The sequence below is a fragment of the Ascaphus truei genome, chromosome 6 (genome assembly GCF_040206685.1).
Source record: "Ascaphus truei isolate aAscTru1 chromosome 6, aAscTru1.hap1, whole genome shotgun sequence".
NCBI classification, from domain to species: Eukaryota; Metazoa; Chordata; class Amphibia; order Anura; family Ascaphidae; genus Ascaphus; species Ascaphus truei.
In genome coordinates, this window is record NC_134488.1 from 119,449,903 (window position 1) to 119,560,355 (window position 110,453).

At 44.9% G+C, this 110,453-nt stretch overlaps 3 protein-coding genes and 1 long non-coding RNA gene across 7 annotated transcripts; 1 reads left to right on the forward strand and 3 right to left on the reverse strand.

The window, feature by feature from the left end:
• Positions 1-14,955: 14,955 nt before the first annotated feature.
• Positions 14,956-45,366, reverse strand: LOC142497764 (uncharacterized). Its single transcript, XR_012802317.1, has 4 exons — positions 45,286-45,366; positions 20,604-20,685; positions 15,335-15,495; positions 14,956-15,158 (listed from the first exon to the last, which is right to left on the reverse strand). It is a non-coding gene; the product is annotated as an uncharacterized LOC142497764 (long non-coding RNA).
• On the reverse strand, positions 34,736-36,040 carry RNF186 (ring finger protein 186). Its single transcript, XM_075603223.1, has one exon. It carries the CDS (start codon positions 35,912-35,914, stop codon positions 35,069-35,071), a length of 846 nt encoding a protein of 281 aa, XP_075459338.1. The 5' UTR covers positions 35,915-36,040; the 3' UTR covers positions 34,736-35,068.
• A 14,863-nt stretch (positions 45,367-60,229) lies between the features above and the next one.
• Positions 60,230-72,052, forward strand: OTUD3 (OTU deubiquitinase 3). The gene is made up of 8 exons (XM_075606040.1): positions 60,230-60,554; positions 62,091-62,239; positions 62,327-62,439; positions 65,620-65,742; positions 67,530-67,646; positions 68,483-68,579; positions 69,854-70,107; positions 71,186-72,052. The coding sequence occupies exons 1-8, from the start codon at positions 60,352-60,354 to the stop codon at positions 71,354-71,356; spliced, it is 1,227 nt and encodes a 408-aa protein (XP_075462155.1). The 5' UTR covers positions 60,230-60,351; the 3' UTR covers positions 71,357-72,052.
• Positions 72,053-90,271: 18,219 nt separating this feature from the next.
• Positions 90,272-104,512, reverse strand: LOC142497761 (acidic phospholipase A2 Cc1-PLA2-like). Of its 4 annotated transcripts, XM_075606042.1 has the most exons (6): positions 104,455-104,512; positions 104,399-104,423; positions 103,613-103,662; positions 101,305-101,449; positions 92,953-93,059; positions 90,272-90,549 (listed from the first exon to the last, which is right to left on the reverse strand). In XM_075606042.1, the coding sequence occupies exons 3-6, from the start codon at positions 103,653-103,655 to the stop codon at positions 90,389-90,391; spliced, it is 456 nt and encodes a 151-aa protein (XP_075462157.1). In that variant the 5' UTR covers positions 103,656-103,662; positions 104,399-104,423; positions 104,455-104,512; the 3' UTR covers positions 90,272-90,388. The 4 variants fall into 4 exon arrangements, with proteins under 4 accessions (XP_075462157.1, XP_075462156.1, XP_075462158.1 ...); XM_075606041.1 differs by having other exon boundaries at positions 104,399-104,499; XM_075606043.1 differs by lacking the exon at positions 103,613-103,662 and having other exon boundaries at positions 104,399-104,473.
• Positions 104,513-110,453: the final 5,941 nt, after the last annotated feature.

The window sequence follows — 110,453 nt, forward strand, 5'->3', positions numbered from 1 at the left end:
CTGCAAGGACGTCATAGTCCTACCAGTCAGACTCTCCACAGTGTGATGTTTACAGCGATTTTGCCGATGTAGTTAATACAATATGTGTTTTTAATGTTTTGCTACTTTTGTCTTTAAATTACTTTTTGACTTACCCGATCCCTGGTTGCACTCCTTTCTTGTTTTCTTCTACTTCTTTAACCCTGTCTGTGCAGACAAAGCGGTGTAATGTGGCAGGCATAATCTTATTGGGGGAGACTGTACATAATACCGCGCTCCTCCCTATAGAGGTTTGCTGCAGGTAAAAAGATAGGTCTTACACATAGAAAAACAAAAAGAATGATTCCTGCGCTCCTACCAATTAGACTAAAATAAAATAGTGATCTCATGAATAAGGGTCATTTAGTTAAACCCTATGGCCAACGCATTTTAAGCCTGCAGCCAACGTCAAAGCATAACCGAATGCAGGTACCTACACTGAATATATGTAATTATTGTCCCATGTACTGGTGAAAAATGTGAGTAAGCCCTGAAGGGGTTAAATAAAGCGTATGCTTTAGTGAGCAGTGCAATTAAAAGCTGGCTAAAGCCAGTATCATAGTTACCTTAGGGAGGAACGCGGTAATATGTACAGTCTTTCACAGATATTAGGCCAATCCTTTTCCTAGCTGCACACTCCATAAGGGCATTTTAATATAGTGTCACTGAAACGTCATAGGGGTAGGTTTATTGGCTCATCTGCTTTACTTAGCATTTCCTTGGAGGTGCAAGTCTCCTCCCTTCAGGAAAGAGCCCCTACTAATTTTCCAATTAGTACAGGTATATTACACAGTCACTCCAGTGTCCGTCTGCACATCACCCTCCTAGAGTAAGTGAATGTATAAGACTGACTGAAAGAGCAATATATGTAAGTTTTATTGTATTCACACCAAGGAATTTGTGCACCCACATAGTAAGGTAACTATAATACTGGCTTTAGCCAGCTTTTAATTGCACTGCTCACAAAAGCATATGCTTTATTTAACCCCTTCAGGGCTTTCTCCAGTCCATGGGACAATAATTACATGTATTCAGTGTAGGTACCTGCATTCGGTTATGCCTTGACGTTGGCTGCAGGCTAATAGCGCTTTGGCCAAAGGGTTTAACTAAATTACCCTTATTCATGAGATGACTATTTTATTTTAGCCTAAATGGTAGGAGCGCAGGAATCATTCTATGTTTTTCTATAATCTTATTGGGGCCAGTGTAAAATGGATAAGAAGCAAAAGGTGACACACTGCGAGTGCACATTTGCATGTCATCACCCAGAATCCCTTGCAGTGGAAACACTGTATGCTGGGTGATTATGGGGAAAGACAGGGTTGCAGACCTGTCTGAGACATGTGAAATTGCTCCCAAATGATATTTTTATTTGCAGGATACTTTAAAAATCCAAAATATAATTGAAGAACTATTGCCAGCATTAAATAAATTTATCATGGAATTAGAGGCTAAGACGGTAATCAAGGAGTTGAAATACAACAAAGCACCTGGACCGGTTGGATAAACTAGCGAATTTGATAAAATCCTAGAGGAAGAAAATAATATTTAACAAGCCTGTTTAATGATATGCTACGGCTGGGCAAAACGCCACGGAGATTTCAACTTGGCATATATCAAAGTACTTCCTAAATCAGGAAGATATATAACAAACCCAGCATCCTACAGAGTTTACAGACTATTAATGATTAACAAACATTTTGGCTGAAAGGTTGAAATTAATATTACCAAGTGTAATTACTAAGGACCAAACGGGTTTTATAATGGGAAGAAACTCAGTCAATAATATTAGAAAAGTGCTTACTGCAATGCAATATTTCAAGCAGAAACAGGATGTAACACATATCCTTACATTGAGTTTAGACATTTAATGTGTTGGGAACATATTGCATAATGGGAAATTTCCACAAGTACATTGAGATATTATACCAATCTCCAAAACCCAGAGTAATATCAAATGGCTATATGTCAGAAATGATAGAAATAGGGTGTTATAGTTGTCAGGGATGCCCTTTGTCCCTCATAATGTTTGCAATCAAAAAATATAGTGAGATAAATATAGGTATTTGTGAAATAGTTATCAGTTTGCTAATGACAAGCTCTTATTGATCATGGAACCAAAGAAATCCATACCAGAAACATGTCATATTATAAGTAAGTTTAGCCCACTCTCTGGTTACAAAGTTAACTTTGACAAGTCAGAGATATTACAACCAAGTCACATTGATAATTATGTTCTAATTAGGGAACAAAATGTACCTTTTAGAATAGCTACAGTATGAGAAAAAAAAAGTATTTAGGCATAAATATTTCCCCTGCAGGACATCTATGCATTGAATTACAGCCCAATTATGGGAAAAGAACAAGCAGAGAATAAACTCCAAAGACTGATGCTCCAAATAGTGCAAACAGATTCTACAATGTCCACAATAAAGATGATAATAAAATAATATAAGCGCTGCTGATCAATATCCTGAATCTTGAAAACATGAACCAGGGAGTAAGACTGTGCACACGAGACTCAACATCAGGACGGGGCCACAATATGGTAAGGAGACAAGCTAACAGTGGAGCCGTGTTCCCTGCATGGAACCATGTAACCGGCCCACCACAGCTAATCTCCGCCACTACCCTCACACATCCCGGCGTCTCATGCACAGCCACGCAACCCCGCAAAGAGTAAGTACTCACGATCTTGACTCGTCGAGTTCAATCCTCAAACACTGCCAATTGGAAGTTCATCAGGTGCGCTATAGAGCGTGCTCCAGCCGGATAATCAGGTAAGAAAGAAAGTGTTGGTTTGGGCGGTTCACAGCTCACCGTGGGGGTACAATCAAATGTGTCCAAACGCAATAAGAAAAAAATGTTTTTTATTCAGTGCATGTAGAAGTGAATCTGCCACAGAATAACTCTGACGCGTTTCATCCACCAATATTCCACAAAGTCCTATTGGTGGACGAAACGCGTCAGAGTTACTCTGTGGCAGATTCACTTCTACATGCACTGAATAAACAACCTTTTTTTCTTATTGCGTTTGGATACATTTGATTGTACCCCCACGGTGAGCTGTGAACCGCCCAAACCAACACTTTCTCAATTATGGGGAAAAAATCATAAATTACTGAACATATGGGATAGCTTTAATATTTCTTTCTTTAGGAGATCAAGAGCATAATTATCCCTAAATGTATATATCCTATTCAAATGTTACCGTAATTACTATCAAAAAGTGACACATATGAAAATGTTTACAAATGTTATTTGGCATAATAAAAAGCCTAGAATACCGTACATGCAGACAGATTATGTTTACCTAAGGGGACAGATGGATAGTCCACCCAAATAAAAGATTTTTTAATATGGTTTCCTTATGTCGATATGCAACAAACTGGATACATGGGAAAAGCTTGCACACAAACTGCAGAGATGATGGGAACTCCTAGATCTGATAGATCTGGTAGAACTGGTCGTCGCATTGCATTAGAAAAGGAGGAGTGACACTGGGAAACATGAAAGATGATATAATGTTTAGAGAAACTTACAGAGCTTGGTAATATATATGGGAAAATACGTGATGGAGACCCAAAAATAACAAAATACTTACCCTACAGGAGAAATATTAACTTTAGTCCAGTAAGTAAAATGACCACTTGTGAGCACATTTGCATGTCCCAAAGAGGTCTGCAACCTTGCTTTTAGCATACAGTGCTTCCACTGCAGCCAGGAATTCTGGGTAATGACATGTAAATGAGCACTCACAGTGTGCCACTTTTAGGTGATTGTCCATTTTAACACGGATCCCTATAAGCTTATGCCTGCTGTGTTACACGGCTTTTCAGCACAGCCTGGGTTACAGAAGTGTATGCTCCGCCAACCTACTCACAGACAGCTATTTCGACCTTCTGGGTCTCATCAGTGTGAGGATGGTTATACTGGCTTTGCAACTTCAGACCAGGAATTGAGAACAAGCATTTTTACCTGTGGGAATTGAAAGGAAAGGATTAAACACAATGAATCAAATGATCGATAGCAACATGGAAACAGTTACATAATTTCAATGCATCCAGGAAGTTGGACTTGCCAAACTCACATTTGCACTAGAGCTAGCAAGTGAGACATTGTGTACAACGCTTAATCCAGTGCTTTGTAACCAGGGTTCATAGGAACACTTCAGTAGGCATCCCTAAAGGGTTCCCTGCAATTTTTTTGGTCATTTGAAAATTGTATCAATTACAGAATAATTTACAAAGCATCTGATCTCAGACGCGCTATTAGAGAGGGTTGGGGTTCCTTACAATGTATCTGATCTCAGACACGCTAATAGAGAGGGTTGGGCTTCCTTACAATGCATCTGATCTCAGAAGTGCTATTAGATAGGGTTGGGGTTCCTTACAATGCATCTGATCTCAGACACGCTATTAGAGAGGGTTGGGGTTCCTTACAATGCATCTGATCGCAGACACACTATTAGAGAGGGTTGGGGTTCCTTACAATACATCTGATCGCAGACGCGCTATTAGAGAGGGTTGGGGTTCCTTACAATACATCTGATCGCAGACGCGCTATTAGAGAGGGTTGGGGTTCCTTACAATGCATCTGATCTCAGTTGGAAACAACTGGCTTAATCCTACAAAATCCCAAATGATGTGAATCACATGAGATTGATGTTGTAATTAGCTTTATATTTAGTGTTAAAGTATTATATGATACAATCATGTTGCAAAAAATAGACATAAAATGGGAAAACGCATTTAAGGCATAGAAAAAGAGACTTCCTTGAATTAAAACATACTGTATACAGCAAGAGTTCTGCGCTAGTGCTGTCACAAGTCTTCTTAGAGTTAAAGTCCCCTTGCAGCTGTGTGTACAGGAGTCAACAAAACAAAGCAAAGCGCAAAATGCTCATCGTGAAATTTGTAAAAACAGTGTTTATAAAATAAGTGGTTCAAGGTGTGTTAAGTGTACATCAAATCAGACTTAGGGCTCTATGCAGTAAGCGCCGAAAAAGTGCTCTCGGCAAGTGTTCACTATCGGCATGATGTTGCCGATTTTCCCTCGCCGTATGCAATAAGTGCCGAATCCCTTCCGAATCAAGCTGAAAACATTTGTTCCCACTCTGGCGATGATTTGCCGTTCACACACAGGTGTATCGGCGTGCATGGCGGGGTGGTGTTAGGTTCGCCAATGAAACTTCTTGCTGAATCTGCCGAAGCAAGCATGTTTTTTATTGAGCGGCCTATTTAAAGGTAGCGTGTATTTTTATTCATTCTCTGTGTTGTTGGGAGAGAGAGAGAGAGAGAGAGAGAGAGAGACACACAGAGCTGGGCGATTTGCATATTTCAGATTGACAGAGAGAGTTGCTGTGTATTGTGATCGGTTTGTCCTGTGTTGTTTTGTTAACATCTTTGTGTTGTGTTCAGTTTGTAAGTGTTCAGTGCGATTGTGTTTAAATTTCTTTTCTGTTCTTTGTGAGTGCTATAGGTATGGCCGAAAGGCGTGGGAAGAGTGATGCTGGTGTGAGTGGTACTGGTAGTCGTGTGAGTACGCGTCTGAGTGAACATAGGATTCAGGGGAGTGCTGTTGCTGCGAGTGCGAGTGGTGTTGCTGGGAGTGTGAGTGGTGTTGCTGTGAGTGCGAGTGCTGGTGGTGGCTCTGTTGCTGGTGCTGCTGGGGTGTCTGTTGCTGGTGCTGCTGGGGTGTCTGTTGCTGGTGCTGCTGGGGTGTCTGTTGCTGGTGCTGCTGGGGTGTCTGTTGCTGGTGCTGCTGGGGTGTCTGTTGCTGGTGCTGCTGGGGTGTCTGTTGCTGGTGCTGCTGGGGTGTCTGGTGGTGGGGTGGTTGTTGGTGGGCCGCTTTTGGAGTCTCTTCCATTGGAAGAAAGAGGGACCACTCAGCAGCAGCCAAGCTCTGTGGCTGCACGTGGTCAGAAGAAACGTGTGGAGCAGCCACGTAATCCTTGTTTCAATGATGAGGAAAACAGAGTTCTTGTCACAGGGATTTTGGAGCACTATGACTCTCTGTATGGGCATGTATTAGGTAAGTCAATCTTTGCATTGATTGTTCAAAGACATTTTATCCTATCTCATGTGACATGTGTTAATATCAAACTATTAATCTCTAATATCTATCAATTAAAGTTAATTGTTACACACATAATCCTTCATGCTTTATAACGACCATAACAATCAGTCAAAAAAGTTTGCCAAAGTTCATACAATAATCATGCAAGCTTCCTTAGATTTGTATGTTTCCACGTAAATGCTCATGTGCTACACATATTCAACCTAAACCAGCATGTTTGGTATCTCTTGGAACAGGTATCATTTTTGTAAAATGTTCGTCTTTCTATTAATTTGTAAGGTCATATATTTTTTATGTATTTCAAGGGCGGACAAGTTCAGCCTCAAAAAAAGAAATGTGGGACCAAATAACATTGGCTGTGTCTGCGTGTGGGAATCATGTCAGGGACCGCACGAATTGTCGGAAGAGATTTGATGATATCAAGGCCAATTTAAAGAAAAAAATCCAAGCACAACGGATGCATGCTTCTGCCACTGGGGGTGGGCCACCAGCACAAGCTCTAATCTTAACTCCATTGGAGGAGCAGATGCGTGAAAAATTTCTTCCTGTCGTCGTGGAGGGTTTCCCAGGGAACAGAGATATCGGAATTTATTCAGCTCAATTTCCACCAGGTGACAAATGTTACTGTACTACACGTGTCCTATGTTACAGTTCTTATCTATATTTCCGCTGCAACTTATAATTTCTTCCAAATATAAGCATACCTACATATATATCTGTATATATGTCTCTCTCTCTCTCTCTCTCTCTCTATATATATATATATATATATATATATATATATATCTATGTATAAAAAGAAGAAAGAAAAAGCGCCCGATCCTTGTGTAGATTCAGATTTAAAAGGTTTTAATTTTCATAAACAGACGATTGCCAACTCACACTTTGTCAGGTTAAAATAAGCAATTTATGGGACAAGCCCATGCACCACGCTGACGTCCAAGTTTCAGAAGTCTTCCATCTGCATGCGAACGTAGCTGCTATGAATCAGCTCTGCTGTGGGATATGCTGCCGGTACAACCTTTCTCCTTCACCTCTGCAGGGATAGTAGGTATTTCTGGCTGTATTCAATCTTCCACCGATCGAGTAGCAGGATGCAGGAACTGACGTCTGTGCTCTGGAGCTTGAACTGCTTGGCCTCCGTAGTTTCCTGTACCACGTGACCCTACGCATTTCATCCGTCTCAGCGGATTTCATCAGGGGATAAACACGGGTAGAGGTGACTGAATATTTATACTAATGCGATCCAATAAAATATGTAAATGTCAGTCAACCAAAATCAATTACATTTAAATAGAGAACATCTGTGCTAGGTATTCTGGCCTAATAGCAGAGTATATACAAGGACATTATATATATAATTAGATGATAACATAAATTTGTATAAATGACAAATAAACATAAAATATACAAAGCCATAATATAAAATAAACAAATATTATAAACGACATATATTATCAAAAGCATACATTTTACCTATAAATTGGTTTGTTGTGCTATAGCTTTACTATAAATGTATACAATGAATTAGATAAAATAATTAATAAAATCATACCATATTATATATAGAAAAAAGGCTTAGTTAGTATTAAATACATTATAAAAGCATTAATTATCTATTAAAAGATGGCAATGGAAAGGATGAATCTTGATGGTTAGTAATCTAAATTTTTTACCTAGATGAAATAATGGATAGAGATTTCATTAATAGAAATTGTATATGTAAATTCATTAGATAGAATAATTGATTTTATTATTTATAACCACTCGTCAATTGCAAATATCATAATAGTAGAGAAAGAATAAGATTGGCTCAAATTGAGCATATTGGATCAAAACCAAATGGTTAGGGATATAGAGAGAGAACTAGATAGGAATCTATCCCAGAGAGATGGATAAGTTACTATAACCGGTTAGATTCTGAACCCCCAAACAACGAGAGAGAAGGAGAGAAGAAGGAGGAGGGGGGAGAGAGAGGACGAGCAAATCAGCATGAGATCTAAACTGGAGATGTAATATCAAGAGGCCAGCAATCAAATGGAAGTGTTCAGTTACTTATTAATTTGTGTTAATGCCATAATAAAAAAATTATATATATATATCATTTGTGTTTGTGTGATAATATAGTATATTTGTGATAAATGTCTATTGAATATAAATTCTAAAATTGAGTGTAAATGAAAATCTGTGTACAATTTTATAAGTGATTGTGAATGAATAAATGTATAAATTTACCAATGTGTATAGAGATGTGAACCTGACTAAGGGTGCTATTCAAGATACACCATCTGGGAGAAACAGAGGGAACATGTATAACATGTTCAACCCAGACCTCTGAATACACCCAAAACTGGTGTAATCTGAAAATGATGTTATACAATAGTGCTTGTGTCGATGCAATCATTAAGACCACCTACATATATATCTGTATATATGTCTCTCTCTCTCTCTCTCTCTCTCTCTATATATATATATATATATATATATCTATGTATATCTATATATATATCTATATTTATATATAGTTGTCCAAAAAAAATAAAATAATAATATTTATATATATATATTGTGACAAACGCCCCTCTTTTGTAGTGCTGACGTCTGTCTGGGTTCTTCCCGACACAGTCTTCTAGGGTTAATTATACGACAAACAGGATCATGCAAAGTATTATGCTGCTTAACTCAGGCTTCTGCCTGCTTTATTTTCATCCAAGTAAGGTACTGCAGCTTTAACATGTGAAGGTTAGAGGTACTCAGATACTTTCATTCAGCAGTTCACACATTTCAGGGTTACAATATTTCCCACACTGTTATTTCAAGAAATAAAACCAAAATCATATAAGCAAAATCCTATCCCTTTCAGGGATCTAACTACACATCAGAATCAGTCTCTCTAACAGCTGCTGGCCAACTAAACTGGTTCCCCAGCTTAAAACAATGCTCTCTCATTTAGGGACACAAGATACAGCACAGTCTTTTAGCAACAGCAGTAATCATTTGTTTTGTCTTATCTGTTCGTGGAGTCCAGGCAAATCCTCTGGTACTGTCATACGTGGAGAGGCCGTCAACCTCGATACTGGATGCAGAAGAGTAGCGACACCCCCAGCCCCCAGGCTCCAAGGAGAGAGAGAGAAATGCAAAACCTCTCTGCTCTAAATACCTGTGCATGTGATTAGAAGAGCAGGTGAGGGAGAACTAGAGCCATGGTAATCTGTGGTCTGGATTTTCCATCCAGCTGCCTGAGTTAATGGGAAGCTGTGGAACGGATCATTTGTAACTATTCCTGCACTTTCTGCTCTAAAATGGGGCAGAAAGCTGCCTAACATCTTTGGACTATGTCACATATCCCCCTCCCCAGCTCACACCTACTGGGGTGAGCGGCCATGGACCTCACTGGGGTGAGCGTCCTACCTGAAATACTTGAGCTAACTCCTCAGTACAACATTAAGTATTCACATGACACGAATATGAACTTTTTCCACGGCAATTATGGACAATAGGTTTCGTTATAAGAGACTATACTTGGCAAACATATTTTTTTTTTTTTTTCTCTATTAGGGAACTATTTTGAAAAATAAATGTCTAGCACACATTCTTACAACCCAGGATCTGCTAAATATATTCACAAAACCAGACAATTTCTATTACCTCCCTGGGTTTTTCTACTCTAGAATATGAACCTCATTATAAATTTACCAACCGCAAAAACCAAAAATTTTTTTATTTTTTTCCATATTGTAAGCTACCAATATTTTTTTTCCTTATACTACAGCCTTGTAATCTTAAGGGCCATCAACCCTGTATATTAATTTGTAGTTTAGCTACATTTTCAACACAGAGAACCAATATAACATTGTAATATTGACAAAATGCTTATTTGCATAGTTAAGTGTCCGTGACATAGTCCACACGTGTAATAAAAAAATAAATCGGTCAGTTCCCCAAACATATTTTTTTTTTTTTTTTTTTTTTTTTACTTCCAGTCTATTGCATCCTTTGACTTTATTTCATAGCCCGCTGCAACCTGCAAATGACTGGACTGTTTCTTTAGCTTCTGATGAGACCCTTGGACCGGATTCTCCTTGGCTCCACAGTGTGGTCCAGATTGGTGAGATATGGAACTATTCAGGCGCCGTGTTAACCTTCGTTGTTTTTTCTTTTCAATCTTTGATTTCCCTTTTGTGGCCATTACCAGGCCTTTGGGTTTTGGAGACCTAGTTGCCTCTGTACAAACGTAGTCCATATTAACCACGTCATCAGGATCTGTCAACAAGTTTGTGTTTTCAGGAACTGCCACCCACTTGGCTAAAACATCTTCTGTGGTGTCCTGGGTGTGTCCACTAGTTTGATAATCTTCTGGACAACGTAAATGAAATTGAGGATCTGGATTTTTGAATCCCAGATCAGGGAGAATATTCTCAGGAGGATGCCTATCTGTTTCTGGAATAACAGCAGCACAATCAAAGTCAATTCTTTCTCCTTCCTCTTTGTCATCAGTGAGGGCATTGAGTTTACGTTCCCTGGTCTCCTTTTGTGACCGTGTCTCTTTTAGCCTTGGAATCTCTTTCTCCAACTTCATCTTTATAGCAAATCGTAATATTGCAACAGCATTGAAGATACACGTATAGGAACGTACAGCTTGCTTGGTTAGGAGGTAGGATTGATAGCCCGACTGAACCACTTTAGCCGCTTCTCCCATGTCCGTCATCTGTTTCAGAGCGAGGTTTAACTCTGTTTCATTTTCTTTATTCTTGACCTGCAGCTGCAGGTGCTCCTTCTGGGTCTTGTCCAGCTCCAGCTGCAGCCGGGCCCCCTCATTTGCCGTGTGGTCCAGCTGCTTGTAGATATCGGCCATCTCGCTTTCATAGCGCAATGTCAGGCAGACCACCTGACGGACGGAGATCTCCTCTCTCTTGGCGCACTGTATCTCGCGCTCAGCCATCTGCTTCTGCAGCTCTTCAACCTGATCGTGCCAGACCTCCCTCAGGGTCTTCACCTCTTCCAGCTCACTCCGTAAGAGAGACTCTGTTTTCTTCAAAGCCTCGTGCTCTTGTAAAGCTGGAAGTATACACCTCTGTAACTCGGCGTTCGCTTCTCGCACCTTATTGTTAGATTCTTGCTCCTTCTTCCAACATTCTCGCTCCTTCACCAAATCCTGCCACAGGACTTCATAATTATGGCGGGCAGCTTGGAGTGCAGAAACCAAAGCCTCTTTATCCTGGTTCAAGGATTCAGCTTCCCTCTGCTCCTCCTTTTCCTTTGCCACTGTTCCCGTGACAATTCTGCCGATCACTCCGGTCTGCAGCACATCTCGGCGCCTTTCTGACGCATGTCCTGACAGCGCAGGTTCAAGTGGCTCGGTCACTTCCCCTGTGACTTGAGGGACAGTTTTCTTTTTCTTCTTCTTTCTTTTTGCTTTATTAGCTCCAGAGATATCAGTGGTACTGGGCACACGCTCACTGGTATCAGCTTCCACATCTTGCTTGCACACATAGGGCGTTGCTTGCTTTTGCAGCTGTTTGTCTTTGAAAATTTTGGGGCACACATCTTCCATGTGACCTACTTTATGACAGGCCCAGCATACTAAATTCATCTGTGGGTACGGCTCTCCTCCAGGGGCCACATACGAGTCGTCATCATCATCATCATCATCATCGTATGGCCTGAAGGGACACTGTTTTTCATGATTATGTACATTACAAAATAAACATTTCACGTCGGCCATTTTAGAAACCCGGCAGGAACAATTTGCTAGCTGCAATTTCACTCCCTTCAGCAACTTGCATACAGCACTTGCTAGCTGCAAATTCACTCACTTCAGCAAAATGCATTAGCTTTACAAACAGCACTTGCTAGATGCAATTTTTTTTTTTTTTTTTTTTCTTCTTCAGCAAAACATTTTGGTTTTCTGTTTGGGTTCAGGGTGCTATTGCATCCACACTTCGCACATTCTCTGTGTATGCTAGAAGCACAACTGATATACACATTGGGACAGACTTCACTCATAGCATCTGTACTTTAGTTCAGCTCGGCGGCCATTTTAAACCCCCGCATTTATTTGCAAACCCACAGACTTTTTAGTGTCGACCCGCATTCTCCACCATATGTGACAAACGCCCCTCTTTTGTAGTGCTGACGTCTGTCTGGGTTCTTCCCGACACAGTCTTCTAGGGTTAATTATACGACAAACAGGATCATGCAAAGTATTATGCTGCTTAACTCAGGCTTCTGCCTGCTTTATTTTCATCCAAGTAAGGTACTGCAGCTTTAACATGTGAAGGTTAGAGGTACTCAGATACTTTCATTCAGCAGTTCACACATTTCAGGGTTACAATATTTCCCACACTGTTATTTCAAGAAATAAAACCAAAATCATATAAGCAAAATCCTATCCCTTTCAGGGATCTAACTACACATCAGAATCAGTCTCTCTAACAGCTGCTGGCCAACTAAACTGGTTCCCCAGCTTAAAACAATGCTCTCTCATTTAGGGACACAAGATACAGCACAGTCTTTTAGCAACAGCAGTAATCATTTGTTTTGTCTTATCTGTTCGTGGAGTCCAGGCAAATCCTCTGGTACTGTCATACGTGGAGAGGCCGTCAACCTCGATACTGGATGCAGAAGAGTAGCGACACCCCCAGCCCCCAGGCTCCAAGGAGAGAGAGAGAAATGCAAAACCTCTCTGCTCTAAATACCTGTGCATGTGATTAGAAGAGCAGGTGAGGGAGAACTAGAGCCATGGTAATCTGTGGTCTGGATTTTCCATCCAGCTGCCTGAGTTAATGGGAAGCTGTGGAACGGATCATTTGTAACTATTCCTGCACTTTCTGCTCTAAAATGGGGCAGAAAGCTGCCTAACATCTTTGGACTATGTCACAATATATATATATATATATATATATATATATATATATATATATATATATATATATATATATATATATATATATATATATATAATATCTCTGTGTTTGGAAATATGTATTGGCTCAACTATCGTGGCTTACATCATTATGAGTCAACATACACCACTTGACCTGCATGAAGGGATTCTGTGTAATGATCTTCCAAATAACACACACTGCAACCTTCTAGTTTACAAAGCATTCAACATCTTTCCCCTATAGTTGAAAGCTGAATGTATGTTCAAATCTTTTTACAAACAATGGGTTAACATGCATAACCACAAAGCACACCCGCAGTCATTCTTTGTCACAGTAATGTTTAACATCACTGTGTTGTTCGTTATACTGTGTCTGTGCACACAAATGCATAATTCACTTTTTCATGTATGTGTCGATCCATATATACATATAATATATATATATATATATATATGTGATAATCTATGTTACACCTATAAACAGGCCGTTACTGCGTAATAAAGTCTTGCATGGAATATTGTCAATTGAAAGGCGAACATGAATAATTTTCACTAACAAATTCCATTATGTATTATGAAAGCTCTTTTTTCTCTTCATGTAGTATAATGTGAGCATAAATAGGAACATGTACCATATGGTATTTAATTGTGTTCATATGTAGCTCACTTCTTATTTGTATTTCGCTCATGTAACGGTGTGTGAAACCAGCTTCAATTAATATGTAATCACAGCAGAGAGGTGAACAGAGGGGGTGGTGTCAGGCAGAGAGCCAGATCACAGGGTCATGGTAGGGTCAAGTCTTGTGGGAGGGCTTACAGGTGGGAGAAGCAGCTAAGAGGTCATGGTGGTGTCAAGTGCTGGGGGAGGGACTACAGTTGTTAGAAGCTGACATGGTGAACACAAGTTCATCACATTCATTAGAAATGGTAATTATCTTACTACTTTCAAGCACCAGTCCACGATATATTACAACGTACGTTAGTCATTCGTTCAGTTATATATTATTGTAACGTTATAGATACGCCACCTTCTCACACCAGTACCATCTGTGCGTGACACACTGCATGTGTTGCTGAGTGTCAGCCACATTGAGCGCTACACTTGCTTCTCTTAAATGTTCAGACAGATCACTAAAAACATTCATACACATTTTCACAATTAGGTACTGAATTATAAGCAGAGTCAACTTTGCTTTCATGGTAGTGATGTACATAATTGTAGCTATATTAATACCCAACATATGCAGTGTATGTACAACAGACCAGTTCATTTTATAACGCATTCCTGCATGAACATTGTATGTATGTTGTATGGTGTTCAAAAGAAATGTGATGATTAGTTTCACATGTACATTTAGGTTAAGATGGATAATATACAGATTGCCCTAACCATAGAATTGTGATTTACTTACGGGATGCTGATATTTAGCCATAAGTACTCCCACTACAGATACTTAATGTTAATAATGTACACATGAAAATGAAATTCTGATGTTATTCTTCTATATAGTTGGTCCGCCAGCTCCTGTGTCACCTGTGGCACGTGACTCTGAACACGTCTCGTCACCTGTCTCGTCACCTGTCTCATCAAGGTCATCATCAAGAATGGAAGGGGAGTGTATGAGGTGCAGGCCATATAATGTTTACATTGGAAGCATTTCATTTGCCATGCAAAATAAATGCCTTTCACATGTAATGAACTTCTCATCAGTTATTGACACAGAAGATGTAGTGTTTCATGACACAACATGTATTGTCTGTTTTCAAGTATCAGCTTGGAGTTGTGATGTTACAACAAACTTTAATTCATTCTTCTTTCACACTGAGTCGAAACTTCATTGTTGCTTCAAGCATCATCTTTTAATTGGACACAAATAATTAATTATGGAAACATGTTATGTGTTCCACTATGAGAACTATCATTATAGTCTAAAAAAAATGAAAGTTCCATGTCAGTTCATAATGTCTTTATTTATTTGTAGAACCAGATGTTGTCGCTCAAGGACAAATTCTCTAAAGTGACCATGAAGATGTTGACACTCCTGGATTAACACAGCATTCAAGTCCTCCTGCTCGTGACACCTACTCAGCTATTGCAGCTTCTGAAGAACGAATCTTTGGTGAAGAAAATCGTCGCCATTCAGAAATGATGTCAATGCTTGAAAGGATGATGTCACTGCATGAAAGGATGCATGAAAGGTCAATATCAGAAATGTCACAAATTAAAAATGTCATCATCCAAGTTCCTAAAGAAATCCAAAATGTAAACAGGACATTACAAGCACTACTTCTGAATGTAAGCCAAGCAAATCAGTTTTGGAGTACAGCAAGAGAACAACAATTCCACTTTACCCCATCAGAGGATGGATCTTTACATGCTGCTACTTTTTCTCCAGAGTCATCACATCTTCATTCCCCACTTCTGGATGATACCGGTACAGTAGGTGCAAATTCTGTGCAGGTCCCTGTCAACATCCAACCGCTTACATCTGTTCAAAATATGGAACCGACACCTACAAATGAGACACGCAAAAGAAAGTTAGGGCAACAATTACTAATAACCAGCTTTTGGAAGAAGATTAAAACACAAAAACAAGAAAGTGCTCCACCACCACTCTTTCAATGTTTATCAAGTGTTTCTCAACTGCCACAGCCCACACCCAGTGCCCCTGAAGTGCCACAGCCCACACTCAGTGCCCCTGAAGTGCCACAGGCCACACTTAGTGCCCCTGAAGTGCCACAGCCCACACTCAGTGCCCCTGAAGTGCCACAGGCCACACTTAGTGCCCCTGAAGTGCCACAGCCCACACTTAGTGCCCCTGAACTGCTCCAGTCCACATTTAGTGCCCCTGAAGTGCCACAGGCCACACTTAGTGCCCCTGAAGTGCCACAGCCCACACGTAGCACCCCTGAACTGCCCCAGCCCACACTTAGTGCTCCTGAAGTGCCAAAGCCCACAAACAGTGTCCCAGAACTGCCACAGGCCAGTACAAGTGCTACAGTTAAGGCGAGAGTACTTGGCACAGGGAAAAGGCGAACACAACAGCCAACAAGCAGGCCTGTGACTCACTCTCAAAAGGATAAACAAAAATAAATATGCATATTCACTAAATATTTTTATGTACTGGTGTCCTTTACTGCAGACTCTTTCATGCATAGTGTATGCATGATCATGTACAGATGCTTGCAAACATTCAAGTATGTCCTTGTACACATGAATGTTTATAAATGCTCATTCACTGAATGAGTGAAGGCATATTTTATAACATATGAATATCTATTAATCATCAGTTGATTAATGTTAATACATTATGACACACTTTGCATGTATATGGAAGATGATATTCACTTAGCTCTTGTTTAGTATTAGATGTTACAGGTGTATTATTGAAATTTAGATTGTCATTTCACGCTAATATTATGTACATACAAATTAATGTAATTACCAATATAACAGCCTACTTTTAATGTAATGTTTTCTTGTATCTTCACTCTGTAAGACATTACTTACCTTAATCTTCATTCATAGTTCATCATGTTTGTTGCAGGGTACATGCAACTACACACGCGGGTTTCTTGACAAGGCTTATTTATTTAGCCTCAAAAGATATACAGCACACAACACAAAAATAGCTTTTCATCAGCAAACAAAAGGAAAAAATGGCTTTTCATCAGCAAACAAAAGAAAAATGGCTTTTTCTTCAGCAGACCAAACCAAAACAGTTCTCGTTAGCAGACAGTCTAAAAATAAGGCAGCTACCCTTTTCTATGCAGGGGACAGACAGTTCATAATTCATCTACTTAGCTCACAGACCTTGTATCAGTAATCTCTTCAGTAGCTTACTCCTCTCTCCTCAACAGCCAGCACCATGTCTCTACAGCCTGGGGTTTTTAACACACCTTGATTAGGCAGCTGGGATCCAACTAATTGTCCTGAGGTTCCCAGCTGAAGTTAACCTAGTCACTGCTGCATTGCAAGCTAAACATATGTCTGCCAGGCATATAGCTGGTGGCTTTTATTTACCCTGTCACAATGTTGACATGTGATCATGTATGATTTGTGGTTACAATAACAGATCTGTAAGTGTGTATGAATATATCTGTAGTCTATCTCTGTATCGCTATCTATATATGTATACACACACACACCTTGTCTATCTTTGTGTGTTTGTGTGTGTGTGTATATATTTACTGATATATATATATCTCTGCCAGTGTTGTTTGCAAACAGCCCTTATGTTAATGATATACAAATGTTAGGACACTTACTACAATTATTGTGTCAGTATGAGTGAGGCCCTAATTCAGTCAGCTGTATTGAACTTTGATTATGATTAAAACAAGGCCTGCTTACAGCCATCGATGTCTTTAGTTTTGCACTTTATATATAATATATAGAATCAGGAACAACATTACAGGCCTTAATGGCTGCAAAGAGGCCTTGTTTGCTGATAAATACAACTTCTACACAGCTGACTCAATTAGGCCCTCAAGCATACTGAACCAGTAATGTTATACACTTTAATGAACTTTGAATATAATTACAACAAGGCCTTTTTCCACACATCAAGGCCTTGAATTTAGCAGTAATAATATTATATATATATATATATATATATATATATATATATATATATATATATATCTTATACTATATAATTGAAAGCACTGTATGCCTGCCTGCCTGCCTGCCTGCCTGCCTGCCTGGATGTCCGGTGTCCCTAGGGGAAATCTCATTGGTCCCTTGGGCCGCCCCCGCACACCTCTCATTGGCCTGAGGCGGAGTGACGGGCCAAAGGACACACAGGGACACAAACACACACACAGGGACACAAACACACAGGGACACACACAGGGACACACACACACACACACACAGTAGGGGGGGGTGTACATTAGCTCACATACCCACCGGTCCCGGAGCCTCCGCCTCTTCCTCCCCGAACATCAGCCTCCACACCCGCGCGCACCTCCTCCTCTCCCCGTGTCTCCCTGTTTCCCGCGCTTTCAGCCCCCCCCCCCGGCGCCGCTACAGTCAGCGGGGGAGCGAGTGCCCGGGACACAGCGGGGGAGCGGCCACAACAAGCTGCCTCCCGCCTCAGATCCACGTGGGAGCTGCCGGGCGGGTGAGTGAGCGGCCTTCACCTCCCCTCACCCCCCTTCACCCAACCCTCACCCCCCTTCACCCACCCCTCACCCCCCTTCACCCACCCCTCACCCCCCTTCACCTCCCCTCCACCCCCTCCCCCCCCCGGCGCCGCTACAGTCAGCGGGGGAGCGAGCGCCCGGGACACAGCGGGGGAGCAGCCACAACAAGCTGCCCCCCCTCCCCCCCTCCCCTTCCCCCCTCTCCCCCCCTCCTCCCCCCTTTCCCCCCTCCTCCCCCCTCCTCCCCCCTTCCCCCCTCCTCCCCCCCTCCTCCCCACCACCTCCCCCCTCCTCCCCCCCTTCCCACCACCTCCCCCCTCCTCCCCCCCTTCCCACCACCTCCCCCCTCCACCCCCCCTTCCCACCACCTCCCCCCACCACCCCCTCTTCCCACCACCTCCCCTCACCACCTCCACCCCCCCTTCCCACCACCTCCCCCCTCCACCCCCGCTTCCCACCACCTCCCCCCTCCACCCCCCCTTCCCACCACCTCCCCCTTCCCACCACCTCCCCCCTCCCCCCCTTCCCCTCCCCCCCTTCCCCCCTCCTCACCACCTCCCCCCCCTTCCCACCACCTCCCCCCCCCTTTCCACCTCCTCCCCCCCTTCCCACCTCCTCCCCCCCCTTCCCACCTCCTCCCCCCCTTCCCACCTCCCCCCCCCTTCCCACCTCCTCCCCCCCCTTCCCACCTCCCCCCCCCTTCCCATCTCCTTCCCCCCCCTTCCCACCTCCTCCCCCCCTCCATTTTCCTGATATGGAATGGTACAGAAACACTTCTACACAACTTTATCGACAGTTTGAATACCAATAATCATAATTTAAAACTGACGACACAAGTTGATAAAAACAAGATTGAATTTCTGGATATCACCATATCTAGGACTGAGGATGGCTCTTTTGAGACAAGTTTATTTCGGAAGCCCACATCGACCAACAGTTTATTAAGGGCCAATAGTCACCATCCCAAACATGTCACCAATAATATCCCTATAGGACAGTTTCTGAGACTTCGTCGGAATTGCTCCTCTACTGAAGAATATATCAGACAAGCAGCAGACATGTCCAGAAGGTTTCAAACCAGAGGATATAGTAATAAATTAATAAAGAAAGCCTACTATAGGGCTTTGACATCCTCAAGGACTGAACTATTAGTACCTAAAAAGATAACACCTCAGGAGGATGTCATTAGATTTATTTCGACATACAATAACCAATGGCAAGAGACTAAAAACATCCTTCAAAAACATTGGCATGTTCTACTTGAGGATTCTGATTTACGTAAAGTTCTTAAAGATACACCCACAACGGGATACAGGCGCAATAAGAACATAAAAGATAGACTGGTTCATAGCCATTTTGACAAACAAAAGACAAAAACCTGGCTAGGTATAAAACCATGTGGTTCTTTTCCCTGTGCAAGATGCAAGGCCTGTACCTTCATGCCAGTCACCAAACAATTTATGGACTTGAACAATAATATTACCTTTAAGATTAAGGATTTTATTAATTGTTTAACCTGTGGAACGATTTATTTGATGACTTGTGATTGCGGTATCTTGTATGTGGGCAAGACCCACAGACCACTGAAGACGAGGGTACTTGAACATATTGGCAATGTTTGCAATGCTACCGACACCCTCATTGCTAGACATGTCATAGAACATCACAAAGGGGACCCTACAGTTATGCACTTCTGCGGGATTGAACATATACCTAGAGATCATAGAGGAGGCAACTGGGACCAACGGCTTCTACAACAAGAATGCAGTTGGATCTTCCAATTACATACTCTGGCCCAAAAATGTCTAAATGAAGGGTTTATTTTTTCCCCTTTTATTTAGTGTTTTGATCCTAATTTAATTTAATAACTAATACTGTATATATGTATGTATATTTCATAGTATTGGTTTATTCTCATCCAAGTTGGTAGCTAATTATTGTTCCTACACACCCAATTCTATAACTGTATATTACACATATCACTTTTCTGAATATAGCTAAGGGGTAATATAGACCTACTTCTAGATGCAGGCCGTTATATATATTAGAGTCACATCCCCACACTATGTTTTCACTATATTTATGTGTCACTATACCTAGACTATTATAGTTTATATTATATTTTTCGAGATTCTTTGACACTCCACACCCACTCCTACACCCACTCCTACACCTGTAAATTACACATAAAACACAATAGATATGGTTTTATTAAGACATGATCTGCATTGACCATTAGGGGCAGGTCATTATATTTGAGTAACAATCCTACATCACATAAATAGTCTTTAATCACAATATTATAGTTATAATTACAGACGATGAGACAATAATCACACACATTTTTTCCATAGATTTTTATTTTATTTATAATTATCATATAATTTATCCAATCCTTTTTTATTATTTTTTATTTCAATTATTTCAGATTATCATTATTTGAAATATGCATACTTTAATGTTCCATACTTACCAGATCCTAGACCCCCATAATTTACATAACCCATTTTTGTGGTTTCTTTGGATTTTTTGACACCATACATTCACTCCTACACCTGTAAATTACACATAAAACATATTAGAAAAGATTCCGTTTTAACCTGATCTGCATTGACCACTAGGGGCAGGTTATTATATTTGAGTAACAATCCTACACTATATATATAGTCACTAAACCTCATTATACTCACAGGATCAACTACACAAGATGAGACAATAAACACACACAGCTATTTTTTCTTTATTCTTTTTCTTTTCCTTTTTCAGTATTAATAATTATTTACTTATCCATTATACTTGTTCTATGTACATACATGTTCCAAACTTACCTGGATCAACACTAGACCTTGGACTAATACCTTCGTTTTAAATAATTATATACCGCACACACATTCTTAAGAGCCTATACTTCCATTGGTTAAACACTAGATACAGGCACAACCGAGTTCGCTTCACCTCCAGGTTAAGCTTGAACAATTGGTTCAGCCTACTCTTACGCTGTGGGCTGAACCCTATACTCCGGTAGAGAGTATAAATAATCACTGAGGCGATCACATTCCTATCCCTCCTCCCCCTGAAGAAGCCTATACTCCGGTAGAGAGTATAAATAATCACCGAGGCGATCACATTCCTATCCCTCCTCCCCCTGAAGAAGCGTGGTGGACACGTGAAACGTGCGTCGGGAACGTAGGGCGTCACAGTCTGTGACGTCACTCGAAGTGGCGACATCCTTACTATCTGGCAATCTGACCCACGAGCAGGCTTGTATTTGTAGCGTTTTCGTTCATATATTACAGAAGACACATGGTTGCAGCAGGCATTTATTGTATAAGCAAGATAAAACCAATATGAGTGTGTGGTTTAACCTATGGTGTTTGTTATAGGTGGTATATACAGGGACGATTTTAGACACTAATTCTATTGTACCCCTCAAGGTATACGGAGACAACTGTCTCATACTTTACCCTGGCCACTTATCCTGTATACTACATCTATATAGGATTTGGGGTTTGAATTATTAGACCCTATCCCCTGTATGCTCCTTCCAAGATACTATGCACTAATAGTAATCGTATATACATGACACTGATTACTGCTACACAAGTTTCTTCCATTTAACAATATTTGGAAGCTATATTTATTAGGATATTCAGTGAACGGTTGCCAGATATTATTTGCGATATATAGGATGATTAATAGGAGTATATACAGACAATAACTACGAAGATATATATATATATATATATATATATATATACATATATATATATATATATATATATATATATATATATATTCTCACTCCTTCAAGCCACATTAGTATGGGGATTTTTAATACTGCATCTGTGTTTTTAATTGTCTATATAGAAGTAATAACATTTTATTGTTTTTGATTTTCCTTGGTGATTCAAGGTCATAGACCTGGTTTGCAGCAATTTGTTGCAGGGCTGTTGTGTCCACTAACATATCTAATTATGGCATTGAGTGCTGACTAAAAGGGGAAACCTTTCAGATCAATCTCTTTGATCTACACTGATACCACTAACATAAATCATGCCCAGAATATAGATGGACAGACAGCAACATAGTGAAGGTGCAAGTGTCGCGCCCCCGCGATATACTTTGCTGTGACGCCCAACAATAGATGGTCTGAAAAAACAGAGGATATACAAAATAACAATAAGTTAATATCCCAATGTGTCCATATCGCCTGTCTGGTCAGCTGAGATGCAAATTAACATCCAAATGAGCCAAAACGGTAAGATCCCATGTGTCTAAGAATAAAAAACAATGTTAAAAAGCCGGATAGAGACCCAGATCGGAAATATTCCAAATACCCAAAATTTGGATGTGTATGAAGGTATAGAGGTATAAAGGTATAGAGGACCCATGATGGAACAAAAAGAGTCAGAGGTCTGTGATGTCATAAAATAATATACAGGTACAGGTACAAAGTGCACCATCAGTCAACCATAACCAGGCTGGATCCAATGTTAAAGAGGGAGTAAAAAGTGTGCCAAAAATGCTGATTGACAGCACTATAAATGTTCACATTGTATGTCAGATTATGTGGGGGAGCTTGAGAAAGGACCGTAAGGTCCGAAACGTTGCTTCTTTTTTCTGTGATTACCCCCTGATGCCTGTGTTACTTCATTAAATTGTATTTTTTGAATTTGTGAGTGCTCCAGATTCTTTGATATTGGGCATTTATCTATTTTTTGTTGCTGGATGGTGATCCTGGCCGCACTGTGAGCACCACGACTGATCAGATAAGTTTTTTCCTTTTACTTTTTCCCTTTGAGTGCCCTGCTATTGTTATATATATATATATATATATAGCACACAATCTCTCACATTTCCACACCTACCCACACCATTTATATTAACTCCCACTCCACACACACCTTTTGTAAAGCACTGTATACACTGTGGGCTCTCCATTCATTTATATTCACACAGATACACACACACACTCTTACATCCCTAACTTTCAGTATCCATTTAACACCTCTAGCCATAAATCACATCCACACAGGGGGGGGGGGGGGGGGGAGAGACAAGCACAGATAACATTCCAAGAGACACTGTTTTTAAGTATACCCTTTGCTTGCTTCATTCATTGCAACATCGCCGGAATAAGAGATCAGTGTATCTCGAAAGTTCGCACAAATAAAAGCATTTCGTTAGCCACAGAACGGTATCGTCTATTTATTTTTTGATTATTGAAGCTCGGCTAACACGGTACTGATGTATTAAAAATAGTAAAAAACTGGAGAGGTGGGGTAGTACATAGGGGAATTATATATAAACCCTATTGTCGGTCTGTTGACCCTTTGATGGTTTGTAAGTGTTAGAGAAGTATCACACAGGTAAGTATGGTAAGGATACTGTTATATCACTGATCCCTTGTGGGAGTAGCCATAAAGGGATCAGTGATATAACAGTATCCTTACCATACTTACCTGTGTGATACTTCTCTAACACAAACCATCAAAGGGTCAACAGACCGACAATAGGGTTTATATATAATTCCCCTATGTACTACCCCACCTCTCCGTTTTTTTACTATTTTTAATAATAATTTGTCCTGCATTTATGGTTACTCCAAACAACTTCATTTTAAGATTAATTAATAAATATTAAGTTTTAATTTGGGTGCACTCTCCAAGTGCCACAATATAGGGATTCTATCTTTCCTCTCACTTAGTTTATCATTTATTCCCTGTGAGCACCACCCTTCCCTTATACTGTTTGGGGTATTATTCCCTCTTCATTCGCTTGAGCAGGGTATATCTGCCAATACTATAACCGCAGATGGTACTTGGTTTACACAATGCAGGAGAATAGTAAAGGTTTGGGACAAAGTACAGAAATACAATTTATAAATAACTCCTTGGCTGTACACCTAAGTCATTTAACTCTGTCTTATTAAGTGAATTTCCTTAATGGGAAAGTAAGATGGAAGGACCTTTCCCACAGATAATATATAATATTACTATATTAGTAATAATTCCTACAATAACGACCATTACTAAGAAACCGATAATGCAACACTGGATGTCATCAGATCTCAACCATAGCAGCTAAGATCCGAAATACTGTCAGTGATCAGTGTTTCCCAAACTGTGCGCTGCGGCGCCCTGGTGCGCCGTGGCTTGGCTAGAGGGGCGCCGCGATCAGGGCCGCCAGCAGCGGGACACAAGGGCCAGCAAATTTAAAAAAAAACAAAAACGCTGAACCCGGCGCCGGCTCTCCCTGCGCGCGCTGGAGGAGCAGCACCGGGAGACATGTCTCCCAGCAGCACTAACACCCCACCCCCCCCGGCCAAAGCCGCCACCCCCCGGCAGCATCGGTGCATCATCACCCTCCCCCGCACAGGCCCCCGCAGCACTGACCCCCCCCTCCCCTCCCCCCGTGCAGGGACCGGGCCGTTTAGTCACCCCACGCTGCCGTCGTTCCATGCAGCACTGGGCCATCTGCCCCCCCCCCGCAGAATTGCCCCCGCATCACCGGCATGCCGCCGTCCCCCAACGTAACCCTCCCCGCCCCCCCGCAAGCCACCGGCCTGACCATCATCCCCAAGGAGGGTAATTTTTAAATGTAGTAGGGGTAATTTTTAAATGTATTGGGGGTGTGGGGGTAATTTTTAAATGTATTGGGGGTGTGGGGGTAATTGTTAAATGTATTGGGGGTGTGGGGGTAATTGTTAAATGTATTGGGGGTATGGGGGTAATTCTTAAATGTATTGGAGGGTGTGGGGTAATTTTTAAATGTATTGGGGGTGTGGGGGTAATTTTTAAATGTATTGGGGGTGAGGGGGTAATTCTTAAATGTATTGGGGGTGTGGGGGTAATTTTTAAATGTATTGGGGGTGTGGGGGTAATTTTTAAATGTATTGGGGGTGTGAGGGTAATTTTTAAATGTATTGGGGGTAATTTTTAAATATATTGGGGGTGTGGGGGTAATTTTTAAATATATTGGGGGTGTGGGGGTAATTCTTAAATGTATTGGGGGTGTGGGCGTAATTTTTAAATGTATTGGGGGTGTGGGGGTAATTTTTAAATGTATTGGGGGTGTGGGGGTAATTCTTAAATGTATTGGGGGGGTGGGGGTAATTGTTAAATGTATTGGGGGTATGGGGGTAATTCTTAAATGTATTGGAGGGTGTGAGGTAATTTTTAAATGTATTGGGGGTGTGGGGGTAATTTTTAAATGTATTGGGGGTGAGGGGGTAATTCTTAAATGTATTGGGGGTGTTGGGGTAATTTTTAAATGTATTGGGGGTGTGGGGGTAATTTTTAAATGTATTGGGGGTGTGGGGGTAATTTTTAAATGTATTGGGGGTCATTTTTAAATATATTGGGGGTGTGGGGGTAATTTTTAAATGTATTGGGGATGTGGGGGTAATTCTTAAATGTATTGGGGGTGTGGGGGTAATTTTTAAATGTATTGGGGGTGTGGGGGTAATTTTTAAATGTATTGGGGGGGTGGGGGTAATTTTTAAATGTATTGGGGGTAATTTTTAAATATATTGGGGGTGTGGGGATAATTCTTAAATGTATTGGGGGTGTGGGAGTAATGTTGTGTGTGTGTGTGTGTGTGTGTGTGTGTGTGTGTGTGTGTGTGTGTGTGTGTGTGTGTGTGTGTGTGTGTGTGTGTGTGTGTGTCTGAGAGGGTGAGAGTGTCTGAGAGGGTGAGAGTGTCTGAGAGGGTGAGAGGGTGAGAGTGTCTGAGAGGGTGAGAGTGTCTGAGAGGGTGAGAGTGAGAGGGTGAGAGTGTCTGAGAGGGTGAGAGTGAGAGGGTGAGAGTGAGAGGGTGAGAGTGAGAGGGTGAGAGTGAGAGGGTGAGAGTGAGAGGGTGAGAGGGTGAGAGGGTGAGAGTGAGAGGGTGAGGGTGAGAGGGTGAGAGTGAGAGGGTGAGAGGGGGTGAGGGTGAGAGGGTGAGGGTGAGAGAGAGAGTGAGAGAGAGAGGGTGAGAGGATGAGAGGGTGATTGAGAGGGTGAGAGAGAGAAAGAGAGGGTGAGTGAGAGGGTGAGAGAGAGAAAGAGAGGGTGAGTGAGAGGGTGAGAGAGAGAAAGAGAGGGTGAGAGGGTGAGAGAGAGAAAGAGAGGGTGAGTGAGAGGGTGTGACGGGAGCTTTGTGACAGGCTATAATAATACACCAAATATAACTGGGTTGAACTGAACGAGACTTAGATATGATAAAATATCATTTATTCCTTGAAAAAGGTGAACACACAAGATTATACAAATAACAGACAAAATATGGACACTCACTTAAGATGGAATGATGAAACAGTCATATCTGGACTGGCAGTTCATACAGCAATCTTCATAATCATCAAGACACGAAAGACATTTGAGTAAGGGGTGACTCTGACTTATATACCATTTCAACCCTTCTCTTGCACTCAAGGCGCCGAGCTGTCTAGCAAAAATCTCTTTGAAGGAGATTTTGGCTTTCCTGTAAGTGTGAAGACCGACACTTAAAAACACTCAGCCCCTTTGTTCTTGCCCTTAGCATAAACAATCAGGACAGTTAGCTTTTGATCACCAGGCTATGTTAATTCTTCAGGATGCGCTTCCTGCCTTATTTAACATAGCAGATGGAGTCTGCATTTTTCAGAGCAGATCCAAAACCCCATATACATTTTAATACCTACACATATTAAAATACCCGGTTCTGGTAGGTCCAGCGGGTCCAAACTTTCCAGACCTTAATGCCGGAAGTGGTACACTATAGGGTCCAAATTTCAGCCCGCTACGACCTTTGGAACCGGAGTTATACAAATATCACATAAACCGTTTCATATTTTATTATAAAAATCTCCGCTAAAAAGAAATCTCAGCGTTTCACTAAATCCCCATTGAAAACAACGGGCTCCGCCGCCATGGGTTTCAATGGAGCAACTCCGCCGTTGTCGTCAAATGAGTTTCCCGCCATAGACTTTCAATGGAGGAACCGCCGCCATTGAAGTCTATGAGAAAATCCACAAATCTTTACCTTTGTCCATACTCCGTCTGGTTGGTCTGAGGGGGCTGGGAAGGGGCATACATTAAACCCGTAAACTTGGCTATATGCCACTCAAATCCCATCCCTCTGGTCATTTCAGAACCGGAGATATGGACTTACACATTTCAACATTTTACACTTAGTCGTTTTTTCGCCATGCGGCTTTTCCCCATTGGAATCAATGGCCGGCGCCGCCATTGACAATGCATGGCACCCGCCGCCATTAGATTCAATGGTGCGACACCCTCCTTCTCTGCTCGACCCCTTACGGGGGTCCCTCATTCCCGGACCCGGTGTGGATCGTGTGTGGGGGTTCCTAGGGGTTAGGGACAAAAAGAACTTTATTCCCAGGGGCCCTAGAACCCAAGATTCCCATGCCAATTGTCGTTGAACTTGACCGTAGTGATTAAACTCTTTTAAAAGACATTGTATCCGCTTTTGCGGTCTGCGGTTTGGGTGGCTGCCAACCTGTTCCTCGAGGCCGGCGTTGAGGAATCTCCATTGAAGTCAATGAGCCCATTGACTTACAATGGGAAACCGCCGCTCCTCCTCTCGGACGCCACCTGCTGGTCGTCGCTGGAAAACAGGTCCAAAACCGCTACTTCTGCCATTAGAAAGCATGGAGGCTCAATGGCGACCTATGGACGGCTGCAAAATGGAGCCTGAAAAGGCGGGAAAATTACACAAAGGGCTATAATCAGTGAGTGAGGGTGAGTGAGAGGGTGAGAGCGAGAAAGAGAGGGTGAGTGAGAGGGTGTGAGAGAGAAAGAGAGGGTGAGTGAGAGGGTGCGAGAAAGAGGGTGAGAGAGAGTGGGTGAGAGAGGGTGAGAGAGAGGGTGAGAGAGAGGGTGAGAGAGAGGGTGAGAGAGAGAGTGAGAGAGAGAGGGTGAGAGGATGAGAGAGAGAGGGTGAAAGAGAGAGGGTGAAAGAGAGAGGGTGCGAAAGAGAGGGTGAGAGAGAGAGGGTGAGAGAGAGGGTGAGAGAGAGGGTGAGAGAGAGGGTGAGAGAGAGGGTGAGAGAGAGTGTGTGAGAGAGTGAGAGAGAGTGTGTGAGAAAGTGAGAGAGTGTGTGAGAGTGTGTGAGAGAGTGTGTGAGAGAGAGAGTGTGTGAGAGAGAGAGTGTGTGTGAGAGAGAGAGTGTGTGACAGAGAGAGAGAGTGTGTGTGAGAGAGAGAGAGACTGTGTGTGAGTATGTCTGTGAGAGAGAGAGAGTGTCTGAGAGAGACACCAACTGCGCACTGCAACTGTTAGGTATGTATATACAACTTTGTTTTTACTTTGGGTGCCGCGGAAAAATCCTGATCGCCTTGGGGAGCCTTGAGCGGAAAAAGTTTGGGAACCACTGAGTTAGATATTACGACAGAAGAGATTATTTTGCAGCTATAGAGAAAGGATCAAAGAGATTTTTCAAAAGATGGGGAAAATAAGTAGAAACACTTCCTAGCCAACAAAGAGATCTAATTAGGAGTTGAAGGGACATCATGGGTATTACTTAGAAATCTAAAAGAAGGCATTAAGGAACCTCAGTATGATATAAAGGCAGGGATAATGGTACTAAGAATACAAGGTGTCAAGATACAGGAAGATTAGCCTGTCAGCAAATAAATGGCTGATACAGAGGTGGGAAAGGAAGTGGCATAGAAAAAAAGCCTGTACGTTTATCCTTTACAATTCTTATTTGTATTTATTTTTATATATATTTATATATATATATATATATGTATATGTATATATTTATTTTTTATTATTTTTTTATATTCAAACCTGGTATTCTTTCTTAATAATTATATATCCAAAGAATTTCATTTTTTTGGTAGAAAATGTGTGTTCTGCAAATAAAAATACCACTTGTGAGCACATTCACGTCTCAGACAGGGGTTGCCCCTGCCTTTCCCCATTATCTCTTATCATAGTGCTTCCACTGCAGCAAGGGATTCTGGGGAATGACATACTGTACAGATGAGCACAGTGTCACCTTTTGCTTCAAATTGATGTTAACGTGGAACATGTTATGTTCTGTAATTTCTCATTGTTGGGGCACTGTTCTGAATTACTGGGATGTAATTACTGTTTTTGTGCTGTTTTGAATGCAGTTAATCGCTCCCAAAGAAATGGATCGGCAAAAGAAAGAAAGTATAAGCTATATGCAAATAACTGTAATATATGTTGGATTTTGAACAGTATCAAAAACTGTTGTGAATGGAAAATTGTAAAATCACAATAAAAAGAGATATATAAAATATATATCACTTTTACTTTACTTTTCTTCATTACAAAAGCCTTTTTTCGGTCAGTATCACAGATGCTCCCTATTTGTCAATTTTTTTTTTAACATTTATTTACTTTCTCCCTGATCAAAGTTCCCTCTCCTAAGTGCGTTAAAGATGACCACCTCCATTCAACTTCCCTTTTGGAGCTTTTACAACTTGGGACATACACTTTGATAAAGCCTGCAAGGGCGAAACATGTCACTGTGATTGCCATCAGTGAATACATCGCTTCAATCCACCCTCTTTGGCTGATTATTTCTGCGGTGCAGCGTTTTTTCTGGCTGTGTGCCAAGTTTTGTTCTTGGGCTATATACTTGCCTTAAATATGATTATTTTTAATTAAAAACAAGCCTTCTATAAATATATATTTGTACCGGTTTCTTTTTTTTTTTAATAATTGCTGTAATTTCTACCCCTGGCACTGCAAATAAATGGTTTGCTGTTAATCTTTTAATGACTATAATCATATATTGTAAGGCGTAATTGCAACTATTTAACAGTATGTTAGGTAACCTATGGGAAATAGTTGCAGTTCTCCTTAGAATATCTGATTATTATTTTTGCGCGTATCGATTCTGAATGTGATATCAGCATATTGAGGAACGCATCACAGTATGGGAATACTTAATGTATTCTTACAGTGGCCACCAAGGGGTTAACTATCCCATACTCAGTGTAAAGATCCTCCCTAGTGTTAAAGCGGCAGTCCAAGCTGACGTTTATTTATTTCCCCATTAATTTGTGCATCAATACAATCTACAGAATGATAAGTAATTAGCTAACTTGCCGATCGATCCATTCTCCTGTGATCGATCGGCGAAGATTCGGCTCGGGGGTTCACTAAATGGCTGTCAGTGCAGCAAAAGAGGACCAAAGATGCAAAGTTCTGTGGGGAAGATCATGTGACCAGGCAGTCACTAGATACAATACAATTGGTGCACTGCTAGAGAGAGGACAGGGCTCAAAAAGGGGTGTGCCAGAGCCTGTTTCAGAAGAGGAAGGGAATGTGACTTTGTAACTGGTTGCTATAGAAACAAAAAATGCTTGTTACATTATAACACATTCAAAATGTAATTTAGAGCTGTTTAAAAAAAATGCAATAAGTATTTTCTCGTAGTACAGAATTGATGTTAAAAAAAACACATGTAGGATATTGCTTGGTCTACAGATTTAAATCTAATCTTGTACACCAGCGGTTCCCGACCTTTTTTACATTGTGCACCTCCTGCTAGAACCCCTAATTAGTAAATCCAAAGTCGCGTCTCAGGCCTTGCCGCTGTTGGTACAACGCATTGTGGGGAGTGACCTTGGAAGCTCCTAATGGAATTGACATTACCACCCACGCTAAGGTGCAGTTTGGGGCCTTACTAAGTGCACAGTCCCCACATGGGCTCAGGAATCCACTATACTGGCTGGGAACCACAATGTCTTTTGGCCGAATCCCTTGGAGACACCTTACAAGCACTTTGGTGTTCCTGAACCTGCTGTTGGGAGTCACTTTTCTCAGTGGTGGATTAAGACTCTCTGGGGCCCCTAGGCACCAATACTTTGGGGGCCTTTCCTAGAGGAGGTCCTCCTCCTGCAGTGTCACGGCATCATGTGACATCGTGTTGTCATGGCAATGCGTCGCCATGTGTCGTCGCGGCTTAATTTGACTTTTGGCCGCCATGAAAACGCAACGCTTCACACCTTACCTCGGGTGAGGTCTGGGGACACAGCACTTCCCTCCTCCAGCTCCCTCCTTCGGTCGGACGTTGGTTTTGGGCACCGACTGGAGGAGGGAGAGTATGGTAGACAGTGACCGCTGCGCTGCTGCATTGGGAGCAGAGGAGCCACAGCACCGGCTCACCACAGCCTATGGGGGCCGCCTAAACTTGGGGGCCCCTCGGCACATGCCTAGTGTATAATCCAGCACTGACTGTCCTATATATATATACCCAGTGCAAGGGCCCTCCCTATAGGAGTCTAGCAGTCCTACCCTGAGGTTATAACGTATATTAAGTCTGCTGGTCACTTGCCTTTTCTGACTAATAATGCACAGGGTGTCACCTCTGCAGCTCTACTCCTGGTCACTTTGCTGGATCTAAATCTCTAGACCAGTTCTTCTCTCTTTCTTATTTTTATTTATTTATAAAATATTTTACCAGGAAGTAATACATTGAGAGTCACCTCTCGTTTTCAAGTATGTCCTGGGCATAGTTAATAGGACAAAAAATACATGATTACAAATACAGTTACATAAATGAACAGGGTATACATTATATACAATACATTGCATGCACAGTTAGAGAAGATGTATATTATAGGCTTATGTAACAGTTACAGACCAGATTAAAGTGTGAGACAGCCTTAGTTTTGAAAGAACTTAAACTGGTGGTGGATGTGAGAGTCTCCAGTAGGTTGTTCCAGTTTTGGGGTGCACGGTAAGAAAAGGAGGAACGTCCGGATACTTTCTTGAGCCTTTGGACCATGAACAGTCTTTTGGAGTCAGATCTCAGATGATAAGTGCTCATGTGGTAGGGGTGAGGATTATTTATTCTTACAGACTACAAAACATAAACTACATTTTTTTCTAACTATATACAGTATATATTATTTCTATGGCCAATCACATTTACCCAGAATGCTAAGAAATACTTAACGGTGTCTACATTAACCACTGTATGAGCAAAAGGAATAAAGAAACCATATTTACTATTATCCAAAAGTCACAGGCACTAACAGACCTGTCAATGCTCTAGGATTTTCTGGGGGTCTTCCGGATGTACAGCCTATCCCCCAGCCTCACGGAACACGTATCTCACGGAACCTGGAAGAGTTGACGGCCCTCTAAAGCAACGTGGCAGGACACTACACCGCCGCCGATGCCACGCCACTTTAAATGCTGGGGTGCGATCTTTCAGTGTTTGATGATTGTTGCTCACTTGCAAACAGCGAGACTTTGCGCTTCAGGATTCCTAGCGCGGGTGGCGCAGGAGGCAGCAGGCCCATTGGGGAGAGGTATGCTCTGAAAGGTCAGGTAAGTCCTCCACTCCAATGTCACCCTCCAGTCCTTGCACCTTCCACTTCCCCCCCCTCCCCACTTTCACCATCCATTGCCACCCTATCCATACTCTGCTACCCTCCCCATTCACCCTCTGCTGCCCACACCTCTCATTTACCCTCTTCTCCCTGCCCCCCCCCCCCCATCCAAGCTCTATGCCTATGTATGTGGGATAATAGGGGCACTGGGAGAGGTTTCGGTGCAATGCTATGTGTATGCTGTGGAGCTCCTACCTGGCAGCCCTCATCACCCCACACTACGGTGTCACCCTTATTTAAGTCCTTCTAGGCTGACATCCCTGCACACATAGACCAAAAGGAACTATATTAGCCCTTTTAAACAGCACGGGTGGACTAAAGGAAACCACTCGAACCCCTTTATCTACACAAATAAAGATACCTCGCATTTCTCCATGTACAAAATGTTTTAAACACTACCATGGGTAAGAAAATAACTTTAAACTCTATCCATAAAGGGACACAAATTGCTAAGCACCTAGAATGATTTATGCCTCTCGGCAGGTGGACCCCAGAATGCCGATAGCTATTATTATAATTTCTCAAACAATCCAGGGGGAGCATGTAGGGAAAAAGAAACAGAAAACACACAAATAAGTGCAGATGTATGGGAAATTGATTAATAAAGTATATGGTGGTATCTTGGCTCGTATGTCTTGTCTACTCACAGGATATTCAGTGAATCAAAAGCAGTTTGCAAATAGGGCTGCTACCCATATGGAATAGTATGGTCAGGATCCCCCCTCAAAGGCTCAGTCAGCGTTGAAGTGTAGTATATGTAGGATGAGAGAGAGAACTACATAGTGCGATCAGACTGATATAAATTTCTTTATGTAAAAAAGGTATAAAAATGCGCACTTACAATGTGCTAATATAAAATAAGCATATATCACTCAATTTAGTGAAATTGAAGGTTCGCCGTGCTGCTCACCATTATTATAACATTCCATATGGAACGAATAAACTAACCTACAAAAGCGATGCCAATGTGCCAGACAGAAAATTACATATATCCTCCCAGTAAAGGTCTTTAATCCTTCCATAAGTAAATATATAATGTAGGGCACCTATACTCAGATTACAGAATACCCGTTTAGAGTACCATAGGTCCTTACAGCTGTTAAAACATAAGGCACATTTTAACTAATGAGGGCGTATACGGGTCCCTATAGGGTTCTCTCTACTGCAGGCTACACTTCAAAGAAGAGGGTGTCTTAGATTATCTATTTAGGCTTTAACAGTGCAATACTGAAACATATACTGTATAAACAATAATATACAGCCTATTTCTCACAAAGCATATACCGGACTGGAAGGGGGAAACGGAGCCCCCCACCCCACTTCAGTGTAGTTCACAAACAGCCCCTTAAAAAATAGCAAAAGGCCTCTAGGTTGCCATTGTTTATTAGGTGCGTCAATAGGGCACTGAAGGAGTTAATAATTGTAATTGTATCCTCTGTGTCTTTATCCCAGACCCTGCTATCTTGTAATGTCATGAAATGAATGGAGTGGATATCAAGGTAATTTGGAAGTTAAATTGAAACAAATAGTGTCAGTTTCATCTTGCGGTCACCGTTCCGCTATCTAACCCAGGGGCGGCCACCTCCTGGCCCTCAAGGGCCACCAACAGGTCAGGTCTTAAGGATATCCCTGCTTCAGCACAGGTGGCTCAATCAGTCACTGCTTCAGCACAGGTGGCTCAATCAGTGGCTCGGTCTTCTACTGAGCCACTGATTGAGCCTCCTGTGCTGAAGCATGGATATCCTGAAAACCTGACCTGTTGGTGGCCCTTGAGGACTGGAGTTGGCCACCCCTGATCTAAACAACTTGCACCTATTTTGCCCTGTGTCAGCTTACAATGTGAGCGAGTCTCAGGGGAAGGAGATCGGGGGGTTACATGACGCACAGATTATTATGGGAGGTGCAGTATCCAGCGTCATATATTCACCTTTTACCAAAAAAGCCCATCCTGAAGTGGTGCAAACTTCCTTTGCTTACAAGACAAATATAGTAAACATTATGCTTTCATGCTCCCTTTTCCTCCTCCTGCGTCTCTTTTTTTGCTGAATGACTGCATCCTCTCTCTCCATCTGACACTTTACCTCACTGTACGCCTTTTTCATTCCCACCCCCTCTTTATTGCAATAACACTTGTTATTTTTTTGCCCGGACCAGATTTCATATAAAAAAGACAAAAAAATTATTTCTTTTTCAAACAATTTATTGAAAAATGAAATTTGGCGAGCCAAAACAGTAGAACGAGAAATATTTGAATTAATAATAATAGCATGTTCTTGTATAGCGCTGCTAATTGTATGCAGCGCTTTACAGAGACATTTTGCAGGAACAGGTCCCTGCCCCGTAGAGCTTACAATCTATGTTTTTGGTGCCTGAGGCACAGGGAGATAGAGTGACTTGCCCAAGGTCACAAGGAGCCGACACCGGGAATTGAACCAGGCTCCTCTGCAGCAATCTCAGTGTCAGTCAGTGTCTTTTACTCACTGAGCCACTACTTCTCCTTATTAACATCCTTAATTCCGTGAAATATAATGAAATATGACCGCATGATCTCCAAGTCTATCCACGCACAGTCCCTGTCACACAGCCGAGAGGACGTAGTTGTCCTTCTGAAGGTTAGAAGATGTCCCTGACAGCTTCATTCGACAGTTTGTATTGAAGCAGAGCTGTAGAGTGAAAATAACGACTACACCAAGGATACAGCCAAACACCCATTTCAGTATCCCTGTGTACACAAACTGAAGAATGATAATCAAAATGATCAGTAGGATTAACAGGAGAGCCACAAGCCTCTTAGCTGCCACCCTGAGGTTCCCAGTGCTCTCCTCATCAGTATCAGGGCGAGAGTTCCTGATGAACATGCTTGGTACTTCCAGCCTTGCAGAAGAAGCTGGATTTTCAGAGTTACATTCAGGGCTCCCGAGTCTGCTCATTAATGACTCTTGGTTTTGCAAGGTGCCAATGAGACCTCCAAAGACAACAGCGGAGGCTCGGCAGACAGGGCACGTAATCACCCAGGTGCCTTCATCATGCTGGAGCAGCAGTTTCAGGCAGACAGCACAGAATGTATGTTTGCAAGACAGTTGCTTGGGTACCCTGTAGATATCATACTTGTTGAAGCACACAGGACAGTCCATCTCTGTAAGTGGCGACATACAAGAGTTCAGGTAATCCTGCTTTGACATGGACGGCTTAATATGGCCTTGGTCTCCCACAACGGCGGGTGGTGGCTGAAACATATTTCCACATTCTGTCTCTATCACCACTGGAGCAAATGTGCTGCCATTTACTGGTTCTGCTGTAGAGGGTCTGGAACAGCTTTCACAGTTTGTTTCCACAGAGAATTGTCCAGTGACTGCAGAGTTCATGTCTCCTGTGGAAGATCCAGATCCTGACTCCGTCTTAGTCATAAGAAACGAGTCCATTGATTTCTCCGTGTAGAAGCTTTTTTTTGCATTAAGCCAGTGAGAAAGTGTTAGGGAGATCCCACATCTCACTGTATTCCTCTTTGTTGGTCGTGTGGTTTGTGGAATACAAGCAGCCGAGTTTGAAATGCTTCCTAGCCAACCTGCCCCTGCAATTTATCACTCACGGATTAATCATTTACTTTGTATTTGATATGTTTTATGGGACTTGATAAGGTCGCTGGCTACTCCTGATGGAGCAGAGAATTTATAGGAAGCAAAAATATAAGCCACAAAGGACCATATACATGGTCCCGAGTCACTGCTTAGTTTTTTATTTGTGTTGTTTAGATACTTACAAGCTGGAATGTATTGTACGTGTATAAATTCGAGACAGGTAGCACCCGGAACTAGACATTTTTTATGTCTTGCCATCATCAACAGTCATGTTACTAGAACTCACAAACGAGATGCATGTTTTCCAAGCACCTTTACCTTGCAAAGACTCACTAAGAGTTGCCAGTGACTATATTAACCCAATGAGCAGACCACATCTGAAGAAGAGATGTGAAATCGTGTAAGCATGTGTGCAATCTTTAGCTAGGAAGAACTCTCGTGGAATCGCGGTTATTGACTACATGGGAACACATCCTGCAACAAATCCCTGGAAGCAAAACATGAAAATATGTCATTTCTCTGGAAAAGCCGCTGCTTGTGTCTGGTGCAGTTACGCGATGGGACGCGGTCCAGCAAATCTCAGCCGGATAATAGGAAATGCCGTATAAAAAAATGACACAAAACAGACCTTATACTGATAGCTCTTCAGTATGGGCCTTTATTATCACGTGTGCTTTGTATCTTTCAATTATTTGCTGACCTTCTGATCTACACAACATACTATTGATTGAAGATTATCAGCAAGAAGAAAAAAAAAGTTTCTGGAACACAAAAGAAATAGTCTCTAAGCATTTTGTAACAAAACATAATAGGAATCCTGAAGGCGTAACCACTGTTACCTGCCTTAGGCTGAGGTTATACAGGCAGAGATGGCCTCGGGCGCCAACCTCAAACCGCCTAATGCCTATGAGTTCGCCCCATGTGCGTGCGCACACAGCGGAGCGCCATGGCGCGACAGCAATTTGAAGAGACAAAAACGTGTCCTTTCAAGCGCAGCCGCATGACGTCCACTTTACGTGAGTGGTTCAGCAAATGAGGGCGAACCAGCTTTGTGACACGTCCGCCACGACACGTCCGCCACGCCTCCAGATCGCCTCCCCAATCTCCTGCTGCCAAATTCACAGATCGCTGGTGCTGCAGGAGCGCGCGAGGCTCTGCGCTCGGTCGCGCAGGTAACATAAGCTTAGCCTTAGAAACATGTTTTTGTTATGAGAGTAGGGAATAGACATTTGGAAGAGAGACATATTAGATACATAGGGTATATACTTTTGTTCTAAATGAGGATATTAATTGGGCCTCTTTTTTTTATAGATTGGTTATGTTGTGCAAGTAATTGAAGTATATAGGGATCTTTTGTTGGCGTGCTATTAGTTTTGAAAGCAGCAATCCTGCCTGGGATTTTTAAAAAATATGTTATGTTAATAATTGGATTCAGATATGAACTGCGCTGTTTTCTGCTCAGGGGATCACCTGGTTACTGAGATACGCCCCCTCGGATGCAGAGGAAGAGACCGCAAATAAGGGAAGTTAATTTAAGGGGTTTTAGCGGTTAGGGTAGGGGGTTAAGTATAGGACTTTTAGGGAAGGGGCTTAGGGTAGGGGATAAAGGTAAAGGGTTAGGATTGTCGGGTAGGGGATTAGGGTAAGGGGTTTTAGGGTAAGAGAGTTAGGTTTTTAGTCGGGGGTAGCATTTGTATTAGGTGTTTAGATTAGGGGGATTTAGGGTAAGGGGTAAGGTTAGGGGCTTACCTTGGCGGCAAAACGGTCAGCAGAGAGATGTCCCATCGGTCAGGTTACTGGCAGCTAAACGGCGGCAGCGCTTTGGCCGCAACAAGATGCCAGCAAGCAAAAGATCTAAACCGAGCCTATCCGGCGCGGATGGGAATAAAGATCTCAAACTGAAATCCTTTTTGATTGTTAGAGAGGAAAGAGAATCATTTATAAAAGTCTTGTTTTCAACTGAGCGGGCAAGCACAAAATTGGGCAAAGTTACTTTTTTTTTAGGACCAGGTCTATCCTACTTATCAACTTGCGCTGTTTTTTTTAGAACATTACAGTGCCTCTTCTCTGAGATAAAACCTAATTGCTTTTTTTTAAAAATGCGGACAGATAAAAAATAGCATTTCATCTATCAACGCGTCTGCATGCAGCGATAAGAAATTCATCGAGGAGCAGAGGGTAATTGGAATCTACAGTAGAAATGAACATCACTTACTGCAGGGGTTGTCAACTGCAGCGCTCAAGACTCCCCCAACGGGTCAGGTTTTCAGGATATCCCTGCTTCAGCACAGGTGGCTCAATCAGTGAGCCACCTGTGCTGACGCAGGGATATCCTTTAAACCTGACCTGTTGGGGAGTCTTGAGGACTGAAGGCGTGAACCCCTGGCTCACTGCCATAACTACTTGACTGCACAGCAGCACGTTGCAAATAATTTCTTCAAATGCGGTCCCATGAATAATATCCCTAATTATAGGTCAACGACATAATTCCCGGCGCTGAGCAGAAAAACAGAAAAAAGGCCGTGTGTGCAATTTCAAAAGCTACCTGTGCACTCCTTACAACAATGATATAGGACATTCACAAAGAAAACAGCTCAGAGTTTCCATGTTAAAGAGAAATGGGCTGTGTAAAATAGGCACCAGAATTGGAGCATAGAAAAGTAAGTCAGGGTGAAGGAATGGCAGTATTATTTATCATGAATCATGATAAGATACAGTATGCATAGATAGACATGGAAGGAGGACAGAATTAATTCACGATATACAGTATACTAGAAATTTGGATCAATGCAATCGAGATGGGGTAAGAGGTACTGACAAAAGACAATGATCCATATTAATGCAGAAAGAATATAGATAAAATACATATTTAGCCCCCTTCTAAAACTAGGCCCGTTTTAGCATGCAGGCTAGGGCAGCACTCTGCCAGTGTAGGGGTTAAACCCATTACACATGGTCCTGCATGTTAGCTGGCTCTGAGATAAGATACAATGTTGCAGATCCCAGGCACATGAGGCATGACTCAGAGCTAGGAAAGTTCTAGTAGGCCATGTGACTGGTGGGGGGGACAGATTGCTACAGCATGTTTTCCCCAGAGACAGAGAAGGGGAAAAGTTGACACCCCCAGGGGATAAGAGGTGAGGACTCACCCTAGAGAGAAAGAGTGTGCTGGGGCAGACTGTGCTAGGTACCCGGTGCAACAGAGGTTCCCATGCTACACAGAGCAGGGCTGAAGTCCAGATCTTTGTAGGGATCTGGGGCTGAGGCTGATTCATCCTTAGGGCCTCATGCAGAGAGCAGCGCAAAAAGTGAAAGCGGCATTAATTGGCGGATTCTGCCTTCAGAAAGGCAGAAACCGGCAAGTTTAAAAAAAAGCGCCATTTTTTTTTCCCCCCCTTCAAATTCGCCGCGCGCCTGGAGAGTTTAAATTCTCTCCAGTTTTTTTCTCTGCCGTATGCAGAGAGCCGCGATCGCCATCTAGTGGCTGTTCGCGGCAAAAAAATGGCGCGATTTTCAACATTTTCCCTCTCCACCAAGCAGCTGGCGCTCCGCGGCCGGTGGAGAGGGAAAAAAAAAAAAACGCGATTTTTTCCCCTGTAGTTTCAACAGCGCTAATAGCGCTCATAGCGCTGGTTGAAACTCTCCATATGCAGAAAGGCAGTTTTCTGCCCTTTCTGCATATGGACATAAAAACTCTCCAAAAAAGGTAAAATTTTTCCCCCTCTCCAATTCTGCATAGCGCTGCTCTCTGCATGAGGCCCTTAGTCAGGGTCAGGGTGGGTCCTGGGAGGAACTGCAGGCAGAGGGGGAACTGTGGCAAGAGATACCTGCTGAAAACCTGTCCTGTCTATGCTGTGAGATATGCTGATTCTGCTGACAATAAAAGCAAGCATCCTGATTTAAAAGTTCCTGACGCCCCTTTTCTACTTATTCTACTCATCACTACAGCCTTGGCCTGGATCCACTGGAGAAGCCCTGAGACAAAGGTAAAACTGGCTGAGCTACACTACGCTGAAGCAGGTAGAAATCCTGTTTGCAGTGCAAGAGAGAGACTGATTGCGTGTACACTCTATTGTCTGCAGCCGGGTGGGAGTAGAGGTGTTACACATAGTAAGGCTGCGGCCAGGCAGGGAACAGGTGCGCTGGCGCTCGTGTGCTGCGCCCTGCTTGGTCGGGCAATTCGTGGCTGGCTAGGAGCGCGCTCGCATCGTCACGGAGCTGGTTCGCCCTCATTGGGCGAACCGCTCACGTGATGCGCTTGCGAGCAGCAAAATCAAATTTGCTTGCTCTGCAAGCAGCTAAGCGCCGAGCAGGCGCTTGCTCACTCTGGCCACACACATTGCCGCAATGTGTTTCATTGCGGCCAGCGTGAGCGCGCCCGCTCAGCGCCACCCTGGCCGAGGCCTATGTGTGTGTGTGTGTGTGTGTGTGTGTGTGTGTGTGTGTGTGTGTGTGTGTGTGTGTGTGTGTGTGTGTGTGTGTGTGTGTGTGTGTGTGTGTGTGTGTGTGTGTGTGTGTGTGTGTGTGTGTGTGTGTGTGTGTGTGTGTGTGTGTGTGTGTGTGTGTGTGAGTGTCTGAGAGGGTGAGAGTGTCTGAGAGGGTGAGAGTGTCTGAGAGGGTGAGAGTGTCTGAGAGGGTCAGAGTGAGAGGGTGAAAGTGTCTGAGAGGGTGAGAGGGTGAGAGAGTGAGAGTGAGAGGGTGAGAGTGAGAGGGTGAGGGTGAGAGAGAGGGTGAGAGAGAGGGTGAGAGGGTGAGAGAGAGAGGGTGAGAGAGAGAAGGTGAGAGGGTGAGAGAGATAGGGTGAGAGGGTGAGAGAGAGGGTGAGATAGAGGGTGAGAGAGAGAAAGAGAGGGTGAGTGAGAGGGTGAGAGAGAGAAAGAGAGGGTGAGTGAGAGGGTGAGAGAGAAAGAGAGGGTGAGTGAGAGGGTGAGAGAGAGAAAGAGAGGGTGAGTGAGACAGTGAGAGAGAGAAAGAGAGGGTGAGTGGAGGGTGAGAGAGAGGGTGAGAGAGAGGGTGACACATAGTAAGGCTGCGGCCAGGCAGGGAACAGGTGCGCTGGCGCTCGTGTGCTGCGCCCTGCTTGGTCGGGCAATTCGTGGCTGGCTAGGAGCGCGCTCGCATCGTCACGGAGCTGGTTCGCCCTCATTGGGCGAACCGCTCACGTGATGCGCTTGCGAGCAGCAAAATCAAATTTGCTTGCTCTGCAAGCAGCTAAGCGCCGAGCAGGCGCTTGCTCACTCTGGCCACACACATTGCCGCAATGTGTTTCATTGCGGCCAGCGTGAGCGCGCCCGCTCAGCGCCACCCTGGCCGAGGCCTAAGTGTGTGTGTGTGTGTGTGTGTGTGTGTGTGTGTGTGTGTGTGTGTGTGTGTGTGTGTGTGTGTGTGTATAGCTATGTATGATGGCTGTGTTCCTCTCTGGTGTGTGCTGCTGGGAATTAGCCAATGACAGAGCAGTAGGCAGCAGTACTACACCTCCCAGAAGCCCCGGCTACGGAAAAAGGGACATGGCATGACAACCAATGAGGGAAAAGTTTCAGAGGTCAATGAACCAGAAGCTGCAGGGAGAGAGGCAGGGGAGACACAAGGAGAGCAGAGCTGGATAGACCCTGTGGAGAGCAGCACAAGCCTGGATGCCTTCAGGCTTGATCTAGTGTCAGCCTGGGTCAGTCTGAGTCCCTGAGAGAGACTGGAGATCCATTGGAGGGAGAGGAATACCTGGTGCAGCAAGGCCCAGCACATCTGCGCCAGAAAGCGCACGGAGTGTCGATCGCTGCAGGAGGGGACCCCCAAAGGTTGCAGCTAAGGCTACGCTTATAGTGACGGCGACATGACGTCAGGCTGCGGTCGCTGGAAAAAACAAATTGAGATGACTTCCAGCGATCAAGCCATCGCTCCGTCGCGCTTACTATAAGCGCAAGCAATGGCGGCAATGCATTTGTTTTGATGCGACGTCGCATTGCTGTCGCCGCCACTATAAGTGCAGCCTAACAGTGGTATCAAAGCACCTTTGTGAAATACAGGCCTGTTACATGTTAGTGCATTAAGAACTCCAACGGTGTGCCGGCACCAGTTATATAGGTCCATATACCCAGGATTAGGTCGCCATCTTCTAACTGACACGCACTTGCGCAGCGTTATTGTTAAGTATTACAATATATGCATGCTGTATGATGTGTATAGTGATAATTTCCTGAGTATCACAGGCTTCTTAAGGCTGGGCTACCATTATATAAAAGCAGTTGTACCGTACACGCTGTGTACTTATTTCACGTCATCTGACCGAAGGCCACGTGTGGCATATTTAGTAGCAATAAAGGACTCAGGCCCCCACCTCAGCATCAGGTGTCAGTCTGGGTTCTAGAAGTAAAGAGGGGTTACATATACAATGTAGTGGGTTTGGGTTTTGAGCTTGCTAAGACTGTCTATACGTAAGAGATACTGAGGCAGAGTTAGCAAGTGCCGGTATGGGTTATCGCATTGGGAGTTAAATCGGACTTAAATAGGAGTTAAGGCCGGATTCTGTGTGCCAACCTGTACTGGCGCCTAATGAATTTGCCGCACTGTGAGGAGACATAGTGTCCATATTAGGACATCCTCGTGCGTCATGCAACACTCGATCCTTCTGGAAAAAAAAGAGACTATTCGCAGAACTCAGATGATATGTTATTGATTTAACGGCGGCAACACTTTAAAGGGAACCCCAGGCTAGATAGTGTCAGTACACATCAGACGTGCTTTAGAGCAGATATTATTACACATTGTTTGGGTGAACTTGGCACTAGGGTCATGGATAGGTTTTGATGTGGACGCGACAGTGCTACTTTTTAACATTTGTAATGAAATCTGCTTACAAAAGCAGGGTGCTACTAGAACAACATGATAATAAATAATGTGCAAAGTCCACTAATAATAATGTAAGTTATCGCATAGTAAACCCATTGTGAACCTGTATGCATATTGGCTAGTATGTGAAAGATCATAGCGTTTGGTATGTTTTTCTAAACTGCGATGGTCCCGATTGGGGCACTATTGCATGGAAACTATCATTGAAGTCAATGGGAAATTAACCATGCCCAGGTGCCCTGATCGGCACTATTTCAGTTTAATAAATGAAAAAACGTGGATGATTTCTCCATCTTCCAATGATTTGCTGTTTGCTTAGGGTGGACAAGAAAAATGATGCAGGGGAAATATAGAAAAATGCAACCCTTTTTAACGAATTCCCTTCTGTTTGCTTCCGTCTCAGCTTTTTCTACCTGGGCCGCACTGTGATGAACTATTCTGGCTTTTATAATGTTGTAAAAAAAAAAAAAAAACTGTTTGCCAAAATTGACATAATTCTGTTAAATAGAATTTTTGTCTTATGCAAACTGAGATGATAAAGGCTAGCAGAAGACAGCAAGAGGTTAATCAACGTTAAAATATAATAATACTTTTTTTTTTTTAAAGCAATGATTGTTTGAGACAGGGAACGGTAATCCCCTTGGCATTCTAACTTGGTGAACAAATCAAAAAAATATATTGCATGTGATGAAACAACAATTTCCTTTTTCTCAAGTTCACGTTCACCTTTAAAAGGTGTGCAAGCACTGGGTTTGTCTCAAGGAGTTAACATGTGCAGTGGTGGTTTGTGTGAGCTGATACTGTGTGTATCGATGATCATACAACCCAGCATACCAAAGTTCAGGGGCGGACACACAACCCTGTCATCTGCTGTCATACACTGAGCTCATTTCATTTTTGTTTAAAAAAAAAAAAAAAAGGCCTATGTGGGTACTTGTGACATAACAATTTCCGAAAATCAGGATAAAATCCCTTTCAGTCGGATTTTGTTTCTTTGATATATTTGGTGCTCTTTTCTTATCTTTTATCGGAGGCATAACTAGTTGTTTTTCGAGCCCAGGACAAGTTCCTCCAATGGTGCCCTCACCCCCAACACACACACACATTAACAAAGCAACAGACACACAGCATACATACAGGGCCTCCGACAGCTTTCCAGGAGCCCAGGACTACAGTTTCCACCGGGCGCCCCAGCCCACTCGACAGACAAGAGAGGGACCAGTGACATCTGTAAATGGTGGGCTTACCACGCTTACTGGCGGAAGAGGAAGAAACATGGGACAGACAAGAGAGGGACCAGTGACATCTGTAAATGGTGGGCTTACCGGCGGAAGAGGAAGAAACACGGGACAGACGAGAGAGGGACCAGTGACATCCGGAAATGGTGGTCTTACCACGCTTGGAAGAGGAAGAAACATGGGACAGATGGGAGAGGGACCAGTGACATCCGGAAATGGTGGTCTTACCACGCTTACCGGCGGAAGAGGAAGAAACACGGGACAGACGAGAGAGGGACCTGTGACATCCGGAAATGGTGTTCTTACCACGCTTGCTGACGGAAGAGGAAGCAGCATGGGACAGACGGGAGAGGGACCAGTGACATCCGGAAATGGTGGTCTTACCACGCTTGGAAGAGGAAGAAACATGGGACAGACGGGAGAGGGACCAGTGACATCCGGAAATGGTGGTCTTACCACGCTTGCTGACGGAAGAGGAAGCAACATGGGACAGATGGGAGAGGGACCAGTGACATCCGTAAATGGTGGTCTTACCACGCTTGGAAGAGGAAGAAACATGGGACAGACGGGAGAGGGACCAGTGACATCCGGAAACAGTGGACCTTCCACGCTTGCCGGCAGAAGAGAAAGCAACATGGGACAGACGAGCGAGGGAGCAGCAGGCCCGACATGCGGTGGGGTGGAGCCAATGTCACAAACGGCTGCCGGGGACAGGCGGGTTTGCCAGCAGAGGAGGTGGAGTCCATATCCAGCTGGTGGAGCTGTGGGGCAGTGCCAATGACGGTGTGGCTGCCGGGGTGGTGGGCCTGTCACCGTGGGAAGCCGAGCCGGTGAGAGAGCTGCTGGAGAGAGGAAAGTGCTGGCAACCCTCCCCCGAGCAACATGGCCACAGGTCAAGGGGAGTACCAACCTGCTGCAGTGCTGACTGACGGGTCAATCAATGTAGCGTCGCAACAGTCACCAGTGGGGATTTCTGCACCCCCATAAAGCTGTGCTCCAGGGCAGCTGCCTTGCTCACCCCCCCTAGTGCAGTCTGTCATTCACGATCATTTCTTTAAAGGAACAGTGCATGCAATATCCTACATTTATTTTTTTAAATAAATCAGTTCTGAAGTATTAGATAATACTTACAACATTTTCTTATTTTTAAAAAAAAAATTAAACTCTTCTACTATATATTTCTGAAAGCATTGTATGTATGTATGTTTCCCTGGTGTGTTCCCTATCCCTAGCGGCAATCTCATTGGTCCCTTTCCCCGCCCCCGCCCGCCCCCACACACCTCTCATTGGCCTCACACACTCACACCACCCCCTTGGCCCGCCCCCCACACCTCTCATTGGCCTCACACACTCACACCACCCCCTTGGCCCGCCCCCCACACCTCTCATTGGCCTCACACACTCACACCACCCCCTTGGCCCGCCCCCTCACACACTAACACCACCCCCTCACACACTGACACCACCCCCTTGGCCCGCCCCCCACACCTCTCATTTGCCTGACACACTCACACCACTGTTTCAAGGCCCCCTTGGCCCGCCCCCGCACTCCTCACCACTGCCTCACTCTCCCGGCCCTCACTGAGCTTTGGGAACGCACCTAACTCTCACTGCTCTGGGAGACGACGCTTCACAGCTCTCATCTCTGAACGCACTTAAACCCTCTCACCTCTCAACGCACTAAACCCTCACCGGCTGCTACCACCAAAAGGAATCAGGTACAGACTCTCTATATATATTGTGTAAGTACCTGAAAACCGCAGGACACAACACAACTCACCTTCAGCCTCATGCGACACACTGCGTCACCGGAAAAATAAAGCCTTCCTGTCGGCACCAAATTAATTCATACACCTTGCAACACAACACTCCAAAAACACTCCGGTGCCACACAAACCCCCCCCCCACAAACACCCCCCACAAACACCCCCCTCCCCCACAAACACCCCCCCCCCCCGACTCACCTTCAGCCTCATGCGACACACTGCTTAACCGTTAAAATAAAGCCTTCCTGTCGTAAACCCCGTTATAACGCGGTCGTGGAAAATACAAAATGGCCGCCGCATCAGCGCATCTTCACCCCTTCACCCCGCGGGACAGGAGATGGGAGGGGGGATGCCCCTCCGGTCACCGCTCCCCCCTGTCACCGCGTGACAGCCCGCGGGACAGGAGATGGGAGGGGGGATGCCCCTCCGGTCCCGGCTTCCCCCTTTCACCGCGTGACAGCCCACGGGACAGGAGATGGGAGGGGGGATGCCCCTCCGGTCACCGCTCCCCCCTGTCACTGCGTGACAGCCCGCGGGACAGGAGATGGGAGGGGGGATGCCCCTCCGGTCCCGGCTTCCCCCTTTCACCGCGTGACAGCCCGCGGGACAGGAGATGGGAGGGGGGATGCCCCTCCGGTCCCGGCTTCCCCCTTTCACCGCGTGACAGCCCGCGGGACAGGAGATGTGAGGGGGGATGCCCCTCCGGTCCCGGCTTCCCCCTGTCACCGCGTGACAGCCCGCGGGACAGGAGATGGGAGGGGGGATGCCCCTCCGGTCCCGGCTTCCCCCTTTCACCGCGGGACAGCCCGCGGGACAGGAGATGGGAGGGGGGATGCCCCTCCGGTCCCGGCTTCCCCCTGTCACCGCGTGACAGCCCGCGGGACAGGAGATGGGAGGGGGGATGCCCCTCCGGTCCCCGCTTCCCCCTGTCACCGCGTGACAGGCCGCGGGACGTGAGATGGGAGGGGGGATGCCCCTCCGGTCCCCGCTTCACCTTCTCCCCACCGTTGTCCCCGCTGCCTGCGCAGGAGGAGGGGGGGGGGCAGCGGGTGTTGGTGCTGGTGTGTGTAAGTGTGTGAGAGTGTGTGTGAGTGTCTGTGAGTGTGTGTAACTGTGTGTAAGTGTCTGTAAGTGTGTGAAAGTGTGTGTAAGTGTCTGTGACTGTGTGAAACTGTGTGTAAGTGTCTGTGACTGTGTGTGAGTGTGTGTAACTGTGTAAGTGTCTGTGAATGTGTGACAGTGAGTGTGAGTGTTTGTAAGTGTGTGAGAGTGTGTGTGAGTGTGTAAGTGTCTGTGACTGTGTGAAAGTGTTTGAAAGTGTGTGTAAGTGTGTGAGTGTGTGTGAGTGTGTGTAAGTGTGTGTAAGTGTCTGTGACTGTCATAACATTCACATGACATTAACAGTTTACAATACAACATTTACACATACTTATTCACGGTTCACATCCCGGGCAACGCCGGGTCTCTGAGCTAGTATTATATACTGAGCATCGTTTGATTTCTATAACAGGTTTTAGCCCACCTCCCCAGCAGTGTAAGAATTTTGCAACACTTTCTTGTTTGTGATCATGTGTTGCCAATATCCCCAGCATTTTTAGCTGCAAACTGTAACTGCAGATAATGTTACCTTAGTAATATAAGAATACATTGTAGCTGCTGAGTTACACTGATTGAAGGATTGATTGAAACTGAAAGGCAGCCATTACGTGGACCCTGGGAAGCAGGATCTTTGCTGGTCGATCACAGGAGAATGAATCGATAGGCAGCTTAGGTAATTAGTTTTCAATAAAGGTAATCAAAGGCTGCATACAGATGCAGCCACCAGTATGCGATCACTTGCCTGGGTAAAAACTAAGGCATCTCACAGTAAATGTCTCCGCATTTCTGTGAGATTCCTAATGGCCCATCGGATTGACACAGCAGGGGTCCCTGAAGTCCCATTCAAACAGATTAACACCGCAGGGGTCCCTTCTGTCCCATTCTGTTAATCCGATGGGCCATTAGGAATCTCACAGAAATGTTGAGACATTTACTGTGAGATGCCTTAGTTTTTACCCAGGCAAGTGATCGGATACTGGTGGCTGCATCTGTATTATAACATTCTTATTTTTAAAGTGCCATGCGGATTGCTTCTTTAAAAGGCACTAGCATATGCCACAGTGCAGCACAATGGACGTGGAACATAAAGTCACAATGTAACATGTGAAATGATTACGTTAACACTTGCGGTGTAAGAGGTAAAGAAGTTCATGCCCCAAGGAACTAAATGGAAGACGTATGGGGTGGTAACAGGGGCTGTTACAGTTGGTGGGGTTGCAGCCCTATGGCTGTCCGGCAGGTGGCATGCTCTGCCCTTGGCATAGAGAGATATGTGTCATAACGGAGGCAGGAAAAGTGGGTGTGAGGATATCAGGAAGAAGTTGGAAAGACTTTCCTGAAGAAGTTAGTTTTTAAGACACCTTTAAATGGTGGAAGAGGATATGGTGAGGCAGGAGATTGTACAGCCTGGGAAATGACTGGGATTTGGAAATGAACCTCAAGTAGAGGAGAGAATATTTGTAGGTAGGTCAGAATTATAGGGGACAGTGGCGGGTTTAAAATGTGCAGAGGGTGTTATTAACCAAGCATCCTTATGGGTTTACATATCCGAACAGGCATTAGCTCCCATTCAAGTCAAAATGAGTGTTAATACTGTTCAGGGGCGTTAAACGGTAACAGAGCTCGATGAATATGGGGGAGAGTGTCTTACAAAACTGTTTCCATGCAAACACACACACACACACACACCAAATGATGCCCCAAACATTACTGGGTTTCTCATTTCTCCCGAAATAAATTCTTGCCTCCTGACATTGTCTTATATCCAGCCAAGAAGATGAAATATTATCATCGCCCACAGGCTGCGAAAGAAAAACAGAATTTTTCAGTGTGACGGAGATTTTCCCACCCGCCCCCAGAAATCTCCCCCAGAATCTCAGCGCAGTGTTTGTCACAGGAGAGTATGTTGGAGTCCAAGGAAGGCAGAACATTCATCAGTTTGTGTTGGACAGTTTCTGCGTCTCTTTTCCTCCAGCTGTGCTCTCCTAACTCCAGCTGTGTAATGAATGATTGAAGAGAAGGATAACCAATTAGTTTGGAATTGGGTAATGAACTGAAACCTCTCCTTCTGTGGGCAGCGCTGGCAGCTCATACTGTACTAGCCACTTCTTCAAGCTATGTGTTTGTCTCCTCGCTGCTGAAATCGGTTTATGGGGTCAAGTGACCCATTCCCCACTGGCCCACTCACTCCTATGGCTGTCACCTTCACGGTTTCCTAGGGAGAATCTACATTTACACGTACAAATACAAGATTAGTCTTCTGCACATTGCTTACTGGACTGTGAGACCCACAAGCAGTCAGATTCCATTAAAAGTGTTCAATCAAGTGGCTTATTTCTCAACGTCTACCTACAGTTCCTTGCCCCAGCTCTGCGGCCAGGTGACTTTGATAAATAACCTCACCATTTTATATTCAGAATATCTTTATGGAAGCCAACTACATTGGAATTTCATTGGCAAAATAGTTCTTTATGAGCTTCCTGCAAGTAAAGTGTTATACAGTTAGATTGATTTAGTTTACCTCAATACATTTAACTGCCTAAGTACGATATATGTTAACACAGTTATACTGTAAAGTAATAGCAACACAATGACACACAATGTGTGCTGTACAGACATAGCTTGTGCTATTTCCACTATAATTTGTTTTTCTTTTGAGAGCTGCCAAGATTTTCCTTATGACACTACTGACCCACTGCTAAGCAGTCACACTGTGAAGCTATTGAAAATGGGATCCAGCAGTGCTGGATTTCCAACCTAAACAGCTTTTTTGCCTATTAATTACTGGCTTCAAAAGATGCAGAATTGGCTGCTAGATATACTTTGGGCTGCTGCTAAAAAAAACGTAGCCGTTGAGTTTGGTTACCATCACACAAACGCACCGTCGGGGAAAATTCCAAACAGGTCACTTTATACACCAGAGAAGAGAAAGTTCCAATGGAGAGGGAAAGAATAACTACTTATGCTCAGGACGGGTGGCCAAGGTGAAAGTGGTCTATAATGAGGAGTGGGGGGGGGGTTAGGGCGAGATATTAAACAGCTTTTGTATTCACAAGTCACTGCCAGAGGTTCTCAGTGTTTGTTCTCATTGTATACTTTAATGTCAGTAATTGTGTGGTTTAGAATGACCATGCCTATTTAACTCTGTTAACATATATATATATATATATATATATATATATATATATATATATATATATATAATCAAAAAATAAATAGATGATACCGTTCTGTGGCTAACGAAATGCTTTTATTTGTGCGAGCTTTCGAGATACACTGATCTCTTCTTCCGGCGATGTTACAATGAATGAAGCAAAAGGTATACTTAAAAACAGTGTCTCTTGGAATGTTATCTGTGCTGTTCCTTCCCCCGGTGTGGATGTGTTTTATGGCTAGAGGTGTCAAAAAGTTACTGTGAAAGCAAGTGAAGAAAGAGTGTGTATGTGTATCAGTGTGAATAAAAATGAATGGAGAGTATGAATTATTCACACTGATACACATACACACTCTTTCTTCACTTGCTTTCACAGTAACCTTTTGACACCTCTAGCCATAAAACACATCCACACCGGGGGAAGGAACAGCACAGATAACATTCCAAGAGACACTGTTTTTAAGTATACCTTTTGCTTCATTCATTGTAACATCGCCGGAAGAAGAGATCAGTGTATCTCGAAAGCTCGCACAAATAAAAGCATTTCGTTAGCCACAGAACGGTATTATCTATTTATTTTTTGATTATTGAAGCTCGGCTAACACGGTACTGATACCTCTACATGTGTATATATATATATATATATATATATATATAAATATATATATATATATATATAGGTATTAAGTTATGGTGGGTGAAAAAGGCAACAAGAAACCTCCACCGTATTACATATAGCAAATAAAAAAATGTCATTTCCCAGAATCCCTTGCTGCAGTAAAAGCACTGTATGCTGGGGATAATGGTGAAATGCAGGGTTGTAGACCTGCCTAAGACATGTGAATGTGCTCACAAGTGATCTTTTGATAGATATATATATATGAGTTTTAAAAGTTTTTGAGGACCACCACTAAAGTCTTGGAATTTACATTTTGTGCACCACATCACTGTTATTCTAGCTCTATACTTTAAGAGTTGGCCTTCTGCTGTATCTCAGAACCTCCGCTAATATGGGAGGTGATTACACACCCGGTGTTTACACTGATAACGATTGCCCTGGCCTGCATCACTCCAGGCTGGAGTGCCAGGACTATCTCTCCTGTCAACTGAAGAACTAAACATGAGAGTGGGAGTTCAGAGTTCCTGTTCTATTAAACGTGGCTTTCTTCTCTGGAGAAATCCATCTTTAATATGTGATCCAATTAAAGGCACAGGAAGGCTGATGTGCATTAAAATTCATTAAATCTTTGAGAACATTACACACCTGTCCATGATCTTCTATGAAGGAGAAATTCATGTGGTTGCTATAATAAATATTTTTTTAACATAGGTATGATGCTGTAACGAGTGCTCAGCAGAAACAGGACGGGGCCGCGAGGCTGAGGTGGGGATATTGGTAAACACGACCCTACAGCCGCGTAAACGCGGCCGGAGTGCAGAGTGAAGGTCGTGTAGCCGGGTCAGGGTAGGAGAGGTCAGAATGGTCGTGATACTCGCCGTGGGCTAGGATTGGAGAAGTCGGGTGGTCGTTGTGCGTAGCCGGGGTCCAGGGGTAGAGAAGGCGGGAGTCCAAATGCAAGCCGAGGTCAAGGGTCAGAGAAGGCAGAGGTCCAGCTACAAGCTGAGGTCAAAATGTACAAGAGAGCAAGACAGAATGCACAGAGCAACAGCAGGGCAGCATGATGCTTGAGGCTAGCACTACGTAACAAACAAAGTTTATGCTCAGCCAATTTGCTTGAGGCAAAGCTGAGCATATAAGGATCAGGTAGCCAATGAGAGGGCAGCACAAGGCTATGAGCAATGAATCATTAGACATAGGCTGTCCACTGATAGGCAGGGGCGGGGTGTATCGCAGGTGTGGAGTAGCGGATGGTATTAACCCCTTGCATGCCTGTGTTAGTGGGGCGCCGGCGTGTACTATCAGTGCCAGGAACGTCCACCGCAACGTCACGGACCGCGTCGCGAGGACGGGACCGAAGTCCAATCCTCACAGAAGCAGGGGGTCTCCGGAGCTGAACCCATTAATTTCCGCTCCGGGGGACCCCTGCTTCCCGAGATACAGACCTCCATTGGGAGTGCCGGTATCTCAGCAAAGTTTAAAGCTCCCCCATCACTCGGGACAGTAGGAAGCTGGACCTGATGACGTCACGGCTTCCTATTGGCCCGCAGGGCACGGGGACATTGAAACTCCGCCATTGCATGAACCTTGCTAGCCGAGCTGCTACCGGCACCCCCTACGGAGGTGTGTCTGGAAGCCGGGGGCCCCCGGAGCTGAAATTAGCGGGGTTCATCTCCGGAGACCCCCTGCTTCAATCCAATGTTTAAAAGAACATTTGCAAAACAAAATCGCCTTCTTGGATTGCCTTCAACTGGTGTTCAAGATCATGGCAGCACTGACCTCATAGACTAGTACTGCTCCAGAGCATGTAGTAATGAATCTCAACGCACCGCAGCCTTTTGGTGTCATACATTACTACGTACACATGGTTGCCTCCAGACAAGTAAATGGAGACATCCCGATTCATTTGTTGTAAATGTTGTTTTATACAGGTTACGGTGTACGTAGGCTTTTTCATATATGGACGGTTACAGTTTAAAAGAAAAAATGTGAAACCCCACGTCAGTGTCGCCCGGTGTGTGACCTTGGGCAAGTCGCTGTATGTCCTTGTGCCTCAATATCTCACATTGCCAAAACCGCAAGGGAAGGAAAAACAAGTGCTGGGCACGAGATGAAGCAAAACTGGATCTATGTGATGAGTTGCTTGTCCACCCCCCAACACTGGAGGGGGGAACATATGCTAAAAAAATAATTAAAAAGGAGTATCCTTAAACCAAAATAAAATCTATTGCCGCGGGTTCAGCAGTTTCTCTGTCTGTTGCCCTTGTGTGGGATCTTGTTGAGTGATTTGGCTGTTTCATGGTTTCCTCTGTTTAAGCCGTTCTCCGTTTGATGTTCTGATTAAAGCTCGCGATCTGATGCGTGCTGCGCCCCCGTCTTATGCAATCCTAGTTTTTTTGCTCTGAATGTATCCGTTGGCTGCGCCTCCTCTTTCCTCCTATCCAGATCTGGCACCAAGAATGATAAAACAAGTAACTATTTTTAGTTTTGGGACCATCAAGCTCGTCTGCTTTTATACAGCAGAGGTATATCAAATATTATCCTTTATTTGTTTATTTTTGTTTCTGCTGGTAATTGTATACTACCAAACTTACCCAAACAGATGTGGGAGGGTAATCCTTAGAGAAGGGGTGGAAAACTCTAGTCCTCAAGGGCCACCAACAGGTCAAGTTTTAAGGATAGCCCTGCTTCAGCACAGGTTGCCACTGATTTCAGAACTCACCAGCCCTTTTTCTCCCCTGTACCCAATTTTCCAACTCTATCTGCCCATGAAATCTCTGTGAATTTACTGTATAACCTCTGTTCATTTAATGTAACCATGTATCTGTCATCATAACTCTGTGCCCAGGACATACGTGAAAACGAGAGGTAACTCTCAATGTATTACTTCCTGGTAAAACATTTGATTAAATAACTAAATCAATCTGTTTGCCATTGTCGGGATCGGTATTATCAGTCAGCTGCTGACACCTGTCTTTTCAGGCTGTAGCTGTCACTTGATCCAACTTGCATACTTGTGCCATAAAAAAGATGAACACCTGAACAGAAGTTCTAATTAGGAACTTTACGAGAGCCTGTACTGTACTATTTCTTTAGAAATGGGGGAAAGGGGAGATAACTCTCGCATCAGCTTAATAAATTCTATGTGAAGTGTAGTAACACGGTGCAATAGAGAAACTGCGAATACCTTTAGTACACAGAAAATAAAAACGATTCCCTGTAGAATGCACTCAGTGAAACTGTGTGTAATTGTTTGAAATCGAAAACCCTTTATTAGAGAAAATATCAAAATAGTAGTAGATTGGTATAATGAAATCTATGGCCCATCATTAGGACACACACTAGATCTAGATTTAATGCAGAAAATTGACTGCAATGATTAATAGTGAATCCGCCCGGTAATTAAGTTTTACCTATCTGGTGGAACATTTAAATATCGCTATAGATTTGTATCAGAATAAACTCCAAGTTCACTATGAGGATTTGGAGCACAAAAAAATAACCCCTTTAATAGCCAATAGTTGAAGCCATATAGAGGATGTAATCACTAAAATATACACTGCATTAAAATCTTTTGAAAGTGCATACATAGAAAGTCAAGACTATGCATGATCATGACACTTTTGTTGGTTCAGAGAAGGGATGATCCCCAAGGTCTAGATGAGGGTTGGTCAGTCTGTAATTATATCACCTAATATAGCCTCAGGGATCTATTCATCCCATCTAGCATTTTGTCAGTGTAACAGTTTAGATGTTAATATTCCTGGACTCCCTAGGCTGGAACCAATGGGAACTAGTATAGTGGTCTGGGAGATAGTCACTGAGGAATCCTGTGGTCCTATCCCTCACCACTGCCTTTGTTGAGCCGACAGTTTGAGTTCCTGGGTGTAGAGATGTTGCAAGAGCCCTATTTAGGCAATGTGATTCTCCGTCAGCTGTAATAGTAAGCTAGGGTAACCCTTGGGCCTTCAGAACACTCGGCTAGGGGTGCGTAAACTTTTCGCTGTAATCACTAATAAAACGACACAGTGGTTTCTAGACCTAGATTTAATGTAGAGTCTGACTCTACTGGCATACAGGTTATAATCAGGGTTGCCACCACTCCGGGTTTGATCCGGGGACTATGGGTTTCGCTAACCAATCTCTGGGCTACGGGTTTACACTTTAAATCTCCGGGGCGGGGTGTGCAAGCTGGGGGCCAAACTTGGGAGCAGCAGTGGGAGGACAGAGGACCGTCAGAGCGGCGCAGGGCGGCAGTTGGAGTTGGATGGCGGGAGCAAAGCAGGGGGGTGGCCAGGGAGGAGCGCGCCCGAGCGGTCTTCACTGACTTCTCGGGTGGTATCTCCCCCTGCATGCTCCCGTTAAAATGGCTCCGCGACAACGGGACGTCACGGCACCATGCTGCGTCACATTGCCGTGACAATGGGGCACTGTACGTGCCACGTAACTATGACAACGTGACATCTCATGGCGCCGTGACGCCACGTTGTCATGGCAACACAACGCCATTTGACATCACGGAGCCATTTTGACGGGAGCGTGCAGGAGGAGTTGCCGCCAGTTGATGCTGCCACCGGACAAGGTAAGACATGTAAACACATAAATAAAAAACGTTTAAAAAAAAAAAAAAGTCTCTGGGTTATTATTCAGCAGAAATTGGCAACCCTGGTTATAATGGTAGCAGCTATAAATGTTGAAGTACCTAGCTATTCTTTTAGGGGCTCTGTCCTTGGAGAAGAAACTTGGAGGACCGGGTGTGCACAGCTGCACTCAATTTCTTAAATACACTGCACAGTAATCATTTGTAGTCAAGGATAAGACAAACTTTCACTCATAGTAACCATCTAACATCTTCTACAGCATCTGTAAGGCTGGGGCCATAGAGGGGGTAGCAGGGCTGAGGCGCGCTGACGCTGAGGCTCGCCTGCTGAAATCTGCGCGATTTCATGCCCATGCAGGCGAGCCAGCGGGCGTGATCGGGAGGCGGGGGGAGACTGAGGGAGGCGGGGCAGTGACGTCGCTGGGCCAATCGCCCGCGACGCACCGACGTCAACGTCACGGCGCCGACATCACGGCGCCGTGACGTTGACGCTACTCCGCGCTGATTGGATGTTTTCAGCCGACAGCACTCTCAAAAACAGTTTGGCTGTCGGCTGAAAAATCCAGCGCCTCAGCACGCCTGCGGACGCTCGCGTGAGCCCAGTCTAAAGACATCCTCATGGAGGATGCAGGGGCTCAGCGCGGAGCGTCCGCACGGCTCAGCACGGACGTGCCTTCTATGGACTCAGCCTAATCTGTGCTTGATCGCTGCTCGCTCAGGTACTGAGTACTATAAATGAGGTACTATAAATTGTCCATACTTGTGTTCTGGTGCCATCTGCTGGTTTAGATAATCTTCTGGAGAGTAATGTATCAATAAAATGATGTTAAAGGTGTGGTTCCACCTGCAGTGTTGTTTTTTTTCTTCTTTTTCTTATAAGTGGGAAGCAGGGGGTCTCTGGAGCTGAATCGCGTGAATTTCAGCACTTTCAGCTATTTACCTTCGTAGGTGCTGCCGGTAGAATCCCCAGGTTGGGGGAACAATAAGAAAGTTTAAATGTCTCACGGCATGGGAGCCATTACGTTGGCCCATTAAAAAGCCATTAAAACCTACAATAAATGTAAAAGTTTACTTATATAAAGGGTTGTGACGACCTTAAAAATAGCCACTAACTAACCAATTTGAAGTTTTCATTCTTTTACTGTATGTACACCAATTTTGCTGTGAATCGTACATTGGAGCAGTAATTTCTCACATCTCCCGAGGCTAGCACTATCTATCATAAACACTTTTACTATAGAATGTCATGTATTCCTGTGTGCAGTATAACCTATTTATTATTAAATCTAGATAATTTATATTCATGTAATCCCTGTGCCCAAATTACACAATTAGGTAAACCCTTCCCAATTATCTGATCAAAAAACCCCCCAAAAAACTACTAAAATCTGTTACCAGCACTACTCTCCTTACTAAAATTGTTCACCATTACTGCACTCCTTACTAAAATCTGACCCCAGCACTGCACTAAGTCCTTACACATCTAAACATTTTACTGGCTTCTCCACGCTGCCTTGTTTTATTGTTTGGATACACTTATATGAATATACTGGATTAAGTGAATGGCTCAGTGGCTAAAGGCACTGAAAACACCAACTCTGAATGTGTTTGAAACCTGGTTCAAATATCAGTATCAACTCCCTGGCTAAGTCACTTTAGGCACTAAAATTAGATTGGATGTTCGCTGGGGAAGGGACTCATCGTGCCTTCAGAAATGATATGTACAGTAGGATGCTGTATACATGGCGAGTGCTATATAAGAATTAATATATATTACACATTATAACCCCAGGTCCTTATTTGTTTTGCAGTGGAGATGGAGGGTTGGTCAGCGCACGGGATTTCGCTCAAAAGATGAAATGAGAAGATAAGGAACACGTAATCAGTGTTTAGGTAGCCAAACAGTATACATTGATAAAAGTTGTCTCATAAAATATAAAATAAAAATTCTTAACAAAATTCTTAAAAATCTTAAATAAAATTCTGTGGTAAATTGATCAATTTGTGAGCAGATCTAAGATTGGGGGTAAGTGGAATAAAAAGGGTTGGTGTGAGCGGGTGATTAGCAGGCTTTTGTATAGCCTGCTGTCTGTCAGAAGTTTGAATGGGATAGTTGTGCTGGTTTGCAGAATCTAATAGGCAGTCTTTCTTTAGCAGAGTGCTGCCAGAAGCAATGGATAGCTTCCTCACCCTCCCAGTGGAGGCAGTATGCAAGTGGCTTATCTCCCGGGTGCCCAAATTAGAAGAAAAAGGGCCGAACACGGTGAGTAAGCAAAATAGGATTTATTAAGTGCAAAAACAGCAAAAAACAAGATAACACTCACGATACAGCTTAGGCAACAGCCCAGCATCAGCCCGATCGTCCGGCCCTGCTCCTTACCAGTGTGCCTCCCGTGATCGCATCCGATGGCGGGACCGGAAGAGGGCTTACCGGATGTCAGCAGGCTGGCTGGGTCCTTCAGTAAATGGGCTCCGGCAGGGAACTACGCGTTTCGCAGTGATGCTTGACGAAGCATCACTGCGAAACGCGTAGTTCCCTGCCGGAGCCCATTTACTGAAGGACCCAGCCAGCCTGCTGACATCCGGTAAGCCCTCCTCTTCCGGTCCCGCCATCGGATGCGATCACGGGAGGCACACTGGTAAGGAGCAGGGCCGGACGATCGGGCTGATGCTGGGCTGTTGCCTAAGCTGTATCGTGAGTGTTATCTTGTTTTTTGCTGTTTTTGCACTTAATAAATCCTATTTTGCTTACTCACCGTGTTCGGCCCTTTTTCTTCTAATTTGGGCACCCGGGAGATAAGCCACTTGCATACTGCCTCCACTGGGAGGGTGAGGAAGCTATCCATTGCTTCTGGCAGCACTCTGCTAAAGAAAGACTGCCTATTAGATTCTGCAAACCAGCACAACTATCCCATTCAAACTTCTGACAGACAGCAGGCTATACAAAAGCCTGCTAATCACCCGCTCACACCAACCCTTTTTATTCCACTTACCCCCAATCTTAGATCTGCTCACAAATTGATCAATTTACCACAGAATTTTATTTAAGATTTTTAAGAATTTTTTTAAGAATTTTTATTTTATATTTTATGAGACAACTTTTATCAATGTATACTGTTTGGCTACCTAAACACTGATTACGTGTTCCTTATCTTCTCATTTCATCTTTTGAGCGAAATCCCGTGCGCTGACCAACCCTCCATCTCCACTGCAACTACAAGAAGATTCCGGGCTTTATCTTCTCTACAGGTCCAGCTGCAGAAAACAACAAGGGCAAGTATACACTACCCTTCATTTGGTTACACATTTCAACTTAGGTAGCATCACAAGCCTAAAAAAACAAGGGAGCGCCCCAGCCTCTTTTCTTTTTGCCTTATTTGTTTTGTACAGCAGTTTTAATCATGTCTGTTGTGCTTCTTATCTTTATTTTGTAGCCCAAGTTCAAACATTTGCATTCCCTGAAATCATGGCGATTGAACAGTGGTTGGCCCACTTCCTCTATTTTATCCTCATCCTACTCACATATGGCCTTCTAAATTACTAGCATGTCGTGTTAACAGAATACGTTTGATATATAGACCCTCTCTGTATCAGCAGGAGCATTAAGAGTGGGAAAACCTGACATTTAGATTTAATGCGTGTGTGCATTTAATGATTGTAATGAAATACACAATAATGCCATATATTTGCAAGATACGTTTGCATTAATGTTCTGTTGCAAAAACTTTCAATGCATCACATCTTTACATCATTCATACTGTGGTAAGAATGAAATTACCAGTGCCTCTCTCAAAATATGAATGTATTGGTCATTATTCCAGGAGCCAGTAATTTCTGGAAATATAAAAATAAATTACATCAACAGAACCACTCCAAATATTGTCCCGTTCGATTAACGTTAATTTACAATTGTACAGCAAATAAAAAATATCACTTCTGAGCACATTCACAGATCTCACACAGGCCTGCAACCCTGATTTTCACCATTATCTCTTAGGCTGAGTCCATAGAAGGCACGTCTGTGCTGAGCCGTGCGGACGCTGCGCGCTGAGCCCCTGCATCCTCCATGAGGATGTCTTTAGAGGGGGCTCACGCGAGCGTCCGCAGGCGTGCTGAGGCGCTTGATTTTTCAGCCGGCAGCCAAACTTTTTCAGAGCGCTGTCAGCTAAAAACATCCAATCAGCGCGGAGCAGTGTCAACGTCACTTCGCCGTGACGTTGACGTCAGTGCGTCGCGGGCGATTGCCCCAGCGACGTCACTGCTCAGTCTCCCCCCGCCTCCCGATCGCACCCGCTGGCTCGCCTGCATGGGCATGAAATCGCGCAGATTTCAGCAGGCGAGCCTCAGCGTCAGCGCGGCTCCGAACTGCTCACCCCTCTATGGCCCCAGCCTTAAGCATACAGTGCTTCCACTGCAGCCAAGGATTCTGGGAAATGACATGCAAGTAAGCACACAATTGCACATTTATTTATTTTTTAATAAGAAAACAAAAATCTTACATTTCTCAGGAACCAACTGGCTCTCTGAATTATGTACTACCCTGTCATGTGCTGTGAGATCACTGGTTCCAATGATATGCATCTTACAAATACAAATCTGTCACTTTCAAAACAGTGTGCCCTGCATTATATAGCTTAAAGTCTTTGAAGACATTTTCAATAATAAGTGGAAAAAAAAAAACACACACAAAAAAATAAATCAAAAAAGATTTGTCAGTTCTGAACTCTACCATTGTGTACTGTGACTTTAGCTGGTGCATAACTTATTGGCTGTTTTGACAAGGCTTGTTTGGTATCTCTTCTCTGACGTCTCTATGGTCAGGTGCTGCGTGTCACGTGATAAGCAGCGCTAGTGAGCACCGTGCTTGGGGTGAATACCGGAAGTGACCGTTCTGTCAGCTTCAGACAGGCTGAGCTGCAGATTCCGGGAGGGTGGTCCTGTTACCCAAATCCCCGGGATCATGTCCCGCAAGCAGACTGTGCGTACCCGGCCCGGCAAGAAGGCCGAGGTGGAGCGCAAGAGAGACGAGAGGGCGGCGCGTCGGGCCCTTGCCAAAGAACGCAGGAACCGGGCTGGAGAGCCCGGGGACGCCGAGGAGTTCGCCAGCTTCGCAAACCAACTGCAGATTCTGGGACTCCGGCTGCGGGAGGTGCCGGGAGACGGGTAAATCAATGGTTTGGGAAGGAGGGGCTGCCATATTACTATACTCAATGTAGGTAGACGTCATGTAAGTGCCTCACAGGAAGTGGCTTCGTCGCCATCTTGGTACACTCAAACCATGCCTAGCTACCTGAAGTTCAGCTACGTATGTAGCGCCAGCCATGTGCATAGCGCTTAACGGCTGTAATGCACCTGACATAATAATGCAACCCATACTGTGAATAAGCGCTTCAAACTAACAGGAAAAGGAGTCCCGGCCCCCAAAGAGTTCACAACGTAATCTAGATGTGTGTGGTGGACCTGATTTTTGAGGGGGGTCGAATTATAGGGATACAAAACTAACTGCTTATCTGAGGCTAAAGCAGGGGTGCGCAAACGTTGTGCCGTGTGTCCCCCTGTTGGCTCCCCCCCTTACCTGGTCTGAAACGTCAAATGACGTGCGGGGTCATTTGATGCCACGGCGACGCATCGCCAAAGCCAACTGAATCACGGTAAGGGAAGTTGCAGAGGGCTCGCACGGTCCCCCAGCATTTAATTGCCTTGGGAAATCGCGTGTGGGGCCTCCAACTGCCACGCAAACCCCCCCCACCCCCCAACGAAATCCCGCAGTTTGCGCACTCCTGGTCTAAAGCATTATGCTAAACTAATACAGTGCTACTCAATCCATATAAAACTGTGACAAAAATGGTGACAGTTCAGATTTTGATTTTTTTTTTTTAAACTTCATCCAGACTGATGTTTGTTGTAATACTCGAGGAAAATAAAATAAATGTATTTCTCAAATATATACAGTCACTTCACTGATTTTGTACGCGTGTGGGGCCTCTAACTGCCACGCATACCCCCCCACCCCCCAACGAAATCCCGCAGTTTGCGCACTCCTGGGCTAAAGCATTATGCTAAACTAATACAGTGCTACTCAATCCATATAAAACTGACAAAAATGGTGACAGTTCAGATTTTGATTTTTTTTTTTTAAACTTCATCCAGACTGATGTTTGTTGTAATACTCGAGGAAAATAAAATAAATGTATTTCTCAAATATATAGTCACTTCACTGATTTTGTCTTGACTGAATTAAAAACAAGCTGTCCTAACGTAAGAGTTATACCTATATCTCATTTATTTACTTAGAGGTTATCATCATTACCGACTAAAACTATACAACAGCCGGTGCAATTACTGCCTCTAATCACGGACACACACCGCCCTTCTGTAGAGCGCCTCGTTTGGTCTATTTGATGCACCACTTATTTTAATTATTAATTCAATAAAGATTATTTTTAATCATTACAACATACATTTTTGGCTAAATGAGAGCTAATTTGAACTGGGTTCTTTCTCTTTGGTGTATTTGTTGATACAATTCTCAGCCCAGCACCTTATCTCAACTCATCAATCACTTGGTATTATCTAGCTGTGCAGGGGTTAATTTCTCTTTCCTGTGTGTGTGTGTGTATATAAAAGCATATAATGATACAGATCATGCTAGCTACTTGTGTACTATCTATTAAACTGATTTGATCTGAATCTGTACAGTAACTGCTTGTTCCGTGCTCTGGGAGACCAACTGGAGGGTCATTCCCGAAACCACCTGAAGCATCGCCAGGAGACGGTGGATTATATGGTCAAACACCGTCATGATTTTGAACCTTTTGTAGAAGACGACGTACCCTTTGATAGACATGGTGAGAGGGGGACGGGGGATGACGACTAAACACTGACGTGTTAAAGGGTCACTGTGGCAAAATCCTAATGTCATTCTCTTTCTGTAGCTGCTAACTTGGCACAGCCTGGCACCTTTGCTGGCAATGATGCTATCGTGGCTTTTGCCCGGAATAATCAAGTGAATGTGGTGATTCACCAGCTCAATAACCCATTGTGGCAGGTAACTGCTTATTACTACTTGTCAACCACACCTCCCTGTACTTGTTCTTACAATTTGGTGCTTTGGGTAGAGGAAAAGAACTTCATACTTGTCTCAGCCAAGCTTCCACCATTCAATTAAGTGCACATTTAAAATTGCTGTCAGCTTTTTCCTTGTCGTGCTTGTACATGGAGAAGTCTTTGAAATAGCTTTCTTCCAGAACCACTATGCATGCAGTTTACTCACAGATACAGTAGGGTGTTTTGCAGTTTTGTCGTTCATTTGAATTAAAATTAGTTATTTTTCATAGATGTAGATAAGAAAAAAACTATAGGCGCTCACCTCAATTAGATCATAATTATGGTCTACGTATTATTAGTTATGATATTCATACCAATTGTGGGTAAGCAGCAGGGCACTTAAATCTGTTTCTTCCGTATACATTTTGCTTCACTTAACATGAGCGTTTTGTTTTTTAGGTGAGGGTTTTACTGATACTTCTATCTGCCAGAGCAAGGACTCGGTGATCCATATAAAATGCCAAATGTATCATATTGCATAGTTCATGGCTGAGAAAGGAACTGCCTACCTGAATTCCCCTGATAATGAATGAGCACACACTTTACATGTAAATGTGTGATTAGCTGACTATCCCTAAAATACGGCCTGCCTGGCATGTCCCAATGAGGGCTCAAACACTGGATATTAAACAGAGGAATGAATCCCATAAACCAACATTTTTATAGATCAAGCCTGAGTTACATATATTTACATAGTAGATGAGGTTGAAAAAAGACATACGTCCATCAAGTTCATGCTATTCTAAATTTAGACGACAGATACTTTATCCTATATCCGTACTTACAGTATATTGATCCAGAGCAAGGCAAACAAAAACCCCAGTGAAATATATTCTGATATCTCATAATGGAAAAAATAAATTCCTTCCTGACTCCAAGGATTGGCAATCAGATTACTCCCTGGATCAACATCCTTCCCATGTTGACTTATTTGGTATTTCCCTGTATACCGTCCCTTTCTAAAAGATGTCCAACTTGTTTTTTTTTTTTTAACAAATCTATTGTATCTGCCATCCCAGTCTCCATGGGTAATGAATTCCACACTTTAACTGCCCTTACTGTAAAGAACCCTTTTCCTTTTGTTGCTGGTGAAATCTCTTTGCCTCCAACCTTATGGGATGACCCAGTGTCCTTTGTACTGCCATTGGGGTGAATAGTTCCTTTGAAAGCTACAGAGCAGTTTTTCATAAATCACAATCGCCATTTTTAAAGCAGCAATCCAAAGGGCCTTCCTTTAAATATTTTTTTTTACATTGGATTAAAACGGGTGGTCCCTGGAGCTGAACCCCTTTAATTTCAGGTTCCGGGGACCCCTGCTTCCAGAGTTACCTCCGGTAGGGGGTGGCAATAACCGCTCTACTTGGCTAGCAAGGTTCATGTAGCTGCGGCGTTTCAAAGCTCTCGCGGCCTGTGGGTTAATAGGAAGCCGCAACGTCATCCGGTGTGACTTCCTATACGCGCAAGTTTTAAATTCTAGGTGGAGCTACTACTGGTAACCCATACCGAGGTCTGCATCTCTGAAAGCAGGGGGTCCTCGGAGAGGAGCCCCCCTTCAATCCTATATTTTAAAAATAAATAATTGGCAAAAAAATAAATCGCCCTCCTACAAGAGTAACGACAACAAATATTTTAGATCAAAATTTCTCCCAAAAAAGAAACTGCTAGTTACGTTTTGAAAGGAAATGTGTGATGAGGATGAAACCTGTAAACCTGCGTGTCCGCTGCGGAATGAAATGGCTTGTTACAGGTGCACACCCTCCTAAAAATATCTCGGAGGCATAGGCAATTAAAGTTTTGTCCCTATTTATCCCCTAATATTGTCTCCTGTACGCGTGAGATGTTTCTATACATTTAAATAAGGGGCTGCACGGATCTCCCCCCCACCCTTTTTTTCCCCCAAAGATAAAAGAAACTCGCGATTGAACAAAACCCGCTGTAAAGTCGCAATCTTGTCTTTAAAAAACAAATACACAAAAGAACAGTTGGAGAGATCTCTTCTTGCCCTTTCCGAAGCGTTTTTTATTTTTATTTTTGGCATGTTACGCTTTGCTCAGGAGATATACATATACACTGGGAGGTTAAAATGAGCCATGAGCCCATTGCAGTCTAAGGCTACATCTATACTTACTAAGACGGAGCGGAACGGAGGGGAGGCGCAACCTCGCTGCGATACTCTTGCTAAAGCCTGAGCGTTTTCATGGCTTTGCAGGGTATGCAGCGGGCGCGATTTTGGGGGCGTGTCAATAGGCGTGGCAATGACATTCCGGCGCGGACGTCACTTCCACTACTGTACCTCACATCCCGATCCACCGGCATTTTTTCCAATGCAGCATCTAAAGACTTGTGGTATTTCCCCCCCGGGCTGGAAAGTAACTAACTTTAATTTTTTTGCGTGTGTTGTGTTGTGTGTGCTTACCATCGGCATCCAAAAAAGAAAAATGGCGTCACTTTGAAAATGTAACTTTACTTTGATTGGAGAAGACAGGTCATGTGATTATGGCATCGCGCAATAAATCACTTGCCTCTGTCTTCTTCAATTTCACGCCGTTTTGAGCTCTGTCTGATGTGCGCTCTGGCGTCGTCTTTAGACAGTCTCAAAGAGGACAATACATGTGATCGCGCAGGGTGGGTGCCCCTCCGTTCCGCTCCGTCTTAGTAAGCATAGACGTAGCCTAAAGGTAACCCCGTTAGCTAGATATTTAAGAAAATAAAAGCTTTTTTTCATCATTGGAAAAAGATTCGAAAAAAGGAATAGGATGTGCTCAGGGGCAGGAATATCATATTGATTCTTTTAAGGTCGTTGCTGGTCCCTCCAGCTGCAAAGTGACTGGTTTAGCTCGGTTTTTAGTAGCATCGAAATACATAATGTATCTGTGGCTATTGGCTAGTAAGCCTTGTTTTTGCTAAGGATAGTATCCTCCTTTTTATCAGATCACGCATCATATCTGCTCATTGGCCATCACACATCGCTTCTCCACACGGTTTTCTAAGCTGTTGCCAAGTGCCTCTCTGTTGGCTTGTCTTGTGCTTGAATGTTCTGCCAAAATAAATATTTGTAGGGATCAAGCAGAAATGTCATCGTCCACATCACTAAGGAAACCTTCACTCTCCTGCCTTTCAGATCCGAGGGACGGAGAAGGCCAGTTTCCGTGAGCTGCACATTGCTTACCGATATGGTGAACACTATGACAGTGTACGGCACTTCCATGATAACACAGAGACGCCGGCAAACCTACAGACGGAGGTCAGGAGCCGGCAGAGGAGACACTTGTAAACGAGCCCGAGATTAGTTTGCACAGACCTCTTTCCATTTGGGCCTTCCTCAATCCTGAAGGATCAGTCCTTCTTCTTCTGCATGAGAAGGAATAATTGAGCTTTATTCTGTTTTTGCTGTGGCTATGTTACAGTTTGTAGTTTATCAATGAATGACATATTTGTTGCTTAAAAGTGCAATCTCTCCAAATCCATTATGAAGTCCCAGAAATATAAACTCTATCTAAAAATGGGGATGGTTCTCCTTTAGTGGAGGCGTTTAAAATGGACTATTTTATCTTTGTGCAGCATAATAATACAACAAAATAACCTGAATATAGAGCATTAAAAGGTCCAGTTTACATGCTGCAGCAAAGCGGTAACAAATAGTTCTGTGGCTTTTGTGGCAAAGAAGGGCGAGTAGCCGTGTTGGTCCTTTCTTCCATGTAGTAACAAAGGAGGGACGGAGAGGGGTATGATACTTTTTATTGGACCAACAAGTCGTTGAAAAGTTATAAGCTCTCGGAGTCCTTCATCGGGTATGGCAAAAATACAGAAACATTTTATTTACATGTTTGTAAGAGGGATATCTGGTTACAGTGGATGTTGAGAAAGTGGGATATAAAGATAAGGTGGATACTTGCACGCTAGTGTCTTGTATACAACAGACGACAGAGAAGCCCAATGCTACATCCAACATGACAGAAATACACAGTAAAATACTTATATATTCTCTTAAAATAGGGTCATTTAGTTTAACCCTTTGGCCAAAGCGTTGTAAGCTTGCGAGCCACGTCAAGGCAGACACCTGTTCGCAAGGCCTAACACTACAAGATAAAATACTAATATACCTCTATTAGGATTAAAATTCTCATTTACCTCTATTAGGAGGGAGAAAGACCACAGTGGGTCTATATCCAGCAGAATTAGGCACTTGCATGTTTGTAAGAGGGATATCTGGTTACAGTGGATGTTGAAGTGGGATATTAAGATAAGGTGGATGCTTGCACGCTAGTGTCTTGTATATTTTGTGTATACCCTGTTCATTTATGTAACTGTATTTGTAACCATGAATTATTTGTCTTTACTCTGTGCCCAGGACATACTTGAAAATGAGAGGTAACTCTCAATGTATTACTTCCTGGTAAAATATTTTATAAATAAGTGTGAAAATGAACAGTGGAGGCATGAAAGACTACTCTCTCCTGAAATGTAAAAGTGCCCTGGAAAAACGGGAGACATTCGTGGGGGAGTGGAATGGAACAAGACAGTGTATATGTATAATCTATCTATATATAAAATGTTTACCAGTATATGTTTATCTATCCCATCTCGATAGGCAGTGGAATCACTTGTTGGTCCAATAAAAAGTATCATATCACCTGCTCCCTCTTCTTCCTTCGTTTTTTTTACTGTTGCTTTTTAAGGATCTTTTTATTATTAAAAACCTGTTCTTGTCCTGTAATGTCTCTCTGTGTAATTTTATATACATTTTTGACAGAAGTGCAGTAGCCATAATTGTATCCTCATTACCTGAAACCTTGCACTGTTCCTTAAATGTCAACCATACCTTTCTGGGTTACTCTGTTGGTGACATGAGTGTTTGGCCCCTTTCCAATGAACTGTGAAGCTGTTTCTGCATGTCAGGGAAGCCTCTGAGCTCCATTCAGATGGATAACGCACCTAGTTCCCGTGATATGGAGAAGTGGTTTCACTGGCTGTCGGAGGTGTTTGTGCTTCTGATGTCTCATATTTTTTTTTTTTTTTTTACTCTTTCAGATGTTTTCCAAAGAAGAATCAAATTGGAAGGACAAACGAAGGTCAAACCTTCAGGATGACATGTCGGAGCTGCAGGGCGATGCAGTGCAGAAAGTGCGTAACGCCACCGGCTGTGCAGTAAGTGATTTAAAATAGTCCAGAAGAGTTGACAAACTTGGTGGTGAATGATTCACCAAAACTGTCTTATTAGGAAGCGGTAAACATTGCCAGCACAGGGAGTAGTACTGAAATGTTACTGCAAAGATTCTGTAGGGAGGGATGAACTCAAACTCTTCCAAAATTGCTTCGCAACTGAAAGTTTGTGGATGCCTGGAACCGCTTCCTGCAGGAAGTAATAATACATTCAGGTATGTTAGCACTGCACCGATTATCCCCAAGCAAGCGTCAGACTTGCTACCGCCGGTAAGAAATATAAAGAAATCCTGTTCAAGATGCATTAAACTGCTTCACTGCTAAAGAGCACTGCAGAATAATGGTTACCTTGTTCTGTTCTTATATGGGGCTGAAACATGGGAATATTAAGGTCATGGGCGGCCAACTCCCGTCCTCAAGGGCCACCAACAAGCCAGGTATTAGGGATATCCCTGCTTCATCACAGGTGTCTCAATCAGTTGCTGCTTAAGCACAAGTGACTCAATCCGTGGCTCAGTCTCCGACTAAGCCAAATATTGGGCCACCAGTGCTGAAGCATGGATTTACTGGAAACTTGACCTGTTGGTGGCCCTTGAGGATGAGTTGGCTACCCCTGGTTCAGGTAATATCTATGTTCGTCCTGTATACATGGTTGGCACAGTATAAACAATGATAGGCATGCATATATACTGATTTTCAATTCTCTTTGCCCATGTAGAGCTGTATTGATTTATTGAATGTGCCTTTAATTAGTTCTGTCTCCCCGAATGTGTCTTTAATTAAAATAAATGATGCTGATAGTGTGTATTTCCTGTTATTAGGACGCCAGTCTTATCCTGCAGAGCTTGGAGGCTGAAAGCTACAATATTGAATCTGCCATTCTCGCCATCCTGCAGATAGAGGAACTAAAACATATTGGTAATTATTTTGTTCTCCTGATCAATGGCCACACCCACGGGAAGCTGCTCTTGTTCCATTAAAACAGGTTGAGCTTCTGCAGTATATTCCCTACGATCCTAACACCGTTTGCAGTTGCACCACAGAAGCCACGTGTGGCCACTTCTTTGGTAAACGGACTGTATGTTTGTCAGTGTATTTGAAATTCGGCAAAATGAAAAGTGGCTTATTGAGAAACCCCAGAGCCCTTGAAATGAGAGATCTTCCTATGTACTAGGCATTTATTTTTTATTTATAAAATGTTTTACCAGGAAATAAGCACAAGTAATGCTGCACACCATGAAAATAATACATGATACCTGCAGTTACCGATGCTCCTGGTTCAGGGAATACCTGTCTAAAGAATCCTGAACTTGAATGAAGTGGATGATCGAGGGCACTGCAGATTTTCAAAAGTAGAATTTATCTGCGTGGTCTTTTTCAAATGACTGGAGTGCCTCTCGTTTCCAATTATGTCCTGGGCACAGAGTTATAAGGACAAATACATGGTTACATTAAATGAACAGGGTTATACATTATATATAAAGACATTGCATGCACATTAAGAGATATATGTTAAAGGCGTATGAAATAGTTACAGACCAGATTAAAATGAGAGCCTTAGTTATGAAAGATCTTAGACTGGTGGCGGCTGTTAGTCTCTGGTAGATTGTTCCAGTTGTGGGGTGCATGGTAAGAGGAGGAGCGGCTGGATACTTTGTTGAACCGTGGGAGCATGAACAGTTTCTTGGAGTCAGACCTCGGATGATGAGCTGCGTGTGGTAGGGATGAGGAGCTTGTTCAGATAGGCGGGTAGCTTGTCCAGAAAGAATATGAAGGCAAAAGAGGAAAAATGAACTTTGCACCAGGCATTGAAAATAGATACAATACTGATTGAAGGAATGTATTGTTCTGCAAAAGCAGCTCTTTTAGAAGAGAATCGTACGTGGTTTGAGGTCATAAGTGTGTGCTTTCTGCCTGCTCTTCTAAAGTACTTGGATGAACTGACATTATCAAAATAACTTCTAAAATCAATTTTGTTCCAGGGAAGACACATCCTGTTCCCTGCTATTTTCCAAGTTAGTTTAGTGTTCCCATATACATACTATCTATGCTATAAAGTAAGGGGAATTGTGGTCCACCTGATGTTACAAAACATGGACCTAGAGGTGGTGTCAGATCATTCTACAAAATGCCACCCTTTCCCCCCGCATCTCTTCACATTTACGATGTGTACCCTGTCCTCATCTTCTCAGTTGATGCTGATCCAGACAGCATGGCAGAGGGGGTTGACCCGCAGTACACACCTGGTTCTTGGGACAGGAATGAATATGGAAACTCAGAAACCCTTGGACCAGAGAACTCCAGCCAAGGATTAAGTAACCAGAAGACCCAGAACCAACAGGACAAGGCCAACACAAACCGTGCTCGGCACAACCAGCCGGAGGGAGAGCGGAGAAATACCAGGGAGGACGAGAATAAAGCGAATGGAACCCATGGCCAGCAAAAGGTAGCGGCGGTTTTCCCTGTTCTCTGCACTATTAGGAATGGGTTAGGTCAGGGGTGGCCAACTCCAGTACTCGAGTGCTACCAACAGGCCAGGTTTACAGGATATCCGTTCTTAAACAAAGATGGCTCAGTCAAAGACTGTACACCCTGTGCTCAAGCAGGGATATCCTGATAACCTGCCCTGTTGGTACCTGGAGTTGACTACCCCTGGGTTAGGTAAATATTTCAGAGAAGCCTTTTATTTAACTCCTTCACTACTAGAGGGGGCAGCCGTTTATTGCAAGCAGCACGATGCAGGGGAAGCCCCCGGGATGGAAGAGTTTCACCTATCAAACGCTTGTATTCTGCACATGTTAAACCTCCAATATAAAAAAAGCAGCCTCACAAATAACCATTGTAATTCTTAGGACTCCTCTGTAAAAACATTTTGACTGATTATTTTATTTATTTTTTTGCGGGGGAGGGGGCAGAGATGTGAGGAACTAAATGATTGAATGGTGGCCCGTTCCCTCTAATTGCCACAGCTCTCAGCTTGTCTATCTCCGTGCCCTCTTCTCCCTGCCCCTGTGCCCCCTCCTTTTCTCTTCTGTGCCTGTAGGTGAGGAAGGCGATGCTAGAACAGAACCTGGGAAGCTGCAGACAGTAGGCTGCGATCTTACTGTGGTTGGGTCACACTTTGCATCATGTCTGCAGCTCCTGTGTTTCACAGCAGTCCTGTGCATCCTCTGTATAGATCAATGCTACCGCAACATCTATGGACACAGAGCAGATTGAGGAGGGGCGAGAGGTCACCTGCCAGAATTGCATTGATGCCCCTTATTTCTTTTTATGCCTGAAATGAGGTACAGGGGTGGAGTATTCTGTAGTATGTGGCAGAGTTGTGGATGCATGGGTCCTCTTTCCAACAGAGGTAACAGAATCAAATGTAAAGGCACAAAGGGGTCCTGCCCTCTCTGAAATATAAAGATCAGGGCTTCTGTACTTCATTAAAATAGATCAAAACAACTGGTACAATTGGTGACCTCATCATTATGGGCAGTAGACTTGTACACAACTGTGTTTTGGTTTCTCATTCCCAGGTGAGTAACAAGCAAAGGAAGGAGCAGCAGCGACAACAGAAGAAGCGGCGTCAGGAGGAGCGTCACCGACAGAAGGTGCAGGAGAGCAGCACCGATAACAACAGGCAAGAGGCCGACTCCGACCCCGCGCGGGTAACTGTGGTGAAGGCTTTGGCCGCCCTGAACATCTGACTGTGAAAAGACACGAATAGCCCCGAATCGGTTCTGGCTGTAACTGGGCTGACCAAGTCGCAGAGGACTGTAATGAGTCAGATTAATACTGTAGGGGAGCTTCCTATTAAAGAGGCTTGTCCCCGGGGGCGGATTTTTTTTGGCAAATTTAAATTTTTGTTTTCAATATAGAATTGAAGCAGGGGGTCTCTGGAGCTGAACCCCATTCATTTCAGCTCCGGGGTCCCCCTTCTTCTGGAGATACAGACCTGCAAATTAGGTGCGTGTAGCAGCTCTCCTCGGCAAGCCGGGATCTCAGTTGCCGCTTTTCAGATATTTCCTGACCAATAGGAAGCAGTGACATCATCCGGGCGGCTTCAAACCTGAATGCGTGGCTTGCTGAGCTGGATCAGCTACCGGCACCTACTTTGTAGGTAAGTATCTTTGGAATGAACTGGATTAAGCTCCAGAGACCCCCTGCCTCATATATAAATATTGCTCCTATTAAGGCCTCAGCGATGGGAGTGACGCGGTTGTCCTATTCCCTATGAAAGTGCCTCCTTGTCTTGTCCTGCAATATTCTTCCCTCAGAGAGGGAGAAATGGGGGGGACAAGCGCGATGGTTGTGGTGCATGCTGGCTGATCGCCAAGCAGTGCCCCAAGCATGATCACTATAATAAGAAATATATACTTTGGTAAATTTTATATTTTTTTAAACTTGTATTTTATTGAATTTTACACATTTGTCGTACAGATTCAATAACAGTAGCAACAACCAAACATGTCCCATAATAGCGTAAAAGTGGACTTAACCCTGTTTTTTACTTAGTTTCTCCCAGTCTCGTATCCTCGATCTCCCAGGGCAGAAACTGGACCCTATTAGATGTGGGGGGGGGGGGGGGGGGGGGTTATAGCATAATTGTGTCTGGAATTAGTCCTGGATTATCTGCAAATCCAAGACAAGGGTTCCAGGTTTTCTGAAAATTATTATATGTGTAATTTAGGAGATTTGTCAGCTTCTCCATTTGACACTGGAACCAAATGTTGGCCCTTATGGGTGACAGGGAAGGGGTTTTGTTCTGTATTAACACTTCTGCGATTTGTTTAATCAGTTTTATTTTCTGCTCTCGTGAGACCCTGGACGGGTTTATTTAGGCGAAATGTCCACGGGTCTATATGACGGACGGCTGTCACGGAGAGGTCGGATCACGCAGGACCGTCGGTACCCAAAATAGCGGGTCACCGGTATACTGAGCCTATCCAGACTCCGCCTGCTAGGAACGTGCCTCGGTCCTAATGACCGAGGTATCCCGCTAGGGCTAAAAGGTGCCCAAAAACATTCACTACCTTCCCTAGCCTCACTTTTCCAGGATCATAGCATCACCCCACAGAACCATTAGAGGGCCCACTACAAGAGCCACACTCTTTTATGCCTGGGATACAGCCCACCCATGCATGGGGTCATTGGCACAGACTACACACTGGAATCCTTGCCTGACTGTTAGGAGGGTAGTTACCACCCAGAATGACTAGGGGCCCCACCCAAGAGCCACACTGCTATGCCTGGGACACAGATTACACAACCTTACCATGATACCCATATGGGTTCTGGGGACAAGGGGGACCTCTGTGAATGCAGAGGGTCTTGGGGTTCCCAGAACACGCAAAACTATTACGCAATCCCTGTACCCAGATCACAATGATCCTAACCCAACCTCCATTACCCTGGTGGTCTCTGGGGGCACTGGAATTTCCACTTAACCTAAAGAATTCCAGAGCTCCCAGCAAGTACAGGACATGAATCGCGAGGCACATGCAGTAACAATCCTAGCCTGAACTCACTAGGGGGTGGCATCTGAGCAACTATCAATATGCAGTAGGACACAACCATGTTAACACTCAGTAACGACAATAGATCGATCAAACAAGAGTTTTATCTAGTGGTTACAGTACACAGAATATAACATACAGCCAGCATCCGTAAAAAAAATGGGAAGGTATTATAAATTGTAGAGTTTTTCCTTGAAACTCACAAGTAGTCTGTTCCACCTGGGGGAGCGGGAATAAAGTCTTTGGGATGACGTAGGGCAGTGGGGTAACTGCGCAGGCCACCATGTGCCAAAGAGAGAGCACAGCATCTAAAATGTCTTCCCCCAGTGAGGCTGAACTGACAGGCTGTGCTGGCTCCTTTTAGGAAATTGGCAACATTGGTGCAACGGACTCCAGTAGGTTTCAATCGGACTGGTTGCTATGAGAGGGGACCACTCAGGGGACTTTGTATCATGCTGACCTCATAGTCCTGCTCCAGGGCCAATCATTTGGGAGAGGGTGAGTCTTGTAGCGGGCATCTCGGAAGGTGAGGGGGCGGGGCTTATAGTGGGCCAATCGGAAGGCCAAGATTCACCAACACAGAAATCTGGCTGGCGCGAAAACCAAGCGCCAGCGCAAGGAGAGGGGTGGAAGGCGATAAGGGAGGTGCTAGGGTCTGGGGAAGCCCCCTCCATCACTCCTCTCCCTTAAGAATGGGGACCGCGGGGTGCCTGCCCACACGGGTAGGTGACCTGCTCCCCGCTAACCCAATCCATAGGCTGGCCAAAGTATTCTTTCCCAGGAAAGCTTCCTGGTTTGCACCTGTTGGCTATCAGGGAGCCCATCCTCCAGAACAAGCCGGGAAGTACGAGCTCATCTTGCAACCTCCTAGGGTACTTCCTACACCTCTTGGGATTCTGTCATAGTCTAACGGAATCTCTGTGTCCATAATTCTCTGGATACAGTTACGGATCTGGTGCTGGAGATCCTGGGACAGGACCACCACGTGTAGAAACGTGGACCTTTCCCCGCTTCCTTTTAGGCATAGGGGAGGGGAGTAACCCAGGACATATTTATATAATTATAGGTGTTCTGTACCAACTTGCATCACCTTGTATGCATTTTCTTTAACTATTGTACATATCGAACAGCTAGCTGCTGTGTTGAAGATCTCATCCTAGTCTTCAGCATCTAGGTCCCCTTCTAGGTCTCTTTCCCATAGTTTAATATACTGTAGCTGCGTTTATCTCTGGACTCTGTTAGGGAGTGAGAAGTAACCATACAGCCTTGAGGTTAGGCCTCTGAGGCTCCTGTCTCATACACATGGCTTCAAACTGTTTCTGTGCCCGATGGACTAACTTTGGCGCAATATGCCCTGATCTAGAAGAACCTAAATATTTCCCTAGAGCCAGAGTTTTCTGGAGGCGTGGGTAGTTGGCCCTGTACAAGGAGGCATAATCTCTAGTTGCATAGACCCCTAAGTATTTTATGGCCTTATTTTGCCACTTAAAATCAAAATTGATCTCGATTAATTTGGATGCTTCTCCTTGAAGGTTAATATAAAGGGCTTCCGATGTTGTTATTTATTTTAAACGCCGATATTTTCTTAGAGGGCCAGATCGAAAAACAGGTTTAGCTATGGTTAGAATTTTGTAATCTGCAAATAGTGCCAATTTATATGTTTGATCCCCAACTTGCAGACTTGTGATGTTCTTGTTGTCTCTGATTTGAGTCGCCAGCAGTTTGATGGAAAAATTAGAACATTAGGACATTCCTTCAATCATATCAAGCTTGAGGGATGGTTAACCTGATCATAGGCTTCCCTGTCAGCTCCTGTACCTGGCCGAGTATTGAGTGATTTTTCACAGGCTGGCGGTGGTTATCTTGGATTCTCTGAAAAGAGGTGAAGGGAGCAGATAAGCACGCGATTCGGTGGACCCACAGCCTTCGCATCCGCACACAGCGGTTTGCGCCAGCAGGGAAGGGTCCCCCATAGCCCAGTGGGGGACCTGCTCTGCGGCTTAGGTGGGGGGAGGGAGGGAAAGAGACACACCCGACTCGGCACTCCGGGAGAATGTCACAACAAGATGGCCACCACTCTTCCTATCTCGGCAGTGTGGCTCCCGACATCGCTCCGAGCAGGCGCCCTTCTAACCTTTTTTTTTCTCTGCAGATGGAAGGAGGGGGGACTCTGAGGTGTTACTTAGGGGATATAATGTTGGTTGTGGTGTGTTTGGGTACCGGAGAGTCTACTTCCCCTATGAGGCTGACGGAGCTCCCCTAGGTCACGTCTCCTCCGCTCTGCGTTCAGGCCACACCCCCTTAATATTTTTTGTCCTTGTATTTTGCTGGAGATGAAGGAAAGGGTTAGGGGTCCATGCACCGAGACAGATTGCTGCTCATCGAGAATATCTCTCTTCCGAACTTACAATAAAGGGTCTGGTTCTATATAAGGCTCTGCTTCCTGCAGTACTACCTGCCCCGTTCCTGCGATATGCGAGGGACAAGGACTTGTGCAAGTAATCTGGGTCCTTCTTCATGATGACATGTGGCTTCCTGCAGAACTGGCTGTCCTGCCCTGTGATATCAAGCAACAGGATCTTCCACTCGGAGAGGCTTTGCTTCCTGCAGTACTTCCTGGTAGAGTGCTATGAAAGTTAGGGGAAGGAAATAGAGTTGAGTTGATTTTTCCCGTGCTGTATGTCTCCATTTGTAGACACCATGTGGGCCACGGATACCTTTCTTACTCTTGGGTGCCTTCTTTTAAATAATGCATCCTGATAATGTCTTGTGAATTCTTCTGCTATATGATGGAACTTTAGTGGATGCCTGCTGCTCTAATGCCTGCTCCTGTCCCCCGCTAGGATAATTTTACCCGGGCTTCATGGTAAACAGTAGCATGTCAGTTGTACCATGTTGTTATCACAGTGTCAGTTCTAACCTCATACAGAAGTAATAAACACATTTTCTCTGGAGAGCCCCCTGAGACATCTAGCAAAAGTTCACCTATACAATACTCCTCTAATATTGAGAGGATATAGGATTGTAGTCAGTAGACCCCGGTCTATTTACCCTATGAGGCTGACGGAGCTCCCCTAGGTCACGTCTCCTCCTCTGCGTTCAGGCCACACCCCCTTAATATTTTTTGTTCTTGTATTTTGCTGGAGATGAAGGAAAGGGTTAGGGGTCCATGCACCGAGACAGATTGCTGCTCATCGAGGATATCTCTCTTCCTGCAGTACGTCCACTCCCGATCTTACAATACAGGATCTGGTCCTATATTAGGCTCTGCTTCCTGCAGTACTACCTGCCCTGTTCCTGCGATATGAGAGGAACTAGGACTTGGGCAAGGAATCTGGGCCCTTTTTCATGATGACATGTAGCTTCCTGCAGAACTGGCTGTCCTGCCCTGTGCTGTCAAGGAACAGGATCTTCCACTCGGAGAGGCTTTGCTTCCTGCAGTACTTCCTGGCCCAGTGCTATGGAAGTTAGGGGAAGGAAATAGAGGGGTTGGTGGGAGGGTGAGTTGATTTTTCCCGTGCTGTATGTCTCTTCATTTGTAGACACCATGTGGGCCACGGATACCTTTCTTACTCTTGGGTGCCTTCTTTTAAATAAGGCATCCTGATAATGTCTTGTGAATTCTTCTGCTATATGATGGAACTTTAATGGATGCCTGCTGCTCTGATGCCTGCTCCTTTCCCCCACTAGGATCATTTTACCCGGGGCTTATGGTAAACAGTAGCATGTCAGTTGTACCATGTTGTTATCACAGTGTCGGTTCTAACTTCCATATAGCAGTAATAAACACATTTTCTCTGGAAACCCCCCTGAGACATCTAGCAAAAGTTCACCTATACAACACTCCTCTAATATTGAGAGGATATAGTATTGTAGTCAGTAGACCCCAAGGGAGAATCCCAGATATCCGTCTGTGGAGGTCTAATTCCTCTCGGGCACCCCACTGGCCGACTCATTAAAGTTCAACCCGCACTTCGCAAGCAGAGAGAGAGGGTACGTCCGCCAACCTCGAGACCCCGGAGTCTGACCCCAACAAACTCCTCACCCCTCCTAGTCCACGGGGATAAAAACCGCAGGCCTCACGGAGTTTCACACTGATGCCAGCGGCACTTGCCACTCTCTGGATCTGTACCTCTCCGGGGGGTCCATGATACCTCCTCCGGAGTCTGCATTTGGGGAGGAACCCCTGAACCGGGGCAGGGGAAAGCCAAATGCTGTTGGGTCAAGGTAAGTAGGCAGAGTGGGCTAGACATAAACCCTCTGCCCGGGAACCTCAGTCTCGGGATCCCCTGGCCACTGCCTCATTGAAAGGTCTTTGTTGTCTAATCGCTGCTGGGTCTATGACGCTTGGGTCTCTTTAGGAGCTGGCGTCCTCGGAAAGCAGTCTGTCTTTGGGTACTGGGTCGTCTACGCTGGCTGAAGTTCAGGGAGACTTGCTGCAGGGGCATGCGTTGCTGTCGCTATTCATAACCACAGTTTGCCCAAGAAGGCTGTTCCCTCTCGGTATTCCATAGTGAGTGTCCTACCTTCTCTATTCGCCTGAAGGGGAAGGCCCAGCGATATCTTATGCCGGCCATTCTCAGATGAGTCGTTGTCTCCTTCAGCTTTCGCCTGCTAGTCAGAGTAATGGGGGATAGATCTGAAAATACCTGGAGAGAGACCTTTTCAAATGGTAGGCTGTGCGGTACCCTGGTAGCAGTGCAGAATGCTCCTTTAGTCTGGAAGTAGTGGAACCTCGCTATTATATCACGTGGACCCTCACTAGCTTGAGGTTTCCCTTTCAAGGCTCTGGGGCATCTGTCCAGTCTGAGGGTTTCTTCTGAGTAGTCGGGTAAGGTGTTGGTTAACCAACGGCCCATAAACTCCTCTACGTTGGGGGTTGTCTCTTGTGCTCCCCTGATCTTCACATTATTTTGTTGGTCCCTATTCTCAAAGTCTTCTTGCTTCTGCAGCTCCACGACCTGCGCTTTTAGTACAGCTCCCGCCTTTTTATTTTTTGGTGTGCTATCATGTCGTCCATCTTTTTTTCCCCAACGTGTCAGTTTGTTCTCCCAGACCTGCTATATCTCTTTTCATTTCTGAAACTGCATTAATTAGTAGGATTTTAATATTGCTGTGTAGCTCTGTTATGTCCTTTTTTTGGTGGAAGGCTGAGGTTCCCCCTCCGAGTCCGACTGGGAGAGTAGCGGCATTGGGAAGCTCTCAGCCACCTGCTTGTGGAAGTAATCCTCCAGATCACTTTGTATGTTCTCTTTTTAGTTTTAGTTTTTTCGCTCCTTATTTTGTCCACTTTGGGGACCATGGAGCTTTTAGGGAAATGATCTTGCTTGTTTGTTTGAGGAGCTCTGATATTGGGTTACCACTCTTTATTAGCTTTTAGATCCCAGGGTGAGACGGAGCCCGTGGTCTATGCTGCCATCATTCTTCATTTTTTAATATAGTGTTGGAGGGGGTCCCGTCGGCCCTGATCATAGGCTTCCCTGTCGGCTCCTGTACCTTGCCGAGTATTGAGTAATTTTTCACAGGCTGGCGGTGGCCATCTTGGATTCTCTGAAGAGAGGTGAAGGGCGCAGATAAGCACGCAATTCGGTGGACCCACAACCTTCGCATCCGCACACAGCGGTTTGCGCCAGCAGGGAAGGGTCCCCCACAGCCCAGCGGGGGACCTGCTCTGCGGCTTGGGGGGGGGGGAAGGAGGGAAAGAGACACACCCAACTCGGCACTCTGGGAGAATGTCACAACAAGATGGCCACCACTCTTCCTATCTCGGCAGTGTGGCTCCCGACATCGCTCGGAGCAGGCGCTCTTCTAACCTTTTTTTTTCTCCTCAGATGGAAGGAGGGCGGACTCAGGGAGGTGTTACTTAGGGGATATAATGTTGATTTTGGTGTATTTGTGGACCGGAGAGTCTATTTCCTCTATGAGGCTGACGGAGCTCACCTAGGTCACGTCTCCTCCGCTCTGCGTTCAGGCCACACCCCCTTAATATTTTTTGTCCTTGTATTTTGCTGGAGATGAAGGAAAGGGTTGGGGGTCCATGCACCGAGACAGATTGCTGCTCATCGAGAATATCTCTCTTCCTGCAGTACGTCCACTTCCGATCTTACAATACAGTGTCTGGTTCTATATAAGGCTCTGCTTCCTGCAGTACAACCTGCCCCGTTCCTTCGATATGCAAGGGACAAGGACTTGTGCAAGGGATCTGGGTCCTTCTTCATGATGACATGTGGCTTCCTGCAGAACTGGCTGTCCTGCCCTGTGATGTCAAGCAACAGGATCTTCCACTCGGAGAGGCTTTGCTTCCTGCAGTACTTCCTGGCCCAGTGCTATGAAAGTTAGGGGAAGGAAATAGAGTTGAGTTGATTTTTCCCGTGCTGTATGTCTCCATTTGTAGACACCATGTGGGCCCCGGATACCTTTCTTACTCTTGGGTGCCTTCTTTTAAATAATGCATCCTGATAATGTCTTGTGAATTCTTCTGCTATATGATGGAACTTTAGTGGATGCCTGCTGCTCTAATGCCTGCTCCTGTCCCCCGCTAGGATCATTTTACCCGGGCTTCATGGTAAACAGTAGCATGTCAGTTGTACCATGTTGTTATCACAGTGTCAGTTCTAACCTCATACAGAAGTAATAAACACATTTTCTCTGGAGAGCCCCCTGAGACATCTAGCAAAAGTTCACCTATACAACACTCCTCTAATATTGAGAGGATATAGGATTGTAGTCAGTAGACCCCGGTCTATTTACCCTATGAGGCTGACGGAGCTCCCCTAGGTCACGTCTCCTCCTCTGCGTTCAGGCCACACCCCCTTAATATTTTTTGTTCTTGTATTTTGCTGGAGATGAAGGAAAGGGTTAGGGGTCCATGCACCGAGACAGATTGCTGCTCATCGAGGATATCTCTCTTCCTGCAGTACGTCCACTCCCGATCTTACAATACAGGATCTGGTCCTATATTAGACTCTGCTTCCTGCAGTACTACCTGCCCTGTTCCTGCGATATGAGAGGAACTAGGACTTGGGCAAGGAATCTGGGCCCTTCTTCATGATGACATGTAGCTTCCTGCAGAACTGGCTGTCCTGCCCTGTGCTGTCAAGGAACAGGATCTTCCACTCGGAGAGGCTTTGCTTCCTGCAGTACTTCCTGGCCCAGTGCTATGGAAGCTAGGGGAAGGAAATAGAGGGGTTGGTGGGAGGGTGAGTTGATTTTTCCCATGCTGTATGTCTCTTCATTTGTAGACACCATGTGGGCCACGGATACCTTTCTTACTCTTGGGTGCCTTCTTTTAAATAAGGCATCCTGATAATGTCTTGTGAATTCTTCTGCTATATGATGGAACTTTAATGGATGCCTGCTGCTCTGATGCCTGCTCCTTTCCCCCACTAGGATCATTTTACCCGGGCCTTATGGTAAACAGTAGCATGTCAGTTGTACCATGTTGTTATCACAGTGTCGGTTCTAACTTCCATATAGCAGTAATAAACACATTTTCTCTGGAAACCCCCCTGAGACATCTAGCAAAAGTTCACCTATACAACACTCCTCTAATATTGAGAGGATATAGTATTGTAGTCAGTAGACCCCAAAGGAGAATCCCAGATATCCGTCTGTGGAGGTCTAATTCCTCTCGGGCACCCCACTGGCCGACTCATTAAAGTTCAACCCGCACTTCGCAAGCAGAGAGAGAGGGTACGTCCGCCAACCTCGAGACCCCGGAGTCTGACCCCAACAAACTCCTCACCCCTCCTAGTCCACGGGGATAAAAACCGCAGGCCTCACGGAGTTTCACCCTGATGCCAGCGGCACTTGCCACTCTCTGGATCTGTACCTCTCCGGGGGGTCCATGATACCTCCTCTGGAGTCTGCATTTGGGGAGGAACCCCTGAACCGGGGCAGGGGAAAGCCAAATGCTGTTGGGTCAAGGTAAGTAGGCAGAGTGGGCTAGACATAAACCCTCTGCCCGGGAACCTCAGTCTCGGGATCCCCTGGCCACTGCCTCATTGAAAGGTCTTTGTTGTCTAATTGCTGCTGGGTCTATGACGCTTGGGTCTCTTTAGGAGCTGGCGTCCTCGGAAAGCAGTCTGTCTTTGGGTACTGGGTCGTCTACGCTGGCTGAAGTTCAGGGAGACTTGCTGCAGGGGCATGCGTTGCTGTCGCTATTCATAACCACAGTTTGCCCAAGAAGGCTGTTCCCTCTTGGTATTCCATAGTGAGTGTCCTACCTTCTCTATTCACCTGCAGCCTGAAGGGGAAGGCCCAGCGATATCTTATGCCGGCCATTCTCAGATGAGTCGTTGTCTCCTTCAGCTTTCGCCTGCTAGTCAGAGTAATGGGGGATAGATCTGAAAATACCTGGAGAGAGACCTTTTCAAATGGTAGGCTGTGCGGTACCCTGGTAGCAGTGCAGAATGCTCCTTTAGTCTGGAAGTAGTGGAACCTCGCTATTATATCACGTGGACCCTCACTAGCTTGAGGTTTCCCTTTCAAGGCTCTGGGGCATCTGTCCAGTCTGAGGGTTTCTTCTGAGTAGTCGGGTAAGGTGTTGGTTAACCAACGGCCCATAAACTCCTCTACGTTGGGGGTTGTCTCTTGTGCTCCCCTGATCTTCACATTATTTTGTTGGTCCCTATTCTCAAAGTCTTCTTGCTTCTGCAGCTCCACGACCTGCGCTTTTAGTACAGCTCCCGCCTTTTTATTTTTTGGTGTGCTATCATGTCGTCCATCTTTTTTTCCCCAACGTGTCAGTTTGTTCTCCCAGACCTGCTATATCTCTTTTCATTTCTGAAACTGCATTAATTAGTAGGATTTTAATATTGCTGTGTAGCTCTGTTATGTCCTTTTTTTGGTGGAAGGCTGAGGTTCCCCCTCCGAGTCCGACTGGGAGAGTAGCGGCATTGGGAAGCTCTCAGCCACCTGCTTGTGGAAGTAATCCTCCAGATCACTTTGTATGTTCTCTTTTTAGTTTTAGTTTTTTCGCTCCTTATTTTGTCCACTTTGGGGACCATGGAGCTTTTAGGGAAATGATCTTGCTTGGCTCTGATATTGGGTTACCACTCTTTATTAGCTTTTAGATCCCAGGGTGAGACGGAGCCCGTGGTCTATGCTGCCATCATTCTTCATTTTTTAATATAGTGTTGGAGGGGGTCCCGTCGGCCCTGATCATAGGCTTCCCTGTCGGCTCCTGTACCTTGCCGAGTATTGAGTAATTTTTCACAGGCTGGCGGTGGCCATCTTGGATTCTCTGAAGAGAGGTGAAGGGCGCAGATAAGCACGCAATTCGGTGGACCCACAACCTTCGCATCCGCACACAGCGGTTTGCGCCAGCAGGGAAGGGTCCCCCACAGCCCAGCGGGGGACCTGCTCTGCGGCTTGGGGGGGGGAAGGAGGGAAAGAGACACACCCAACTCGGCACTCTGGGAGAATGTCACAACAAGATGGCCACCACTCTTCCTATCTCGGCAGTGTGGCTCCCGACATCGCTCAGAGCAGGCGCTCTTCTAACCTTTTTTTTTCTCCTCAGATGGAAGGAGGGCGGACTCAGGGAGGTGTTACTTAGGGGATATAATGTTGATTTTGGTGTATTTGTGGACCGGAGAGTCTATTTCCTCTATGAGGCTGACGGAGCTCACCTAGGTCACGTCTCCTCCGCTCTGCGTTCAGGCCACACCCCCTTAATATTTTTTGTCCTTGTATTTTGCTGGAGATGAAGGAAAGGGTTGGGGGTCCATGCACCGAGACAGATTGCTGCTCATCGAGAATATCTCTCTTCCTGCAGTACGTCCACTTCCGATCTTACAATACAGTGTCTGGTTCTATATAAGGCTCTGCTTCCTGCAGTACAACCTGCCCCGTTCCTTCGATATGCGAGGGACAAGGACTTGTGCAAGGGATCTGGGTCCTTCTTCATGATGACATGTGGCTTCCTGCAGAACTGGCTGTCCTGCCCTGTGATGTCAAGCAACAGGATCTTCCACTCGGAGAGGCTTTGCTTCCTGCAGTACTTCCTGGCCCAGTGCTATGAAAGTTAGGGGAAGGAAATAGAGTTGAGTTGATTTTTCCCGTGCTGTATGTCTCCATTTGTAGACACCATGTGGGCCCCGGATACCTTTCTTACTCTTGGGTGCCTTCTTTTAAATAATGCATCCTGATAATGTCTTGTGAATTCTTCTGCTATATGATGGAACTTTAGTGGATGCCTGCTGCTCTAATGCCTGCTCCTGTCCCCCGCTAGGATCATTTTACCCGGGCTTCATGGTAAACAGTAGCATGTCAGTTGTACCATGTTGTTATCACAGTGTCAGTTCTAACCTCATACAGAAGTAATAAACACATTTTCTCTGGAGAGCCCCCTGAGACATCTAGCAAAAGTTCACCTATACAACACTCCTCTAATATTGAGAGGATATAGGATTGTAGTCAGTAGACCCCGGTCTATTTACCCTATGAGGCTGACGGAGCTCCCCTAGGTCACGTCTCCTCCTCTGCGTTCAGGCCACACCCCCTTAATATTTTTTGTTCTTGTATTTTGCTGGAGATGAAGGAAAGGGTTAGGGGTCCATGCACCGAGACAGATTGCTGCTCATCGAGGATATCTCTCTTCCTGCAGTACGTCCACTCCCGATCTTACAATACAGGATCTGGTCCTATATTAGGCTCTGCTTCCTGCAGTACTACCTGCCCTGTTCCTGCGATATGAGAGGAACTAGGACTTGGGCAAGGAATCTGGGCCCTTCTTCATGATGACATGTAGCTTCCTGCAGAACTGGCTGTCCTGCCCTGTGCTGTCAAGGAACAGGATCTTCCACTCGGAGAGGCTTTGCTTCCTGCAGTACTTCCTGGCCCAGTGCTATGGAAGTTAGGGGAAGGAAATAGAGGGGTTGGTGGGAGGGTGAGTTGATTTTTCCCATGCTGTATGTCTCTTCATTTGTAGACACCATGTGGGCCACGGATACCTTTCTTACTCTTGGGTGCCTTCTTTTAAATAAGGCATCCTGATAATGTCTTGTGAATTCTTCTGCTATATGATGGAACTTTAATGGATGCCTGCTGCTCTGATGCCTGCTCCTTTCCCCCACTAGGATCATTTTACCCGGGCCTTATGGTAAACAGTAGCATGTCAGTTGTACCATGTTGTTATCACAGTGTCGGTTCTAACTTCCATATAGCAGTAATAAACACATTTTCTCTGGAAACCCCCCTGAGACATCTAGCAAAAGTTCACCTATACAACACTCCTCTAATATTGAGAGGATATAGTATTGTAGTCAGTAGACCCCAAAGGAGAATCCCAGATATCCGTCTGTGGAGGTCTAATTCCTCTCGGGCACCCCACTGGCCGACTCATTAAAGTTCAACCCGCACTTCGCAAGCAGAGAGAGAGGGTACGTCCGCCAACCTCGAGACCCCGGAGTCTGACCCCAACAAACTCCTCACCCCTCCTAGTCCACGGGGATAAAAACCGCAGGCCTCACGGAGTTTCACCCTGATGCCAGCGGCACTTGCCACTCTCTGGATCTGTACCTCTCCGGGGGGTCCATGATACCTCCTCTGGAGTCTGCATTTGGGGAGGAACCCCTGAACCGGGGCAGGGGAAAGCCAAATGCTGTTGGGTCAAGGTAAGTAGGCAGAGTGGGCTAGACATAAACCCTCTGCCCGGGAACCTCAGTCTCGGGATCCCCTGGCCACTGCCTCATTGAAAGGTCTTTGTTGTCTAATCGCTGCTGGGTCTATGACGCTTGGGTCTCTTTAGGAGCTGGCGTCCTCGGAAAGCAGTCTGTCTTTGGGTACTGGGTCATCTACGCTGGCTGAAGTTCAGGGAGACTTGCTGCAGGGGCATGCGTTGCTGTCGCTATTCATAACCACAGTTTGCCCAAGAAGGCTGTTCCCTCTTGGTATTCCATAGTGAGTGTCCTACCTTCTCTATTCACCTGCAGCCTGAAGGGGAAGGCCCAGCGATATCTTATGCCGGCCATTCTCAGATGAGTCGTTGTCTCCTTCAGCTTTCGCCTGCTAGTCAGAGTAATGGGGGATAGATCTGAAAATACCTGGAGAGAGACCTTTTCAAATGGTAGGCTGTGCGGTACCCTGGTAGCAGTGCAGAATGCTTCTTTAGTCTGGAAGTAGTGGAACCTCGCTATTATATCACGTGGACCCTCACTAGCTTGAGGTTTCCCTTTCAAGGCTCTGGGGCATCTGTCCAGTCTGAGGGTTTCTTCTGAGTAGTCGGGTAAGGTGTTGGTTAACCAACGGCCCATAAACTCCTCTACGTTGGGGGTTGTCTCTTGTGCTCCCCTGATCTTCACATTATTTTGTTGGTCCCTATTCTCAAAGTCTTCTTGCTTCTGCAGCTCCACGACCTGCGCTTTTAGTACAGCTCCCGCCTTTTTATTTTTTGGTGTACTATCATGTCGTCCATCTTTTTTTCCCCAATGTGTCAGTTTGTTCTCCCAGACCTGCTATATCTCTTTTCATTTCTGAAACTGCATTAATTAGTAGGATTTTAATATTGCTGTGTAGCTCTGTTATGTCCTTTTTTTGGTGGAAGGCTGAGGTTCCCCCAAAGGGAGAGTAGCGGCATTGGGAAGCTCTCAGCCACCTGCTTGTGGAAGTAATCCTCCAGATCACTTTGTATGTTTTATTTTTTTCGCTCCTTATTTTGTCCACTTTGGGGACCATGGAGCTTTTAGGGAAATGATCTTGCTTGTTTGTTTGAGGAGCTCTGATATTGGGTTTACCACTCTTTATTAGCTTTTAGATCCCAGGGTGAGACGGAGCCCGTGGTCTATGCTGCCATCATTCTTCATTTTTTAATATAGTGTTGGAGGGGGTCCCGTCGGCCCTGATCATAGGCTTCCCTGTCAGCTCCTGTACCTGGCCGAGTATTGAGTGATTTTTCACAGGCAGGCGGTGGCCATCTTGGATTCTCTGAAGAGAGGTGAAGGGAGCAGATAAGCACGCGATTCGGTGGACCCACAACCTTCGCATCCGCACACAGTGGTTTGCGCCAGCAGGGAAGAGTCCCCCACAGCCCAGTGGCTTGGGGGGGGGGAGGGAGGGAGGGAAAGAGACACACCCGACTCGGCACTCCGGGAGAATGTCACAACAAGATGGCCACCACTCTTCCTATCTCTGCAGTGTGGCTCCCGACATAGCTCCGAGCAGGCGCCCTTCTAACCTTATTTTTTTTCTCTGCAGATGGAAGGAGGGGGGACTCGGAGGTGTTACTTAGGGGATATAATGTTGATTTTTGGATTTCCCCTATGAGGCTGACGGAGCTCCCCTAGGTCACGTCTCCTCCACTCTGGGTTCAGGCCACGCCCCCTTAATATTTTTTGTTCTTGTATTTTGCTGGAGATGAAGGAAAGGGTTAGGGGTCCATGCACCGAGACAGATTGCTGCTCATCGAGGATATCTCTCTTCCTGCAGTACGTCCACTCCCGATCTTACAATACAGGGTCTGGTCCTATATGAGGCTCTGCTTCCTGCAGTACCTGCCCGTTCCTTACATATGAGAGGAACAAGGACTCGTGCAATGAATCTGGGACCTTCTATATGATGAAATGTGGCTTCCTGCAGAACTGGCTGCCCTGTCCTGCCCCCGATGACAAGGAACAGGATCTTCCACTCGGAGAGGCTCTGCTTCCTGCAGTACTACCTGGCCCAGTGCTAGTTTCTCACGGGACCTTGAGATAGCGCCATAAGCGCGAAATGTGTTGGTTCTATTGCAACAGGTCCAATAAACTTTTTTCATTCTTGAAGTCACCCTCGCTCTCCATTTTTGTTGGTGGGGCCGCAGATTTTTTTTGTTTGTTCTGTTTTTCCTCTTCTATTTCTTAACACCGGTAAATTTTATATATATATTTTTTAAATGTATATAACAATTTTATTTTTTCTCGCCATCTGAAAATGATTTCCAAGGTAATAAAACAACCACTGAGTTGTGACACTTGAGCATTTTCTGGCTGTTCCCAATGGCTATAGGGACTGTAGTAATATATCTTGTAGCAGGGATCTGTAACATACCTGTCCCTTTGTCAGTTCACCTAAAATCTCATGAGGCTGTGGGTATGGGTTACATGTCAAGCTGTTGCAGATCAGGTTTTGAGAGCATGTCTGGTGGATTTACAACCAAACCCGTTCCTGCTAATTTGGCCGGCAGAGATTTGCTTGTTGAACCTCTGTTCTCAGTGATGCATCCAATGTATTGCCTTGTTAGACCCCTGAAGAAGTTATCTAGTTTAGTCCTCTGTAGCAGCAAAGAGTTTAAGACCTGATAAAGATCTGCAAGGGATTGGCTCATTGACCTTTGCTAGAGTCCTCTAGAGCAGGGGTGCGCAAGGGGGCGTGAGATTTTTTTTGGGGGTGGGTGGGTGTCGGCACCGGGGATAGCAGACGGGGTCGCAGCACCCAAAGTTTGCGCACCCCTGATGTACAGCATGGGTGCTCACTGCCAGTCCACAAGCTTCCCCCCCCCCCCTCCAACAGGTTAGGTTTTCAGGATATCCCAGCTTTTAAGAGTGTTTATGCGCACCAACGTAATGACGTAACCTCGACATGCTTCGCACATACAAATTTCTTTATCAGACCCTCTGACGTAACCTCAACGGGTTTCACGCGTACAGCTTCATCAGACCCCCTGACGTCATTAGGTTGATGCGCATCGACGTTCCTAGATAGTTTGAGTTCCAGCCGGTCAGACACTCTGTCCTGTTTAATGTCCTCTACAAACCGTTGGACTCCCAATATCTATCTACCTGCAGCAGAGCTCACTGTCCTAATGAATTGTACGTTAGATGCTACATGTGTTACTGAAATATATTGTTTTCAATCGTTGCCTCTGGTGTATTTTTACGTCGTCTTATTGTTCTAGTTTGGTAAGACCTGCTGTGCATTGCTCAATTGACCCAGGCTTAAGAAGACCTGCAGATCAAGGATTTAGTTAACAAAGATCATTAAGAATCATTACAAATATCCTCTGTGTCCTCAGCATTGGTTTGGCAGAGGCTCCTGCAGTTACGAAATACTCTCCTATTGCAAACTGGCATTAGATGAAGTGTCCGTTCACGGATCAGCTGCACAGAATAATGCGAGAACTTGTGATGTGGCGTTTCAAGATTATTATTTTTTTTAAATCCGACTATTTAACTCCCACCTTCTATATTAGCAAACAGTGCAACCTGTTTGTGACTTCCCGCTTAAGAGAACATGCATGAGCATACAGCCACTCCATTCTAGTCTGAGACTCCCTTTTTGCATGGAGAACCGATCCATGGGGAATAAAAGAACATTAGTAAAAATGAAATGTATGACCAGTTCAAGGAGAAATGAATGCTGGTTGTCGTTTTTCACTTTACAATTCGCTTGGAGTGCAGCGTGCGCAGGTACCCGGTGTATATCCTGCCTGCCGTTTCTCACAGTAAGAGTCACTGTTGGCGTGTGTTTATGATCCTGATACTTTATACATCCATGAGCCTATAGGGTTTCATAACACTTCTAGTTGACCATTGTCCTGTAGTACAGGGGTGCTCCCCCACCCCCCAACAGGTCAGGTTTTCAGCATATCCCTGTCAGCACAGGTGGCTCAGTCTTTGACTGAGCGACTGATTGAGCCACCTGTGCTGAAGCTGGGATAGCCTGAAAACCTTACCTGTTGTAGCAGATATTCTGCTTGGTACCTAATCTAATTTTGTCTCCCCTTTTTAGGGAGCTATTTAAACTGGGTAACGTATTACAGATGCGCAGCAGCAATGCATTCCGGAGAACCCATCACTTTATTTAAATCGCCTCAAAATATTTTGGTTATACAACAGCGTAATTTTGTAACCCCGGTATGGTTGTACTTCTGATGGCATAAAGCAGGGGTGTGTCCCACAACGCTCCCTCCAGGGGAGAAAAGTCACGCATTGTGACCTTGGAGTGCGGATCATTTCTCCCCTACAGAGAGAGATGTTGGACATACTGGTGGCGTCGGGCGTGCACCCGTAGCAATGTCAATCTCCAAAGTCAAGGAAGTGCATCTTCTTCTTTTTTTTTTTTTCTCTTCATTTTACCATATACCAGAGGTGGCCAACTCCAGTCCGCAAGGGCCACCAACGGGTCAGGATTTAATATCTCTGCTTCGGTATAGGTAGTTCAGTCATTGAACCACCTGTGCTGAAGCAGGGCTATCCCTAATACCTGGCCTGTTTGTGGCTTCTGAGGACTGGAGTTGGCCGGCATAAACCTACAAGCTTGCCGCTCTACCTTTGCTTCCATTGGGTTGCACGACCCACTGCCAGAAAATGGATTAGTCTAATAGGCTAAGTCATTGCTACTGTGAGATGCTGCAGCAGAAACAATGTCCTACAGGGGGATCCTATAAAACTCGCCAGAATAAGAAAGAAAAAGGTTCGGGTCATTCTTAAAAGCATGATCTGTACTATGAAAGGGAGTTTGGTGTTGGGAACCCTCAAAGAGATGAATAAAGTGGCTCTCAGGACATGACTGTAGGAACAAATATAAAAATATATATAAGTTGTGTGTGCTGAGCACGCGCTTTTTAAGTGAAACTGCTATGTCTTTGGCCACTATTTTGTCACAGATATTGTATTTGTGGTGGTGATCGTTTTTAATTCAAATTCAAAAACACGTCGGTGGCAAAATGCAAAGAAGTTTGACTTGGAACGTGTGTGTTCGGCACACGCCTGTTTGAGCTATTTGCAGTTCTATCGTTATACTGTCTGTGTGTGCCTCTGGTGTCTGACTCTGGTGCCTCTGTCTCCCAAGCTGGGTTGCTGTTGCTCCTGTGCATGAGCGGCGCGTGGCAAGCTCGGCTGCCACTGTGCTTATGCGAATTTGGGGGGGGGGGGAAGACTATTGGGTTCTGCGCATGCGCGCCGCGGCCACAACCTCTAATTTTGTGTATAGTGTAAACTCTGTGCTGCTTGGAATGGTGTGTTTTTTGGTTTGTTTTTTTGCATGATGGGAGCGCGCCCATTAGTAGCGCGACGTCGTTTGCGTTACGGTTTTGCGTTACAATGCAAGGTTTTTTTCCCCATGAAAATGCTGTAGGTGCCAGCAAAGCCGTTTCACTGCAAAAGAATATGCACATTAAAAGAAAAGCAGTTATTGAATTTCAAATTCAATATTTATTACAAATAACATCTCGCACTAATCTCATTTACAACTGAAAAGCAGAATACACCAGGCTTGGTAACCAAAGGTTGCAAATTTGGCTAAATGTTATGCGCGTGTGCTGTTGCAGTCTGGTAAGAATTGTGAACACTTGGAGTCGGGGTGGAAGGTGTATTTGCTGGCATACTTTTGGTCATGTTTCTTGAAGCAGAGGGTTGCCGCCCGGTCACACTCACAGACCTCGCTTGCACACTTGCTGTTTGAAGAATCTGAAGAAAGGGAACAAGAAGCTTCTTAGATCTGTCACTGTTGCTTGGTCTACAGGGGGAGGCACTTGTATTATACACGTGCAGGAGCGTCCAACTTCAGTCCTCGAGGGGCCACCAACAGGAAAGGTTTTAAGGATATTTCTGCTTCAACACAGGTGTCTCAGTCACCTGTGCTGAAGCTGGGACTGATTGAGCCACCTGTGCTGAAGCAGGGATATCATTAAGACCTGACCTGTTGGTGGCCCTTGAGGACTGAAGTTGGCCACTCCTGTGGTATTGTTTGTAATGCAAAACGATGTCAGCCAGCGGCTCCTGCACAGCTTTTTAGTATCTTGATGTTGTGCTAAACTGCCGCCATCTCCTCTGCTTCACCTGGACTCAGGTCCCTGGTTATAATGCTACTAGTCCGAAACCCCAGCTATCTTTCCTCATGCTATTCTTTCATGGAAACTCGCCTTATCTAAACGCCCTGTTGGAGTCTTATTCATTAAACTGCCACTACTGCATTTCTGTGCAAAACTGCACACTTTAGCACAGACGTATCTCGCCATATTCATTCAACATCAGTTCTAATAAGTCCAAACTGTGTGAAATGTGCATTTTAGGTTGTGATTTGGTTCTTGCCCTGCAAATCCGAGCAGTAAGCAGTAATATGCCTCGTGTTACATATCTCTTAAACATACTTGCCCTTTTAACCTTGTGGTCTCTCAGATATTTTGTTTTCCATAAATCTTGCATGGTAAAGCTCCAGTTTAATGAATAAGCCCCATTGTTGCTTACTGCTCTCTATATTTACCAAGCTACAGGCAGTCCTCAGTTATCCGACACAATGCGTTACTCAAAATGGCGTTGTAAAGCGAAACCCGTTTTCCCATAGGAACACTGTTTAAATGAAAGGTTCCGTTCCTGAAGGCATTTTTAACACTAAAATACACCAAATATTTTATGCAGGCAATAAGATATGCAGCACACACATAAATTATATAGTGTATATACTGTATTATATATATAATATAACAAAATAAATAATATATTAGATAGTATAATATAATATTATATAGTATAATATTATATATATATACGCTCTTACGACGCTTTGCAACAATGTTTATGTGAATGTGTATATATATATATACACACAACGTTGCAAAGAGTCGTAAGAGCGTTGGATAAGACATTTTGGCGTTGTAAAAATGAATATAGGTATGCATTGCACAGCGTTGGATAAGCCATTCGTTGTAAAGCGAAGCGTTGTAAAACGAGGACTGCCTGTACACATATTCTAGCCTTTTTTTGTTTTTTTTATTTGACCAAAATATTTTGAGAGCCGCAACACAAGCGTGAATATGAATACACACACTCACACACACGATATATACTGTACGTTAATGTTCATATATGCCTATGAGAAACGTGCTTCAAAATGATCCCCACGTGATTATGCACATAAAATGACCCCTCTTCCCCTCTCCCACCCCCCACAGAATTATACCACATAAAAAATCCCCACAGCATTATGCCACATAAGATGACTCCCCTTCCCCACTCCCACAGTATAATAACACACAAAATGATCCCCCACATAATTATCCCCCACACACATACTTGCAGTGCTTTAGTGCTGTGGTCTGTCGGCGCCCCTAGCAAGTAAGGTGCAGGCACATTGGGGCTTGCGCGGCACGCACTTCCCCGCAGAAAACCGACAAGCAGTGGAGAGCGCCTAAGCCAGAGAGTGCCAACACGCGCCGACAAGCAGGGGAAGACTAAAACTTGTGCGGCATGCACTTCTGGCATGGTACACAGTTCCCCACAGAGTGCCGACAAGCAGGGGAAGACTGCGGCCAGGCAGGATGGCCAGCTAGGTACGCACATGGGGGGCGCGGCCATGACATCACGGAGCTGGTTCGCCCTTACTGTGAGAACTGCTCACGTGACGCGCCAGCGAGCGGCATATTCAAATTTGCTTTCTTCGGCAAGCGGCTAAGCACCGTGCATGCGCAGGCGCTCGCTCACGCTGGCCACACACATTGCAACAATGTGTTTTATCGTGTCCAGCGCGAGGGCTTGCTCAGCATCACCCTGGATGAGGCCGAAGGCTCAATGGAGAAGGTGCTTCCAGAAATGAGCCGCATGAACCGGCCAGAAGAGCTGCTGGTTGCCGACCCCTGTTCTAGGGGGTGTCTGTAACACATTGCTTCACAATATATGGCAAATGGGAGGATAATGATCCATAGACCGAAATACACGTGCAAATTCAGTGTCTTCACAACAACCTCATGTGACCAAGGAAAGAGAAACAAAAAATATGGGTTCCAACTTTGAAAGTTATTTGGGACAGAGATTAGTTTCCTCCCTGTGCAAAGACCTGGTATCGGTATGTACTGTAACCGTGATCAGTCATACCGCAGCTCAGGACCCTGTTCCGGAAGGAGAAGTGATAGGGCTTGGATATCGGATTACAGCTCTTCTTGTCCATCTGCCCATAGCAGCAGTCATGGGCATGACAGCACCTGGAGCGAAAGCAGGAGAGGGTGAGAGTACGTACTAAACTACTATGTAAAAGGGTCAAAAAAGCAGGCACACCAAATACTACAATAAATGTCTTTACTAGCTCAACGTTTTGACTTCCCAATGGAGCCGTTCCCATGAGTTCTTGATTTAGGCTCCATTGGAAAGTCAGAATCTTGAGCTAGTAATGACGCTTTATTGTACCATTTGGTGTGCCTACTTTTTTCATCCATCCACCTATGTCAGTCATAATGCAGAGCCATTCATTCAGCCAGCACTGAGCGAATGTTTCTAGTTTGCAAGGAAGAGGGGGAAAAAAGGAGTGATGCTGATATCGTGACCTAATTATAGGTGTGGTTAGTTTCAGTAAGACACATTTGCATCCCATCCTTTAAATACTGAGCACAGTACAACAACTTCAAAAACAAAATTTCATGGAAAGTCATTGGAAAAGCCATGTCAAGGAGACATCTGAACACGAAGCCCACCCCCTTGTTCTTCATTATTAAATATAATAATATTTGCATTTCACGGTTATACCAGAGAGCCATTTATGCCGTTACCTCTTGGTCGCATCCGTGATAAACCACATTTATGTATTGAAGTCACAATGTAATATATGCTGGAATACTAAACAAAAATGAATTTACACTACAATAATTATCGCACCTTGAAAGTTTAGTCCAGGGGAGCGCAAACTTTTGTGCTGCGCCCCCTGTCTTCTCTGCTGCGTCACCCCCTCCCTACCTTAGAGCTGCGTCATTTGACGCGTGTGATGTCTCACGTCACATGATCCTGTGTTGCCATGGCGACGCATCGCAGAGTGGCTGAATCTGGGTAAGTAAAGTGTTACCAGGGCCTCACGCGATCCCCCCAGCATTAAATTTAAATGCTGTGGGGAAAACTGCAGGGCCTCTGCAACGGTCTGCACCCCCCCAGCAAAATCTCCCCCCTGCGTCCCCAGTTTGCGCACCCCTGGTCTAGTCTATTTACTAAAGTCTCCTTTGCTAATAACAATCACTGTATGGTGTTTTTGTTTATCTCTAAACTCTGTTCTTGTAAATTCTCCCCCCCAAAATAGCACTGTTCTACGAGCGCTTGCTAGAAAGTACAGAGGCCCCAGGAAACATCTCTGCCATACAAACTATCCTTCCCATGCATTTCATTAGAGCAAATGTATCAATGCAAATTAAATGTCATTGGGATACACCACCATTTTCTGCTTGGCGCTGCTGCAAATGTAGTTATCCAGAGTAGAACTGGAGTGCTTTGGAACCAAGGAAATCCCCAGTGGGGCCAAGAGCTCCAGTGTGCCAATATTCCGACAAGTAGACTGTCCCGGGGCCACCAGTTCATACTATTTTAATGTGACTATAGACATCGATCCTCTCCCAGGGCCGGCCTTTATGCAGCTGCTGCCAGCCTAGCATACTGCAACTGTGCCAACATTCACTTTGCGGGATTTGTTTTCAAATGTAGGGTCAAATTTATTTACTTGTTGACTTTTTGTTCCCCTATTTTTTTTTAATGTATCCTGTATTTTATATATATATATATATATTTTTTTTTTTTATTTTTTATTTTATTTATTTTTTCTTTAAAATGTGGCTGTTTTGAAAGTTTTAGTGATTTTTGAAATTAACAAAAATGCATGTCCCGTTCTAGCCGACATGAGATCCCATCCACTCTGCGATACCTGGAGGTGGATCCTTTAGTCACGGCCCGACACGTGGGAAGCAGATAGGGGCAAATAGAGGGAAGGGTGGGACGGAGGGAATAGGACTGGGGCATATAACTTTGCGCCTGGGACATACTTGAAAACTAGAGGTAACGCTCAATGTATCACTTCCTGGTAATACATTTTTACAAATTAATTAAATAGGTTGGACTTGAGGGACATGTCTTATTTCAATCTCAACTACTTGGGTGGTGGGAAAAATGTCGATATGAGGACGAGAAATATGACATGGCCTTGGAGGGCAGAGGTTCTGGAGGTTAGAGAGGAGCAAAGAGATATACTGTATACAAGTAATGCATGGCGTGGGGATCCTATTTTCCAGGCATATACACAGATACAAGAACATGGCAGAAATAAATGTCATGATGATTATACATTATAATTTAATAAGGAACCAATTGAGCCACCTATCCTGAAGCAGAGACTGATTGAGCCACCTGTGCTGAAGCAGGGATATCCTGAAAATCTGACCGGGTGGGGGGGCTTGAGGACTGGCGTTAAGTACCCCTGATATACTGTAGAATAAAGGCCCTTAAACTCTGTCGTGTTTTTTACATTTTCATGTGTGGAGCTTTTTATTTTAACACCTAATTGCAACTTTCATGGAAAGAGTCGTGCGCTGTTACTAGGTTTCCCATTTGACTGTTACTGTTCCCAAATGGTCACTTCGCAGAGGCTTGTTTAATTTAGGTCCATGGTCAAGGTGGCTTAAAAAAAAGTACTGGTATTGTGCCCGAGTTAAATAAATCCAAAATGTGTTTTACAACAATGATGTTTGGAAAGCAGAAAGGGGGTGGGAGGAAGATGTGTCCTCAAATAAATCTCATTTTATTTGAATACTAAAGCATAAGTTCGTCAGTAAAGAAGCAGTGGTCCTCGGGGGTTGTAAATGAAAAAGTAGTGGTACTGAGTGTAACGGGAAGGGTAGCCAGCCTCCCATAATGAAAGTGCAGCCTGGCTGGTTGCCCAAATACCGTGTGTAATGTCCACCTCTGTGAGGCTCCTTTTAGCCAGTGTACTGTATGTAATGTTTTGTGTAACCCCTTCCCTTTGGCTGTGTGTCCCATCTGAAGTGTCCCAGTTAAAGTGTGTAGCAGAGTTAATTTTGGAGGTGAAATTGGAGGTGAAGATTTGAGGAAGATTGGGACTCTGTACAACAACTTTGCAACTGTGAGAACTTAACATTAGAAAAGCTGTGATTCTTTGTACTCTTCCTATTTTCCAATAACTTGGAATCTCTCTTCCTGCATTTCACTATGCCCTCCCTATTTCTTTTTCTGTTTACTTTTTCCTCACTCCTTTGTGAACGTCTCTGTTCTCGCCAACTTCCCCACTCCGCACTGCACCATTATGTATACCTCTCTCCCAACAACTTCTTTACCCCTCAATAAAAAGCACCCCCACAAATCCTCTATTCAAACCCTCTATCTACTCCTTCCTGCTGCTGGGGATCTCCCCTTAGCCTGAAGCCAGACATACACACCTGATTTCACCCATGCCTCTCCGCCATCGCTTCCCCTGTAAAGTGTGTTAACCCTTAAGTTATTTGACTAACCTTAAAACTTGCCCCACAATTCAAGCATCCCAATAGTCTGCACTCATGGTTACTGTCCCACACTCAGTCACTCCTACCACCCATTGTGACCAAGCACTGCCATCTACAGCACTTATTCCCTCGCCTACTGTCTCTGTAAGTTCCCCATGAAACCTCTTAGATTGTAAGCTCTACGGCGCAGGGATTTCCTTTTCTATTGTCTGATTTTGCTGCACTTATTGTATTATTATAATTCCCTGTACTGTATTCTTTGTGAAGCGCTGAGTACACTTTTGATGCCATTTAAATAAAGACATACAATACAAAAGAGCTAATCACTGTCTGATGTCTGGAAGGGGGAAAACAGTATATATTGGGGACCAGGGATTGTACAATAAAGAAAAGCACTTATATTCCCCATGTTAGAGTGTAGCACGTTCCCCATACAGTTAGTAAGGCTGCCAGTAATGTGATATATATGTTAAAAGCATTTCTCTGTATCCAGACCCAGTAATTCACTTAACTAGGTTGTCTGCAGAGAAATGCTGGGTTGTGACAAAGGGCAGTTAAGTGTCAGGACAAATGTTGAGCAGGGAAGGGCTGACTATCAGGTCCGGGGATGAGCACTCAGCGGGGTAGAGCCTTTGTTCCCTGCAGACACTGAGGCGCCTATCCAGCGGGAGGTACAACACTTGCCAAGGGAACTGTTTGCGGGGTCTGAGCCCCGTGGGCATGATTCCCATTGGCAAGTTTGAATTGCCCGCTTCCCTGCAGCTCCGTCATCCAGGGGGGTCCTGAGTGCCAAAGCCGGCCCACTTTTCAATCAAACCCTGTGGTCTGCTCCTTGTGAGCACTCCACACGAGCACAAGGAGCAGACCACAGGGTTTGATTACTGTCTTCATACAGGGTTTGATTACTGTCTGCATTTGCTATTCCCATTTACCTTTCATTGACTGTTGTGGACTCCTGGTGCTTCTTTGCAAGCTGCTTTCTTGCAAGCTATGTTCAGCCTTCACTGTACCATTGCCCACAGTTTCTTGTAGTACTTGAACTACTGGCATTGACTGTAGTGGAGTCTTGCTACCCTACTATTAGCTGTTTAGCTGTATTTAGTCTACACTGCAGGTTTGCTATCTATTTTGAGGGGTGTCTGATTTGACCAGTTATAGGGGAAGGGAGGCTTAGGGAAGTACCTCTGGGACCTTTTGGACCAGGGGGAATGGGCCAGATGAAGAGGTAGCCCCTCAAAACGTTGCCCCCCTAGCATACTTGCCGTTCTCCGTTTTTTGTGTATATTCCTTGTGTTTCATGTTTTTTTTCCCTTTTCCTTCCCTCCCCCCCCCCCCCACCACTCACTTTGTGACATGCCCATTTGTGATACTGGTTTCTGCAAACACATTTGATTTATTTCTGGTTTGTTTTATTATTAAATGTTTATTTTGCATTACAACTGTTTTCATCATTTAGCCATTAGACAGTGAGTGCTGGTACTTACGTAGATTTGTTAGTACTATACAGGGGAAAAAGGGTCCCCTTTGGTTCCGTGCACCCTGCAATTGCATTAATTTAACACCATCAGAGTGCTGTCTATCGTCCCCTTTTACCCAGTTGGTGAGTGTTTCACTGTGATCTTGTATTTTGTGTGTTTGCTGGCTTGCCAGAATAAACTTTCGTTTATTTAATTTCTCTGTCCTGTCTTGTGATGGTGGTTCAGGTGTTAAAAGTTCTGGTCTTCCGTGACACTGAGATCCCCCCCAGCCCCCCTACCCTCGCCTGCCCTGTGAGTGGGCAATCTCTCCAAGGCCCAAAGTGAACTAATTCCTGCGACATGTTTAAGGGGTCTCATCTTGGTAATTTATACAATTTTGACCCAAATCTGACACCTATCAGTATTTTAAATGTATTTTTTAAAGTTCCACGTGGGAGGGGTTTCATTTCCCCTTTTGTGTGATGATTAAGTGCTTGTACAGCCAGAGTCCCAGTCTCTCCCCCTAACATTTATTGGCTCTGTGATAAGGACAGGGGGGGGGGACATAAGGGAAAGAAAACACTTGATTGACAAACACTCGCCCATTCAGATCCCCCTAAGAAATTCAGCTAGCTATGTGGGATTGCAGCTTTAAAGCTTTAAAGGGGCGCGGGTGGTTGCAGAGTCCTGCGCTCTTCCCCAAGGCATCGAGGCATCTAATGATGCAGCTGGGTCATGTGACATCACTGTTGCCTTGGTAACGTGATGTCAAATTATGCCACGGGTCACGTGGTAAGGAGGGGGGGGGGGCACAATGGAGGAGAGCAGTCGGGGGGGCGCCCCTGATTTAACCTCTAGATTTATTTTTGGTAGAATTGGAACTAGCGGGTCCGTTTTGCCCACATATTGCCTTAGTCCATCTCCCCGCTCTGTGCTAAAGGAAGACCGCAGTTTGTGGTTTTCAAGGAAGTGATACTTTGGAATAAATAAAGCGGAGACAGGTATTTCTGGTTACAAACTCGCAGTTCCTCTCGCTTGACAACTTTTGAAACTGCACCTCAGGGAGGAGAGTGAGGAGCAGGAAAGTGAATAAAAGTACCATTAATGAGCACTTTCACATCTCAGACAGGTTCACAAACCTGTCTTTCCCCATAATCTCTCGGCATACACTGCTTCCACTGCAGCCAGGGATTCTGGGTAATGACATGCAAATGAGCAGGAGGGAGGAATTTCCCAGAAAGAGAGGAGGCGTTTGGGTACATGTATAATTATATGATCTAATTTCTCCCACACAAAATACTTTATTGAGGATGGATTATTTAAAAAAAAAAACAACAACAACCCTGCATAAAATTGTATTTTGTGGTTTCCACAAAGACTTGACTGCATACGCAAAGCGTTTCCCACGATGTAGCACTGCGTGCATAGTTATTACACATTCTTCCCCTACCTACACAAGTACTGAGCGGGGCAGATTGCACAAAACTCCATGAAAACACAACGTGATAGCCTAACGTAACATAAGACTAATGTTGTATCTTCAAAAGGACAATAACACAATAATAATTGTGACAGAGTCACTAACTCTGTATGCTGGAGCAGTGCAGTATGTCTGCTTTCCAGCATGCAGGCAGTTAAATTCCTCCTGGAGAGGCTACCTGGAGGTGCAGCCAATTAAGACAGAACTCCTGAATAAACAAGGGGTTTAAAAGGCAGGAAGGAAGCTGCCGAGAGAGATTGATTTTCCCCAGCCAGTGGAGAGAGAGACTTTTGCCCCAACCAGGAGGACACTGGTTGGTCTGGTCGTCAGGCCTGTAAGGAGCAAGGTCTGCTGGGACCAGCAGGGAATCACACCTAGGAAACAGAATTGCCATGGGCGTGAACAAGCCGCAGGACGCGGCCCTGCTCCAAGGAACCGGCGTTCTAGACCCGAGGAGGAAGCGGAGCTCTGACATGCCTAGAGGGATTGCCTGGGCTCGCTTGGGACAGTGTTCCCCCATTAAAAGATAAGGACTTTAATATTGCTCCCTATATGGGGTTGTATGTTTTGGTGGCTGGTAGCTGGCTAGCTAGGTAGCTACAGTAGGGCATATGCTGTGAGTTAGTCTCCCAAGGGGAGTTTTGTTTTATGGTTTTGTTTTCCTTAAAGGGACAGTGTGCATGAGGGATCATCTGTCATTGATATGTAGAATAAACCACCGAAGGTTAAGAACTGAGTGTCTCAAATGCATATCCGTTAACGTTGCAGTCCCCTACTAGGACGAATTAAACCAGGCAGAAGCCTGAATTACACAAAATGGTGCTACGTATTATCCTTTTGTCTCTTTAATAACCCTAGAAAGACTGTTATGAAGAGCCCGGACAGATGGCAGCAATACGTAAGGAAGCCGTTTGTCACACAATGTTTCCTACCATCAAGAACACAGCGTTTGCTGTAATGGGCGTTAGTGATAATGACATGCAAATAATACGCAAATAAAGCATTATCGTATCATCGCCTGTCCAGTAAAGTCTGTTTAGGTGGGCACCTAAACTTGCCATTTCTCACATCCACACCTGGAAATAGGCCTTTTAAATGGTCCGGGTCAGTGTAACACCCCAGTTAGGTATAATTTAATTAACATAGCATTATTTCCCTCTCCTCAACTTAAGCTAAAGAACTATTTCAGGGTCTTGATCAGAGAAACGTGGACATATTGAACGCCATGTAATTGGATGGCAAAGCAAGGTTATTGCTCAATCACATGATGTTCAGCCTATGCTAATGAGTAGAGTGGTTGTTTTTGCATGTAATTATCTTTGAGGATACGCGTTAACCTAACAAAACGTCGTACATGTTTCACATAACGTCATGTTATGAGCCCTGATTTAATGGAGCTTTGTGTATCCAGACCAAAGTTTTTTGGTGGTACATCCTCTCTACACCTCTGTGGCCCTTCCGTGTCGCACATAGATAATGTCTCTACGGTCTCACTGAATAAAAGTTTCTTCATTTGCCATGGAAGTTGAAGAGATGGTCCTCATAAATCGTAATCAGAATTTTGGTCGCAGCCATTTTGCCGCGACCACGCCGGCAGTTATGGTTGGCCACAGAGGAACCCTTCACCAAAACCGCTCCACTGCTAGACACTCACCGCCGGTCGTTTCAAGAACATTAAGGAGTTTTAGTGGTTGGCGTACGGAGTTAAGGGTAGGGGTGTTAGGGTTTTAGGGTAGGGAATTAGGATAAGGGGTTTAGAGTAAGGGCTTAGGGTAAGAGGTTTTAGGATGAGGGGTTAAAGTTTTTAGGATAGGGGTAGCGTTAATATGAGGGGTCAAATTAGAGTTTTTAGGGTAAGGTTAGGGGCTTACCCTGGTAGTGAAATGGGTGGCCGAGAGATGTGCCTGTGGTGAGGTGTGACAGCAAAACACCGGTGGAAACTTGGTCGCAGGAGCCTTCAAATAGCACATTTCCAGCGCTTCAGGTTTCTCACCCTTGTTGCTGCAGCTGGCATTGGGTCACTCACCAGTCGATGTCGTCCAATGGATTCCCGTGCCCGCCAATCCCACAGTAACACCCATAGAAGGTATAAGAAGGCAGCGGTGATCTTCCCGTCACTTTCTTTATCATACTCGCAAATTCCATAAGGCCGCCATATGTTGCAGTCACCGCTGTCAGACACAGGGAGGGAAGCTCAGGTATAGGTTATTAGTGTTAGGGTCATTACCTGTAATGAGATTATAGGGTTTCTTATATTCAGGAAGTGTAGGAAGTCAAGATGAGTCGCTCTAGGTTTCAAGAAACCTTTTATCATATGAGTCGGGTGACACTTACCCCTGCGTGATTGAAATCAAGATTGTAAATCAACCTAAAGACAACGGGGTTTATGGGAAAATAACTGCGCCAGATATATTAAAGAAAAAAAACCTATTGTTTTCAAAAGGATTTTTTTGTTACTATCGCCCTAGAATCGGATCAGTTTTACAGGAAGGAAACGTTGATATATAAAGTGTGTTTAAAATGAAAAGAGCAAGTTTTGACCATAAAGGAGCAAACCAAGCAATATCCAACATGTTTTTTTAAATAAATAAATCAGTTCCGTAGTATTATATAATACTTACTAAAAATACCATTTTTAATTAAACTTCATGCAGGGGAGTGGCTGCAGCCTGGAGGCCCGCACTCTTGGTGGGATAATCCCCTTCCTCTGCAAGTGGGGGTCAGGGGGCGGGGCCCAGAGATGCAGTAGGAAGGACAGCGGGGAAATTCCTTCCTCGGCAGAGCCTCCGTAGGTGGGCGGGGCCTCAAGTAGTGCAGCTTGGGTCTGGAGCTGCAGCATGAGAGACAGGCTGGGAAAGGTGAGAGGGAGGAGAGGGGCAGGGCCTCGGTCAGTGGGCGGGGCTGGAGATGCAGCATGAGAGACAGGCTGGGGAAGGGTTAAATCACAGGGGTAAAAACAGACATGAAAAGGAAAGGATACAGGAAGGAAGAGACAGAAAGAGAAAATGAAGTAAAAGAGAGAAATACATAAGAGGGAAAAGAAAGACATGAGAGAGACACAGAGAGACAGAGACAGACATATGAGGGGGAGAAAGAGAGACATGAGGGGGCCCTGAAATTGTTTTTGCCCTGGGGCCTGCACATGTTTAGCTACGACACTGACTCCATGCCGTTTTTAAATTAGCTTTGTTATACTGAGTATCCTTTTATTTCTATTGCAGGCTTTAGCCCACCTCTCCAGCAGTGCAAGCTTTTTGCAACAATTTCCTGTTTGTGAAAATGTGTTGCCAATATTCCCAGCAGTTTGAGCTGCAAAATGTAGCAATAGATAATGTTACAGTTGTAATATATAAGAATACATTGCAGCTGCTGAGTTACACTGACTGAAGGATTAATTGATACTGAAAGGCGGCCATTTGGTGAACCCTGGGAAGCAGGATTTTTGCTGATCGATCACGGGAGAACTAATTGATCATCAGTTTAGGTAATTAGTTTTTAATAAAGGTAATCAAAGGCTGCATATATTCAAACAAACAAAGAATAAATATATATATATATATATATATATATATATTTTTTTTTAAACAGCTGCTTGGATTGCCTCTTTAAAGCAGCAATACTAACCCCCCAACCCCTATTTTTAGTTATTTATTTGTTTATGAAAAGCATGTGACAATGTATAATTCTACATTCTTACCTAAACTGGCTGTCGTTTTGTGCTTCTGTTATAAATCTGTCACATCCCGATTGTGTGCCTAACTGAATGGCTGCCATTCCTTCTGTCAGTGCAACACTGCAGCTACAATGTACATTACTAAGGTAACATTCTCTATCGTTACAGTTTACAGCTCCAAACTGCTGGGAACATTGGAAACAAATTATCCCACACAGGAAAGTGTTGCAAAGATCTTGCACTGCTGGGTAGGTGGGCTAAAACCTGCTAAAGAATTCAAAGGATGCTTTAAAATGCATTAAAAGGGCATTAAGAGTTGAATAAAAACAAAAATCAGTCACTGTTAGCTAATACTACAGATCTGATTTATTAAAAAACAAACAAAAAAACAAAGATTTCACTTGTTTAGCCGCTTTAATTAAATGGTTGAAACAGCCGTTGATCCATGCTTTTCTCACTAGCTGTCAGGTTTTAGTCCCTATTTGCTGTTTTTTGGATGTTCAGCAATCTCTAAATTACATGTAGTCCTGTCCATCACAATCTCTCAGATCCAGGACAGGTGCAAAAACCCCTTTAGGGGGGTCAGAGATTTCCATCTTAGTAATGTTATGTGCAAGTACAAACAATGCATGTAATACTGCACAGGGTAACTGGGGCTTACCTATAAGGAGGAGAAGAGCCGGGGCCAGCAGTGAAGTCGCCATGTGCGTCCTGTAACAGGGATCAGAGCATTAACACACACAATGCACATTTCTCTGAGAGGGTTAATAAAACCACCCGAGCATCGTGGGTCACTGTACAAGAATGCAGACAGCCTGAGATACAGAGCCCTGTTACAGCACAGGGATACGCACAGGTACGTCTTATTCCACAGATGCATAAGGGTCAGCTGCAAAACTGGGGCAAAACCTCAGCATAGGAACCGCACCAGGTTTACTAAAGAACATTATTCCACAGTTTAGTAAATAACTCGCAGTCTAAGACAGGGGTGGACAACATCAGTCTTCCATTACCAGCGACAGGTCAGGTTTTCCGGATATCCCTGCTTCAGCACAGGTGGCACAATTAGTGTTGCTAATATCTTGCACTGCTGGGGAGGTGGACTAAAGCCTGCTATGGAAATCAAAGGATGCGTTAAAACTCATTCAAAATGGCAAGAAAAGTTGAATAAAAACAAAAATCAATCGAAGACTGAGCCACCTGTGCTGAAGCTGGAATGTACTGAACTGTTGGTGGCCCTTAGGGACTGGAATCGGTTAGCCCTGATATAGACCTTCATAGCACCAGCCTCTTACATTTAGCAGCTGGTTGATTAGACTTGGATGGGGCTCACCTCCTTGAGAACTGTCACTCCCAATTGGTTGAGAGTTATAAGCTGATAAAAGGCAGAGGGTGGCATTGAACCCACAAGCATTGCCCGGTCTATGTCAGAGGCAGCGTTCCTCACCTGAGCAGTGTAGGTGTGATGCCTCCTGTTCCCTCTGTGCTCTGAGATACAGTTACCTGTTCCCTCTGTGCTCTGTGATACACTGTTACCTGTGCCTAATGCTAAGATATCTTATTATTCAGTGGGTGGAGTTGCCCTGAACAATTTCTCTGCTCTGTTACCAAATGAGGAACCCCTGCCAAGTCCCTCCCACGGGTACTTTGGGTTATACCGGCATCAACCCTCACCTGGGCAAAACCCATATTGTATCATATTTCATGATTGCTCTATTATTATCTAATATCCCGTAAACATCCTGTTTGCGTCTCTTACTGGGAAACCTCTGCTGCTGCCCAGGACAGGAAAAGGAGGGGGCATATTATACACTATCTGCCCGGGCACATTCATGATATTTGCCATTGCCGTTTCCCTTTTGAGTGTCAGTTTTGTTGATTCCTAGGGAGCAGCATTGGCTTTTAGCAGGGGAGAGGGGGGGGGGGGCTCAACTCTAGTCCTCAAGGCCACCCAACAGGTCAGGTTTTCAGGATATCCCTGCTTCAGCAGAGGTGGCTCAGTCAAAGACTGATTGAGCCACCTGTGCTGAAGCTGGGATATCCAGAAAACCTGTGTAGCACCTGTTCCTCAACACTACGTGAGATCATCCGGCTACCTGGTGTTGCTGGTGAGATGCTTACCTGTAAGGCTGGAACAGGAGACTCCGCGGTGGTGTGGGGAGATATCAGGACAGGTTTTTAGGGTGGTTCATCTCTGGTTACAGCACCTCTAGCCACCGAGGAATAGCTCATATGGGTGGTAGCACAATCAGGCCCCACTGGCTTGGGCCAGAGATAGGAACCTGGCAGGCCACACATTGGTTCAGCATCCGCAAATCTTGTCCTGGGGAGTTACACGGAGGGGAGACCCCCAGCGGGAATGTTTCGTCATCGTCCGAGGTCACCGGGACCCCGCCGATTAGCTCATAGGTAATCCCAAATTCTTCAGCCATTTTGTTTAGCAGCAAAAGACTAGCTCCACACACACGTCTGGAAGCTACTGAGTGGACGTGTTTCTGAGCGCCTTGCATCCGGAAGGGTTGGCTTTGTCATGCCCAGCTGCTCCCCCTGGTGGACCCAGGCGTCCAATCCAGGGGAGAGAGGAAGCCGCGGTCTCCGCATTTCGCGTAGGTTCTGGATACTGGAAGCAGGGAAAACGCGCAAAATCTTCTGCAACATTTGCAAGCAGGCATGTGGCTCCCGGTTTCAGTGGGAACCGCCATTTTGGACAGTACATGAACATGCGGCACCTGTTTTTCGCGGTAACCGGCATTTTGTGATAGTTAGGGTGACTAGATTTGGAAAAGCCAGAGTTATAATAATAAATAGTTGCATTAAATTAATAAAGGTAATACACATTCAGTTTACAGATAATTAATGGGCAGTTAGACATATGATTATGGGCATATGTAACATTTACCGAGAGGATTACAATTGTGTTAGACTAGGTAGGATTAGGATGACCAGATTTATAAAAGTAAAAACCGGGACACATTAAAAAAAATATTTAGAAAACAAATGACATCATCAACTGCGCTTTATGTCTCCTTTATGTCTCTCCGCCCCTCTCACACACAGCCTATTCTCTCCACCCCCATCCCTCCATTCTCGTTCCCCCTCCCATCCCTCCATTTTTGTTCCACCCTTCCCATACTGTCTCTCTCCCCATTCTGTTTCTCTCCACCACTCTCCATGCTGTGTGTGTCTCTATCTCCCTTCTCATGCTGTGTCTCTCTCCATGCTGTGTCTCTCTCTCTCCATGCTGTGTGTCTCTCTGTCTCAATGCTGTGTATGTCTCTCTCCACCAGCTGTGTGTGTTGCTCTTTTCCCATGCTGTGTGTGTCTCTCCCCATGCTGTGTGTGTCTCTCTCTCTCCCTAGGCTGTGTGTTTCACCCCATGCTGTGTGTCTCACCCCATGCTGTGTGTCTCTCTCTCCCCATATGCTGTGTGTGTCTCTCTCCCCATATGCTGTGGGTGTCTCTCTCTCTCCCCATATTTTGTGTGTGTCTCTCTCTCCCCATATGCTGTGTGTATCTCTCTCTTTCCCCCCATGTGTCTCACCCCATACTGTGTGTCTCTCTCCCCCCATATGCTGTGTGTCTCTCTCCCCCCCATAATGTGTGTGTCTCACCCCATGCTGTGTGTCTCTCTCGCCCCATGTTGTGTTTGTCTCTCTCCCCATGCTGTGTGTGTCTCTCTCTCTCTCCCCATGCAGTGTCTCTCTCTCCCCCTCTCTCCCCATGCTGTCTCTCTCCATGCTGTCTCTCTCTCCCCATGCTGTGTGTGTGTCTTTCTCTCTCTCCATGCTGTGTCTCTCCCCCCCATGCTGTGTGTCCCTCTCTCCATGCTGTGTGTCTCTCTCTCTCCATGCTGTGTGTGTCTCTCTCCCCATGCAGTGTTTCCCCCTCTCTCCCCCTCTCTCCCCCTCTCCCCATGCTGTCTCTCTCCATGCTGTGTCTCTCTCTCCCCATGTTGTCTCTCTCTCTCCCCATGCTGTGTGTGTGTGTCTCTCTCTCTCCCCATGCTGTGTGCCTCTCTCCCCCATGCTGTGTCCCTCTCCCCCATGCTGTGTGTCCCTCTGTCCATACTGTGTGTCCCTCTCTCCCGATGCTGTGTCTCTCTCTCCCCATACTGTGTGCGTGTCTCTCTCTCCCCAAGCTGTGTGTGTCTCTCTCTCCCCATGCTGTGTGTGTGTGTCTCTCTCTCTCCCCATGCTGTGTGTGTATCTCTCTCTCCCCATAATGTGTGTGTGTGTGTTTCTCTCCATGCTGTGTGTGTTTCTCTCCATGCTGTGTGTGTTTCTCTCCATGCTATGTGTGTATCTCTCTCCATGCTGTGTGTGTCTCTCTCTTCATGCTGTGTGTTTCTCTCTCTCTCCCCATGCTGTGTGGATCTCTCTCCTTTCTGTTTATGTCCACCTATAGTGAGTGACTGTGTGTTTGTCCCTACTTGTCACTGTGGTGGGGAGTGGAAGCCACCTTGAGTCCTGACAGCAGGCACCGGAAGTTCTCACTGCTTGGGCTCCGCTGACACTAACCCCGCCTCCACCCTCTGCAGCTAACCCCGCCCCCACCTTCTGCAGCTAACCCCACCCCCATTCTCTGCAGCTAAACCCACCCCCACCCTCTGCAGCTAACCCCGCCCCCACCCTCTGCAGCTAAACCCACCCCCACCCTCTGCAGCTCAGACCCGGCCTCTGTTCTCCTCCCTGCATTCTCTGCTCTCTGCTGCCTCCCCCTGCTCTGATGGTCAAAACTGGGGTAGCCACAAAAAAACGGGACATTTTAAAGAATGCATGGCAGCCGGGACAGGCATCAGTCTGAGTCCCCGCTGGCACTGAGTGCGGTCATGCTTGGAGAGCAGTCCACGCATGAGTGCTGGGTGTCCTGCATGTACGCGTGCATGGGGAAAGAGGGGGGGGGGGGTAATTGCGGGTAGTTGAGAACGCTAGAAAGTATAATTTTTTGTTTATCTAAGCGCCAAACGTGTGTGCCCGTGCATGAGCGCGCGCTGGGACTTACATATATCTATATATGTAAGCAACCGCCGAAAGCGCCGCCCGCTCAGTGCTAGCGGGGACGCAGCCTTTAAAAAAACGGGACTGTCCCGGCCAAACCGGGACATCTGGTTACCCTAGTGATAGTAAAAGTCCAGGATGTAGCTCCCTTTTGGGGGGGATGCATTGGGTATGATGGCTGCTCCTCCAGCAGAGGTTCTGGCACTTGTGGAGCAGGCACCCCTCCTCAGATACCTGCCGTATCATACCTAGTGGTAGAGTTGGTGGGCAATAGTTTCCATGGTGTCGCCTCACAGAACTACTCCCACCATCTTCATAGTTGGGTGGGCAACAGGCTCTCCTGTGTCAACTGTCCCCACTTTTCTTCTGGTAGTACGGTTGGGCAATAGGCTCCCCGGAGAAGCCTCAGGGAACTACCCCCACACCTTTCTTCTTAGATGAGGATGGTTGGGCAACAACCCCCCAGTGACGCATCGGAGAGCTGTCCCCACCTTTCTTTGTTGTTTAGGTCACTGTGTGGCAGCCTCTCGCTAAGGGGACTGCCAGACTACTGTGCAGCTCTTCTAGCAGGGAGACTCAATCGCCCCCCCCTAAGATACCTGCCAGCTGCTCTAGATGCAAGGCACAGACCCCAGTTTCCTGCCCTCCCTAGAGTCCTAAAGCACAGTCACATACACAGTCTTTGTGAATAAATGTCCTGCTGCAAAAACCTGTCCTGATGCTGATCTCAGCAGCGCCTCCATTTGTAGCACCTGTTCCCCCACCCTAAGTGAGATCATCCGGCTACCTGGTATTGCTGGTGAGATGCGTACCTGTGAAGCTGGAACAGGAGTCTCTGAGTACTCCGTGGTGGTGTGGGGAGATATCAGGACAGGTTGTCAGGGTGGTTCATCTCTGGTTACAGCGCCTCCAGCCAACGAGGATCCTGAGATGACCAGGATGGTCCATGCTGGCAACTCCTTAGTGACCCAGACATTTATCCACACAGATGGATGGTTCCATGAATCTTTATTGTCACACAGACAGAAGTCACAGCTTCCACAATCCCTGACAGTAGACCCCCCAAAGCTTTAGGCCCATATAGGCCTCCTCCGCAGCTCCTCCTTTACTCCCTTCTGGGATAAAGGGTAGATGTTACCCACTCCACAGGGGGAGGGAAGAGAGCCCTGACTTCTGGAAGAGTGTCAGTATATACCCAGGGGATGGGCTTGTAACCCTGTCCCATAACAGGGCAGGTCTGATACTGACAGGCATCACATTAACTGCAAGTGACCCAGCCAGTATCCTCCCCAAGATGACACTCAGGTTGTTGCTAGGCCCGCCCCTGGAAACAGCCAGTGTGTCCAGGTTGCAAAAGCAAGCTAGGCATTCATGAGAAAATGTACCCTTCACAGAGCCTGTACCTTGAGGACCTTTGATGTTAGGGCCCAAAAGAAAGATAATAGCCAGTGGCCTAGGCTACACCTGACCTGTTCGGGGGCCTTGAGGACTGGAGTTAAGCACCCCCTGGCTTATATTACAGCTGCAAGACGAAAAACAGAGAAGTGGAAATCAGTAGTATTTCTTTCTTGGCTACATCTGGAACAATGTTTTTGCCTCCAAATTGTGTAACTTTTTCCTTAATACGTGGCCTCTAGATCGCTCTACAGCAGATACCAAAAAAAGAATGGTGGTAGCCATATCAACATAGGCATATCAAGTTACAGTACCTACAGCGCCATGGAAGAGGTGAAATCCAGATTTGAAACTGTACTATTGCCTAAAAGAATGGCCCTCTTGTTAATGCGTATTTTATAGGGATTGATGTTATATATTTTTTTTTTATAAAAGTTTTTATTTTTTCCTATTTGCACTATGGTGTGCATCTTTTTTTTTCTTCTCTCTCCTGAGATCACCCACTTCTGCCACACGACCAATCAACATTGCCACTGATTGTGATTAGAACTTACTAGTATGCGAGAACGACCTTTACATCCTAAATGTGTGTGTGTGTTTTTTTTTTTAAATAAATCAGTTCAGTACTATGGGAAAATACTTGTAGCATTAAAAATAAATTAAAATGTATTCTAAATGTAACAAGCATTTCTGTTCCTATAGCAACCATTTACAAAGTCACATCCCCTTACCCTTCTGAAACAGCATCACATTTTTGAGCAAATAGTGAATCCCCAGCCAAATCTTAGCCGATCGATTACATGAGAGCGGATCGATTGGCAACTAATTACTTGTCAGTGTGCAGATTGTATTGATGCACATATTGAATTAATTTTTCTTTTAAACGACAGCTTCAGCTGCAGCTTTAAGGCGCACGTTTACTTAGCAGTGCTATACCATAAGACACCTTCTGGTGCCGGAAGATATCTTAAGGCTCATTCACTTAATGGGCCGCACAGTGTCTCCTGGCGCCAATCGGCACGCTAGTAAATAAGGGCCTAACTGTATGTGATTGATGCCTATCTAAAAAAAAAAATCAGACAAATATAAGTATTTTTTACTGCCGTGGAT

Excerpts from the sequence above, each read along its gene's own strand:
- RNF186 (XM_075603223.1), bottom strand. The coding sequence starts at position 35,914 with ATGGACTCGTTTCTTATGACTAAGACGGAGTCAGGATCTGGATCTTCC.
- OTUD3 (XM_075606040.1), top strand. The coding sequence starts at position 60,352 with ATGTCCCGCAAGCAGACTGTGCGTACCCGGCCCGGCAAGAAGGCCGAG. Across the intron at positions 60,555-62,090 it reads CGGGAGGTGCCGGGAGACGG|TAACTGCTTGTTCCGTGCTC; the intron begins GTAAATCAATGG and ends GAATCTGTACAG. Across the intron at positions 62,240-62,326 it reads CGTACCCTTTGATAGACATG|CTGCTAACTTGGCACAGCCT; the intron begins GTGAGAGGGGGA and ends CTCTTTCTGTAG.
- LOC142497761 (XM_075606042.1), bottom strand. The coding sequence starts at position 103,655 with ATGGCGACTTCACTGCTGGCCCCGGCTCTTCTCCTCCTTATAG. Across the intron at positions 101,450-103,612 it reads GGCTCTTCTCCTCCTTATAG|CGGTGACTGCAACATATGGC; the intron begins GTAAGCCCCAGT and ends TGTGTCTGACAG. Across the intron at positions 93,060-101,304 it reads CCATTGGACGACATCGACTG|GTGCTGTCATGCCCATGACT; the intron begins GTGAGTGACCCA and ends CTTTCGCTCCAG.